The 117,276-nt window shown below is 32.7% G+C and overlaps 2 protein-coding genes across 2 annotated transcripts; both read right to left on the bottom strand.

Moving 5' to 3' along the window:
- Nucleotides 1-14,130: 14,130 nt before the first annotated feature.
- On the bottom strand, nucleotides 14,131-66,066 carry LOC134699861 (putative ankyrin repeat protein RF_0381). Its single transcript, XM_063561267.1, has 18 exons — nucleotides 66,031-66,066; nucleotides 60,995-61,081; nucleotides 59,277-59,375; nucleotides 57,434-57,532; nucleotides 50,880-50,978; nucleotides 50,506-50,604; nucleotides 46,227-46,325; nucleotides 42,853-42,951; nucleotides 41,781-41,879; nucleotides 33,301-33,399; nucleotides 32,924-33,022; nucleotides 23,679-23,777; nucleotides 23,304-23,402; nucleotides 19,015-19,113; nucleotides 18,634-18,732; nucleotides 17,955-18,053; nucleotides 15,153-15,251; nucleotides 14,131-14,154 (listed from the first exon to the last, which is right to left on the bottom strand). Exons 1-18 carry the CDS (start codon nucleotides 66,064-66,066, stop codon nucleotides 14,131-14,133), a joined length of 1,632 nt encoding a protein of 543 aa, XP_063417337.1.
- Nucleotides 66,067-80,200: 14,134 nt separating this feature from the next.
- Nucleotides 80,201-81,220, bottom strand: LOC134699860 (uncharacterized). Its single transcript, XM_063561266.1, has one exon. The coding sequence runs from the start codon at nucleotides 81,218-81,220 to the stop codon at nucleotides 80,201-80,203; it is 1,020 nt and encodes a 339-aa protein (XP_063417336.1).
- Between the last annotated feature and the right edge of the window lie 36,056 nt (nucleotides 81,221-117,276).

Here is a 117,276-nt window from a genome sequence, read left to right as displayed (position 1 = left end):
TGATGCGTGTTTTTTTTTTCCAAACAGTATTGGACACTGTTGCGTAATTTTGTCCGAATAGTAATGGACACTATGCCTGTTTTTTTTTGTGTGTGCACAGTATTGTACACTGCTGCCGATTCTATACGGAGTGTAATAAAATCCGTTTATGATACCGTGTGAAACAAATGTGTCAATGAATTTTTGAACTCTGCATTTTGTAAACTGTATATAATGTAAATAGTGTCCTGGAATGGAATTTTAATAAATAGATTAGTGAATTTACTTGTATATTTCTTTGACACCAAGATTACGGATTATTGAATTATTTGTTGTTGAATTATCTGTCATTTCAATGTACCCGGCCTGACCAGAAAGTTTCATGTTACTCGACCGCCATGGCATTTTTGGTGTCAGAAGTTGGATCCAACAAGAACAACTAGTTGATTTTAATATTCAACATATGGACTACCAGATATAACTTTTGGATGTACGTTAATATATTTCTGAATTGTAAGTGTTTCGTCATATTTTGTTTTTGTTTGAATATTTGAATAAGTAATTATTGGCCGTACACACGGTGGGTATGGTTGTCCTGCGAGAAAACGTTCTGTGCTGGTGATTCGGTCCTGACGGGTGCTGGTGATCAATGAAAAAATGTAAACAAAGACGAAAATGATGATTTTTGACGTTTTCACTGATAAAAAATAGAAGAAAACAGTTGAGATTTGTCAATTTTGTTTCTTATGGGTTCATATGTAAACCATTAAACAGTTGACCCTCTAAACTGTTTCAGTAAGCGTAACACAAAAATGCTCATTTTCAGAAAATCTTGAACTGAAAAAATAAAACAAAAATGCTCATAGAGTCCGCTTTCTATACCGCAATCCACACGACAAAACTATTTTGTGAAAAAAACATTGCAATTTATTAAAATTTAGCATTTTGTCAATTTATTCATGTCCTGATACTGTGCTGGTGGGTCCTGTCATTGTGTTGGTGGTTCCTGATACGGTGCTGGGGATTTTGGATAAGAAGTTGGTCATATTTGAAACAAATGTTACAAAATCAATAAAATTGGGTAGATAATTGTTGTCAATAGGATCTATGACTCCTATGTTAATCTATTTTAGCTCTTGTGCATTCATTTGGCTGTTTAATATGTGTTTTCAAATGATCATAACTTGTATTACATAATTACATAAAAGGGCAACATCTTTCGTCCTATATCAGATAACAATATATAGAATCTAAAATAAGAATAGTTTTATTAAGATATTAAATGCCCCTTACATTGATGCTTCAACAATGATCAAAGCCCATGCCGCATAGACATGTTTGTTAGCGCTCCGCATACCCCTCCCCACTTCCATCCAACCAACCCTCCTCATTTTCTCCTTCATTGTTACAGTGGTGTACCAACACAACAATTTATCACATAAAATAATAACACAAAGACACACATTATTGAACAACGAATGCTCGCAGGTACTGAAAGCTAGTGCAAAGCCGCATTTTCAACTAATAGATAAACCATGTTCTCATATACAAAAATCCCAATCGTGTCGATTAAAAAAGGTTCAAAACTTAAGTTCACATTTTAATGTTTGATTAAGCAGAACTTTAAAAGTGTGCAGTGAATCTTGCGCTCACAACAGTTATTGTCATAAATATGTTTACATAAGACTTATAACGGAATTAAGAAGGTACCAAGAAATATTTTACAATTCAATTTAATGATCACGAATGGAAGGAAATGGTATTGAAGTTTACATAGGACAAAAAGAAATTGATTTTTTTTTGGCGAAAGACTTAAACGCTTCTTTGCATTATATAGTACAACTCTTCTATAAAAGCATGCCAAAAAAAACAAACTTTGATTGACTTGCTTGCTATGTTTGCTCGGATGTTTTCAAACAATAGGTAGGCGGAGTTTCAATACATACTGGGATTTGATTGGACAAATACAAACTGACAGGAATTGAAGTTAATGTTATTGTCTAGACAAATTCTAGTAATAGTAAACAGACTACTTACCTGTCGTTTACAAACATCCAAACAATCCTTGCAAGCAATTTGATCAATGGTTTGCTTTGCATATATTTATAGAAGAGCTGTAAATTCTAAAAAAAAATTCTTGTTGTTGTAGATGGTTAAATCCTCAATAACTTTGTTGGAACGAATAAAGGTTTTAAAATAAATTTTCGTGGACTTTTTAGCTTCCACCCTGACGAGGCATGTTAGCTGTTCGTATGCTGTTGCACCTGACGCACGGAAACTTTCACATTTTCATCTTCTTTTCTGAAATATTTTACCCAGCTCATACTTGGCAGGATTGTTATCCTAGTAAAAGGTGTAACCAATGAATTGAACACAAGTTAAAAATTCCACAATACTATATAATTCATTTTATGTGTCAATATGTTCGAAACAAGTCGAAAAGAAGAGAGTTTTTTTGAATGTCATGATTATCTGTCGATTTCTAGATCTATGCTTAGCATTTATTTCAGATGACATGGACTCTTCACCCTGGTGACCCTGCTGCCTTTCATAACTTTATCCGTATACATATATCAATAGATAAACAAAAGGCTGCAACTGGTATTTTTGTATTTAACATGATTCGTTGTAACGAGAATATTTGTGGTGAATGGAAACTGTGAGGGTCAAAATCTTAAATTGCTTATAAATGTTGCTGGACCCAGTTTCGTTATCTGATCTGAATTTTCTGAAATGTGCAAGGTAGATAGACATTGGCCTTTTGATGTTTTTTACTCGGTAAGTTTTGCCCTAATTGCTTGAACTTTTGCAATATTAAAGCCGATTTCAATGAGTGTGTAGACAAAGGGAATATCTTTGGTTATCTTGCTTGCTGAACAGAAAAGTCATTGTTAGGTTATGTAAACTACCCTACTTTAAGAGTAGACTAGTCCGACAAATGACACATCTTTCTGTCTGTAGGACCAGACTACTTCGAAAGGAGCGAAGTATACCTTACCTAATAATGACTTCACGGTTTAGATAACAAGCAAGCTAACCAAAGATATTACATTTGCCTAAATACTTAATGTAATCGGCTCTAACTAAAAACTCGAATACATTTTAACAGACAGTGGTCATGTTTGTTGATGAATATTGTTTTTCCTATATTCACTCTTTAAATATCATTTGGTAACGTTTGGTCAAGTAATTTCAGAAATGATCTTTTTGCAATTGCAGACGCCAAGACAATACATGAACCTCTTACGACCCCTGGCCACAGGTGAGGTTGTATATGATCTTATAGCGATTCGGGTTGATAACCAGTTGAAATTAAGCCAGTTTTTTGTGTGTGTAGATTTGTATTGTTTTAAACTGTTATGAACTTTTAAAGTTAAATGTAGGTGTTTAATCTAAGAATTTCTTTTTTAAACTTATATACTTGTTTTATACTCAATTGGTAGTATGAAGCCACGAGATATTTTAAATTTTAAAATTGACATATTCTAGTCTGCCTTTTCATAAAATAGTGAATTATTTTTTAGTGTTCTATCGAACTTTCGAAAAAAAAATACCTGATAACCGTTCAGACAAAAAAATTATGTTGAAAAAATCTTACAGATACAGCAAGTGATTCTTAATAGAAATAAGATACATTTTTCTTTTAAAATACAACTTTTAAATCTTACGGCAAACTATTCAAAGCTTAAAACTTTCACTGTAACCTCGCTCTAACTTATCCCTCCCCCAAAAAAAACCCAAACAAACAAACCCGCAATACTATTCTCATTCTTATAGTCAGCTCAAATTGTTCACAAACAAATGTGTTTTAAGCTGCTAAAGACATATGATTCAAACGCTCAGAAAGTTCTTTGTTCTATATTTTTGCTCTCCATTTTTATGCAAAACCTTTTACATTTTTATTGTATGGGTTATTTTTGAAGGTCTTACGATGACGTATGGTTGTTAACACATACTTCCTTTGGTTTCTTATGGAAATTTGTCCATTGACAACAAACATACCACATCATCTACTTTATATAAGTATTGTATAAATTACAACGTATTTTGGTGATCTTGTAAAATGATCGTAAACATATTTTCTTATCTTAAAAGGGGGCAAGAAGGGTTCCATTAACAGGCCAATAAATCAGATTACAGTTAATTTAAAAAAAAATAAAAAAATAGCGGTAATTTTTCTCTCATAATAACAGTAAACAGATTCACAACAATGTCAATTTCAAGAAAGCAGACAACAGTTATTTAGTCAATAATAGTACAGCATCAATGATCTTGAATATATGCCACTTTTAACTAAAATATAAAGGCACAGAATCAGGACATAGGAGCACAGAACCAGGACCGTTTTTCTTATCACCAGCACAGCGTCAGGACAATTCCGTTTAACGAACTTGCACGACTTTTCCAATATAATATTGTTGTAATATACTTTGCATGGTACTTATGACGTATCAGAGAAAAATTAAGCAACAAAACAGTCGTTTTATTGCCGTTCTGATACAATGTAAACAAACCCACCAGCACAGAATCAGGACCCACCAGCACCTGATAGTACCAAATCACCAGCACAGAACGTTCTCTCGCAGGACAACCATACCAACCGTGGTACAAGGAAAACCAGAAATAGAAGTCTTTCACCTGCTCAATCTGTGTCTGTAGTGCAAACACCAATTTCATCTACACCTCATTAACGCAGAGACTTGCCTGAAATGAAATCCCAAGTAACACAATCGAATTTTTTTTTGAGAAGTTGGGGAAGACTTCGAAAGCTGGATAAATATTCGATAGGATCAGCCGAGCCAATCGTTTGAGTGATGGCAGGAAGAGGGAAATGTTGCCTGTGTAACTGAGGGGCAGAGCTGCTGACTATTTCGAGGATTTAGATAATGAAATTCAAAATGATTTTGATACAGCTGTGCAAAAGTTAAAGCAAAGCTTTTACCCAAAAGAACTTGAACGTATGTAATATATTGAGTTATTTTAGAGGAAGAAAATTTCTGGTGAAAGTGTTGAGGACTACGGAAATGCAATCTTGAAACTGGCAAAACGGGCACATGGAGGCGTGTCCATTGACGAGCATGACAGGTTAGCTATGGAACACTTTTTGCAAGGACTTCATCCTAGTTTAAAACGATTGTTTATGATGAGCAACCCACAAAGCTTTGAGCAGGCATTTCGAATTGCCAAACGGGAAGAGTGTAACGAACGGCTTACACGCATAGAAGAGGTGAGTACTGCTGTAAATGCAGTGTCCGCTGATGCAAGTGTTATTCAAAAACTTGAAGATGTAACTCAAAAATTAGATATGCTGGAGAGAAAAATGAAAAGTGTAAGTGTTCAATCATATCTAGGACAGGGTAGTACAACCCAGTTCGCACAAGGAAATCCAAGAGGAAGTGGTTTAAACATGAGGTCAAAAGATGGAAAGCCGATATGTTATTACTGTCATAAGATAGGCCATATTGAGCGGTACTGCTTTGCTAAACCAGGGGTACACCAACAGCAGACAGGAGGTGGACAGACTGGTTTAAACTAAGACCGGTCTCTTTCATAGAAGGGAAGGCGGCCACTTGTGTAAATAAAAATCCCTCTTTTTTTAATAGAAAAAAGAAGCATTAGCAATTGTGTGGACAGTTGTTCATTTTCGTCAGTTTCTTTATGGTCATCAGTTTACAGTAATCACGGATCATAATCCATTGGGATGGTTAATGACCATTAAAAATCCAGGTGGTAGCCTTGCTCGTTGGTCTTTAGCGCTACAGGAGTATGATCTTACCATAAAATATCGCGCTGCAAAATTGCATGGAAATGCCGACAGTCTGTCAAGAAGAGATGAAACACAAAATGTGGTAGCAGGTTTAACTGAAATTTCACCGCAGGCTTACAACTAGATGTGGTTAAAGATCTGCAAATTAAGGATCCAAATTTGAGACCAATTATAGACTATTTGAAAGATGGCAACCTACCTGAACTGATTATTAATGCCAGGAAAGTTATAGCATGTAGCCCGGATTATGAGTTGTTTGATGGGATATAACATCATTTTTGGACACCTGGTCCAAGAAAACGGATGCATGTAAGGATGCAACTGGTTGTCCCTCATTCACTTACAAATGAAGTTATGCATTGGTGCCATGATGATCCTACTGCTGGGCATTTAGCTTTTCATAAAACATATCATGAGAAACAGGAAAGATTTTATTGGGTTGGGATGTATAAAGATATTGACTATTGGTGCAAATCATGGGTAAAGAATGCAACCAGAAAAACTCCAAAAGGCCGGAAACATGCTCCTATGTTGCCTATTCCAGTGGATGGACCTTTTGATAGAGGGGGCGTTGACGTTCTTGCACATTTCCTCCAAGTTTACAAAGTAATCGATACATTGTGGTGTTCACAGATAATCTGACTAAATGGACAGAGGCCTTTGCAGTTAGAAATGCAGATGCTGTTACTACATCAAAGCTTTTTGTAGAGGAGATTGTACGTAGGCACTCAGCATCAAGGACATTACTGTCTGACCGTGGTCAAAACTTTATGTCTAACCTGTTAAAGGAAATTTGCAATTAAGTGAATACAAGGAAAGTTTTCACAACAGCATACCATCCACAGTGTGATGGCCTGGTGGAAAAATTTAATGGTGTACTTACACATATGCTATCAATGTTTGTAAAAGATCACCATAAAAATTGGGATGTTTATATTCCATATGTGTTGTTCGAAGCAGTATACAAGAAAGCACACAAGAGACTCCATTTTATCTTATGTATGGTCGGGATGCACGTTTACCAATTGATGTTGCTTTATCGGAGCCTATAGTCACCTATACTGATGCTGACGATTAGAAAGCTAATGTTTTAACCAGATTACAAGAAGCTTTTACTTTAGCTAAAGACAACATTCAACTTGCACAACAGGAACAGCAGGCATATTATGACAAGAAATTTGTGGAACCTGACTATGAAATATGTCAGAAAGTGTGGGTTTACTCACCAGCGTTAAAGGTAGGCCTATCTCACAAACTTCTCCACCCATGGAGTGGTCCTCATAGAATTATATCAAAGACTTCACCGTTAAACTTTAAGATAAAGAGTTGTGACAATAAGAAACATCAGCAAATTCTTCATGCTAATCGTATTAAGCCTTTCCTGGACCCTGATGACCCTCCTGGTGCACCAAATGTATTCACGATGAGACAGACATTCAAGGAATTGAAAATCCTGACCAAGAGGATGAAACTATTGAAGACAATGATATTGAAACACATGCTGTTGTTGAAGTTCTGGGCAAGTTATGGACTCGTAATGATGAAGGACGTTTAGAACCAAAATATTTTGTGAAGTTCGAAAACAACACTAAGGAAAATTCTTGGGTTAAACCAGATGTTATTCCAGGGCAGTTAATTGAAGAATTTGAAGAAAATTACAAGAGACGTGGTGCTTCATATCGAAAGAGAAAGGAGTAGACACTTGTCAAGTGATCAGAAATGTTTTATTATATAATGAAAACAGTGTGTTTTGTCTTCAATAGCAGTGGACATTGACTTCATTTCTTTATTAATTTCATTTACAAAAGTAATAAACAGTACATTATACTACTTATCTGGTGAAATTATGGTCAAAGTGAAAGAAATTTATGGTTGACGTGAAATTCTGGCATCAAAATATATTTCTAATGCAATTTGTATGTAACAATTTTTTTCATTGGCTAAAAGTTGCCGTCAAATCTGTTGACCAGGCGTAACTAAGGAGGGACAACCATTTTGAAATGATTGAATCAACAAATGTTCGATTACTACTATATAATCGAAAATAAAACAACACCTACCTTGAATTCGCTGTTTTAATGTAATTTTATCCGAATTTAAAGCGTACAGGTAACGTAATAACCTCCAGTTTGTAAGTTTTCATTTGTATGACGTCACGTTTAACCATGACGTCTTTGCGCCAAAATCGGTCATGAAGTTTGCGGATTTTTCACATTTGTCAAATTTAGACATTTTTCCAAGTTTTATCGTATTATTTCTTTTTGAAATGCATTAGAATCGGAATAACAGTACTGTAGTTGAAGAGTTGCCACCGTCAATTTTGATTTGACGGTCATAAATCTCCGTTTTACTCTCTCCGCTACGCGTCGCCAGTAAAACTGCATTTGCGACCGTCAAATCTACAATTGACGGTCGCAACTCTTCAACTACAGTACTGTTATTCCTTAAATATTTTCCTGCAAGTCAAGTCTCAACTTTTGACATGTACAAAACTTTTGTGGAAAGAAACTTTGGTTTGAACTACATAGTGACATTTTTATTAGGTCTGGACAGTTTTGAAAACAAACGGTGCTATATAAGACTTACACATTATACTCATTGGCATTTACATTTTTTCTCTCTTTTGGATTATATCATCAAGAATTTTAAGAAAACCTTCAATTGCTCGGATTGTGATAAGACATTTTACAATGAGTGGAACTTAAATAGATATTATAATGAAACACATGCAGAATATCGTTTTGTCAGGACGTGCCCAGAAAAAGGATGCATATCCTTCAACAGAAAATTCGATTTGGAAAAGCATCTCCAAAGATACCATAGTTATCCAATAAATGTTGCAAAAGCAAAAGCAAACCAGATAAAAGCCATATGTATTCCCGCGGAGGACAAACGAAAAGAAAGATGGAATCCTGTAAATCTATGTGATTATTCTGACATTTCGGATGATGAATTGGACTTTAGTGATACAAATGCACCAAAAGTGTTCTCCAATGTGCCAAGTTTTAATATTGACAGTATAATTCAAAATTCTAAACCAGAGCTTAATGATCGGGAACAATTACAGGAAAAATCTTATAGAACATTTTCCCAAATTCTATATAGTGACGTTTCAGACAATGAAATTTTAATAGATGAAGAAGAACATTTAGATAATTTGGACAAACCATTTTGTGATATCTCAAATGACTTCAAGCTTGCTGAGGACAGTGCCAATAAATCTGAAGACAAAGAAGACAACGTTAATGATGTCATAATCTCTATAGCAGATAATTCAACATCCGGTGATATGGATAGTTCTTGTCATGATATTGTAGATGAAACAACTACAACAATTATCATCGCGTTAACCAGAAGAGACTTTTCCTATACCAATGGAGTGACGGAAACAGTACGTGAAAGAGGTATTCAATAATCCAACGGAATGGATACAGAGGAAATCGACTTTTCCGCCTTGGCAGCAAATATTATCAGTGAAGTAAATGAACATTCAAAAAATTAAAACAAAAGATTTTTAATATTTAAACATTTAATTTCGTTTATTCAGTAAGTAAATTTATTGTTTCATAATTATTACAATATCCAGTATTATTGTATGTCGACCAAAATCATTTCCAGTTTAACAGTGTTACTATGTTATAAATGGATCTTTACTGAGATGTCTTGTGCCATTTGTTTTCATTTCATTGTAGAGATAGAGAATAATTAAATGTTGAAGTTTAATGTGTGTGTAAATAATAATAGTAGAAGTTGCATTTATTTAGTTGCTTTTGTCATGGTAGAAGTAGAGTTCGATTACTGAGGTCAGTCATCATTTCGAGGGGAAGGAATGTACAAGCGTAATTGTATCGTCCCCTGTAATTAATTTTGTCATATTAACGTTTTGATTATCGTCTGTTAAAGTCATTAGTGAAATGGTTACCCTTCTATAAGAGATTAACATAGCATGTTCTCTAAGGTCACATGGTAAATACTTTTATATGTTTTATGTTTGTAAACAAAGAATTGGAGAATATTTGGAGATAATTTAGGTCAATTGGAGAATACTTGCAGATAATTTAGGTCAATTTGAGAATATTTGGAGATAATTTAGGTCAATTGGAGAATATTTGAAAGATTTGGAGATGATGTGTATATAAGGTTCAGATTTTTCTTATTCAGCCCCCACTAAATTTCTAGATACATCTTAGCAGATAACTGATAGAATCGGAATTACTTTTATTTCTTTATATTTTGTCCGAACAGTATTGGACAATGTTGCGTGGTTTTTTTTCCGCTCAGTATTGGACAGTGATGCGTGGTTTTCGTCCGCTCAGTATTTGACACTGATGCGTGGTTTTTATCCGCATAGTATTGAACACTATTGCGTGGTTTTGTCTGCATACTATTGGACACTATGCGTGGTTTTTTGTGTGTGCACAGTATTGGTTACTGTTGCCGATTCTATACGGAGTGTTAATAAAATCCGTTTATGATACCGTGTGAAATAAATGTGTCAATGAATATTTGAACTATGCAGTTTGTAAACTGTATAAAAAATTATAATGTAAATAGTGTCCTGAAATGGAATTTTAATAATAGGTTAGTGAATTTACTTGTATATTTCTTTGACAACAAGATTACGGATTATTGGATTATTTGTTGATGAATTATCTGTGACTTCAATGTACCCGGCATGACCAGAAAGTTTCATGTTACTCGACCGCCATGGCAATATGAATATCAGGCACAATCCCTACCGTTAGGGGTTTAGTATCATACTATCATTAAATATATGAGAAGAACATAATATGCCGTGTAACCCGGATACATTTAATGTTATTAATACCAATTTACCATTAAAATAAAACGATAAAAACTTGAAGGAATTAATTCCCGAGACCTTGTTTTGTAAAGAGTTTAAGGCAGCCATTAAATTTAAAGAGAATTTTAACTCGTGACAAATTTGATGGAGATAAACCCCTGTGTTATGAATATGTGCAATGACTCAAGATAAGCATATGCAAAGATGTCTTTGTTGGTTCCAGTGTAACTTTAAAGAACGGTTGATTATTCACAGTAAGCTCAAAATCTTAAATACTGCATCACATGCATCTAGGACAAATAGGAAATTCTATATGCGAACGTGTACGTATTCACCACCAGCATAATTCCGATCATAGCACCCTACAAATCAGGTTGAGTGAGCATATGGAAAATTGCAGAAAAGGACAATATACTTTTTTCCCATTTTATAAGATACCGTCACCAGATCCTTTTATGAGACTCTACATAAAAAGACATCTTATCAATATATTTCATCTGATACTGAACAGTTGCACATTTACACCATCTTATCCGCAACTTTCTGTTTGGGGTAATACATCAATAATAAGATTCATTTTGTGACATCTGGTGATCCGGTTATTTGGCAATGACCAATGACAGTCAGCAGGGTTTACGAACATCAGTTGTTTGACCTGCTAGTCAAATGCATTTTGTTAAAATATACTTTTTAACTTTTTAGGTGTTTTGGAAAATGTTGTAAGTGCTATATTTAGATCCCTCTACCACGAAATTTGTTTTGCATGAACATATATACATATTACGGTTGTTATCCAACACAATCATAGGTTTGATTGTTGTTTTTCAATTTAAACTTGTTAATATTTTTTTCGTTTGGGCTTGTACTATATTTGCCTTCGGGTTTATATAATCCGTTCATCCTATTTCGACTCTTTCAAAATTCAAGAGTCAATCATAAATTGAGGTGAATTATATTGCCTTCCAAATACCCTTTCAATTCCTACATCACTCAAGAAACATTAACTGATGAAATCCGGATATGGAGGACACATTTATGATGAGTTTATTTATGCACCTCATGTTTGCGGTATACAATCTTTTCTGCAAGTTTATTGTTTTCTATTTGGTAATAAATTAATAATAAGATCCGTTTTGTTACATCTGGTTATCTTGTTATTTGGCAATCATCATTGGCAGTCAGCAGGGTTACATCAGTTGTTCTACCTGCTAGTCAAATGTGTGTTGTTAAAATATACTTTTTCACTTTTTTAGTCTTTTGGAAAATGTTGTTTGTGCTGTAATTAGACCCATCTACCTAGAAATTTGTTTTGCATGCAACGTATAAAAAATGCGGTTTTTATCCAACGCAATCATAGGTTTTAACGTTGTTTTCAATTTAGACTTGTTTATATTTTATACTTATATTAAATATCACATGACGCATAACACTTTCAATACATATCTATTGAATTATGATATTTTGAATTTTTGTACCCACAATATATTAATGTGCAGAGACCCTAATTTTTAAGTGTCACCAAGGTAGTGTTAATTCGGGTATTCCGTACATTGAACGTGCTAGAATTCTCTGGGTGTCTTTTATACTCCTCTTTTATTTGATGGTAAGTGTAACTACTTTTTGAGATAGCTTTTACACAATACACTGCATTCTAATATGCGCAGACTCAGAGATGAACATATCAGTTGCAGTTACAACTTACCTCCCTTGTAAACCCACATGCATCGTAACATATGGGAAAACAGAGTGTCGATTTCGCTGTGGTAAATTTGATATTGAAAGAAATTACAAGACTGTTATACTTAGTTTAATGCACAACAAAAAGAGTTAATGCATAAGTATATCTTTGGAAAATGTAAAAAATAAGAACAAAATAAAATTCCCTGAAATTTGATGGATGCTCTTGACGCATTAACGTTATTACAAAACACGACATTATCTTTATCACAACTAAAGGTTATTCTGTTACGTGTACGGTATTAAATTATTATCTTGTATTAAAATTGAGTGTAGAGGTAGGTGATATTTCATTTTCTATAATGTAACTCCTTAGATACGACATGTCAACTGTGAATTTGACCGTAAATAGCTAGATTCTAACGAAAAACAAAATTTGGGTTGAAATTTTAAGGATAGAATAATCTGTTTTTATATGTGATAACAGAAAGACCGCATGAAAGTCGTTTATGTGTTGGAATTTTTAGCTTCATCCTACAGTTGGTAGAATAAAATAGCCACACACACACGATACACTTATCTTCGGTTCTCTCTTTTTAAACTACCGTATTTGTTCTATACATGCCATACTAATGATTCAAAATAGTTCAAGCAAACAGATGTGTTATGTTTTTTACAAGGCCTGTGCCATTATATGCATGGATTTTATAACTCGCTAACGTTCGGGAATAGAACGGACCAGGCCATATATAAAATTTCCAACAAATGTATGGCCTTCATTTAGTATTTTCTAATCATATTCCATAAGTCCATAGTATAGTCTGGCTGGAGGCTTAGAAGCTGTTCAATCGAATACAAATAGTTGATATTATTGGTCAATGGTCACACATTGATTAAAAACTGAACGTATTAATGGATAAAGCAATGTCCAACATGATGTACGCTCATCAGAAAATGGGCTCATGATTGTGTCCGAATGTGTTTGATCTGACATTTAACAAAATTCTTATCTGGTGAACTAAAAAAACTAAGTAATTGTTTTTATGTATTATATTTTCTTTCATGCACACCTTTTTATTATTCATATTTGTATATATTTTGTAGCTCTTATAAAAACTCTTATATTTGTGCATGTAAAATTATCATTACTATGTGTATGTATCCTATAAGCTGTATTGCTTTTGGAATAAAGTATTATTATTTGTAACCATATTTGAGAAACAAAGACAAAAAAAGTGTTTATGGTGTATAAATAATGTAATCTAACACAAATCTGTCTATATAGAATTTAACATGGAATGAAAGAATAAAATCTACTATATGTCCGGTTGATTATTTTCATTGATGTTTTAGAAATTAAACATACCGTTAATTGCTTTTATAATGGGGACTTTTCTAATGTTTTGTCTCAGGTTTGTTCATTCTCATGACTCAATATTATTATCTAATCATCACTATGTATCAACAATATTGCTTCTTATATACTTTTCCTTTCGTTTATCAATAATCGTTTTGAAATAATCGGCAAGTATTTCCATCATCGTCCAACTTTTATAACTAGACATTAAAGCAATTCGAAGCATGTTGTATACCTATTTGATAGATATGATAAGCTGGTCGAATTTTTAATTAGTTTGTGTGATAAATATACCATGATTTAATAATTTAGTAAAACTTCTATTACTAAAAATTCTTTCCAGCGATAATGCACATATTTGCAATCTTTTGTGTTCAACTATTATATTCGTACGAAGTCAAATTATGCTTTTTGGTTTAAGGTAGTATTAAAAGAGAAGCAATTGATCTGAACAATATTAAAGTGTTTAACAAGAAAACAACACAAGAATGATGACGAAACAAAAATTATTCAATCATCTTTATTTTCAGAAATGGTCCCAATACTCTACTTGGTACTCTCATGGATTTGCTGAATACCAAATTAATAAGCATTAAGATAGAACTTATAAAACTTATTTTATGACCATCTCAGGCAATAATCTAACGTTATCACCTTGTTATCTGTCGATGAAATTGTTTTAAAAAATATGAAGAATATGTCGTTATTACCAATCATGATCATGAAAGACACTACATTGGATTGTTACAACGGTTTTGTTACCTATCTGACATATTTAAAAAAAAATGGAGAAATATCTTAAAACCTTCATTCTTGATTTGTTGTAATTTTCAATTGAAACAGGAAACTTACCCTGTTGGTGGAACCTGTTTCGATCCTTTTTGGGTTCATTTAATTTCTTCATTTTTTGTTTGTTACCTTGTCTATTTTTAGACGATTTACGAGATTTGAACGTGTGCGAAATACACTAATATTGCCAACATTTATAACATTTATACATGTAAATTGTATGTTATTGGAATTCGGGATAAAAACTGCCCTTATTCTATTCAAAATTATATTCCGTCATTGATTAGACTAGTCAGACACATGTGAATTTGGTTCTCCTATAGATAACATTTGTATCTTCGTAGGAGATTGACATGTGATCAATCTTTCATTTCATTCAAGGTTTTAATTTGTTATAATTACATTACATGTATGTTTCATTATCATACGTTATTTTGATCGGCTAATAGCAATCTCGCGTCATTCTAAAATTAACTTTCATTTTAAAATAAAATGTAACATTCATGACGACACAAGCTTCCACAAATAAAGTGCACAGGAAAATAAAAGAAAAGCTTGATGAAATTCGTGTTTTCCTGCTCCTACCAAAAAATGTAATTAAAACTATTGAATGCTTATTTTAGTAATTTTATAAGGGATGTAAAAGCGTTAACCGTACGCACATTTTAAGAATGAAGCGATTTTGCGCTTCATACAAAATGTACTGCAGTCAACGCTTTTACACTCCAATAAATTTACAAAAAGAAGCATTCAATTCTTAAATATATCATATAACTTACCTTTGCCTTTACATTGATATGATTGCCTATATCAATAATCAGATTTACTATTTCTACTTCCCCGATCCATGCACCACTGTGAAGGGCGGTCCAACCATGCTGGATAAAGAATGACGCAATGATTATTAGATAATTGTGTATCACGAATAAAAGATAACTAAATTCATCATTGGAAGTTATTTATACTAATCAGCGAATTTTACACGAAATTCCATACGTCGACATGTGATTCCTGGAATTATCATATTTTCAAGATGTGACAGACCCCTGGAAAAAGTTAGATACTACAATGTTCATTTACCATACTTTTGATTAGATTAATTTGATCGAAATGAAAATGTTATAATCTGCTCCCGGTTATAAGTACATTTTTCGATCAATTCAACGCTCTGGTCGTTTTATCATTGAAGTACAATGGAGTATAATACTTCCATGTTTTATCAAAACGTGTTAAATTGGACATGATTTATTTTAAATAAATGCAAGAATACAAGTATATTCAAAACAAATATTCAACAGTTTGTATTTACGATTAGGTATCTATAAAGCCCGATTTCAATACTTCTCTGACATCTTTAATCATCATTTTTAGTTTACCAAGAAATTATAAAACACTACATTATATCATAGAAAAATATAGAATTGCATATGTTAAAAAACGATTGAAAAAAGAAAATGAACATAGTTTTTAAAATAAATAATGTCCAATTTAACCCGTTTTGATAAAACATGAAAGTTTATATAAAACGACCTGAGAGTGTTGCACTGAGAGCCATGGTTATTTATATTTGTCTAGAAAGTGTGACAATATGTTGCGGTTGACTGCTCAGAAAGTATCTTTATTGAAATGTAAAAATCTTTCATCAAACATCTGTCAAAATTTAAAAAGAAATAAAGTAAATCAGATACACAGGATATTTTTCCCTTGACAAATTGTATATGGCTAAGAACAATTATTTTACATTATTTAAAGATATGGCGAAGTGGTTTGATAACACATTTTGAAATTCGTACACATGCAACCAATTCCCAAAACAGTTATTTTCGATAATAAGAAATATTTAAGATTAATATGTATCAATGTTTAATTTGTTGCAGATTTTTAAGGTTCATATCGAATCACGAAGACAAAATTTTTTTTTGGCATATATATTACTAATCATTTTTTTACAGACGGAATGAACAAAAACATTGTAATGACTATCTGTAATAATAAGAATGCCAGAAAGCACGAATACAAACTTTTTTGGTTGCAACGATCATTCTTTCCTTATATAACCAACTAAATGTAAAAAATTATATCGCAAAACAATAAATTACAAATTGGTAATTTGCATATTACGTTATTTAATGAAACAGACAACATTTCATTTAAAGACGACAAAATAATATCCCCCAAGCTTTGCAGATTTTATTCATAGAGGGGGAGCAACCCCTGATAAACACAGAGAAAGTGTAGCCAGTTTTAACTGAATATTTAAAATATTAACACGACTGAACTGATCTTACAACATGTACAAGATATAACCAGGACCTTTGCCTTTGGTCTGATTAGGGGATGGATTTTGATCTGACCAAGTCTTAATCGAACACTAGAACAATCTGTCTTGTTTATCTTGAAATGACTAAATGGATTGAAAACTGTAAATCGGAAGTGCGTCTGCAAGTCTAAAAAATCAGAACGATTTTATCCTGTGGTAAATTCAGTCGATTAAGAATTGATCAGACCAAAATGAACGTTTCAGACTGAAATCATGTCACTAGTGAACAGGACATTAATATATGTATAAAGATATATTGAGATTTTGACTATTTTCATTTTATATATAATTTGGTATACACAGATACTTTGGACTACATGATATAGTTCATTTTGTTCTGCAGAAACATACGTTTATGATAATACAATGTCTATTTGTAAAAGGAGTCATTACATTTACGATATTACAAATATTTAACTTAATACTTCATAATGAACCATGCATGGTAAGCATACACTGTACCCTGGTCCAAACAAAGTATATGCATCACCATATCTGTCTGACTATCTGCAAGTCTGTCCGTCTGTCTCTCTTTCCGTCTCATCCAATTGATGTCTTGCTCATATCTTTTGTACAGTAAAACTTATTTTGCTGTTACATCATGGGCTTGGGGTATGCCCAACTCAGGTCATTCTGATCTTGAATTTGATCATTGACCCATATGATAGTAAAACATTATCTGATTCATGTTTGGTGCATACATTTTGTACTGTATCACTTTAGTTGACAACACACCGTTTGCAGAAGCATCATACTGGTAATGACCTTGACCTCGACCGTTATTTCTGAATTTACAGTATTTACGAACATCAAATTTTGTTCCAGTTTCCTTATAGTTCTTTAAAATTTACCGATTAGTAACCATATGTCAAACATACAGAGACAATGATTATCAAATAAATTGCTGAAAACCAAACAACTCAAAATGTCATTGCCTTAATACTGAATGTCACATAAGCAACTCAAATGCATGTCCTTGATTAAGATTATCCCTATCAGTGAATTCAAATCAGTTGACTAATATAATACTGACAAGCTCCTATATAGACCTATATACTTGGCTAAAGTCATTAATAACAATTTACAAATTAACAGACGTATGTATTTTTATATTTAGGTGTCGATCATCACTTTAAATATGTTGATTGTCGACATGCAAATCTGGTACAGTAAAAATGTAACGCATTTGTATTAGAAAAAAAGTATATAAGAAAAACGAACTCAAAGGTTGATTGGTTATTTTTTGTCATTTTCCGTTTACCTTGTTCTGTAAATTGACATCACTACCACCAGTAGCTAGTATTTTGACGAGTCCTGTTTTGGAAGTCGATACAGCATTGTGAAATGCTGATTGTCCATCCTGAAGAATAAATTAAACATACCAATAAAATGAAAAAGAAAGTAAACAACAAACAACTAAAAGTTAATGTTTTTGTGTGAACCTGTTCACTTATTGATTTGTCCACAAGCTCTCCAAAGCAGACATATATATCTTACTCAAATTTCAAAAAAAATATAAACATATTTCAGTCTGAACCTTAACCATTTGTAGGGGTAACAATGACCTTATTTGTCTTGCGGCAATAACGTCTATGACGTACATATAACAACATGCATAGTGAGTGGTTTCATTATGGTAAATTACGCATATACATAATTACTGACCAAGGCATTTTAAACTTGGGTATACCTTGATGTGTATGTTTTTTTTAATCGTTTTAAAAATTCAGAGACAATTATTTTTAATTTAAGCAATTATCTACATAACACGTAGCTCTGTTTATTTGTCCGGTCCTTGTTAATTTCACCAGCTATTCAACGTTTGCTTTTCTTTGTTTCTAATTTTGAAACATAAATATAGTGCACTATTTAAGGTATTTGTCGTGTCAAACTTCAACATTTTAATGAAATTTTGTCAATGTGGTTTATAATACGCTTACCTTGTCCTGTAAATTAAGACCACGACCAGGACCAATTAAAAATTGGACAAGTTTTGTATTTTCGTTACTTGTAGCAGCATGTAGTGCAGTACAATCATCCTAATTTGAGAAATAAATTACAGTTACAACTATCATTACATCAAATAAACATTTTTAATAAAAAAAATCAAAAAAATCAGGAGCCATATGGGCCTCATCGTGCTTGCTCATGGTAGATCTTTCTTTTATATAATGCAATGCACTTTCGACATAAACGCTAACAATAACAATTTTAACATCAATTATCGAAATGCACATCTAGTGCAATTATAGTGGTATTTTTCATTGTTAGAATTTCTCATTTGATTGTAAATGTTCAATGTTATTTAACATTCTGTTTACCTTGTCTTGTAATTTGGGATCAATTCCACCTTTAATTAGTAATTTGGCAATTTCGGTTTTCTGATGTGTTGTAGTGTAGTGAAGTGCAGATTTTCCATTCTGGAGAGAAAAAAACATATCAATTTTTAACATAACTTTGAATGATAAAAATTAAAGCAAATGTTATTAAAAAAGAAAAAAAAAACATTTTTCTAGTTTCAGACTGAGTGTGTATTAAACTCAATAAGATATTGCTGTTAGTACTTACTGTACCCTTAAAAATCAACAGAAATATATCGATATTATAAAATGCATCTTACGTTTAAATGTCAAACGACCACACAGAATTCATAACAATTACATGTTACCATGTTGAAATAAAATTCAGTCGAAGACAAAAGCAATAAAACCAGATCAATACACAATCCGAATGAAAAATCCGTTTAAAACTTCATATTATGGAATGCATGTATTAGTTCTGCTAATCGATGACAAAATTGTGGGTTTGATGATAAAAGCACCGAACTTGGCACGGTAGTAGTCCTGGGTGTTGCAAACACGGTAAAAACTACATGCATGTATCATGTGTATAGCATACGCTTTGATGATACCTACGCACTGATCTTACTTTGTTTACACTGCTATTGCTGATGTTGTGCGTATGTTGGCGTGTGAATGTCTTCACTTACTATCATGTTAGCAAGCTCAAATGCAGCCATATATATCTTACTCAATTTAGATGCAACTACATATACCAGTTTTGACCTTAACATTTTGCAAGTACATAATTATTTCAGTCCGGACGTTAACCGTCTGTAATCAACAAAGGGGCAATAATGACCTTTTTTTCTTTCTAAAATAACGTCTTTAACGTACATATAACAAAATAAATAGTAAGTGGTTTCATTATTGTAAATTAAGCATATGCTGTGAAAGTACTTTCATTCGTGGGTATCAATTTTCGTGGTTTGACCAATATTTACATGTTCGTGGGTTTTTTAATTCGTGGATTTTAGTTTTCTAAAAAAAAATAATTGAAAAATTAAAGCCTTTAGAAACGAAGGTTACCAATAGTCTGGATTGAAGGAAATTGCAAAGTAAACATTGACCCGTGTAAATTGTAGTGACAACACTAACTAACCTAAGATAAAGTGATCAACAGATTAAGGACAGGCAAATATGTTAATTAGGTCATTAAAATGTCACCTAAAAATCAGTATCTTATACAAATGCTATAAAAGAGGGACGAAAGATACCAAAGGGACAGTCAAACTCAGAAATCTAAAATAAACTGACAACGCCATGGCTAAAAATTCAAAAGACAAACAGACAAACAATAGTACACTGACACAACATAGAAAACTAAAGAATAAACAACATGAACCCCACCAAAAACTAGGGGTGATCTCAGGTGCTCCAGAAGGGTAAGCAGATCCTGCTCCACATGCGGCACCCGTCGTGTTGCTTATGTGATAACAAATCCGGTAAATAGTCTAATTCGGTAGGTCACATTCATGAAAGGGAAGGGGATTGTAGTTACGATGTAAGGAACATATCCGATATTATTTGTGAAACGGTTATTCCATAACGGTCAACCAACTCGTGATGGCGTCCGTAAAATTTACGAAGGGATGATTTCAACTTCACCATTTGGAACTCTAGTTTAATAGGTTCCTTGTGAGCAGCAACCCTCTATCAAGAAAATCGTGATAGGAAATACTAGCACGGGAATATCGTATCAATTAAGAGATATATACCCCGTATGCAGGTGCTGCTTGAATGTTGCTACTTAGAAATGGAAGGTTCACAATTGGAAAGCTGAAATCATCTCTTTTTTCGTAAAGTTTTGTTTTCAACCGACCCTCATTGTCAATTTCTAGATGTAAGTCAAGATATGAGGCTGACTTAACTGTATCAGTAGTATCCTTTATCTCTAGTTCGATGGGATAGATGCGTTCCACATAGTCACCAAATTTTTAATTATTTAGTGAAAGAACATCATCTATATAGCGGAAAGTAGAGTTAAAAGATATTGCTTACTTCTTGTCTTCCTTCCTAAGAAGTTCCTGCATGAAGTCAGCCTCATAATAATAAAGAAACAAGTCGGCAAGTAGAGGGGCACAGTTTGTTCCCAGTGGAATGCCGACAGTCTGTTGAAAAACACGTCCTTCGAACGTAACAAATATGTTGTCAATCAAGAAATCAAGCATCTTGATAATATCAGTTTCAGAGAATTTTTTGTTTGAATCAGAGTGATCCTTTACAAAGAAGGATTTATCCCTCCCTCAGACAAGATACTTGTGTCTACGTTGGCCATTCTTTTTTATGAAGCAAAGCAATACCAACTCTTTCAATTTGTCTTTTAGTTTGGAATGTGGAATACTTGTGTAAAGAGTAGAAAAATCAAATGTTTTAATACTGTTAAAGATGAAAAAGAGTTAGATTGTATGTACTTTTAAAGATCTTCGGAATTTTTTAGTATCCACATCTGATTCATGCCACCTCTAGAATAGGCAGTTTTACAACAATTTTGAAGCCCGTCTTTGATTGCTGTATAAATAGATGTTAATAATTCAAAAAGAAGTTTCGTGGAGCACTTGGAAGACCCAGCAATATACTGTTTGTAAGGACACTTATGTAGTTTAGGTATCCAATAAAGTGATGGAAGATCCAGTTCTTCATCTTTGGTTGAAATTCCAAAGGAACATAGAACAGACCTACGATTATCCAGGATTTCCTCTTTGGTAAGTGTCGTGAGGGTATATGTTGAGTTTCCAAGTAAATTGTCAATGCCTAATTCGTTTATCAAGCAGTTAACGTAATGAGTTTTACACACAAAAACGATGTTGATTCGGGCTTTATCTGCGGGGACAACAACATATTTGTCATGGAGGTAGGATAGGTGTTTTGCAACATTTGGGTCTTTAAAGAATGACGTAGCATGGGCATTGATAGACCCATTCAGTTTCTTAATTCTGATTTGTATCAACGACCTCACTGCCTTAATCCATTCGGAAAGAGTGTCTACGTCTTCCTTCTTGCTTATCTTGAATTGTCAAATAATTCTTATCAAAATCTAGTCCAGCATGAAATTATTATTTCCCATATGTACCAGACTATGAAGATATAAAATGAACACATTATCATAATAGCATATTAATACCGCAAATCTGACTTTTATCGGTCTTTTTTTATGAGAATTAAAAGATCAACAGTGGTACAGTTTATGTTATTAATGATTAAATGGGCATAATCCTGCATGCAGTTGTAGTTCTGTGACTGCTATTAAAGTATTCTCAGATTCTAGGTTATTCAATGTATTCTCTAGATTATATCAGTAGTCAAACCTTCATTGGGATCATGCCATGTCTTGATTTAGACAATGGTTGTTTTATTTCGTTGGACACTTAGATTCGTGGATAAAGTTATCCATGAAAAGCACGAAAATTGATACCCCACGAATAAAAGTACTTTTACAGTATATGATATCTTACCAAGGCATTTTAAACTTGGGTATACCTTGATGCGTATGTTGTGTGTTCGTGGGCTAGTAACGGTTGGCATGTCTTTTTGTTTTAATCAACGACTTTTTTCCCTCAATTTCAACGAAGATTGTATATTTGACGGATATCGATGATTCAAACACTATAAACTTAGAAATTCATCTGTAAAATCGCGAAAATTTCGACCAAGTAGGTGTCGCAAAGACAAAAATTCGCATTTTGAATTTTCATAGCATTATTTGTATGAAGCATTTATATAATAACAATAATTAAACACGCATTTGTGTCAACTTTTCAACAATCGCAATAATAAGTGCACACCCTTATTCATGAATGTACATTTTTGTACAGTTACCTTTTGATATCAGTAAAAATAAGAAATTACTACATCTAGTATTAAATGATCGAATGTTAGTTTTTCATTCATTGAAATATCATAACATTGATTAATAAAGAAAAAGTAGGCAGTTTCCGTAGATTTTTGTTAATTGTTTAATGTTTGCAGTTTAAATTGAAAAAAAAAGTCTTTTTTATTTGCCGTTTTATAATTTTGGAGACAATTATTTTTAATTTTAGCAATTATCTACATAAAACGTAGCTCTGTTTTTTTGTCCGGTCTTTGTTAATTTCACCAGCTCTTCAACGTTTGTTTTCTTTGTTTCAGATTTTTTAATACTTTGTTGTCTAGCATCAGGAAATTGATATTCATTTTCCAAATATAAATATAGTGCACAATATAAGGTATTTGTCGTGTCAGACTTAAACTTTTGAGTGAAATTTTGTCAATGTGGTTTATAATACGCTTACCTTGTCCTGTAAATTAAGACCACGACCAGACTCAATTAAAAATTGGACAATTTTTGTATTTTCTTTATTTGTAGCAGCATGTAGTGCAGTACACCCATCCTAATTGGAGAAATAAATTTCAGTTACAACTATCATTACATGAAATAAACATTTTTAATAAGAAAAAAAAAATGAAAAAATAAAAACAGGAGCCACATCGGCCTCATCGTGCTTGATCATGGTGTGTCTTTCTTTTATATAATGCAATGCACTTTCGATATAAACGCACAAAATAACTTTCACATCAATTTTCGATACGCAAAAATAGTGGTTTTTGTCATTGTAAGACTTTCTCGTTTCATTGGAATTTTTCAATGTAATTTATCAATTGTTTACCTTGTCTTGTAATTCGGAATCAATTCCACCGTCAATTAGTAATTTGTTGATTTCGGTATTCTTATGTGCTGTAGCGTAATGAAGTGCAGATTGTCCATTCTGTAGAGAAAACAAGCATATCAATTTTAACATAACTTTGAATTATAAAAATTAAAACAAATGTTATCAAAGAAGGAAAAACAATTTTCCTAGTTTCACACTGAGTGTGTATTAAACTCAATAAAATATTGCTGTAAGTACTTACTGTACGCTTAAAAATCAACAGAATATATCAGCAAATGATATTAAAAAATGCATCTTACGTTTACATGTCAAACGACCACACAGAGATCTTAAGAATTACATGTTACCATGTTGGAATAAAATTCAGTCGAACACCAAAGCAATAAAACAGGATCAATACACACATGACACAATCCAATTGGTGATCGGTGACAAGATTGTGGGTTTGATGATAAAAGCACCAAACTTGGCACGGTAGTAGTCCTAGGTGGTGCAAACAATATTAGCTAGGAACCTAACTTTAAAATTTCAAAATGGCGACCCTTCGAAGATGGTCGCCATGAAATATCAAAATCAACATTTATCACTTATATAAGGTAAAATTAAAGGTCGAAATTGGCATAGTAGTAATGCTGGGTGTTTCGAAAAATATTAGCTATGAACCCACCTTGAAAATTCAATATGGCGTTTTTTTTTTTAAAGATAGCCACCACCAAATATCAAAATCACCAAATATCCATTATTTCAGTTCAAATGTGTCATGTTAGTAGTGATGGGTGCTTGCCCAATATTACCTATGAGCCAATCTTGAAATTTCAATATGACGGCTTTTTCCAACATGGCCACTATAAGATATCAAAATTTACTTATAAAAGGTTACAAAGTATTTTGTTTTGACTTGCCCTCAGTAAAACCTACTGCCCTATAATACCAAGTGGATGCCACATTTATATACTAAAGACAAACACGAAAAGATTTGCGAGGAAAGTATAGAAAATCGTTACTAACATTGTATAAAAAAAGTATGTGTATGCGACCCTGGTATGTCAATTTTGCAACTCTATTTTAACATGGTATTCAAACAGTTAACAAAATGATAACACAGATAGCTTGAATCAGATTATAATGAAACAATAAAGATGTCTGGACAGCATACCACACATGTTTGAGATTGGTTAGAAAATTGTGGTTAAAAAAGTGTTCTTAATGAATAGTACATTCTTTTTTAGAGGCTTTCAAGCAAAAACACAATAGTCTCAAATATGAAATGCATGTGAAAGCTTTAGGTTGTACTTTTTAATACAGCTGTTTCTCAAACCAAGCCTCTTTTAGGGAGATATAGAATATTCATAGATAATCAATGTTGTTAGCATACTGGTTCCCAGTTATCATCTCTATGTTTCATCTCGTAATGAAGTGCAGATATGTTTTATCTCATAGAGACATAACTTGGGAATGTTACCTGTAAATATGCATATGCATTTTGCTTATATTGAAATCTGTGGTAATCATACAGTCAATGTAGGGATAGTTAATACATTTAGTGCTAGTTTAAACTCTTAGAAGTTCGGGGCATATACACGTTGAATATACGCCTCACAGTCCTATATTTTGACATTTCAAAACAAAATTGTAGTGCATATGAACTTTCCATTCTAGGATATGATTTTTTTTCAAAACTTCATGGTAAAAGTGGTACAGTTTTAGCCATACAAGGAGTTCCTATGGGAAATTGCATTGTCAATATTTACAGAAATGCAACCTATCTTGGGTGATAAGAGAGAACATGCAGAATGTAACCAAATTTGGTTTATCTCACAGATTTTGAAGAAATAAACTCAATAAGGAACTTTTATAAATATTTCATGACGGTTGAGAAAATCCTAGGCCTTAACTATGATGACTCAGCATAAATCCACAGTTAACCGTATGCATAGTTTACTTAAAGGTCTGAATGCAAAAAAAATCATAATATATGCATCTTTGCAACTTAAAGTGCTTATATTTACTCTTCGCAGTCATTGAAACTCATAGATCCTTCCTGAATACTATTGGTGGGGTTTTTGTCCATTCGATAAAAGTAAACCGTAACGCCTAGATCTGCTTTTTTTGTCACCGCGGCATAAAACATACAAGCTAGAAATACAAAAATATCTCAACAAAGCTGACAATAGTGTGTTCTATCCTGAAAATGTACTAATAGTACGGCGGCTTTTTGAAAAATTGTGCACATCCTGCTATAAGCATGACATTTGGCATAGGACTTCCTTAACTATTACTCTTTTATTTCAGATAGGGAGGCATTTGAAAAAAATGTCGCACTTCCGGTATTAGATGTACTTAGGTACTTAGATGTCTTTAAAAACCTTACTTCCGGTAAAATCTAATATGGCGGACATTGTACTATAAAATAAGCTTATTTTTTAGGGAGGGTAATTAAAATAAGTTTAAACGTATTGCTAGTATCATTATATTGTGCAGGAACCTTTCTTTGGTGCTTCTCATGGATACAATGTATAAGACATATTTCTTTAAAACCCTTACTTCCGGTAATATCCAAAACGGCGGACATATAAATATCAATTTCTTATTTATATATTCACCCTTTTTTTCAAAATGTAAAGAAAATGTTGTTTTTTTTTGTGCTGTTCATTAAATTTTTAGCTTTAAGCCATCATCAAAACCACTTATTCTATTCTGTTGTAAATGTTTAAATACAAAGTTAACACTTCCGGTAAAAACAAACAATCTGGCGTAAATTTCAAAGATGACTCCTCGATCCATATCTTCTATTTAGAGTTTTTGATAGATTGATTAAAACAAAATAAAATCACTTAAGTACTAAAACATTTTTAAAACTTCTACTACTATTCGGCCAAAAATACATGTTTATTCACGATCACCACCACATGCACATAAGGCAGTCTACAGGAGATCCGATTTTCCACATTAACAACGACCGCATCATCCTTTCTTACATCCACATGTACAAGCTTCTGACAAAATGATGATGCCTCAGATAGAGCTTTTTAAAAGGGATCCTATTTGTCCCTTCGCCATCCATTAGCGCCAGGACTGGGAAGCATAAGAGCCAATTCCAATCTCGTTCCCCTAAACACCTGCCTTAGTATATTGCTCGTTTTACATGCTAGAAAAGACTAGATCAAGTTGAGGGAATAGCCTCAATTAGTCTCCCTTTTGCGCAAATAGTTATTTTCTTGCTTCGTTAACCATGTTAACCAAATCTGTTAAGTTTATGCGATCTTACAGTAAAACCCCGGTGATTTAGGTTCATCAATCATCATTTCTTATGTTAAAGTCACATCTTCAAATGCCATCAAAGTCTCACACGCAGTCTTTTTTTCTTTTCAAGCAAAAGAAGAACTGTATCACAACCGGTAAAGGCATGGATCGTAATAAGTGTGTGTGATCACTCATTGCCTATTGCATTTGAAAGGTCATTTATAGATATTAATTCAAAGTTTTTTGCCCTCCCAAACACAATCCACAGTCCGTCTACCCCTATGTCACGGAAAACCGAAACAGTAATGACAGCATCATCAGTAACGACTGTTTGAATCATGACTCGTTTAAGTTCGTGATTCACTGTATCAGACACATGCACCATGATTCTAATGTCAGCCTCTTAATGTGAACATGGTGCTAAACTTAAAATACATCACGTGGTGGATAAGATAGAATATCCTGAGCATTTGTTGCTACAACTACCATACGCATCCGAGAATTCATCCACTACAGTTTCAAGGTATTATATTGAGGTAAGGACATTATACCCAATCAGCGTACTCGGTAGGCCGCAAATAAATGTTTATTCACAATCGGAGAGCTGATTTTCCACATTTAAAAAGACTGGTATTGTTTCCTACATCCATAATGTACAAACTGATAAGATGAAGAGGCCTCACTAAGAGTTGTCCAAAAGGGTTCCCATGGATCATCTTTGTTCCTTCGCCATTCATAAGCGTCTGGACTAGTTAGCATACGAACCAATTCCTAGCTTGTTACTCATTCATACCCACTATGGTATATTGCACTCTTTACATGCTGAAAAAGACTAGACCGAGTCGTGGGAATAGCCTCAATTAGTCTTTCCTCTTCCAAAAACGCATGTTTTCTTGCTTTGTACTCATTCTAAATGCTAAAGTCACATCTTCAAACGCCATCCATGTCACCAACGCAGTTCCTTTTCCAGAAAACGTGTATTCTTTCAATGCCTAGTTAATTTGAAAGGTCATGTATAGATATATATCTCAAGTTTTTCCCACTTCCAAATGCAAATCAAAGTTCGTCTACCCCTGTAACGGAATAGCGAAACAGCAATGACATCAGTATCGACTATTCCAGTCATGACTCAGTTAAGTATGCGTTTCACTGCATCAGACACATCCATCTTGATTCTAGTGTAGGTCTCTTCATGTAAACATGGTGCTAAACTTGTAACATCATCAAGTTGTGGATAGCACTGAACATCCTGAGCATTTGTTGCTGCATCTACCTTTTCCTCGAAATTTTATTGAGCAAGCTGCTGTGAATTAAAAGTAAAAAGTTCTTTCTTATTGTCGTCATTCTCAGAAAACTTTGCCAATTTTGAGGAATTTGTTTGACCCTGGATTCGACGTTCTGTGTGTTCCCTTTTCCCAAAATGTAGCTCTTGCTTTTTGTAGCAGCCTTCAAACTACCAGTATTGTCTATGTACGCATCCGAGACTACATCCACTATTGTTATAGTTTCAAGGTGTTTCCTAACGAGTATGCTGATTGGGTATTATGTCCTTACCTTAATAAAATACCTTGAAACTGTAACCCGATTGGATGAAATCTTTGATGAGTTTGGTAGATGTAGCAACAAATGCTCAGGATGTTCAGTGTTATCCACCACGTGATGTATTTTAAGTTTAGCACCATGTTCACATTAAGAGGCTGACATTAGAATCATGGTGCATGTGTCTGATACAGTGAATCACGAACTTAAACGAGTCATGATTCGAACAGTCGTTACTGATGATACTGTCATTACTTTTTCGCACACTTATTGTGATCAATGCTTTTACCGGTAGTGATACGGTTCTCTCTTTGCTTGAAAAGAAAAAAAAAGACTGCGTTGGAGACATTGATTGCATTTGAAGATGTGACTTTGACATAAAGAATGATGTTTGATCAACCTAAACACCGGGGTTTTACTGTGAGATCGCACAAACTTATCAGATGGGGCTAACATGGTTAACGAAGCAAGAAAATAATATTTGCACAAAATGGAAGGCTATAATTGAGGCTATTTCCTGAACTTGTTATAGTCTTTTCCAGCATGTAAAACGTGCAATATACTAGGGCATGTGTTTAGGGAGACGAGCTTTGGATTGACTCTTTTGCTACCCAGTCCTGGCGCTAATGGATGGCGACGGGACAAAGAGGATCCCTTTAAAAAAAACACTTTCTGAGGCCTCATCATTTTGTCAGAAGCTTGTACATTGTGGATGTAAGAAAGGATGTCGCGGTCGTTGTTAATGTGGAAAATCGGGTTTCCAGTGCATTGCTTTGTGTGCATGTGGTGGTGACTGTGAATAAACATGTATTTTTTGCCGAATAGTAGTAATTTTAAAAATGTTTTAGTATTATAGTAATTTTGTTTTGTTTAAATCAATCTATCCAAAACTCTTCATCGAAGAAATAGATTGAGGACTCATCTTTGAAATTTACGCCATATGTTTTTACCGGAAGTGTCAACTTTGTATTTAAACATTTACAACAGAATAGAATAATGGGTTTTGAGGATAACTTAAAGCCAAAAGTTTAATGACCAGCACAAAAAACAACATTTTCTTTACATTTTCAAACTAGAGGCTCTAAAGAGCCTGTGTCGCTCACCTTGGTCTATGTGAATATTAAACAATGGACACAGATGGATTCATGACAAAATTGTGTTTTGGTGATGGTGATGTGTTTGTAGATCTGACTTTACTAAACATTCTTGCTGCATACAATTATCTCTATCTATAACAGTACTTTCTGTGGAAAATGTTATTGAAAATCTTCAAATTTTAAGAAAATTGTTAAAAATTGACTATGAAGGGCAATAATTCCTTAGGGGGTCAATTGACTATTTTGGTCATACTGACTTATTTTTAGTTCCTACTTTGCTATACATTATTGCTGTTTACAGTTTATCTCTATCTATAATAAAAGATAATAAAAAAACAGCAAAATTTCCTCAAAACTACCAATTCAGGGGCAGTAACCTAACAACCGATTATCCGATTCATCTGAAAATTCCAGGACACATTTTTTTAACTAGATACCCCAATGATGATTATGGCCAAGTTTGGTTAAATTTGGCCCAGTAGTTTCAGAGGAGAAGATTTTTCGAAAAGATTACTAAGATTTACGAAAAATGGTTAAAAATTGACTATAAAGGGCAATAACTCCTAAAGGGGTCAACTGACCATTTTGGTCATGATGACTTATTTGTAGATCTTAATTTGCTGAACATTATTGCTGTTTTCAGTTTATCTCTATCTATAATAATATTCAAGATAATAACCAAAAACAGCAAAATTTCCTTAAAATTACCATTTCAGGGGCAGCAACCCAACAACGAAATGCCCGATTCATCTGAAAATTTCAGGGCAGATAGATCTTGACCTGATGAACAATATTATTCCTGTCAGATTTGCTCTTAATGATTTGGTTTTTGAGTTAAAAGCCAAAAACTGCATTTTACCCCTATGTTCTATTTTTAGCCATGGCGGCCAGCTTGGTTGGTTGGCGGGGTCACGCCACACATTTTTTAAACTACATACCCCAATGATGATTGTGGCCAAGTTGCTTAAATTTGGCCCAGTAGTTTCAGAGGAGAAGATTTTTGTAAAAGTTAACGCAGGACGACGACGACGACGGACGACGACGGACGCCAAGTGATGAGAAAAGCTCACTTGGCCTTTCGGCCAGGTGAGCTATAAAATAAATCAGAAATTGATATTTCTATGTCAGCCATTTTTGATATTACCGGAAGTAGGGGTTTTAAAGACAGATTTTTTGTACATTGTATCCATTAAAAGCACCAACGAAAGGTTCCTGCAAAATGTAATGAAGGAAGCAATACGTTTAAACACATTTCAATTACCCTCCCTTAAAAAATAAGCTTATTTTAGTACAATGTCCGCCATGTTAGATTTTACCGGAAGTAGGGTTTTTGAAGACATCTTATCTATATTATATATCCAAAAGTAGTACATAACAAAGATTTGTACCACATATTATGATAGTAGCATGATTATAACACCTTTTTCAAATACTAGCCTTCGACAATGGGCGGAATTTAGTATGAAGTCCGCCATTTTGAATTTTACCGGAAGTGCGATATTTTTTTCAAATGCCTTCCTATCTGAAATAAAAGAGTAATAGTTCAGGAAGGTCTATGCCAAATTTCATGCTTGTAGCAGGATGTGCACAATTCGTCTGAAATATGCTTGTAGCCGCCGGACTATAGATATTCCATATGGCTAGAAACACCAGAATAATGTAGGAAATTTGAGGCCCCAGGGACAAAAACCAGAGAAAATTACCTACTCTCTTGGTCATAAAACATATAGTTTTACTTGTAAGTACTATGATTTTATGATTTTAAAGGTCTTGATATAGAAAACAATAACTGTGTTTGGAAGTTAAGCAAAAATCAGATGTAAGCAGTCATTTCTATAAAACTTGAAGTGAATTTATACATCAGACTGGTATCTGCATACATACAACTATTGCAAATATGGCTTTGCTTTAACAGTTCTAGCTCATATATTAGCTAACTTATGTCAGATATATGGTTACAGATGATACTGTTGTGACAAGAATTCTAAACTGACCATTTGAGGCAGAAATTGTGGACTTTCATTGACAAATAGGCATACAGTAAAATGTGAACTGGAGACACAGGCAGGATTGGATACTTTATATAATCTTGAATGTTGGAATGATTGACTGGTAAACATTACATTTACAGTATTCCGAAATGCTTTCAATATGTTATCAGAACAGTTTTAAACAGGTTCTAGGCATTAAATGTCAGAAAACATGCAAATAGGGCAAGCTGTCAATAATTAAAGTCGTGTTTTCAAATTCTTTAAAAAAATTGAGGCATTGGACAATGTTGGAGGGGGTAAACAATGTACAATAAAAAAAAATCAATTTTGTTTACATACTGGTTTCCAGTTATGATCTCTATGTTTCATCTTATAGAGACAAAACTTGGGAATGTTACCAGTAAATATGCATATGCATATTGTTTATATTAACATCTGTGGTAATCCTACAGTCAAGGTAGGGATAGTTAAGAAATTTAGTGTTAGTTTAAACTTTTAGAAGTTCGGGGCATACAAACGTTGAAAATATGCCGCACAACCCTATATTTTGACCTTTGAAAAAATTTGTAGTGCATATGAACTTTCCATTGAATTCATAAAAAAATAGGTACAGTTTTAGCAGTAAAAGTAGTTACTATGGGAAATTGCATTTTCAATATTTACATAAATGCAACCTTTAGGCGGGGGATTATTTCGCCCTTTTACATGTACAAAGAGTGAATGCAGATGGCATATACCTTATTGGACATTTAACGCAAAGGCATCAGCATTCTGTAAAGAGGTAATAAAATATGATTGAAATTGCGTGAGAATAATAATGTTATGTACGGTACACTACAGTCCTTGGATGGTATTAACTTCCCAATAACACCATACACCATTACATCATACACCATACACCATTACAGCATACACCTTGTACCATTACACCATACACGTTACACCTTTGCACAATACACCTTACACATCACACCATACACTATTCCTAATTCTATTTACATGATTCGAAATACCCATGAAGCAATTAAATTTCAAATATTAAGATTATTATTATTGTTTATGTTTACAATCCGAAAAAAAACAAAAAAAAAACAAACTTTGTTTTCAACTACTGAAATGTCGTACACCGTTCATTCACACCATTCTCGATCGCACGTTACACAATCACACCATTCCTCATACACCATGACAATATTTCCTTTACACCATACACTATAGCACCATACACCATTGCACCATATGCCATACACCATTACACCATACACGTTTTTTGAGAAGTTGACACCAACCAAGGGCGGTATATAAGGTATTTGTCGTGTCAGACTTAAACTTTTGAGTGAAATTTTGTCATTGTCATTTATAATACGCTTACCTTGTCCTGTGAATTAAGACCACGACCATGACCAATTAAAAATTCGACAAGTTTTGTATTTTCTTTATTTGTAGCAGCATGTAGTGCAGTACACCCATCCTAATTGGAGAAATAAATTACAGTTATACAACTTTCATTACTTTAAATAAACTTTTAAAATAAGAAACAAAAAAAAGAAGAACAAAACAGGAGCCACATTGGCTTCATCGTGCTCGCTCATGGTGGATATTTCTTTTATATAATGCAATGCACTTTCGATATAAACGCAAAAAAATACTTTCACATCAATTTTTCGAAATGCAAAAATAGTGGTATTTGTCATTGTTAGACTTTCTCATTTAATTGGGACTTTTCAATGTAATTTATCAATTGTTTACCTTGTCTTGTAATTCGGAATCAATTCCACCGTCAATTAGCAATTTGGTGATTTCGGTATTCTTATTTGCTGTAGCGTAGTGAAGTGCAGATTGTCCATTCTGTAGAGAATAATGCATCTCAATTTTAACATAACTTTATATTATAAAAATTAAAACAAATGTTATCAAAGAAGGAAAAACAGTTTCCTAGTTTCACACTGACTGTGTATTAAACTCAATAAAATATTGCTGTTAGTACTTACTGTACGCTTAAAAATCAACAGAAATATATCAGCAAACGATACTATAAAATGCATCTTACGTTTGAATGTTAAACGACCACACAGAGTTCATAAGAATTACATGTTACCATGTTGGAATAAAATTGAGTCGAACATCAAAGCAATAAAACCAGCTCAATACACAATCCGAATGAAGAATCCGTTTGAAACTACATATTATGGAATGCATGTATTAGTCCTGCTAATCGATGACAACATTGTGGGTTTGATGATAAAATCACCGAACACGGTAGTAGTCCTTGGTGTTGCAAACAATATAAGCTATGAACCCAAATTGAAATTTCAAAATGGCGGCTTTTTCCAAGATGGCCGCCATAAAATATCAAAATCAACATATAACACCTATATAAGGTAAAATGTTAGGTCAAATTTGGCATGTTAGTAATGCTGGGTGTTTTGAAAAATATTAGCTATGAACCCGTCTTCAAAATGCAATATGGCGGTTTTTCCAACATGGCCACAAAATATAAGAATCAACAAATATTCATTAAAAAATATAAGCTATGTACCAAACATGAAAGGAGTAGGTCCAGTAAGACCCCTTTTTGGCCCCAAAATATAGCAGTTTTACAAAATTGTTAAAATGTAACCTTTTAGCTATTTATTTGACAGTAGAATGCTTCTGCTACATAAATATGGGCTGTTTTTGACAATACAATGCACATATATCGGGTACTAGCACCATTAAGTCGTGCTAAATTACTGAAATCTTCACAATTCTAGCATTTTAGTTAAATTTTAGACAGTTTTCGTGTGAAACGAAAGTGGCCGCATTCGTGTTCATCCTTAATATTGAAATGTAAGTTGTATTTTATGATAATACATAACATATATAAAGGTTGAGGATGAACACGGTTGCGGCCACTTTCATTTTTGACAAAAATCATCTGAAAAGTGACATTTTTCGGCATATTTGGTAGATTTTTCATATTTGAGCTTGAATCGGGTTGTTTTTAATGACTAAATCAGTTAAAATCTTTCACATAAATTAATTGATTCAAATGAAATAGACACTTAAGTGTTTTGAAAAGTGGTCAAAATCTTTCGTAAGATGAACCTGAAATTCGAGACCAAAATCGGTCCTTACCGGACCTACTCCTTTCAATATGGCGACTTTTTCCAACATGACCTTAAGATATTAAAATTTATACTTATAGAAGGTTAGAGAGTGTATTTGTTTTGACGTGCTTTCAGTAAAACCTAGTGACCTATAATATCAAGTGTATGACACATTTATATATTAAAGACAAACATGAAAAGATTTGCGAGGAAAGTATAGAAATCGTTACTAACATTGTATAAAAGAAGTATGTGTATGCCAATCTGGTATGTCAATTGTGCAACTCTATTCCCACATGGTATTAAAACACTTAACAAAGGATGACCCCGATGGCTTGAATCAGATGTTAATGAAACAATAAATATGTCTGGATAGCATACCACACTTGTAGAGCCAAGACAAATGGTCATCCGCCTTTATGTATCAGTAAGCATTGACCAATGTTTCAGGAAGGGATCAAATCTGTCAAACCGATTCGCGATTTCATTAAAACAATCCAGCAATGATTTTTTTCCGAGAGATGTATCAATTATCACTTGTGATCAATTTTTTTTTTGCTGTTGAAAAATCAGAACAGAGGAACTTGGCAAACATTTTTCTAGCAGAACAAAGAATAGTTTTGTTTTAGGTATTCATATAGAAATGACATCGTTTTTGTGATTGGTTAGAATACATTGGTTATAAACTGTTCTTAATGAATAGCACATTCTTTTTAGGAGGCTTTCATGCATCATGAACTCGACAATTCAATGAGGTAACAGTAGGTGTACTTCTTATTCATATGCAAATGACACAATTTTGTATTGAGGAACGAGACCCTGGTGAGAACTATATAACATTTCAAAGAATGGAGTAATAAGAGGGAAATGGACAGTACACTTAACCTCAACTGGTCTGAAACATTATAGATTGAACGGGACATTTTGATGTGAGATCATTAAGAGAATGTTTCTTCTAGGTGTATATAGATTGCATTATGCTGTTAGATCATTGGTTCCCTGGATTTTTTCATCCAAATTATAGCGTTCATTACCCGGGAGCGATATAATGCCATTTACATATACAGTTTAAGAGTTGCAAATGTTATTTAAAAATTGTAGTTGTAGAACAAGTCGATTAGTAGAATAACACTTTTGTAAAGCAGAAGGTGGGGCAATCAGATTGACCATCAACGTTGCACAACTACAGCATTTAATAGAGTTTTGTCTAGAAATGGCCATAACAATTAAGAGCAATTCTATGTAACCACCAACCATTGTATATAGGGGGGGGGGCGGCACGCATAGTCATAGATTTTCATGAAACTTAGCCAAAACATAGACCTAACTTCAAAGGTCTACACAGCTACTTTTGCATGGGTACTATTTCTGTACTGAAAATCTGTAGTACTGGAAACTGCTTTTAATATTCAGTACTATTTTGTTACATTAAAATAATTGTAATATTTAGGTACCTTTTTAGGTATTTTACAGAACTGAATTTGTACTTGAAATTTAGGTACTACAGATTTTTGGTTACTACCGTTATATTTTCACCATTTTGAGAGATTTTTTATTTCAAATCTCTTAAAATTATGATTTTCAAACATGGAATATTGTATTATTTCTGTACCAAAATATTTAGTACAAATCAAGTACTGTAAAATACAAGTACCCAAATATTACAATTTTAAAGTAAAGAAATAGTACTAAATATTAAAAGTAAATTTTCAGTACTACATATTTTTAGCTACTTTTGCATAGGTACTATATCTGTACTAAAAATACAAATTACACATTCAGTACTGTAAAATACAGGTACCTAAATATTACAATAATTTTAATGTAACAAAATAGTACTGAATATTAAAAGTAATTTTCCAGTACTACAGATTTTTAGTACAGAAATAGTACCTATGCAAAAGTAGCTGTGTAGCAATGGTAAGAATTAAGATTTCTTATGAGAGTGGGCCAAAAACGCCCCTCGGTCATAGGTACCTTCTCCTTTGCCGATTTGGGCAAATAACTAGACCAATTTGTACTGTGATTGTTTAATGCGAGATGGCGGTATACCATTAATCTACCTTAAATTCATTTGACAACCCCAAATAAGAGTAAATACCCTTTAAAATCAATTTGGGGTAACAATCGTCATTTAGTATTAACATTAATATATCAATATAGAATAAGCTATGTATAGCTACAAGAGTAACTAAAAAAGAGTATAAAATTGGGATAAGGAAACAAGAAAAAAAAACTGTTATTTGAATTTTTCACCTTTAGTATAAGTATTCATTAAAAGGCAAAACGCTTATATGGAGTAAAATAAAATTTTCGAATATTTTGATTAAATGATTGAGTCTTGTTGGTAATTTTTACTTTTAAATCGTTCATTTATCCATATAAGTTTTAATAAATATAATGCTTTGTTACATCACCTTTTTACATGCATTGAAGATTCAAGAGTAAGAACATAAAAGTAAAACACGAGTCCCCTAGTAAATGATATAATGATTCAACTGGTATTTTTTCGAAAATTGATAAAATACTTTGGAAAAAACAGCATTTGTAATTCAAGTAAGAACAGGAAACAAAATTGCTGGCGATTAACTGAAAGGAGTAGGTCCGGTAAGGGCCGATTTTGGCCTCAAATTTCAGGTCCATCTACCGAAAGATTTTAAACACTTTTTAAACACTTTTAAGTGTCTATTTCAATTGATTCGATTAGTTTCTGTGGAGATTTTAACTGATTTTGTAAATAAAAACGCTCCGATTCAAGCTAAAATATGACAAATCTATCAAATATGCCAAAAAATGTCAATACTCAGAGGGTTTGTGTCAAAAATGAAAGTGGCCGCATCCGTGTTCATCCTCAACCTTTATATATGTTAAGTATTATCATCAAATACAACTTACATTTCAATATTATGAATGAACACGAATGCGGCCACTTTCATTTTAGACAGAAACCGTCTAAAATTTAATTAAAATGCTAAAATTGTGAAGATTTCAGTAATTTAGCATGACTTAATGATGCTGGTATCCGATATATGTGCATTGTATAGTCAAAAACAGCCGATATTTATGTAGCAGGAGCATTCTACTTTCCAATAAATAACTAAAAGATTATATTTTCACATTTTTGTAAATATGCTATATTTTGGGGCCAAAAAGAGTTTTTTTCTGAACCTACTCCTTTACATGAGTAAACTCATGTATGTGAATTTTTTAAGAAACACAATACCTGTTCTTTAAAATTTTCTGATTATATGAGAATTGCTGGTAAAGTTTATGTTGAAAATATTGACCCATCAACTTTTAATTAGGATGTATATCATAGTTCGTATCAATCTGAACCCAACTATGTATGGTTGCTAGGTACTTTTATATCAAGTAAAGGTCGTTGCTAAGAACTTTTAACATGACCTTGACCTCTGGCATTTTGCTTTCTAATCAAATGTAAGCAAAATGTTGTTTAAATACTTTTTCTAAATACTTTTTTGGTTTATTTGATAAAATTTCTAACAAAATTAAATAAAAAAAGATCAAAGGTCAAAGTCAAGGTCATAAATAACCTTTGACCTTGAAGTCAACCTCTAGGTCATTGAATGCACAATATGTCCTTAGTGATTTTTATTGTATATTTTTCCCTGTGTTTAAACTATTTAAATAACAATGTCAAATGTTTTCTTCAAAACACCAAAAAATACACTTTTATGTTACCATAGCAACTACCCTAGCAACCTATTTTTCAAACCTTTTATGATAAATTATTCCTAGGCAACAGTCATAATTTACATTTATCACTTTAGTATAATTGGTTGTGGATGCAAAAGTGTAAAATTATGTCCTGCAAAATGCCTATAATTTGCCTTTTTGAATACATTGAAAATTCCACTATTTAAATCAGTGCTGTCTCCTTCTTTCCCTTTTGTCAGAAATAATTTTTATCTTTCATCTTACTCATAAAGTGTTATATTTTAATGAACAATAGTCAAAATATTCATAAAACTTGAAATGTTTGCATGATCACTGCTTAAAATGGGTAATTTTCTATCCTCAAAATGCATTTTTGAGGCAAAATCCAAGGATCCATGGCAACGGGGGCATACACACATTTTTTGTCATCATTTTTCTTGTTAAGTTTATCGATAGCTACAAACAGACCAAGTTTCAAGAAAATCTGAAACTTTGCGTGTCGCAACTTGGTTGGTGGTTACAGAGAATTGCTATTAACATGTTTCAATCCACCTTTGAAATAGTATAACGATATCAGGTAATCCTCTTGATGTTCTACACCTTTTAAAGCAAAAACACAATATTCGCAAATATGAAATGCATGTAAAAGCTTTAGGCGGGGGAATATTTAGGCCTTCTACTAAAAGTGAATGCGGATGGCATATACCTTATTGGACATGTATTACAAGGGCATCAGCATTTTGAAATGAGGTAATAACATGTGGTTAACAGATATAAAACGGATGTCACGGTAGAGGAAAATACGCGAGGATAATGATCTTATGTACGGTCCTGTTCAAAATGTGGTGAAAGGGGGCAATCACTAAATGGACTGTCCTTCAGAAACATTTTGAAAACTACTTTGAAAATATGTTGTTGTTAAGATGATAAAAAAGATTGAGAATATACTTAGGTCGTCAACAATCATTATTAAATCAAAACCATATAAGAACATGGATAATAAAAACACTAAAAGGGATAAGACAAGTCACAACACAAGTATCTAAAAATTGAGCAATACCAATCCCAATAAAAACCGGGGATGATCTCATGTGCTCAAAAAGGGTCAGCAGTTCCCATTGAACAAGTGACACCTACTTTGGTAATCTTGTTTAAATAGATTGATGAGTCATATCCAGCAATTGGGCATGCATCATATAATAGTGGATTTATAAATGTCTTTTTTCTAAGACTTAGAATCACAAAATTTAAAACATCTTTAAAAAATTGGTACATCATGATTATCTAAAACTTGACCGAACGTGAACATTTGAAATGCAATAAAGTTTTCCTTGCCTGTACGAGTATAATCAAGACTTTCATTGGTTAACAACACAAACATTGAAAAATAAAGTCCTTAGAGCAAATAACACTACATTGAAAGCATAAACAACACGAGTTCCTTTTTTCAAACTAGAGGTCAACGCAGGTATTTGGAAGGGCGTGTAGCTTCTGGCCTATTGGTAGTTCTCGTGATGTTACTCATTGCCAGTAGAAATTCGGCGATTCTTCGTACTTATTTATCATCTGGATGTCACCACCATCGAGGAAAAAAAGGAATGTGGTAAGAAGAAGTGCAACATATTCATTGTGATTCAAATAGTACTTTTGATGGCGTCATGGAAATTGTTAGAGTGTTTCCATTTATGGATCTTTGACTAAATTGTCTTGCATCCAGGATCAATGAGTCATGAAAACGCAATCCCTAGAATATTGTATGAACTGCAAAGTGCAATTCGACAGAAGAAATAAATATAAGCAACGTATTGTCTCAGTTCTGTCTTTTTTTCACTTTTTGGAGGCCATTTTGAAATTGTCTGCCATTTTGGATAAAAATGAAGTCTAATATAACGTCATCACTTACTAGAAACGTTAGATAACATTTTATATGTTTTAAAAGATTTGGTTTGAATATTATTTGCTGTAGTTTATAAATGTTCGTAAAATTTGGAATGATTGGCAGACATTTTAAAAATGACCACCATAGTTTATTTTCCAGAAAGGGTCCATAGCTTTATTTGACTACCAAATATATATCTTCAATTTTGCAAAGTTTCATGCTTTTATCAAACCCACAATTCTTCTAAAAATATGCACGAATCAATTGGACTATATGGCATAGCCTGTGACTATATTAACGCACTGATCTTATTTCATTTACACTGCTATTGTGGGTGTTGTGCTTATGTTGGTGTGTGAATGTCTGACCTAAAGCTTACTATCATGTTAGCAAGCTCAAATGCAGCCACATATATATTACTGAATTTCAAATAAAAGATACAAATGTTTATTACAGTCTGGACCTTAACATAATGCAAGCTACACAAAGGGCAATATTGACCGTCAGTTTGTTCTATAGTATGTACTTTTTTTTTATCTATGACATACATATAACCTCATACATAAGGGTTTAATTATGTCAATTTAAAAACATATGAGAGTGTGCGTGTGTTTTAGATTCGGAGGGATGGGCTTGTTGCTTTTTTCTTAACAACGGTTGTTTTTAAAATTGAACGAACAGTGTATATTATGTACCTATTATGTCGGTTTGTTGTGTTCACACATTGTTGTCGATATAATGTAATTCCATGCGACTGTCATACAAGTGAGAGATTTAGCTAGCAATAAAACCAGGTTTAATCCACCATTTTCTACATCAGGAAATGTCTGTACTAAGTCAGGAATATGACAGTTGTTTTTCATTCGTTTAATGTGTTTGAATTTTTTGATTTTGACAATTAAAAAGAAACTTTCCGATTTGAATTTTCCTTGGAGTTCGGAATTTTATTATTTTACTTTTTTCATCAGGATCATGAGATTGAAAAAAAAATGTTAGAAACAGTAACTTCAGAAGTTTAACTATGCTTTAATAATTGGGAAAATTGCAATCGACCAAGTAGGTGTTGAAAAGACAAATATCATTTTTTGTATGTAGTATTTGCAGTAATTGCAATAATTAAACTCGCACTTCTGTCGACTTTTCCACACTCACAATAGTATATTCACACATAAATTTTTGAATTTACTGTAACTTATTTACACTATTAAAAATGAGGAATAAACAGTATTTTCTTTTTGAATATTTTGTGTTTCGTGCGATAAAATGTCATTGATTGATGAATAAGTAAAAGTAGGAAGTTTGATTATTTTAATGTCTATTATTGCATTGGTTGCCTTTCTTTTTAAAATTTCGGACGAAATTTTATATGCATGCAAGTATCTTACTCAAAGCTCTGTTCAATTAGTCCAGTCCTTGTTAGATTTATCCTTTTATTACTTTGTTTTTGAATTTAAACAGTTGGTGTCGGGTATTATGACAGTGATATTAAATTTCCAAATGTAAATATGGTGAAGTTAAATTGGCTTTTGTCAGACTTTGACTTGTAATCGAAACTTTAGCAATATGATGTATTATTCGTTTACCTTGTCCTTTAAATTGAGATCAGTACTATGGCCAATAAGCAAATGGACAATTTTAGTATTTTCTTCTGTTGTGGCAGCATGTAGCGCTGTCAAACCATTCTAGATGGAGAAATACATTGCAGTTATACAACTATTAATACAATTTAAAACAATTCAATCTTGATAAAAAAAAACACAAATTACCAGGAAATCACTTTGATTTGATGTAGAGAAACTCATCATAGATACCAGGACTAAATTTTGTATATACGCCAGACGCGTGTTACGTCTACAAAAGACTCATCAGTGACGATCGAATCCAAAAAGGTTAAAAAGGCCAAATAAAGTACGAAGTTGAAGAGCATTTAGGACCAAAATTCCTAAAAGTTTTGCCAAATACAGCTAAGGTAATCTATGCCTGAGGTAGAAAAGCCTTAATATTTCAAAAAATCTAAATTTTGTAAACAGTTAATTTATAAATAAAACCATATCAATGATAATTCATGTCAGCACAAAAAGTACTGACTACTGGACTTGTGATACCCTCGGGGAAATACATCTCCACCAGCAGTGGAATCGACCCAGTGGTTGTAAATAAACTCATCATAGATACCAGGACTAAATTTTGTGTATACGCCAGACGCGGGTTTCGACTACAAAAGACTCATCAGAGACGCTCGAATCCAAAAAAGTTAAAAAGGCCAAATAGATTCTTTTATTGAACGCAATGCACCTTATCCATGTTGTCATAAATGCAAATTTTAGTTTCTTGTGTATAATTCGGAGTTTAGTATGACGTCCATTATCACTGTACTAGTATACATATTTTAGGGCCAGCTGAAAGACACCTACGGGTGCTGAATTCTCGCTACATTGAAGACCCATTGGTGGCCTTCGGTTGTTGTCTGCCCTATGGTCGGGTTGTTATCGCTTTGACACATTCCCCATTTCCTTTCTCAGTTTTAAAATGTGTTAAGTACTTTATCATTTTTTTTTTCGAAATTTGAATCTAGTGTAATAAAAGTTATATTTATAGTGTCAGATTTTAGCATGTGCTTGAAAATTTCTCATTGTGTTTTTATTATTCTTTTACCTTGTCCTTCAAATTGAGAGCAATACCACCTTCAATTAGAAATTTGAGAATTTCTGTGTTCCTGAGTAATATAGCGCGATGAAATACAGACTTTTTATCCTGGATTAAACAAGACATGACAATTTTCACAAAACATTGATTGTTAAAGGCTAAAAGATATGTTCCCAAAGAGTGAAAACAATTAGTCTCGCAATGAGTGTGTATTCAACACAATATGACATTATTAGTAGTACTATCTGCTTGTAATCATTTGGTTAATAAACAGACATATATCAGCAATGATCACTGTTATGAAATACATCATACATATACAACGACAAACGACTGCATAATTTACCTATGATTAACATGATTAACGTATTTTCATGTTGGAATAAAGCAAAAACAAAAAAATAAACAAACAAATAATTTATTAGAGTCTCACCTCTTTAAAACATTTGATATACAACACAATATAATATTAACAATTTATAAAAGAGCCACTCTAAAAAGAGTTATGAGAGACTGTAAAAACACAGATTAAAATACATTGACATTACATCAAGCACAAAAAAGTGTTAATACACACTCCGAAAAACTTAAATTAGAAACTACAAACTTTGGAAAATTTGAAATGTCGTCCATACGAAACGTCCTTGCTAGTTTTATCATCTACTCAATGTTCATGATGTTAAATTACCTTGTGTTAGATTTTCAAATAATTTTGCGTCGAGCATCGTTGATTTGATAGTAATTTTTGAATGAAAATATGGTGCAGACAAATTGGTGTTTATAATGTTAGACTTTGACGTGTTATTGATTCTTGTTATTTTGATGTATCATCCGTTTACTTTTTAATGACAATCGAGATCATTACAACTACCTTCAAGCAAATTGACAATCTTCTGTTAAAGAAACAAGTACATGTAGTGCTGTACAACCATCCTTGATAGAAAAACACACGGCAGTTATACAACTATCAATACTCTGCAATAGTGAATATTTATTAAAAAAAAACACAAGTCATATGGACTCACTTTGCTTTCATTTCTTGAGTTCATTATTAGGACAAAAATGCAACAAATAATTCACGCATGTACCTTGAAACGCATGAGTTGCAGGCGTATCATATTTGCACTACGCACGTTCCTGCCACACATGTAAAACACGCATGTGAACTGCACGTGTCTGCAGATACATATGACACATGCTATGTACAAATGTTAAACGCATGTATTTGAAAACTGATTTGACAAAGTGTCATTTGCCTTTGTCCCTTGTACTTTTACATATTATAAGCATGACATTTTTAACGTGAAACGCAAATGCATATGTCTATAAACACACGTCTGCCACACATGTGTGTTAAGTCACCTGTGACACATGCGATACACGTATGTGCAAGAATGTAAATTTTATTTGATACACTCCCTGTATATTGTCCCTTTGTTTTACACTTTCATGAAAACACGGACAATGAATTCACAAATGTATATCAATCAATTCGTATATCATTATTTTACAAACATGTATTTCCAATTTTGTCATGCATATGATGGTGCATACATTGTACCTGTCATCATCTGAACATAAAATTGCTGGTCATGGCCTACATTGATGGTCATGACCTACATTGTGGGAAGAAAAAGTTTGGTCATAACGCGTACGAACTTTTTTCAGTTGAATTTTAGTATCTAGAGGATTTTTGTAATATTCTATATGTATACCAGTTACCTAAAATATTCACAAATGTGAAGACCATAGTTTATGCTGACAAATATTTAAAATGTCAATTTATGTCTTAATTTTAACTTCATAACAGTATTTTTTAAATATTTATTTTTCATCAGATATCAAGATAAAGTAATGCCCCCTATTTGGTTCATTAACACTCTTTTTATTTATGAGTTTTGTAAACCCAAATTATTTGAACTTTAAAAAAAAAATATAGGTAATGTGCTCCTACATGTATACATAGACGGAAGATAACAAGAAAGGAGAATTTACTGTTGTTTACATTCTATGCAGTCCCAGGTAGACTACATGAACTTTTAAAAATAAATGATGGAAAATAGTTTTGGGATTTTTTTTCTCGCCAATATATGTGTTAGAAAATGATAAAACAAATATACCGAACTCGAAGGAAAATTTAACCAGAAAGTCTTTTAACAAATGGCAAAATCAAAAGCTCAAACACACTAAACGAATGGAAAACAACTGTCATATTAAGACATTTGAATTATCTTGAAATAATTTGAATATGATAATTAATATTTGAAAACGGCAGATTTAATAAATCAGGACATAAATTGTATGTTCAGCTTGGCTAGATCAAACTTTCTGGTGTGCCATTAACAGGCACAATGAAATAAATAGCAAATTGGTATTACCTTTCAATCAACATAATGTCAGATTGTGTTTTGATAGCTGAATTTTTTTCAATCAAATGTAAATGACGGAACCTTCTGTAAAGGTAAGACTTCGAATTGGCCCTTTTTCAGAGGAAAAATTAGCATTTTAGACATTGGAGGTCTCAGGGCACTGCATTATTAGTAAAAACGGCAGAAATTGCATATTTGACTAGACTATCATTCATACTTGGTGCGTTACTAACTAATGTCTCACTCTTCACTGTCTGGCGTTTGTAACATTGTGAATAAATCGAACTAACAATCAATCAAATATTTTCTGTCAACACACATTCTTGAAATAACAAGAAAATAAAGATTACACCAAAAACAACCACTGCCAAGATTCCCGACTTTGAAAAGGCACATTGATATGAGGAAGATGGTAATTAAACTTGTTTTCAAGATCTCAAACCTCTCCCATTTATATATTTATCACTAGATCTAAAACCAACATAAATGTTGCATTGTAGTCATATTAGTAGTGGTTTTAAGATCATACGACTGATTTAAAAATACCTTTCAATATCAAAAAATGTGTTGATACAGAGCACTTGAATGCACTCGTGAATTTCCTAAATAAGTTTGATTCACACGAAACTTTCACTTAAACGTATAGTTACAGGCGTGAATCATGTGTATCACATAGGTACTTTATTTTTCCTTTTTAACTTTTTTGGATTCAAGCCTCACTAAAGAGTCTTTTGTAGACGAAACGCGCGTCTGGCGTATATACAAAATCTAGTCCTGGTATCTATGATGAGTTTATATCTATACTCAAACACATGACTGGGACAATCATGTCATGTTTGTACCCATCCAAGGCATTTTTGCCTGTTTACACTTTTGTCAGAAACACATGATAAACGCAAGCAATTTTAATACCAATATTAATAACTGAGTATAATAAAATAGATACTTGCAATTGTCGTGTCAGACTTTGACATGTGATTGAAACTTTTTCAGTGTGATTTATCAACACTTTACCTTGTCCTTCAAATTGAGATCAATACCACCGTCAATTAATGATTTGGCGATATCTGTTTTCTTGTTTAATGTTGCAAAGTGAAGTGCAGATTTCTTTTCCTGGAGAGAAAAAGACATAACAATTCTAAAATAAAATGGAAAGATAAAGAAAATAAACATGTCATAATAGAAAAAAAAAACACATTTCAATATGATTGTATGTACTAACTGCATGTACTAATTTTGTTTTAATAAACAAAAATATATCAGCAAGCGATATCATAAAAATGCAGCATGCATTCTTAAATATATATATATTGTTTAATTATTAATGACATACAGTACCAAACTGGACATACTGGGAAAAATATTGGCCATACAAATTTTGTCGATCATTCGAATTTCCGTTGTTTATCTAATACACATGGTATAATTATTGACCCTTTAACCCTACAAGCGAATTACATTGGGTGATTAAATATAAATTGGTAACAGGTAAAGTTTCACTGATAAATCGTGTTTAATGATGTTTGATGTGTGTTAGATAAACTTGAGTGCATGTGTATCAAGCATTTCAGTTATAATAATGCTTATCGGAATCATTACATGGATTCAAATGTGTATTCATTCTTACTATTCATGTATGTGTATCAAACACACATGTGTCTGCCCTTTTCTTACAATAGTAATTGCATTTCCTTATGGAGCACCTGATATACGCCCATATGTTTGGTGGGGTTCTGCTGTTCAGTCTTTAGTTTTTTATGTTGTGTTTTGTGTACTGTTTTATTGTCATTTGTGGGTTTTCGTATTACCAAGACTTTGACTTTTTTGTACGACTTATGAGTTTGATTACCCCTTTGGTATGTTTTTCTCTCTATTGCAGTCAATCCGAAAAAAGACTAAATATATAGTAATAAAAAAATTGACGGTACTAATTTTCTTGCACCAGATGCGCATTTCGACAATACATGTCTCTTCAGTAATGTTCGTGGCCAAAGTATTTGAAATCCAAAGCTTATATAAAAGATGAAGAGCTATAATCCAAAAGGTCCAAAAAGTATAGCCAAATCCGTGAAAGGAATCAGAGCTTTGCATGAGGGAGATTCATTCCTTAATTTATAATAATTTCTAATATTTTGTAACAGGAAATTTTAATAACACAAAACATCCGTATTTTTATGCTAGTACCGAAGTACTGGCTACTGGGCTGGTGATACCCTCGGGGACTAATAGTCCACCAGCAGAGGCATCGACCCAGTGGTAGTAATAAAATTGACGGTACTAATTTTCTTGCACCAGATGCGCATTTCGACAATACATGTCTCTTCAGTGATGCTCGTGGCCAAAATATTTGAAATCCAAAGCTTATATAAAAGATGAAGAGCTATAATCCAAAAGGTCCAAAAAGTATAGCCAAATCCGTGAAAGGAATCAGAGCTTTGCATGAGGGAGATTCATACCTTAATTTATAATAATTTCTAATATTTTGTAACAGGAAATTTTAATAACACAAAAAATCCGTATTTTCATGCCAGTACCGAAGTACTGGCTACTGGGCTGGTAATTGACTACATGCGAATTGTTTGAACAATACTGAATCAACCGCTGTGGAAAGTCTGACAACTAACATAAACACTGAACAAAACTTAATTATTTATTGCTCAGTCTTTTAAAAGTTGTTCAGATGAAATTATGATCGTTCCAGTAAAACAACTAGTTTTCTAGTGTTTTGTTATAAAATAATCAAATATGTTGCTGTTTTTCGAAATGAATCTTCTGAATAAATATTACTGTGTTGATAAGTATTTAAAAAAAGCTTCTACGAAAATCGTGTTTTACAGTGAAAATTTAAAAGTCTTGTTATCCGGTAATGTATAGGCATAACAGGAGAAAACAATTCTTGTCATTTCTTATACGTTTACAGATAAATGTTAATCAAAAGCAACAGTCACTATTGATTTTCGTCGCCTGTGTAGCTAGAGATCACGAATTATGCAAGAATGTATACGCAACGTCATGAGATACGACCTAGACCTTTTTGAATAGCTAAGTTTAGCAAAAGAAAAAAAAACGAAAATTTATTATAAAGTACTCCATCTTGATGAAGCACGGAAAGGGAAATTGTAATTTTTGATTTTAACATTTTAATGTTATTGATTATTGACTGAAAACCATCGGTAAACAAATAAACTATTTATCGGTATCTTTAAGTATTTTAGTAGTTTGATATATGCAACAATAAGCATTTATCATTGTCATTTTCAGCTAATGCTGATTTATCTATCAGTTGAAATATTCTGACGTGTACCTTAAGATAACATTTCATACTGTACTCCATTCTACGTCTTTTTTATGTTGGTCTGACACAAATATCTGACTATAGCGATAACGTTTCAGTTTTGGCGGTTCAATGACGCAATTTGTGTTCTATGCTAATGACTTAGTTTGAACGTACTCATTTTGTGAACAAATTGTTCGCAACTTGAAAGAATGTTTCTTTTTTAAAACTGTGACTTAATTTTTTTTATCTCTTACTTATAACTATACTTAATGAATATCAAATAATGTTCCATCTAGAATAAACATAGAGCAAAAGGCAACACAACACCTGTGACAGAAACGCAATCAAAACAACAGTTGATGCCAACTGCATCTTTCTTCCACCCAGAACCTTCTGACAACATAACGGCACTAGTAACTACGATACAAAACTCGTCATCACCTACAATCTGCAGAGCAACAACAATTGCAACGCAATTCAACTGTCTGTTTTAAATATTAGATCCAAAATTGCAACACCTTCTAACTCCGCACAGTATATCCGGGTGTAATCTGCTGAAGAAGGGGGTTTAATTCCGCAACATGACCAGGTAATTTTGCCAAACATCTACTAGAAGAACCCTTTTTGAAAAATTGCATATACTGATTATTTCTCCTATAACGGTGACTACAAGAACACAAAGAATATCTACATCAGGATGCGACCCAATGTTGTCCTAAGGTAATACATGAACAGAAATGAAAGCAAAAGGTTAACACTTAGAACAATAAGGCTCAGAGACGTTCAGTGCAGCAGAAAAAGAAGACAATGTAAGAACGTTTAAACGTGGCAATGTTTAACTTGTGATAAATCTATATTAACATCATTGTTTTGTTTGAACTTTTTTATAGACAATGGAATATTTTTGCATTGTAACTGACTGTGGCAATGAAGTATGACACTGTTTGTTTTTTAAATAATAATGCATCATTGGTCTGACTATCATTCATTTGCACCCTCGTCCCTCCATTTCCAGGGTAACAGCAGCCATTTTAAAAATTCCATAGTCACACAGCGCATCTACACAAGCCAAATAACATTTTTGAAAAGTTTTATTAAGTTTGGAGCATTTGGAAATTTTTGACATTTTTGCTGTTTCCATGCTAACGGTGGCCATTTTGAAGTTCCAAAGACAAATTGAACATCTGCATATGCCAATTAACATTTGTGTGCAATTTCGTTTACTTTAGAACACTTTGAAATTTTTAGAATTTTTGCTATTTGCATGGCAACGGTTGCTCTCTTGGAAATCTGCACATGCTTGTTAACATTATTGCATTGTTCCTTTAAAGTTGGTACATTCGATTCCAAGACATAAGCTGGACAAAAACAGTGGAAGAAAAATAATAATGAAACGAAAAAGGAACGAAGAATAACAATATGTCACCCCAACTTCGTTGATGGTGCCATAATAAATTGTATATGTATTTTATTTTCTGAGGACGAATTTATTAAAGTTTTAAAAAAATCAGGAAGATAAAAATATAAAAAGTAAGTTTGCAGATTTAAATTCTGAAAATTCAGAAATTATTGCGAAAAATGCACACAATTTGAAGTAACAAAGGAAAAACGTGTATATGAAATTTGAATAGCATTATTTAGCATTCAACATTTCCTGAAATCGCAATAAATAAACCTACAATTTTGTAGACTTATTAAAAACCGCAATAATTATTGCACGCAATAGTTTCTGAATTTACAGGCAGTCGAAACGAGGGAAAAATAATTTTGTGTGATTGGGTGCAATTTGTTCCATGCAATGTAAAACAATACAATTAGTAAATAAGGGAAAAGCATGCTGTTTGTCTGGTGGTTTTTTTTTTATCTTATTTCTTTTTTTTTCCATGGTTTGTTGTATTTGGTTTGAAAGTAATATTAAGTTTCGAAATGTTAATATGGTGCAGTAAAATTAGTATCTGTCGTGTAAGACTTAAACATGTGGAAATGTTTTGTCAAAGTGATTTATAATACGTTTACCTTGTCCTGCACATTGAGTTTACTACCTTCGTCAATAAGCAATTGGACAATTTGTGTATGCTCTTTTCTTGTAGCAGCATGCAGTGCGGTCAAACCATCCTAGATGGAGAAACATATTGCAGTTATACAACTATTTTTGTTTCTTCTATTTAACAAGCAAAAAGTCTTTCTGACTAAAAAAACACAAGTCATATGTAACTCACTTTGTGCTTGTCTATATTTTCTTGAATGCAATGCACTTTTGTCATAAACGCAAAATATATTAATTATCGTTTCACATTTCGAAATGCAAATCATGTGCAGTAAAATTGGTAGTTTTATGAGTATTTGGCGTGTAATTGAAAGTTTTTCAATATGATTAATAATCCTTTTACCTTGTCCTGCAAATTGAGATCAATTCCACCTTCAATTAGTGATTTGACGATATCTGTTTTCTTGTTTGATGTAGAAACGTGAAGTGCAGATTTTCCAAACTGAAGAGAAAAAACATAACAATTCTAACCTCAAATTAAAAGATAAAGACAAAAAAAGTTATAAAAAACCCATCTTAAGTAGTGCCCAACTGAGTACGTGTTCAACACAATATGACAGTATTGTTAATACAATTCAGATATAATAACAATCAGCAATCAATGTTATAAAATGCGTCATTGTAAATGACAAACGACTTTATAATTCACTTAAGAAAGAAGTATAACACGTAATTAAGATGATAAACAACGTCAGTACCTAGAATCTATACTTCAAGACTATGATGTATTATTTGTGAAGTTGATAGGAAGTATTTCTCAACAAGGTCTTGGTATCTTAAAAAAAACGTTTTTAGAATAAAGACGAGACAAGACGCCTGGTTCACTAAATTGAAGCTCAGACACTGGTGAATATCAAATAAGTTGGAAGATGTATATTTCATAGGCAAAGTTGGTATACTGCTGCTAAGGGGGGATTTATAATTTCAAACTTAAAATCGTCTTGGCTGTTATAGATTCTGGTACTAAGATGAGTGCAAAACAAATTCGAGGTATAAAACTAAACACGACGCGGATGAAGACGTATCTGTTGTTTCTTAATTTCTAGTTCTTGAGGATATATTAATGGAACCCAAGCAGAAAAGTGTGCATTGTTTACGGAAAGAACACCATGAATATATCGAATTCGAAATCTGGCTTCCTTGATCGTCTTGTTTTTGATAAGTGTCTGAAGGAACTTCGACTCATTTAAAAAAAAAGAAGAGGTTGGAAAGGAGAGGCACACAAGTCGTTCCAATTAGAATGATGACAATTGTTGAAAAACTGTACCTCCAAATTCAACAAATATGTTGTCAATAAGAAACTCCAGCATACTGATCACTTGTTTCTCGGTGTATCATGTTTTACCTTTTTGTTCACTATCAACAAAACATGCCGTATGGAATTCCAAATCAATAAATTTGCAGCGTATGCAAATATTTTTTATATTTAAAGCCTTGGGAATTATTTTAGACGATGATTTAATTTAACATGAGGAATAGTGGTATGAAGGGTTGAAAAAAAAAGGTTTTAATTGCAGAGAAAGATCGAGAATTTAAAATGCCCTTATAAAATAGTTTTGTTCATATTGTTTATGAGTCGTGCGTTTGATTAAAACGGAAATACTTTTCCTCTACTGCACGTTTCCAAACTTTTACTCACATCTTGCGTTCTTATGGTTGGATTCCTGGTATATTGTCTATTTATACGAACTCTTTTATACCATTTCTTGCAAGTGATACATACAATACAGTAAGTTAAGTTTTCCGGTTTGCAATTAAAACATCTTTTTTTTCCGTTTAGTAATGATATTTTATGTCCGGTATCCATTTCTTTACATAAACCATATATAAGTTCATTATTTGCATTTTGAAACATTTTATTTAAAACGTGTCATGAATTTCGACTTTATAAATGATATATACTCTTACAATTAAATCTGCATCCACAAAAATAGAAATATACAAAATAAGGTTCGAAATACACTAAATGTCAGTTTAATTACCTCCTTCTTTCTCCAACCGGTTTCAAAACTCTGTGTAATCATTGATGATAATATAAATTAATTCAATGGTAACGTAACGTTGCGATAGTCATTAACAGTACATACAAATGCACCTAACGTTTACATAAGATGTTTATGTCTTATATATTTAAGCTTGATTTGTATTTGCTCATGAAATAAAACCACTAATTCCTAGCCCCATTGCTTTGCATGTTAAATTCTATAATTTCAAATGCAAATGGGTTTCGCTAATTGGCCTTGATAAATGTATATTGGAATGAACTCCTAAATGTCCTGTAGAGAAAATCCTACATTTGGGCTGCATAATTCATAGACTGTTCAGACAATACGTATACAAACTTGTTCAGTCAAAGTTAGAACAGAAACTTATTAAATATTACAAGCTCATAGTTGTGTACGCATGTTGGGTAATATCAACAAATTACTTAGGTTAAAGAGACAACTAATCAAACATATATTGTCATTATTTTACCAAAAATCAAAAATCAGTTTAGTACCTGAGTCACACATGGCTAGTGTTTATGGATTTTGTGGTGATTAGTCCTTAGTTTTCTTAGTAGTGTTATAATATATACTTTTTCAGATGCATTTGTATTATGATATTATAATATTATTCAAAGCCTTAATAAAACAAAAACAAAAAAGACATACAATTTCTTATACACATTTGTATTTCCGGATTGAATATCAGTTTGAGTTAAGCTTTGTCTAAACTTTAATTATTCCAATTCATATATTCTCGAAGGTTCTTTGAAAAATGCTTATATATGTCCCAAGTTTGCCGTGAGATGGTCGGTCAAGTAATGACAGTATTGATTTTGCTCATCTGTCTCTTAAATGATGTAGTTAAATTAAGATATAACTGTATTGTATTTGAAGCTTTAAGGACGTCCATCGGTAGTTTTACTGTCGCAAATTTAGTTTACCTGGCGACAGTTATCTCTATTCTAATGCAAAACAAGTTCATAATTAAATTTCACTCATTATTTTAGTGTAAAATCTTCATTAAAGAAAATTCCGCGAAAATATGTTATCTTCTTTGGTCCCTACACTAGGTGACGTCATATGTATGATTCCGGCGTTAAACATAAACACCGGGCGTTTGTTGTTCCATTTATCTGAATCAACGTATTAAACCCGATGACTTTGTTATGAAATATTTTATCTTTTAAATGTAATGACTATCCTTAACTGATTTGACATGCATTTAATAGTATTTGAATGGTATATTTAAACTTTATTATGCATCAATTTATTACACGTTTGCATTAACAAAATTGTAACAGCATCACTGATGATAAATAGATTTTGTATGAACTCATATTGTGATTTAAAATTATATGTTCTTTCTTTGTTTAATAGTAAAATGCGATAACTTAAGTGTTAGGATTATAATTAGAATATCAGTTATACGTTATTGAAATCTTGCCACAATGATAGATATATTCGGCATTTATTTAATGAAGCAGTATGAATAAATATGTTTTTTCACAAAAAATAATAGTCTTTTCAACAAATGTAGTACTCCATTTGATACAAATATGTATCATCTTTATAGAATAACTAACATCAATACTTATTAACAGTATGTTTACAGAATGAGAGCACAACATAATAATTCTCGATTCATGACTGGTTGTTAGGACAAGAGATCGATATAGTGTGATTGCCAATGAGACACATATCTACGAGAGCCCAAATAAATCCCCATAGATTAGTGAGCTATAAAAGAGAGGTTACAACAGGACAAATGTAAAACAATTCAAACTAGAAAACAAACAGCGGTCCGATTCATATTTGAATAAAGGCAACAGTAGTATACCGCTGTTCAATAGTCAAAATTTGATAAAGCAAAACCAAAAGCGGGGTAACAAACTAAACCCGAGGGAACCACATCAACTATAAGAGGAAAACAACATCGTTAACTGAAAAACTAATATAACAGAAAGCAACGAAAACCAATGAATAACATTGACTTGGGACATTCATATAGATAATGTGGTGGGGTTCAGTTTGTTTCGCAAGCGCTCGCCACTCCCCATACCCGAGAAATTAGTGCAGATGCACAACTTATTAATAAACTTTAAAACGCAGTTGAAAAAAAACTTGACTTCAGACCGACACAATAAAACAACTACTAAAAAGACCAAATACATATAGACACGATCTAAGAATTATCGCGTTTACTGATAGTTTTATACAGCTTATCTATATAATCGTGTCTCCCATACTAAAATTTCACCAGTACACTTCCTATGATTTTAGTTGAATGACGTCATAAACAGAATGAAAAACAAACGACCTTGTATAACGTCAGCATTTAATTTTCGATAAAACTACTCATGCAACCTTGTTGTTAATGAAAATATCACTTTGAATATTTTCATGTAATATATACTTTTACTTCAGCAATAAATGTATTATTGTCCTATATGTAATATTTCTTCCCGCTGGATTATGTTTTTGTCCTCTATATACAGGACTGCAGTTAATCCTAAATTTATGATTTTAAGAAAAACAATAAATGTATTGTTGTCCTATATGAATTACTTCTTCCCGCCGGATTATGCTTGTATCCTCTATATACAGGACTGCAGTTAAGCCTAAATTTATGATTTTAAGAAAAACAATTCGGTAGAATTTAAAAAGAAAAAGAGATGAAAGTTATTATGTTATTAAAAATAATATATTACTGTATCCATAAAAAAAAAAAAAAAATCCAGCTAGAATTTTTCGAAGAAAAAATATCCGAAGTAATTTTCATACTCTTTAGGGAAAACTGTTTATTTTACAACGAAACATTACGTAGGAGAACTAATATCCCAAAGGATTTGATGTATTTTGTTCTATGATATATAGTAGTCCTTTAAAAGAAAAAATATCCCATATAACTTGTATTTTTAAATGAGAGAGATATAATTCCACAAACAATACAAACCACTGATATTCGATAGGAAACCTACAATCCTAGTCAATTAAGATTGGATTTAAACGCACCTGCCAAGTACGGGATTCGAAAACACAATCCGGTATTGACAGACTGGTAAAACAATAGTTTGACTTCTTGGACAGCTCGGCAACCTAGGCCCCCTCCATAGTGCTAGAATTGCAAAATGTGTACACAAAAAAAAACATTTCTAGGATGGTTGTCAGATTGGGGAATGCACTTCTCTCAAAATCTCAATATTTTATAAGCATTGATTGATAAAAGTTAACCTTGATATTCATCAACACGAAGACAGCCCAACGTTACAAAAATGCGTTGAACCCAAACAAGTACATGCATTTAGGGAGTTACCTTCACTTTACATAAAGCTAACTTGATTCAAACAGACTGCGTTGGCTGTTTTTGTGAAAGTCGAAAATAAACTGACAATGCTAGAGTAAAACACACGAAAATTACCAATAGACAAACTACAGTACAGTACACAAGATACTACATAGAAAACACACTGCAGACAGGGTAAGCAGATATTGTTCCATATGCGATACCCGTAAATGAAGAATAACAGTCGAAAAAATGCCTAAGGGTCTACCCTTTAGCAAAAGCATATGTTTCAACAAAAACAGAAATTACAGATGGCTTCTACTACAGACTGTAAGATTGCCTATTTTTTAGAGTGATCAAATTAAATCAAACTTTTCTCGAACTTCTTCAGTATGTTATGATATTGTAATTATAATGTTTATTCTTCTTGGCCTAATTTGTTTTGTGTGGCCTCATTAGATGTTTATAGTTGTTTACAAAATAATGTTATAATTTTTCAGTTTAGAAATCACTGGAACAATCATAGGTACTGAACGAATGATAATAACTTTCTATTTGACTTGCATAATAATTCCGGAATGATCATAATCTACGATGTGTAATTTAAACTTCTACATTATTCTAAAAGAATCCGTACTACCGTTTTCTAGGAGATTCCTTTCTACAGAATTCTAGAAATTTCCGTGACAACTATATATTTATACAGACACCGAAATAAGACTTTCCGACGGACATTATCTACTTGTATTCTCAGAAGATCTCTGGAGTAGCAATTGTTGTTTCAATGAATCTTAGGTGATATTATTCATAAATTGTTATTCGCAACAATAAAGAAACAAGTCCGTAATAAGTGGTGAACAGTTAGTTTGTACGTTTAATTTCCAGCTCAGTATGTTTTTGTGTCACTGGACATTAATCACCAATCAATCCAGGTGGTTGACATTTCATGTTAAGATACATTTTAGTGCATGATCTCATTGGTTACTTAATGGTTTATATAGACATATATCTATTATTTTAATTAAGGTACGAGTTTGTTTCTATAAGCACATACTTTTTGTCTACTGTAATGAAAACACAAGAGCAATATATTTTTCATTTAAAATTCGATGTTTAATTATGTTTTCTTGGTAATTTTTTCAATTCCCTTCAGGTTTTTTTTCCAGAAATTTCAAATCAAACCATTCAAAATAAATGACCCCAAAACAAGAGTAATGGCCGGTACATGCATTTGCAGAAAATATAAATTCGGTGTAAGCAGATGTATTTGTTAATGCAATACTATATTAAAACATTTTAATTAATATTTCATAATAAAAGTAAAAGCTGAAAGTTTTTTTTGTTTTGTTTTGTCTTTTAAAATTTCTTATAATATCTCGTTATATCTTTTTCATATTGGAAATTACTTCCCCAGTTGGCTCTGTTTCCTTGTCCGACCTTGTTTGAATTCCTAACCTCTTAAAGGTTTGCATTATATTCTAAGTATACAATGTGACGTTCAGCATCGTTGAACGGATAATAATTTTCAAAATTCACATTTGATGCTGTAATATTTGTATTTGTCAGGTATTGTCAGAGGTTGACATATGATTGATAATGTTTCATTATGATTTTTTATCCACTTACCCTGTTCTGTATATTGAGATAAATACCACCGGCAATTAGTAACTTTGCGAATTTTGTTTGTTCTTTAAATGCAGCTTGGTGAAGTGCAGTAAAACCAATCTGTATAGATAAACATAACAATGTTAATTAAGCATTTAGTAATAAAAGAAAGGCGAAAGATACCAAAGACATACTCCAACTCATATGTCAGGAAAAAAACGACAATGTCATTGCAGAAAATGAAACATGAACCGCACCAAAAGCGGGGTGATCTCAGGTGCTTTGGAAGGGTAAACTGATCCTGTTCCACTTGGGGCACTCGTCGTGATGTTAATGTTAGTACAACAAACTCATCATAGATACCAGGATTAAAGTGTTGTATGTCAGACGCGCGTTTCGTTTACACAAGACTTATCGGTCACGCTTAAATCAAAAAGTTCAAAAGGCCAAAAGAAAGTACGAAGTTGAAGAGCATTGAGGACACCCAATTCAGAAAATTACACACCGGTGATGATTTCTATTCGAGGAAAAGAGGCCGATATTTTGGTTACAACAATTAAAAACATATCCGTTGTTATTTGTGAAACAGATAATCCCTTATGGTCAACTAACCCGTAATGGCTTCCGTAAAATTTTCGAAGAGATGATAAAGGAATTAATTTATGTCATTAAAGAAGGCAAATACAGGCTATTAATGTTTAATTTATATTAACTCTGATTTGCTTACGTTATGTTTGAGAGTTGAGAATTGACTATCATAAAATAGAGAATGGACTTTTAAAGTAGCGAGAAGTGGGCTTCATCTGGCATGAAACTATAGTGTATACTACTTCAGCGAAATTTACTCCGAAATATACAAATGACCTAAACTTCAAAAAAGCGGCGTGGTTAAACATGTTTTGTGAATCTCAACCCTCCCTTTAGCCAATAAGTAAAAAAAAATACAGAGTAAAACTCTGTTTAACAGAAGTCCCAGTCCATTGTTATAATATGATATAATTATCATGTATTTCTATTATTCTTTCTTCCTTCTCAACAATGAAATCCAAAACCAGATGCATTTTTTTGAAAGTTTTCAAACAGCTAATTAGTTGATTTAAGAGTCATTATAATAATTACATTTGAGAAAGCACTGCTTTAAGATTTTGACTGCTTATCAAATTAAGTACTCGACAGTTATTTTCAGATCCTAAAATCATGAAAAGGATTAAGAAGAGACAAATCAAAGGTAACAAAAAAGAGGATATAAATTAAAGGAGTAACTAAACAAAACATAGTATGATTTCGAAGGAAAATAAATCGTCAGTATCTTACAAAAAGGCTGTGGTGATACATGTCGATTTATTTTACTCAATAGTTTTTCATCAATTTTAACGAATATTTTACAGTGTTAAAATATCGATTCAATTCACCAATCTAACGGAAGTCAGTTGTTAGACAAAATATGGAAATGAGATATTAATAGTATTTTGTGATAGGATGCATGCTTATTGCTATGAAATATCATTACTTTAATGAATAAAAGTTTTCAACATTTGCATTTGATTTCAAGAATCTAATTGGACATCTAGTATCCCCGAGGAGACATTAATTTTCGAAAAGCAAAAGTTGTGCAGTTAGATTGGTATTGCCATGCACTTCATTAACATTTGATTGATTATTGTTGAGTGTGATTTATCATGTACTTATTTTGCTGGTTTTTGTTTGCACCATTTTAGCAGTGATTCCGAGTTCAGTTTTACAATACTGGAAAGAGAAACATATACTTATGTTTACATACCATTTAATAAAACAGTGGTGTAGTGAAATAAGTATTTGTTATGTATGTCATTTACATTTGCATTGTGAATTATTATACTCTTACGTCGTCCTGTAAGTTGAGATCACTGCCAGAGTCAATAAGCAACTTTCCTATTTCTATATGCTCCTTTCTTACAGCGTAGTGAAGTGCATTTAAACCATCCTGGATATAGAAGACCATAACATGGTTAGTATAACACTTAATGACAAGAAAACATCTTATGTCATTAAGAAGAGACAACTCACGGTAAGAAAAACAACTGAAATGAGATATTAGTAGTATTGTGTGATTAAATGTTAGGCTAATGCTATAAAATTTTATAACATTAATGATGTTTGGTTTTTTTGATTTTTTTTGTTATAAAATTTCAGAATTTTTTCTTTATATCTGGAAATGTTTTCTCTTATACATGACTCTGTTTCTTTGTTTGATCCTGTAAGGTTTTATAAGTTCTTCAACGTTAGACTTTAATTTCAAGTATTAAATTTGACTCCAACATCATTGGAGAAAAAAATAATTTTTGGCATGGACATTTGGTGCAATAAAATTTGGTATTGTGATATTGACATTGTCATATGAATGATAATTATTCAGTGAGATGTATCATAAACTTACTAAGTCTTTTAAATCGAGATAAATGCCATGGTCAATAAGCAATTTGCCGATTTCTGTTTGTCCGTACTTTGCAGCAATATGAAGTGCATTGCAACCATCCTTGGTAGAGAAACATAAAACAAGGTTAATATAACATTTAATGACAAAGATTAAATATCAAAGAAAATGATAACTCCCGAGTTGCCCACTCTTTAGCCTTCTACGTTGTGTTTTGAAAACTGTTGTTTGCCTTTGGAAGTTTTTTGTTATTTGTCATGGTATTGCCAGTTTATTTTCAACTTATGAATATGAATATACCTTCGGTATCTTTTGTCTCTCTTTTACAGTTGTGTTACAGTTGTTTTTTCTGTATGAATTGTTTACACTAGTAATTTTGGGTCCTTTATAAATTTGTTGTTCGGTGTGAGCCAAGGCTCCAAGTTGGAGGTCGTACTTTAACTATAATTGTTTACTTTTAAAACATTGTGACGTGGAAGAAGAGTTGTCCCATAGGCACTTATATCACATCTGCTTGTATATATTAACAGTAAATACATAATCATCCTGGTAACCGCTATCAAATTTCAAAAAATGAATTAATTTAAAACATTGTGCACTTGCGTATATTGATATAATGAGAAACATATATATTAAAATTGTGAACTTACTGAAAATATGCGTTTAATTTTCAACAGATATTCATTCTGATTTGTTATCTTTCTTGTTCGAAAATTGAGAATTGATTGTCATGTATTTCTGACATTATTTCTTCTATCCGACTTAATTAACAGTACAAACCCAAATTTGATGTTTGTTTCTAATGTTCAAGCATCTTCAGTATCAGTGATTAGAGTGAAATTTCGATTATTATATTGGAGAAAGCACTGCTGTATGATTTCCCTTACTTACCAAATAAGTTGACAATAGTATACCAATGTTTGAATCTAGTTAATCTATTAAGAAGACTTTATAACCTAAATACCGTAGTCTTACTCTGAAATGTATATTATCCATATCAATATCTGCTTGCAACATACATTAAAAAGTTATGTTTTGGACTATATTTGACTATGTTTCCAGTTTTCCATTACAAGCATAAAAAAATTTAAACTAACTGAAACATTTGTCAAACATGACCAAAAATCAAACAATTGAAATGTGTAATTATCCCCAATTAAATAACTCACCAAGTCTTGAAAGATAGCATTTGCTCCATCTTTTAAACATATTTTGAAATTCTTTGTGTTTCCAAACCGAGCATTCTGCAGTAGTTCCTGTACAACATGAAACAATTCTGTTCATTTATACAGTCAACCAAAAGTTAAGCATCACCTATTTTTGTTGCATCGATTTTTTTTCATTTGAAAAAATGAGTTATTTCTCGAAAAAGAGAAAACATTCATGTAGCAATTTTGCTACCATATACCATAAACAAACCATAAACTTAAGATTGGTCACTTTTGTAGGTTCTATGCATTTAAATTTTGCGTTCATGGAAATAGTACAATTTACACAAATCAGAAACAGAATAAATTTCGTTGCTTTACATGATATCTACTTATTTGTACAGTTTTAACATTTCAAACATGTTGAAAATCAAAGATATTAGATGTAAAAGTGCAAAGTCAAGCTTTTCATTTAACACAAAAAGTCAGTTTTTAGGGGTTGGTCAATTGTGTTTTTAGACACACTTTATCGTTAAGCGTTGGTAAGTGCAATAATTGTCAGCTTCCATGAAGGACTTCAATATAAATGACTCATCGCTGACGCTCGAATCAAAACAGTTAAAAGGTAAAATATGCAACGTTACAGTGCATTATAAACCACAAGTTCTTAAAAACTTTGCAAAATACGGCTGATGCTATATTAATATACATGCATAGTAGTAAATTCTTGGTTTTTTTATCATATCTAAAAAGTAAATTTACAGCATACAAACAAGTGCTGAAAGCGTAAATTGTTTCTTTGTTATTCTTCGAAGACCAATTTATATTAAAATTGTACAAAAGGAACATATCGGTATATTCCAAATTAAATCGGGTTTGATATTGTATTATATATGTATTGAATATGTGGACGATCTCATAGTATGCAATATTGAAATGCAATAAAACAAGAAGTGTTCTAATCAAACTGTATACAGTGATATTAATGATAAGGCATACTGCGTTTTGTTGTTTTTCTGTATAATTTCGCTCGTCTTATATTTCGAATTTTAAACAAAGGTAGCATGTTTCTCTTCTCCGTTTATAGTTTTTTGGGTCATTGTGCAATATAACGATATCCTGAAATGTCTATGACGTTGCTGATTGAAATCAATTATAAGTATAGCGACCAGTTTTCAGTGCAAGTCGGCGTGCTTTCTAATCAGAAGGTTAAGTACTTGTATCGTGCTTTCATTTATTGGGAACAATCGTTAGTACGACGTTTACAGAAGACTTATCAGTGCTGCTCGAAATCTAAAAAAAAAGACACATAGAGTACGAAGTTGAAGAGCATTCAGGACCCTAAATTACGAAATATTCTTCCAACTACTGATATTCTATTCCTTTCGGTACAAAATCTCTAGTATTTCGAAAAAAATCATATGGGAAATAAATTTATATATATAAACATGCAAAGAAAAATGACACAATACCTTTCCTATAAAAAAACATCGATACATTTTGACATTACTAAGAATACGTTTTGCTTTCTTTTCTCTTCATTTCAAACACTCTGAACCAGATTTATAATGTATATATATATATATATGTGTGTGTATACATTGTTTCAAATGTATGTGCTTATTTTAAGTTGTTGAATTTCTTCCATGTTCAAAACATATTTAATGTTCTACTACCATAAAGACATAATCACAGAAATAATATATACTACTAGTATGCCCCTGTGTGCTATACAGTACGAAGATTTTTATGTTTTGTATTTTAGTCCTTGGAATTATCATTTTGACCTTTTTGACACGTTTTTTTTTTTGGAGTCCCTTTGCAGAAACGTCAGTTAGACCTTGTGCTTGTGTGAAGTGTGAGGTATACATCAACGAGACAGCAAGCCAACGACACAGAAAACACACCAAAAGTCATCAGTCAACTAGAAATGTTCATTTAACAAAGGAGAACGAAAAAATGTACAATACCTAGTAAATACTGCAAAGTTGATGGTAATCAAATATATACTGTAATTAGTAGACCATAATTACTATACTCATTTGAAATAGTGTAAATGTAAAGTAATTCATAAGAAGCTGATGGAATACTTTATGAATGAATAAATTCGGAAAATCTTTACGTCGGCCATAAAATTCCAGTCGTATAGCAAAACACAAAAAAACTGTTAATCGTTCGCTTAGAAAATTAACTGATGACGAGTATTTTATATTATCCAGAGGTTTGAAATTCATTCCTTCACCGTCAGTCAATAGGGCTAAGCAGGATTTATTACATTATTTCGATGAATTAGCCAGGGAAATTAGATGTCATTACTTATATTACAGTAACTTGGATGAAATTCATCCCTTTAGAGTGAAATCTAGACACACACCACCTTTAACCTGCAACACCCGTGAAAATTACCTGTTTAATACAAATTGTAAATTATCTCCAATGTAAACTCAAAAATTTCGAAACAATCTGAGTGTTTTACAGAGGTCGGGCAATTCTTCTTTGTTGCATGATGAAACATTAATCCAGTCTTCAATATAAGCCCAAGAATTTGCATCAAAATGATGTTGAATAAAAAGTGAACTTATCTCCTGCACCACTTAGAAAACACAATATTTTCAAATTAAACTGTCACATCAATTATATTATGTTAGTTCACAGATGCCACATGCTTTCTTTCTCAATTTATAGGTGACAATTGCAAGAAGAGATTAAAATAAATACACAATACCAATCAAGAAATGTATCTTTTTCTTTCTTATAAATATGTGATTTTGATATTTTTACAAAATTTAATTTTTTCAAGATTAAAATATTAAAAAAAAACATCATTAAAATTAATTGGGTTTTCAAATTAATCTTAAAAGTCAGGATAAACAACATCAAGAACATTTCCAAAAAAAAAAAAAAATAAACACCAAAAATTAAGAAAAAAGGGGGAGGATCAACCCCACAAGTTCCTGTGCATTTTCCATAAACTTTTAAAGTTTAACAATTTTGTGTTTTAAACATCTGTTTGTTGTAATAATATCAGTCGCCTTATCAGTATGAAATGACAGATTTATAGCACTACTTAACCATTTTATAATTGAGAGAAGATATGAAATTTTCACTTTCTTGTGCATGGTTGTTGGACTGAATCATTAAGAGAGCCGATAAACGTAATAACTTTGATATTTTAAATACCTACTTGAAGGCGCTCGCCAATTTAGTACACAGCATAGCACCAAATTGAAAATATTGACCTTAAAGCACTTAGATTTAATATCAAAACATATGTCAAAGGCATGTACACCAAAGGTGTTATAGATTTCTCCACATTTAATTACCTTAATAAAGGTAATCAAATTAATTATTGGTCTGGTTATATGCATTTCTGCTTAAAATACACCGATTAAATGAATCAGAATTAGTAAAAATCAATAAATAGGGGTTTAATATTGATAACATAATGCCGCCATGTCGTCCAATCATATTTCAGATTGGCACTGTCACGGAATTTATTAGACGCTATATTGATTATTTGCTTGTACCTATAGTACAGAAAAAACATATTTACATAAAAGATACGTCTGAACTAATACACAAGTTGGAAAACATTAAGCCTATTGCAGATTGCTGGCTTTGCAGTTTTGATGAAGCATCAATGTACACTAATCATGGTAATTGCCCGATTAATGAATTATTATTGGCAATTAGAATTTCGTACGATCAGTTTGATAAATCAGATAACAAAATCAAATGGCCACCTACGTACATTGTATGACTTAATCTATCTCCTCAGATCAATTTTGGAAAACAACATCTTTAGTTTAATGGACAGCTTTATAAGCAAAAAAATAACCTCTGCTGTAGGAGCAGTGCCAAGCCCGGAAATCTGTAATATTCCCATGTATATCTATGGAAGGTATCGTGATGATATTATATTGATTTATCACGGTGACATGAAAAAATAAAGGATTTGTTAGAGTTAGCAATTAGTCATCATCCGTTCCTAAAATTCACATTAGAATTTCATATTTTTTTTAAGGAACTAGGTTTTCTAATGAAAACATCTTGCATGTGAAAACATACTATAAACCAACAAATTCTTTCCTTTATCTACATCGTAAAAGCTGTCACAGTCGACACGTGTTTGCAGGTTTTATCAAGGGCGAAGTTATAGGATACATCAGAACAACAAAAAAAAATGATGATTTGCAACATATTTTGTTTCAGTTCAGATTGAACTTAATAAGAAGAGGATATGAGGAGATTGAAATCGAACAGTACGTAAATGAGGCATTATCATGTGATAGATCTGATTTAATCACAAAAATGGCCCAAAAACACACAAAGGATATTCCTTTAGTATTGGCAACGAAATTCAATCCATGCATTCACAAATTAAAACAATGCATTTATAAGCATTGGGATCTACTAAAACAGGATGCGCTTTGCAAAGAAATATTTTTTAAGCAAACCAATAATAGCTTATAATGTTATAAAAGGCTTAAACATATAGCCGATCTATTGACATCGACAAAATTAAAATAAATTAATGGATGAATCCCTGATGATGGCGGGCCTACAATGCTTAAACCCATTTATAAATGTAATACATTTAACATTAGCATATCCTACAAAAACCGTCGAAACACTAAATTAGTGTCGGATTGATGTAAAGCAATTGCAAGACTAGTAATACTAACATCTTTAGATAATTATTTAGTAATATATTTACAATAAAATACTATTAGCATGTATACGGAGTCTTCCGAATAAGATTGTATTGCTATCAGACTTCGTATTGATGTTGGAAAAAAAGTAAAATCACAAAAATATTGAAAGCCGAGGAAAATTCAATCGGAAAGTTCCTAATCACATGGCAAAATCAAATGACAAACCATTTTAGCTTAGATACCTCCATAAGCTTGGAAATTGCATGGCTAATCACATATGTCTACCCCCTTATGCATTTACCTTGTTTGTAGTTAGGTAGGACCCATCCTGGATATATTATTTTACTTGTTCTTGATGCAATTATGTATAAATTTCTAAAACAACACTAGATATTTGTTTACCTTGTTAAGCTCTGCCTTAGTTCTTTTGAAGCTCATTATAACAATTCTATAAATAAAGATATAAAAAATATGGTATAGTAATAGATAAGTGGAAAATTATAAGTCTTTACATTAAAGAGACTAGGTTTAAACAAAGAAATTATCATATATGTCCTTATAAACTACATAAAAAAATGAAATTAATACGTAAATGTTTATAATTGACTTACTATTATGCAAAACGAACTAAAATCGATAGAATCAAATATTTCTAATCATTTCCCATATACCCTTAAGTGTCAGTTAAGGGTGGAGGGGGTTGCCTTGTCTAACTTTATTATTGCCGACTGGCCAAACGAAGAGATTTAACATGTGGACAATGCTACTAGAGGTAGAGGTAGGCATGGCATCTATAATGGTCCATAACACGAATAACCTTGACAATTGCCGGTGTTAAATTAAAAGATTCTCCAAATTCGATATACTACCGCAGAAAGATGTAGGCATGACCTCTAAAATGGCTGAAAGTTCTCAAAACCTAGATCCGTACGAGGTTGACGGACAAATATGGGGATATCCGGTATGTAACATAGTCCAACTTTACTATAATTGCTGGCTAGCGAGACTGGCAGATTCTCCACATTAGCCATGCTACCGGATAAAGAGGTACACATGTAAGTATGGACTCTTAAATGGCCCATAGTGCGTATACCCTAGACCCATACGAGTTTATCATCATAGTCTAACTTTACGTTTGCCAGCTGGCCAAATGAAAAAAATATCCATGTGAACCATAATACCGTAGGAAGAGGTAGGCATTGTCCATAGAACTTATAGCGGTACGCAATTGTCAGCATAGGGTGGGGGAGGTATAACCCGGCATTCCACATAGTCCAACTTTATTATTGCCTGCAGGCCAAATGAAAAGAGTACCTATGAAGGCATGGCCTCTGAAATAGCCCGTACCAAACATACTCAATGCTGACAAATTTGTACGGGTCTAGGATATAATTGGTATGGGACATTTTAGATGCCATACCTATATCTACTTCTGCTATTATGGAAAATATTTGAGTGTTGCCAGTGGGCAAAAGTAAAAATTGACAATGTGACCTACTGGGTATACCATATCCTATGCTGACATACGGTTATAGAGTATATGCCATTTTGAAGATTATGCCTAGTTTTACCTCTAGTAGTATAGTCCATGTGGAAAATCTATTAATTTGGCCAGCCGGAAATAATAAAGGTGGTCTATGTGGCATGTACCTCCCCCTACACCCTATGCTGACAAATTCGTATGGGTCTAGTATTTAAATTGTCGGGCTATTTTAGATGGCATGCCTACATTTACCTCTACCTCTAGTAAAACGGCCCACTTAATTTAGTTTGTCCAGTCAACAATAGTGAATGTGGACTATGTAACTTACGCTGACAAACTCGTACGAGTATACATGTATAACATATATAAGTGATGTGTCCCATTTAAAAGGCCATGCCTACTTCTACCTCGGATAGCATGACATACATGGATATTTTCTTAGTTTGACCAGCCGGCAATAGCAAAGTTGGACTATGTTACATACATACTGGGTACCCCCTAATATGCTGAAAAACTCGACCGGGCTTTGGGTATAGGTGCTTAAGGCCATTATAGACGCCATGACTACTTCTACCTCTGGTATCTCTTAGTGTGACCAGCTGGCAATGGTTAAGTTGGACTATGAAATATACCGGGTACACCCCAACCCCAAACCTTATCCTGAATAACTGGTAGGGGTCTAGGGTATAAGTGCAATTGGCCAGACAGCAATATAGTAAACAAGTGACATAGTGGGTTCCCCTAACTATGCTGACAAATTCGTACTAGTCAAGGATATAAATGATATGGGCCATTTTAGAGGTCATATCTATTTCTACTTCTGCCAACGTGGAGAATCTCTTAATTTGGACTGTCTACAATAGTAACATCTGTCTATGTGATATACAAAGTATAAATTCCCCCACCCCCAAACTCCAACCCCCCCCCCCCCGAAACCTTTGCTGACATATTCGTACAGGGGTAGGGTATAAGTATCAGGTATCAGCCAATTTAAAGAAACATTTATAAGTTTGGCCAACCAGATATAGTAAAGTTTGACTATTTAGCATACCGGGTACTCCATATGCTGACAAACTCGTACGGGTATTCTGTATCAGTGCTATGGGTGATTATAGAGGTTATGCCTATCTCAACTTCGCATGAGTCTATGTGAACACTTTAAGTGGCAATGTCTACCTCTTCATCTGGAAGCATGACACACGTTGGCATGTAACCTTTTTCAGCTGAAATAAAATTGAAAATGGAAATGGGGAATGTGTCAGAGACAACAACCCGACCATAGAGCAGAAAGCAACTAATGGGTCTTCAATGCAGCGAAAAACTCCCGCACCCGGAGGCATTTATATTTCGATTTTTTTTTATTTGAAGTTGTTTCAAAAAAGAAGTGTTCAGGTGTTAATCTTTGATTTACGTACCCAAACCGAACTATAATCCCCGCACCAACATCAGACAGGAACGATACTATCGGGAACCTGTAAAGGTTGAAATGAAATCGGAATGAACGAAAGAAACCGAAATAAACGAAACAAAATAAAAATTAATCAAATATATAATATTAAACATCGATGAGTAATATATATATACTATATCCCGTTGAAGTTTTAGACTGGATTGTTAATTGAAAAAAAAAATGGATGAAAATGATGAGCTAGTGTTTAAGGTCCAGTAACAAATATTACATTCATATCGGAACAGGAGTGAGTTATGGTGGTTTGAATATGAGCATGTTTCATACAAGGCACACATGCTTAGTTGGATTTTATACGTTTCAAGTGCACAAAAAAACAGTCTGCAAAGACGACATTTCATCCTTCCAGGACGCATTTTTCCTACACATATCAGACATGCTCTCACTGCTTAACTGCACTGACACGGATATAATAAGTAACATTTCAAGTTGTTTATTTTTTTTTTCTGGTGACATCACAAATCCATTAACATTAGAGAAAGTGTAACAGCGACCGGAACAACAGAAGAGGTAGGCGAAAATATCAAAAATATATAAGACTAAAAAATAAATGTCATTTCTTGTTCAATAAAAAGCCAAAAATTTTTCATAGCCACAAATCTGGGTGTTCATGGCTGTCCTCAAGTTTTTCCTCTTGCCACTTTGGTAGTCACTTTTTCAACACACCTTATGAAACCAAACCAACATGGAAAAAAGTTACACTTTCGCGTACGCAAATTTTGACGCAAATTTTCAAATGCTATGCATTTTAAGACTCTAAATTATACGAAAAGGGTAGGGTACCGGAACCCCAGCGGCACCCCTATCAATTAAGTATTGAAATGCACCCCTCCGTCTTTGACCCAGAGGTGTCTATAAAACGCTCTACAAATTCGTAAAATAAATAGAAAAGTAAAGATTTATCAACTCAGCATTGATTTTTTTAACTTCATTCTACAGATCATTATGATTTTAACAATACTGTCATTTTAAACATATACCAATCTGGATCTCAGCTTTTTGTTAATACTAATATTCAAAAAAATACAGCTAAATTGTATTGGGTACTGGGAAAGTTAGAACGCTTGTATACATTTTGCACCGTACCTGTCGATAATTTACAAACACGTGCTTTAAGTAAACTATCTAAAAAATACAGGTTGCTTTCATGTTAAAGTTTGGGGAAAAGATTATAGGCCATCTTTTTGTTTTAAACTTGTATGTTATTCATTTTTTTGTTTGTTTATTTTTTAGGGATACCAACTTGTAAATTAACTATGTGTAAATATCTGAGTTTGATTGTATTGTAACTTGTATGTGAGGGCCTCAGGGAAGATTCGTTTATTGTAACTATCTGATATAAAGAAGTCGGAGATGTGGTGTGATTGTCAATGAGACAACTTACCACTAGAGACCAAATAACACAGAAATTATAGGTCACCGTACGGCCTTCAACATTGAGCAAATCCCATACCGCATAGTCAGCTACAAAAACGCAGAAACGGTCAAAACGACAATGTAAAACAATTCAAACGAGAAAACTAACGGCGTAATTAATGTACAAAAAAATGAACGAAAAATTAATATGCAAGCCTCGGTCACACCTTACCGGTATAGCGCGAACGGACGACTAACGGATAACTTTATTTCAATCCGTTCATGTCCGTTAGACGTCCGTTCTTATCCGTTAGACGTCCGTCCATATCCGTTGCATGTTCGTTAAGCGTACGTTTTATCCGTCGACGTCCGTTCTGTCCGGTGAAAAATTTTGAGCATGTTCAAAACTTTGAACGGACGTCCAACGGATAAACTGTCCGTTTTGTATGGTACTCGTCCGTTTCGTTTTCGTTTTGTATCCGTTACGTGTCCGTTATACATCCGTTAGAGGTTTGGAAGATAAATTCACCAACGGACGTTTAACGGATAAAACGGATGTTGAACGGACTTCTACCAGACGTATTACGGATAAAACGGATGATGAACGGATCTGAAACGGATAAATGCCAATTGAAAATTTCGCGTCAGAAATGCCAATTAATGGTATGTCAGATTTCTTAAGGTTCATGAATTCTTATTATTCCTAATCGATCTTAGAGTATAGGCACGTCTTCACAATCAAGCAGTTCTTATCCAGGCCAGACACTGCCCTTTGGCGGAATTTTGATGAACAAACCAAAACCAGTTACACAGAAACATTTTGAATATTTATGCGATTTACATGTATTATTATTGTCGCCTTTGATTTTTCCATAAATCTTGTTCATCTGTTTTATCCGGTACGCTTCCGTTAGGTGTCCGTTTTATGCGGTACTCGTCCGTTGGATGTACGTTCGACGTCCGTTCTGTCCGGTACGTTTCCGTTTCTCGTACGTTGCATATCCGGTGTGTGTCCGTTATGCATCCGTTACACGTCCGTTTTATTCGTTCAGTACATCAACGGACTCCCAACGGATAACAATTTTGTCAACGTACAACTTTTATTTTCATCTGTTAGGCGTCCGTTCGTGCTATCCGGTAAGGTGTGACCGAGGCTTTACACATAAACAAGCGACAATTACTGAAATACGGGCCCCTGACTTGGGACAGAAACATACATAAAGAATATGGCACGGTTAAACATGTTAGCGGGATCTCAACCTTCTTCTAACAGTGGTATAACAGTACAATTCAATACAATATAAGCATGAATTATAAAAATCAGTTGAAAAAGGCTTAACTCATTAGATGGATTGAAGAAATACAAATACTACAAATACAAGTGGACGTGGCCGGGTACTTGTACATTCCAACAACAAAAAGACGATAAGCACAGATCTGAGAGTACTCGTATGTAGTTACTGACAGCTAGGTCAAAGTCACTAACAACTAATAAAAAAATCATGCATCTTAGACTAAATTAGGAAGAAAGATAAGAAGTTAGCAATATCCTTTAACTCTACTTTCCGCTATATATATGACGTTCTTTCACTAAACAATTCAAAATTTGGTGACTATGTGGAACGCATCTATCCCATCGAATTGGAGATAAAGGATACTACAGATACAGTTAAGTCGGCTTCATATCTTGACTAACATCTAGAAATTGACAATGAGGGTCGGTTGAAAACAAAACTTTACGACAAAAGAGATGATTTCAGCTTTCCAATTGTGAACTTTCCATTTCTAAGTAGCAACATTCCAGCAGCACCTGCACACGGGGTATATATCTCCCAATTGATACGATATTCCCGTGCTTGCATTTCCTATCATGACTTTCTTGATAGAGGGTTACTGCTCACAAGGAAGCTATTAAACCAAGAGTTCCAAATGGTGAAGTTGAAATCATCCCTTCGTAAATTTTACGGACGCCATCACGAGTTGGTTGACCGTTATGGAATAACCGTTTCACAAATGATATCGGATATGTTCCTTACGTCGTAACTACAATCCCCTTCCCTTTCATGAATGTGACCTACCGAATTAGACTATTTACCGGATTTGTAATCACATAAGCAACACGACGGGTGCCACATGTGGAGCAGGATCTGTTTACCCTTCCGGAGCACCTGAGATCACCCCTAGTTTTGGTGGGGTTCGTGTTGTTTATTCTTTAGTTTTCTATGTTGTGTCATGTGTACTATTGTTTTTCTGTTTGTCTTTTTCATTTTTAGCCTTGGCGTTGTCAGTTTGTTTTAGATTTATGAGTTTTATCCCTCTTTTATCAATCAGTACACATCCAACATCCAATGGATTTAGCCGGTGTAAAGACGTCATACACAGTCAGAGAAAACATGACCTTGTACAATGCCATGATACAGGTATCGACAGATTGTAGATCCATGAATGTGTATATGAATATTACATTATAGAAATATTTAGTTTGCTTTTAATTTACTGATAACAAAATCATTATTAATACCAATAAAAACAATGTTTATCGATCTAATTACAGTTTTGAATTGGTAACCTTTTAGAATAAGTTTACTAGTATTTAAAGGATCGATAAGTTTACCAGAATCGTTCTAAACTTCAGGGCATGGTAAACAACATCCGTAAAGATGAAGATGTGCTATCCTGTTTGAAATAAGTTTTCTAAAGGCACAACCAAACTTCAAAACTAAATATTTAATTATATCTATGAAAGAAATTAGTAAAAGTTTTAAGAAATTTGTGGTTACGGAATTCTTTGCTTGAGTTATCCTCTTTAAAAAAGAATTTATTATATTATTACTGTATGTGTCGCCTTTCGTGTCTTTTCAGCTCCGCATCGCTAAAGTCGATAATTTCATTCATCTTGAAAGCGATTTCCTAGGGTCCGCAAAATAATTTCCCTCACGGCCTTTTTTTTTTTATTTTTACAATCGATGTTGCTGATGAATTTCGCGGGGAATTTTCGCCGCTTTTAATAGATTTGTCTTATGGTATGATTAAATGGTCTTATGGTATGGTGAAATGGTCTGATAGCGTAATGAAATAGTCTACTGGTATATAGATGACACCTCGTGAAATAAGAATTATTAGCTTGATATTAAAATTTGTCTTTATAAGATAGTTTATGACATAATAGTATGACAAAATTGTTCCATGCTATATCGAGATGATTGTATAGTATACAAATGTATTGTTATAACATACTGAGGTGACAAAGTAGTATGAAAAAATTGCTTTATGCTATATTACAATGTCATTATAGTTTGAAATGTATCTTCATGACGTAGCAATATCACATAATAGTTTATTAGTGTTGTCGGTAAAATAGGATACTAAATTTTGCAAATATTTATAAAAAATAATATTTTTTGACGGTATATAAGTCAGATAATGCATATTTTAAGGTTTTTCTTGTAGAACACACCCCGGGGTGTCAGAATTGTTCAAAGAAAGACCCATTTGATCAATCCTGACACCCCTCTACGACAAGAAAAACCTTAAAATATGCATTATCTATAACATAGTGTTGTTACCACTGCGTATATAAAGTTATGACCACTGCATTTATAAAGTTATGACCACTGTATATAATGCTGGCACGGCTGCATATAATGTTATGACCACTGCATAAACGATGATCATCAACATAAGGTAGTCATTGCGTTCCGTAAATTTACATTAAATTGTAGCAAATAACTTACCACAACTAGAATAATGCTTAGACTTGTCAACTATTTATCCTGAGACCGTCAATGCAGTGTATTCCGTCCATCACAATATTAATTCCTTAGGAGATGTGTAGGTATGACGATGTAACCCGTATTAAATAAAAGAAAATCATTTAAATACTTCGGTTATTGTAATATTTATATACGACAGTTGACATGTAATACGTACATTCACATAAAACATTACACTCTATTGAAAAATAAATGGTTTTGGTTTAAATACACTTACGTTAAGTCAAAACTGTTCGCTTATTAAAAAACACGAGAAGGCTCTATTTCGTACAATGAGATCACATCAACACAGGGAGACATATTATTCACAAAACCTTAAAAAACAACTACATGTTTGTTTTGCTAATGACTTTTCGTGTACTTTAATATTACAAAGGAGCCGATTAAGGGCCGATTTTGGCCTCAAATTTCAAGTTCATTTAACGAAAGATTTTGGGACACTTTTAAAACACTGAAGTGTCTATTTCCATTGATTCAATTAGTTAATGTGAAAAATTTTAACTGACTAAGTCATTAAAAGCGCCCCGATTCAAGCTTAAATAAAAAAAAATCTATCAAATATGCAAAAAATCGTCACATTTCAGATGTTTTTTGTCAAAAATGAAAGTGGCCGCATCCGTGTTTATCCTTAACCTTTATATATGTTATGCATTATCATTAAATACAACTTACATTTCAATATTATGAATGAACACGAATGCGGGCACTTTCATTTAAGACGGAAACAGTCTAAATTTAATTAAAACGCTAAAATTGTGATGATTTTAGTAAGGGACGACATCAAAAGTTCAATGTAGGATAAAAAACTTAATTCACATAGTTTTTTCCCTGACACCCCCACCCCCTCTTAACTTAATTTGGGAAAAATTGATTTACCAATAGGAATATATGTAAAAATCGATTTTAGATATACAAAACTTGTAGAATTTTTACCCCCCCCCCCCACCCCCACCCCCAAACTATTTGATTTAAGTTTTTTATCCTACATCGATCTTTTGATGTCGTCCCTAATTTAGCATGACTTAATGGTGTTAGTACCCGATATATGTGCATTGTATCGTCAAAAACAGCCCATGTTGGTGTAGCTGAAGCATTCTTCTTTCCAATAAATAGCTAAAAGATAACATTTTCACCATTTTGTAAAACAGTAAAAAAAACTACGATATTTGATGATTACTCGTCTTACTAGTTTCAAGTAATGTATGTAATGTAAAGCATTATAATGTAATGTACAGCATCTTTGGATGTTGCAACTACAAATGACTTTTAATCAGATGGTTATTGTAAATGTGTCGATGCACTACGTTTCCACATATCAAATGTATGGCATTTTTTCCACTTCTATATCTTAAGTGTTGTTTATCCCAGTAAAATAGATAATTGGGTTAAGATAAAAATAGGGATAATAAAAGAATATTTGAGTTTTGATTTCTGTTGATATCATGATCTATCAACCCGAGAAATATGAAATTCAGCCTCGGTCTTCGGCCTCGGTGAGACTCCCTTTTCTTTGTTTGTTAAATAATCGTATCGCCTCATCAAAGGAAATAATTGTATATTATCATATGAATTATATCTAAAATAATGGCTAGGGTAATACTACTCTTCCGAATACATATATATAGTATTCGTACAAAAGTACATTCTACATTTTATTTCGTACTTTTGTCACTTCTGTATCGAAGCATAACTGTTATCATTAAATCAGATGAAAAACCTATTACATGTATATACGATTGTTAACAATCTATCGTCGTATAATGCATTCCTTTCTTTTAAGAATTGATTCAGTGATAAATGTGTTTTTTAAACCAGGACACATTCAGTAACTATACTTGTTTTGTTTTTTTTTTAAAACGCAGTGTCATTAAATATGTGACAGATACAAATACTTTAATTATTTGCAAGTATTCTTTGACAAAGACAAATACAAAAAATAAATTTATGTTATATAAGTATCTAAATCGTTCATTGTTAATTAGTTATAACTTATCTTAATCTATACAACTAAGGAAACCAAAAACGATAACCATTTAATCTTGAGCATGTTGAGTGGACTAACGGTTTCACACAGTGTTTAACACCAACATAAGCCGGGCGTAGTCAAAAACCATGTACGCTGCCAATAAGAAGGCAATTTTCTCGCTGCATTGAATATCAAGACCCGCAGGTGGCCTTCGACTGTTATCTGCTCTTTGTTAAGGCTATTGTTTCTTCAAAATATTCTCCATTTCCATTCTCTATGTTATGTTTGTACTAATTCTGGATACACATGGTCTTGCACAGACATATATATATATATATGTAACAATAACATCTTCATGCCTTATTTTCTGTGACTGTATCTTACATTAATTTGTAGGATCCTTTACTATAGATAATTTAGCTGATCTGTAACAATAACATCTTCATGCCTTATATATCATGTACTGTAGTACGCCGCTAGATTAAAACTGACGTGGAAAGGTAACACATGCCCACCGAAAGCTCTTTTTTTGAGAGCCCAGGTGGTCGTGTGGTCTAGCGGGACGGCTGCAGTGCAGGCGATTTGGTGTCACGATATCACAATAGCATGGGTTCGAATCCCGGCGAGGGAAGAACCAAAAATTTGCGAAAGCAAATTTACAGATCTAACATTGTTGGGTTGATGTTTAGACGAGTTGTATATACATTATGAACACAGCCATGTATCACCATCATTGATGGCGATCCGATGGATACATCTGTTGTAGGGTTGTCACTGACTCAGACGTACTTATGAATATAATTATTTTCTGTGACTGTATCTTACATTAATTTGTAGGATCCTTTACTATAGATAATTTAGCTGATCTGTAACAATAACATCTTCATGCCTTATATATCATGTACTGTAGTACGCCGCTAGATTAAAACTGACGTGGAAAGGTAACACATGCCCACCGCTTACATCTAATACCGGCGTTACACATCAGCGTATAGCTCCGACGTACGCCTGGCGTGTTAAAAAGTCATGTACGCTGCCAATACGCTAGTATTTTTTTATGCATTCAACCTGTCAATCATATCTGTAACGTGTGCACAATCATGCAGCTTTAAGCGTGTATTGGACGTACAGGAATCGTACCTAAGCGTGTATCGGGCGTTCAAGAATAGTATGGTGGCGTAAGTCTGGCGTTTGTCTAACGTAGTTGGAATACACGATACGAAGGAAAAACGTTCCTTGGACGTATTTGAGACGCGTTCCGGTCGTATCGTGGACGTTTCTATTAAGGGATTTTTGTTACAAACACACCCGCATACGTTTAAGTTAAAGTCGAACGATCTTGAAACGTATGCAAAGTGTCCTTAACGTGTCTCAAACTTATCTCTAGCGTTTTCAACGCGCTTGTAGCGTATGTATTACGTGAATGTAGCGTACAGGTGTACGCTAGACACACGCTTGAGCTGGATGAATTTGTTTATGCTGCATAAAAATTTCTCAAGTTGTAGCGTTCACCAAGCGTATACCTTTATATTTAGATATTCTTCAAACTTATGCAACGCGCGTTTAACGATTGCTTAGCGTTCTGCTGGCGTGCAACAAACGTATACCGACTTTGTCAATTTTGTCTGTACGTTTGGTGCACGCCGGTCTATACGCCAATGTGTGACGTCGGCATAAGTGGAAGTCCTAATAAAAGTCGAAGATCTAGAGTCGTATACAATCTGTCAAAAACGTGTCTCAAACTTATCTGTAGCGTTTCCCAGCGCGCTTGTAACGTATGTACTGTGTGCGTGTAGCGAGCAGGTTTACGCTGAAAAACGCGATAGCTAGTCGAAAAGTGTTCTGCTATATAACACTTTCTTGGAGTTCAAGAGTATACCTTTGCATTTCGACGTGTTTTAAACTGATGCAACGCGCATCTTATATTTGCTTAGCGTTCCCCTTGCGTGCACCTAACCACGGTAACCTAACACATACGGACTTAGTCGATTTTCTTTGTACATCTGGTGCACGTCGGTCTATACGCCAATATGTGACGCCGGCATAACATTATGTAAATTATTCTAAATGCTAGCATTGAGTTAAGGTAAACGTAATGTTAAAGATTAATTAACATTAATACTCAAATGCCTCTCTCTTACGTATTGTCTGTTCGAACAAATAGTTGTGTATGAAATGCAGCTATATTTTTATAGTTACTGTTTGGCGTGAACTTGAATTCGGTGAAAGTTTGGTGATCGATGAATTATAGGTTATTTGACGTCTCTGAAGTATTTATGCTCCTCCATTGACGATCTATAGAAACAACTATATACACTTAACCTAACTATGCAGCCAGCTCTGTTCGCTTCTCTATTAAATAAAAACCAACACATGTTATTGGCAAAATTTGTGCCACCATTTGTGGCGCTATTTTATTTCTACTCTAATGTCAGATTTATTTACAACAACTATAATGATAAGCGAAGGTGGGGACCAAACATTTGCCCCTTTACATAAACATAAATTAAAGTTAAAAAACAGAAACAGATTTAAAATAAACATTATAACAATATAAAGTTAAAAGTTACATTTTACTTAGATGTAATAGCTAACAAAGTAACATTATATCATAGGAGTCTAAATACAAAACTTTCATAAACTTTCTCCTGAGTTTAATTAGTTTAAAAGGAGGTGGTTGGGGATGTGGCGGAAATCAATAAAATGAAAATTAATTGATTAATCCTTTGATCAAAATTTTCAAGTAGTTCAAGATCAGCAAGAAATGCGTGCGCATCAAACTCATCAATATTCATGAGCAATTAATTTAGACAATAGCCGAAACAACCCCGGGTTGGACATTACACAAATGCTCTGTTCTTCGCATAAATGTGTTATTTATTTTATTCATAACCCTATTTTGTGCTCCTCCATTGACGATCTATAGAAACAACTATATACACTTAACCTAACTATGCAGCCAGCTCTGTTCGCTTCTCTATTAAATAAAAACCAACACATATTATTGGCAAAATTTGTGCCACCATTTGTGGCGCTATTTTATTTCTACTCTAATGTCAGATTTATTTACAACAACTATAATGATAAGCGAAGGTGGGGACCAAACATTTGCCACCGAATTGTGTCACAATTCCCCCCACCCGCAGCTGCATGAAAATATTTTAAAACAAAATCATATTGCAAATATAACAATAAAAAAGAAACATAATTTAAGTATTACAACAACCTATTTAAATTGTACAGTTTCTTTGTGACTGCTCATGCCCGTCACCAAATAAACACAGGTAGGGTGTAAAAAAGTATCATATAAAAATACATTTGCATACTGGTATATGGTTTAACTTATACAACATTGCATAATGTAACCATACATTTGGATACAATATTGCAAAAATAAAACTAATGTTTATAAACATATTCATACATTTCAAAAATAAAAAAGAGACATTGTAGGCAAGTACAAAATGTATATATATATGTTTTTACAATAATTCAATACTAGCCCTCAATAAATAAGACTGTGACTGCTCCAGCTCGTCACCTAACAAAATCATAGTATTATACTTGCAAATGTATAATCACAGTTGGGTTTATGTTTAATTTTGTCTAATTTGAAGATACATCTGGTCTTAAGTACTTTAGAAAGGCATTTGACTTCCATCTACCAAGGCTACGAATTTGGCTATCTGATTTGCCATTTTGCAAAGCCCAACTAGCAGCACCAATTCTGCAGGAATGACCTTTGTAATATTTAGATGATAATCCAATAAAATTCAGTGATTTATTAAGCGTGTCAATGAACTGTGATCGAGATATTGGTGACCCATTTAAATGACAAAATAAATTGGCAATGCCAGGTTGAGAACTTCTGTAGTTCAAATATGCCAGAAGATATTTAACTGGGCAAATAGATTCTTTTTGTTGTCTATTAATAAGAATTTTATGAACCTTGCCTGGGACTGAGTGCTTGAATGAACTGAAAGATATAATGAATTGGTCAGATTGAATTTCAATGTTATCCATCTTTAAACAGTGATTGTTAGTACATGTAATTACAGATCTCGCTGTCATTTCACCAACCCTCAAAAAAGCAAAAAATGCAACAGTGTACATAGCTTTATATAACATTTGGTAAAATGGATTTTTGCATATAATGTTCAATCCTGTGACTAGTCTCTCTAATATGGTGATTGTTATTGGTAATCTGCCATCAAAAGTGCAACGTTTTTTCTTTGCCCCATGGATTAACTTATAAATTAAAAAGGAAGCAGTGGGATCTGATACATTATTAATTTTGTGCCAATAACTTATAGCTGAGTTATAGGTTGACATTGTAGAGGGAGCATAACCCCTTTCATATAATGAAGCCAAATATAGTGACAATGTGTGAATGGATATAGGTATTACTGAGTCTGTTATACTTAAATGAGAAATGCAAAACTGTCTAAAATCTATCCATATTTTATTATACTGTTTTCTTGTTGAATTTGCCAAAGATGATTTTAATAGGTCATCAACTGTATTATCTAAACTGGTAAGATTGGTAGATGAGGTACAAGTGTAGGCTCTGGGTCTGCATCTGGCATTAGTTTCTGGAACTTGGAAATCTGTAAACGGGAAAGTGCGTCACTTAAGATATTCAACTTGCCGGGTAAATGAACGGCAGAAAACAAAACATTAAATTGTAAAGATAACAATACCAGTCTGCGAATCAAAAACATTACATTTTTCTCAGTGCTGGATTGCTTATTCAATACATGTACTAAAGCCTCATTGTCACAATTAAAACAAATAGATCTGTTTGCCATCTGAATTCCCCAAACTTCAATTGCCAAGACAATGGGAAACAACTCCTTGACAGTTATGTTTTGGCTTAACCATTGCTCATTCCATTCCCCATAAAACCAAGACTTTCCAAAAACTGCCCCATATCCATAAGTCCCTGAAGCATCAGTGTACAACTGAAATACATCGTTTGAAACCATCTTTTCATCGATAAAGAAACATTTCCCATTGAAATGTTCTAAAAAGCTTTGCCAAACCAACAAATCATCTTTACACCCCCTGGTCAGTTTAACAGTGTGATGAGGTTTTCTTAAAGTCTTGGTTATTTCATATATTCTCCTCAAAAAAGCCCTGCCAGGAAGGACTACTTGACATGCAAAGTTAAGAAGACCACAAAGTGACTGTATCTCTCGTAATGTCACTTTTTTCCTTCCTAGAAAATCTTGGATTAACTCACTACATTTAGATAATTTATCAGATGGCAAACGTGCTTCTTGTTCAACCGTATCTAATTCAATTCCCAAAAAAGTTAAGCAATGAGCTGGGCCTACAGTCTTGTCAGGAGCCATAGGTACACCTATTTTATCACAAACATCCAAAAATTGTTTGAGATAAATTTCACATAGATCCCTGGACTGGGCAACTATCAAAAAATCATCTAAAATGTGAAACATGATACCCTCATTCATAAAATTTTGTCCTATCCAATGAAGCCCTGTACTAAAACGTTCAAATATTTGACACGCTGATGAAACTCCCATTGGGAGGCATTTATCATGATAATAGAGACCTTTCCACATAAATCCAAACAAATGATATTCCTCAGGTCTTAAGGGTAAATTTCGATAAGCCATAGAAATGTCAGTTTTTGCAAGAAAACATGGACTTTTGAACTCTTTTATGCCTCTAATTGCATCTATTATCCTTGTATATTGAACTGAACGAAATTCCTCTGCAATACTATCATTTACTGAATCACCTTTCGGAAAAGACAGGTGGTGAATAAGTCTGAATTTATTTGGGTCCTTTTTAGGACATAGACCAAGAGGTGAAATTGTAAAATTAGAAAAAGGGGGAGTCAAAAAAGGCCCTGCAAACCTTCCAGCTAATTAATGTGAGAATTACCGGGACAACAGTCCGAGGTCATTCCATCCTTAAATATATACACAGTTTTGACATAAACATATTTATATATATGCAATCGTATAGTGAATGAACTTCGTCATATAAGTATAAAGATACTTCAGCTGTAGTGCTTGTTAAATGAGAATGCAATTATTATTTTATTTAGATTGGAATGCATACATCGTCATTGTTCTAAGAAGTTTTTGAACATATATGCTGAATATTTTGGAAAATATACTTCAATTTTGTTTGCATCGTTTACAATATCTTTATGTCCTCTTTTTATAAAAAATCAATTAAATTTTATTTGCCATCAGTCATTTCAAAATTAACTCTGCATGAACTCATTTCATAAAATGTTTGCAAAAACCAGTCGAGGACAATACGAAGGCAAAGCCAAACACATAAGTAAAACATAAAATGACAACGCCATGGCAAATCCTTCTCAAGCCAAGCAAATTGTATCCACGTAGTCCATTCTATTTTATGAAAAAAACAGAACCAAATCTTTTATTCTTTTTAAGTGCACACATTCGCGCCATCTGTAGAATAGGTTGTTTACAATATTTTTGAAGCCCGGCCAGATGCTGATAGAATTAATATTTATAATCTAGAAAGATGTGTTGTGTAGCATATTTCAATTGTAAGACCCAGCTATACAACGTAGCTTGTATGATTAAGGTGTCTATTGGTATGAGTTTGGGGTATAGCCTGAGTTTCAAAGCGAATTGTCGATACCTTTTGCATTAATCAAGCAGTTAATGTAATGTGATTTACATAATAAAAGATGCTGCATGGGTCGTTATATGCGGCAATATATTTGTAGTATACATGTAGGTATAATATAACTATCAATTTAAGGCAGTCACACGTGACAATTCGGCTTTTTTAGGAGGATTTTTAAGGGTAGAAAGGATACCTCACCGTTGTTTTTAACAGGTGTATCCATAGCATCGTCACTAATCGTCTCCAGGACAGGTAATCGCAAAAGACATGAACTATACTCATATAATCATCAGATCTTGCAACTTAGCCAACAATCCTGTTCAACAACTAACCGTAAATGGTCAATCAAAGCCTAAATATATACATATTGGTACTACATGTACACCTGAGAAACCGGACATAATTTTTTCCAGGGTTTCCGATGTATATCGATATAGACAATCATAAATAGGTTGCATGAAAGCAAGACAGTAATTTCGGGTTAACGTAGTACTGCGAACTAGTTAGTTATGTTACTTGAAAGGGTTTGATGGTGTAACAAAATATGAGGCTACTTGAATAAAGATTTATGTTCTAGAGAGGAGATGACCGTTTCTGTGTCTATGCAACTTTAGAGGTTTGCAAGGAACTGCGTCCTAGAGATAAACACTTTTGGTTTGTTGGGATGTCATACATGTTGATTGGCACATCCCCAGCAACTTTAAATCCACTCGATACATTTATGCGGTTTTGACATAATCCATTCTGCCCGTAATAAACAAATAAACCGCTCCACTGATCTAAGACATAACTCGTTTTGAATCTATTAAAACATTTGCGGGATGATATTAATAAATGCCAGACTTTCCTCATCCAGTGCCGAAACCTATGCAATAACTGCAGCAGTCCTTCGATCAAGAATAGAGGAAAATTCCGAATTACGTATTCGCCGATCTATCGATTATTTCCGAGACAGTTCCATGCTTTGTTACAGGCTAATGGTGAGCACATGCAATGATTACTTTGCGACTTTAATGTGAGTTAATTAAAAAGTGAAAAAAACAAAATACTGATCTCAGAGTAAAACTCAAGACTGAAAGTCCCTAATTAAGAGGAAAAATCAAAAGCTCAAACTCATCAAACGAATGTTCTTGTTATGTAATATTTATCAGCCTTTAATTTTATTCAACGAAAAAAGTTGATACGTCATTTTAGATAGTACAATTGTGAGTTTCTTTTATTATTAAATGCATGCTCAACGGTCTTTGAAATGTTAAAGTTTACTTAAACCAATGAAGATCGAATCATACACGAACAATGTCCATACGTAAACGGTTATCTGACCGAACGATGTACGATTGCTAACAAAACTCTGTCTACACGTTGTATGGACGCTGCATGTACAATGTACAAACATTTGCATAACCATGAATCATACGATAAACAAAGCCCACATACTGTTGTTTAGCGTTCATTATTTCTCTTCTCTTCTTACTTATGCTACGATTTTCTAAAACTTATCAACACCTCAAAGGTATTGCTCTTATGCCTTCGATGTAGGTTAGCTGCATATTCCTGCCTACTAAGTATATATCTTCAACTGATACGATATTCCCGGGCTTGTATTTCCTAACACGATTTCCATGGTAGAGGGTTGTTACTCACAGGAAAGCTATTAAACCAAGAGTTCCAAATGGTAAGGTTGAAATCCTCCCTTCGTAAATTTTAAGGAGGCCATCATGAGTTGGTTGACCGTTTTACATTAACCGTTTTACAGATGATATTGTATACAGTGGAAATCACTTCTAACTTCTCATTAGAACTGTCAGAATATCTGTCATAGAACTGTTCTAACCTGTCCTAGAACTGTTCTAAGTAGAACTGTCAGAATCAGTTCTAGGTAGAACTGACTAAATCAGTTCTAGGTAGATCTGTCAGGGTCAGTTTTAGGGTAGAACTGTCTAAATCAGTTCTAGGTAGAACTGTCCAAATCAGTTCTAACCGTAGAACTGTCAGCAGAACTGACTAAATCAGTCAGGACTGTAGAACAGTTCTAAGTGACGTCAATGCAGTAAGGGCACTTTTGAATTTAGAAGAAATAAATCACTTCCAATTACTTTGCCTTAGCCATGTTAGCAGACTTTCTATATTTTTTACTGATCAAACGTTACATGTACAAATATCGAAGTGAATAGAAGGTTATCCAACTCATCAGAGAAATATTTTTATAAGATTGCATAGGAAACATCATTGTTAACGTTTCTTCGTTCCCCGTTTTTAACAGTCTCTTCATAAATATAACTGCATTTAATTCATGGAATTTTAATCGTAATTTACCTTGTTTGTCTTGGATTTACATTCATTTAAGATTCTGTTTTGACAAATGTTCAAACGAAAATTGTACAGTGGATGAATTATGAGATATTAATGAAAAAAGTGTTGTATTATAACGTAAAAAAAACTATATACATTTGCACCATCTCGTCAATTTAGCCAGACTTATCCATAACGATTATAAATGATATCAGGGAGTTTGGAACTCAGAAAAGTATACTCATCTGAACATGAATGAAACATTTGCCCCTGGACGTTAAGCTACCAACAAAATCATGCATTTTTCTTTGCCTTCTTCAAATTATATTAACAGTATACTATTCCAAGAAGAGAACTTCCCATACATGTACTTTTTATTTTAAAATAAAGTATATGAATCAGTCATGTGAGTGTTGGATGATGCTGTAAAATAGTTTTGTTTAAAAAAACAAACTTATTACAAACCTGAGACTACTATATACTACTATATAGAAGCCTCAGAACTAACTAACGGACTTAAAAAGTCACTTTAGTGACGGTTCATTATTATGGATACAGAGAGGAAATAACGGCGCGCTAAATTTTTAAATATGGTATAAATACACCTTATCGCTATTTGTCTGCCATTACTGGATATCACACAGGTTCCCGTAAAAAAATGACGTCATAAAACAAAATATCTGACGCCACAATGGAAAAGTGATTGTTGTATGCTTCAAAAGTTCAAGAGGCCGGGTCAGCCAGGATTAGCAATATAGGTGTATTGTGTTCTAAAGTTGGTGTCATTTTTATCATACGATCCGTCCTGACATAGAAATATTATTGGTTTACAATGACTGAGGCCATATATATTTACATGATAAGTGTAAATAAGTTCAGTTTTGGTTGATGAGGTCAAATAATTTTGTTAAAACGACTGATACATGTATATCGAAACTACTGAAATTTGTCAATATTTTGAATAAAAAGAGGACTTGCAGAAAATTGCTGGTACTCTAAATTGATGTGGAAATTTTTTTGTAGCCAATGTGTTACAATATTGCTGTCATTTGAATTATACAATCCATCGTGATATGTACCTATAAGTGCTTTACTATGCGGCTATATATATATATATATATATTAAGATTTACATTATAAAGTGTAAATATGGTCCGTTTTGGTTGATGCTGTCACATATAGACGTTGCGCACGATATTGGTGTCACTTTGGAAATATGGGTTAGAAGGCGGGTTATTCAAATCCAAGCTCTTATCCTATACAATAAATATCCATGTTATGCATATCATTCGAAAGGAAATAAACCACAGAAATCAATAACATAGATGATTTTGTGCTTTGTCTATTTTTTAATGAAAAACTTTGCTCATTTCGATGCCTATAACGTCATTTCAAGGGTGTCCCGCTGTTACAATTTTGTTTTATGTGAGTCTTTAAAATCCCAGTGCGGATTCATTAGTAAGTAGAATGGTTAAAAATTTTGCAATTGTTTTGTATACATTTAACCTAAAATGAAGTAACGGACGTTTTTGATTTTAAGAGAAGGAAGGTCGTCAAAAGAGTTTAAATAAAAAAGAGAAAAAATGTCCCAATTAGCTGCTCAATCCGTAATTTTTTTTTCTGTCTTCACTTTCATAAGATATTATGGACGAAAATGGATTTTAATAATATCAGAAAAAAATATACATGTCCCGAAGAAGCTATCTGAAGTCATCATTAAGTAACTACGGTCTTATTTTAAAAACATCGTCATTTTTCCCGTGTCCAATAAAATGTCCCGATGGAGAAAATAACACAAAGAATAATTCAGAGGCTTTTTATCAAACGAAATTCTACTATATCTCAATTTTTTAACACCTGTTTACTGATATGAATGGAAAATACATTTAATTTCCTTTAAAATGATATGATATTTACTTTTGTTTGAGTTGCTGTTAGAAAATCCGAAACGATCTAAGATGTCCAATGAAATGTCCCCGTAACCGTAATTTGACGTTCGCGTTATAATAACGTTAAACTGTATACGAATTTTCTTGCATATTTGGCATAACATAATTTCATGATATTGTACATGTATGATCTATATGAAATAAAGTTCTCGTTTAATATGCATTAAAATATAGATCTGCATTGTTTCAAGGATATAAGATGTCGAAATATTTAACTCGGATACGTCATAAAGACAAGGCCCCGGAGGTATAACAAAGAGATAACTTACTAATGACCACACTCCCACATTATAAAAGCAAGATACATTGAAAAACAAAATGCGATCAAAAGTGAAATCCTCCTAAGCCAGATAGTATCTGTAATTCGAAGCTATACACATGAATGAAAATTCTCACAAAAATTGTATGAGAAAAAGTACACCTTAGTCGTGAACATTTCAGTAAAACGTGCAATAATTTTTTTTTTGTCGCATCGACTCATTTAACAAAACGTTTTATTAGAGAAATACTTATGTGATAAACATTTCAGTATAGCTAACGATAATTTTTTATCTACTGTGAGTAGAACAATTCCTATAGTCATCTACCTAGCAATATGTGTTTGAAAAATAAGGTTATTACGCTTAGGAGTAGTGTGGCAGAATGAAGATTATTTTCTCGAATCTCCAACAAAATTGCCTGGTACATAGACATGTGATGAAACTAGTATATTGAAATTTGAAACTTTTTTTTTACCATGATTTGAGAAAGAACGAAAGAGAGAGAGAGTGAGAGAGTAGTTGTCCGACAAATATGATGGATGGCACACAAACATGTAGCAGCTAGCTCCAAGGTATTAATTTACAGACACTCCCAACTCATTCTAGAAAAACAAAATCAACCAATCAATCTGCGGTGTAAAGTAGATCTTTTTTTTTTTTTATCTTCGCAGAACGCCACAACACATAGCTTGAATTTTAATTTTTACATCGCGATGACCGTGAGGGCATTCCGATGTATTGTTTCCATATAGATTTGACTTTCGTTTTTGACTGGTATCCGATCGTTTAAACACGCGGATATCATCGAGTGCAAAATAACATTTCTTATCGCTTGTTATAAATTCACTTCTTCAATGAATACTCATAAGAACAGAAATTTATAATACGAAAATATTATGTCGCTACAAATATTTATATGCATTAAAAAATGCACACGTACAGAAAAATTGTGTTAACGCATGCGGAAGAATATCAGAAGAAAGTTTTTTTGGGAAAATATGAATGTCTACTCAAATCCAATCTTTTCCCCAATTACACGTTTGCATATGTTTGTTGTAATTTGGTAATTTCGCTCCCTCAATAAATATTCAAATGCTTCTTGATTTGTCTTTGATTATGTGAAAGATGTAGGTAGTATATCGGAAGCTATTTTTCTTTTCATAATCTTATTTTATCAACACTTTAATCCTGAGACTATTATACTAACGTTAATATAAAATTCCAAGAATTGGGGAAAAGAGACAGAAACAAGAAACGAAATATTTACAATTTCACTAGCAGAGATAGGAGACGTCTTCTGGCAGAGAGAGCATTGTTTAATTTTAAGAAATAGAAGACACTGATTGTTGAAGGCCGTATGTAGTGACCTATAGTTGTTAATTTCTGTGTCATTTTGATCTCTTGGGGAGAGTTGTCTCATTGGCAATCCTATCACATCTTCTTTTTATATATTCAAATCATTTTACAAGACATCAAATTGTCATTTTGTGCTATTGTTGCAGACAATTCTTCGCAAAAATAAAAAAATGTTCATGTATCTAAAATTTTGTTTTAATTCAATGGAATTTTGCATTTGCACCGGCTTGAAAAAATAAAACCATATAAAGAAGCAACTTCGGACATCTCTTTACTTTAAGCGGCATTTTCAAATGAGTAGAATATAAGGTCAACGTTTGAAACTTTCCGTGTAACAACGTCAAAATCGTCGTTTTATTAGGAACGTCGTGTAACGTTGAGTGGCACCAATACCGTGCGTAACGTCATAGTCAGCTTTGGTTGATGCTGTCAAATATAAAAAAGAAGATGTGGTATGATTGCCAATGAGACAACTATCCACAAAAGACCAAAACGACACAGACATTAACACTTATATGTCACCGTACGGCCTTCAACAATGAGCAAAGCCTATACCGCATAGTAAGCTATAAATATGGTCAGTCTTCATGGTTTTGGGTGTTGCGGACAAATAATTTTGTTATATCCATGAGTCAGTCTGAGATATCAAAACTACTGACATTGGTTTACGATTCAAAATTTTGATTAAAAAGAGGACATGCTGGCACTATAAACTGATGCGAGCATAATTTTGTTTTCCAATATTGCTTTCATTTATATTAAACAATCCATCCTGCTATAAAAATATAAGCTCGTGCAATATGAAATTCTACTCGGAACAATATTCCCCAATATTCATGCAATAACCCTATAATATAGATCATTTGTATTATCATGATTATACACTCCATCCTTACATAAAAATATTACAGATTTACTATGCGACTATAAGAGTTACATAAAAAAGAGCAAATATGGTCAGTTTTGGTTGATGCTGTCAAATATGGTCAGTTTTGATTGATGCAGACAAATAATTTTGTTACATGAGTCAGTCTGAGGTATGAAAACTACTGATATTTGTTTCTGATGCGATATTTTGAATAAAAATAGGAAATGCTGGCACCCTCAATTGATGCGAAAAAAAATTTGTGGTCACTGATTTCCAATATTGCAGTTATTTATATACTACAGTCCCTCTCGACCAAAATTATAACTGAATTGCTGTGCAGCTATATAGATTAACATAATACAAAGCAAATAAGGTAAGTTTTGGTTGATGCAGTCAAAAGATTTTATTACACGACTCAGTCTGAAGTATAAAAACATCAATGCATTTGAATGGGAGCATATAGTTGGACCCCCCAGCCTTTAAAAAATGGCTGGATCTGCCCCTGCATGCTGGCACTATAAATTGAAGCGAACAAATTTGTTTTCCAAAATTGCTGTAACTTGTATATTACAGTCCCTCTAGACCTAAAATTAAAACTGAAGTACTGTGCAGCTATATAGATTTGCCGAAAGAAAAAGTAAATAATGGCAGTTTAGATTGATGCGGTCAAAAGCTTTTTGTTAAACAGGTCGTCCGAGGTATTAAAACCTATTCGTAAACTGATATTATATTTGTTAATGAGGTCCGATAATTTTGTTATGTGATAACGAGCCATCCTGACTCCCGGAATAACTAATGTAAAACAATTCAAATTATAATGCCCCCGCCCCCTAATACTAAAGGCCTGATTTATGTACAAAAAATGAAAGAAAAACAAATAATTTATGTGACACATCAACAAAAGAAAATCACTGAATTACATGCTCCTGACTTGGAACAGGCACATACATGCAGAATATGGCGTGGTTAACAGGTTAAACATGTTCTCTTGCCGATTATAAATCTGAAATAAAACCGGCAAAATAGCAAAACTCTATATAATTTAAATCGCTTTTTTACCCAAGCCTTTATATTAAGGCAAAGAGTTCTTAAAACTTATAAATCAACTCTAGCCGTAGAATTTATAAATCAATTTTAGCCGTAGAATTTATAAATCAATTTTAGCCGTAGAACTTATAAATCAATTCTAACCGTAGAACTGTTCTAGAAGTAGAACTGACCAAATAGCTAGAACTGTCTAAAACTGTTATAGGGTAGAACTGTCAGGATCAGTTCTAGGTAGAACTGACCAAATCAGTTCTAGCTAGAACAGTTCTAACCTAGAACTGACTAAAAGGTGTCAGGCTGACAGTTCTACGTACTGTTCTAGAACAGTTCTCCGGACAGATTTAATGAGAGGTTAGAAGTGTCCTTATGTCGTTACTACACTCCCATTTCATTTTCACGAGTGGGATCTACCGAATTAGACTATTCACCGGGTTTGTAATAACATGAGCAACACGACGGGTGCCACATGTTGAGCAGGATCTGCTTTCCCTTACGGAGCACCTGAGATCATCCCAAGTTTTTGGTGGGATTCATGTTGCTTAGTATCTAGTTTTCTATGTTATGTCTTGTGTACTGGTTTTTTTCTGTTTGTCTTTATTCTTTATTAGCCATGGAGTTGTCAGTTTATTTTCGATCTATGAGTTTGACTGTCTCTCTGGTATCTTTCGCCCTCTTGTGTCTTGTTATGCTATCTTTTTCACTTGAAACCATGCAAGTTATGTCGATTCTGTCATGTGCAAATAGATAAAATATATACAGGAACATATAAATTCGTGAAAATAAATACATCAGAACCTGAAATATCAAGAAACTGCTAATCACTTACATTGTGAAATTCTTATTGTAGTTATAAATTACAAAACTATTTCTACGAAACACTAAGCACTATGATAGATGGTGTAAAACGATATAAGGCTCCATGAATAAAAAGACAAACGGGCTTTGATTTTCTCTCTGATTTCACTAGAGCTGCAAAAATAGCGTGTCCATCAAAAGTTACGTGTGAGTTAACAATATATTTGATGAAACTGGTTATAGGTACAAATAAAACATAACAAAAGTGTACACATGATAGTATGCTCTAACCCCATTGTATGTTGAATAAAAGCTATTGGAGTATGCTTTCTAGAGACATTTACCGCACACATTATAAGTGCATTAGACAGCAACCATTTGATTTTCTGGGGGGGGGGGGAGGGGGGGGGGGCTATGGTTTTTTTTTTCTGTACAAACTTTTTTTTTCGCCTGCGGCAAAAACAATCTATTTTTTTCGCGACAAGTCGAAAACAATTTTTTTCTTTCAATTGTAGCATAACATATAGTGGCAGTTGAGGGGTGAAACAAACAATTTTATTTTCTTAGAATCAAAAACAAATTATTTTTTTCTCCAAAAACTGGAAACAAACTTTTTTTTCCCAAAAAAACCATAGCCCCCCAGAAAATCAAATGGTTGCTGCCTTATCAAGGACATAATGACATTATTACTTACATGTATATCGTAAATTTCCAAGGGAAAGGAGAATGGGTGTGTTCGCTTTTGTTGTATTAATTATTTTCTTTGAGTCCATACGCAAAAACAATTTAAACAAAAACAACAACTAAGTCGGACTGAAAATATATATAAATAACCATTCTGATTGCACACCAGGAGGGATAACTTATACGAGTATAAGACATGTTCTTTCGCTTGGTCTCCAATTCAACAGTATTGTGCAAATCGAACTTACTTAATTTGTAAATGAATACCAAACGGGTAATACATTACATATTAAATTGAAAGGTATTCAACAGGTACACCTTAATATAAAGTATTTTTGGATTTGAAATGAATAAGAAAAAAAAATGTAAATTGGCAAAATAAAACTAATACACTGATTTTGTCAATAAGTTGATATCCTGTGAGTCTTAGGTGGCCTGTGTATTTTCGTTTTTCTTACACAATCATCAGGTAACTGGAATAGTAATTCAATAACAAATAATTATTGTCCTCTATATTTAAGTGATTAGCTAAAGATAGTAACATGAATATGAATTAGTTTTATTTATGTAATGCCACATGACCATTGGTCAATTGAAACGAAGATTTATAGCATTACTGTTCAAAATGGTCAACAAATGAGAAATTGCGAGCTACTGCTCACAGATGATATCCACGCCGAAATATTTCGTTGGGTGATGAATCCAAAAACGCAACACATTGTATAGCTTATTTATAAAAACCATGACACCAAATTTCAGAATTCCTGAGAAAAGTGTTCAACTTGGCTATCATGTGTAAGATGATACAAGTGTTTAGAAAACAGGAAGTTCTTGAGTGACGAATATGAAAACGCATCACACGGCTTAACTGACTTATATAAACCCTGGAATCAAATTTCAAAAATCCTTGTAATGTAGTTCATGAGAAAGATGCGACGGAAATATTAATGGGACAGAAGGGCGGACTGACGGATGGATGAATATACGGACGGACGGACGGACAGAGGTCAAACGGTAAACCCGCACTTTTTTTAAAGCAGGGATATTATTATGTCCACCTAGTTAATTTCTCAAGGAGATGCTATCTATTTCATTCATTCAAACGAACAATTACCACAATGTCTATGTCCGCGTAAAAATGGTTTTGCTACATGTAACTACTTAATGTATAAATTCATATTTTCACCTGTTATTGGTAAGACAACATTGCTAATGTTTTTTAATATGGGCTTCATCAGCTCATTAGTTAATTTATTTTTCATACATCCCGTTTGAATGATTTTGTACTAGTAATTTTTGGGGTCGTTTATAGCTTGCTGTTCGGTGAGGCAATGCTCCGTGTTGAAGACCGTACTTTGACCTATAATGGTTTACTTTAAAAAAAAAAAAATATCTGAATAGTGACGAAAAGAGAGTTCTATTATTGGCACTCATACCACATCGTCTTATATCTATAAACATCATGAACACTCTATGTCAAACTTTCGTAAAGAATTGTTTGAAAAAAAAGTCATTTTGATATTGAAAAGAACGTCAAAAGATATTAGAGTCGTAAACTAGCTGACAATGTCATGATAAGATACGAAAATTCGCCAAAGACAAACAATATTTCGCATAACAAAACTTAAACAAATAAACAATGCGCAACCAACTAAACACCGGGCAATCCCATGTGCTGCGGAAGGGTGAATTGATCCTGCACCATATGTGCCATTCGTCATGTCGAATTACACAAGTGCCCACCAATTACGAGTAGAAAAAGAGCGACATAAGAACGAACCTATAGAAAGGTCACAGAGGACTTGTAATTTTTGTTCTCATAATGATATTGAAGATGAGTTTCATTTTTTAATAAACTGTCCATTGTATAATAAATGTCGGGAATCATTGTTTGCACAAGCTCATGAGCACTGTCAAAATTGTAATAACTTAGACTGCAAATCAAAATTTTTATGGTTAATGACCACTGAAGATCAACATATACTTAAAAAGTTAAGTATTTTTCTTATCCAGAGTTTTGAATTGAGATCCACACATTCTGTTAATGGCTAAATCTCTTTTAGTTTATCCATATATATATATTTTAAATTCAAAAATTAAATTTAAATATACATTTCTCTATCTATGTGTATGCATATTTCATCTATTAATATGTAAATGCTTATATATGCATTAATAAACTGCAGTCAAATCTCTAAGGTGCTTATCATATTCTTGCAATTGTGAAAGAAATATAATTATATACATACATATCTAGTAATTGGTTGCTGTGTGTACATGGGAGAAAAATACCCTTATATCTAATCAGTTGGGGCTGCATTTCATTTTTATGCAGCTCAAAACACCATATCTGTTTAAAGGGGAATAATCCTTACAGAAATTGATTGTCTCCCATATTACTTTCTCTTTCATGTGCATTCAATAACTGTTCAGTGTTCTATTGTCATGTATTTCATTTCATTATTTCATGGTTATAACACAAATCATTGTAATCATTGTATTAAATTTAAAACCCGCAAGGGTCCATAATTGGATTAATAAAGTATTCTTATGCTTATTCGTATTCTTAAAGCGGAGAGTAGAGTTAAAGGATATTGCTACCCTCTTATCGTTAGTGTAAACAATACTTTATTCAGTAACAGATACATAAATACGTACATAAACAAAAAACATGTATTGGAAAACAAGTCACTTATACAAATTCCTCTCCTTTTGAACTCCAAAATCAATTATAATGTACAGAAAACGTACAATCATATAACATAATATAATAGAAAAAAAATCAAATGTAATGGAAATTAACATATAAATAATGTAGATAATATTTTTTACTGTACAACCTGAATTATGACAACGACTTGTTATGTAGGAATTTTGGACTTTAACCTCGTTAACGTGTTCTCCATCTAACTATGAGTTATGCGTTTGCCTTTAGATTTGAAAAAGAAGATGTGGTATGATTGTCAATGAGACAACTCTTCAAAAGAGACCAAAATGACACAGAAAATAACAATTTTAGGTTACCGTACGGCCTTTAACAATGAGCAAATCCTATGTTGCATAGTCAGCTATAAGAGGCCCCGAAGTAACAATGTAAAAGAATTCAATCGAGAAAACTAACGGCCTAATTTATGTACAAAAAATTGAACGAAAAACAAAAATGTAACACATAAACGAACGATAATCCCCGAAAAACAGGCACATACATACCGAATGTGGCGGGGTTAAACATGTTAGCGGATTCCCAAACCTCCCCTAACCTTAAACAGTGGTATAACTATACATGTTAAGCCAAAAAAAGTCAACCAATCTACCGAGCAATCAGAATATGAAACTTTCTTGTATTATGATTAAAGATAGAAATTCTTAGACTGATTTTAAATGCCTTAGTTTTGTGAAGTCAAGATGTTGTCCTATCGTACGCCGTTATATATGGCTCCACTCAAATGAATGATTTAAAATATTTTGTCAACACCACTCGTGAGATATTTTCAACGATGAGTGAAGATATTTTTCCGTTCCAACAACATCATTAGGTCAAACAACAGAAACTGACACTTCATTAAATTTTACAACCATAATCATGATTTTTTTTCCGATACGAGATGTTTCTGTCTTAACTCACTAGCGAAATTTATATGCAGTCTTAGATCTTTGGACACTAGTACTAAAATAGTTCTTATATGTATATTACCATTTATAACCTATTTCTAATTGCTACATTTTTGGACTGAGTGTTGACTTGCATGACGTGTTATTCATGCATAGCAGGACTGGATTACCCTGTCAACACAACCGCTCTTGCTACGTTCAGAGTTATGCTGCTCTTTCATTTTCGTACTACTGTGTACCATATATTTATCTTATTTATATAGACAATAACTTTTTAGTGTCTTTAAATAGCAGCTGTATTTGTACGAGGCTAGAAAACAATGTGTATGCGAGCTTTTAGCGAGCTAATAGACCTGTTTTGAGCCGAGTACAAATACAGCTGACTTTATCCTGCAATTAATTCTGAATATTATTTGTGTTTTGAAAGACACAAAAACACATGTTTTGCAGTTATTTTTGATTTGAAATCCCTCGAGGCCCGTGAAGTAAAATGATACGATCTATTTTAACAAAACACTAATTTCAACAGTAAAATCAAATAAAAAAAAACACATTGTCCAATTTAAAATAGGAGTGTACGAGTTGTCCTACGCTTCAGACTCAACATTCACTAAACATACATGCTGAAATTGACATGGTTGTGTTTGTTACACAATCATACACTTTCAAGTTTTTAAATCGATAGTTGTCATCGTAGAAAAGACTGCTGTTATCAGAAAATTTGTGTGATACTTATTACTCTAAAGAAATGTCTGGAAACAAACAAAACGTATAAAAGTAGTCGTTAATTTGCAATTAATACGTCATTGGAATGCGACTGCAATACACATTCGGAGGTCACGCAGGTTCATATAATACTCAGTCCGGCAGTGGGCGGAGCTTTAAAGCGATATCTGTATAGTATACAGATACAGCATAGCGATATCTGTAGGACTGTATCTGTTTAGTAGAGCATCCAATTGCAGGATAAAATTATTTAATTTACTCTTCTAACATGTAAGATCTTTGTTTACTGAATGTTCCTCGTCGTCGTACTTGTACATTTTATAAACTGGTTGCTATGAGTGTCACTTGTGAGTCTATGTATTGTAGACGAATAACGCGTCTGGTTTACACAAATTTAATTCTGGTATTTATGATGAGTTATTCATTGTAATTGAAATTCACAAATTAGATTGAAAAAGGATATTGACAAAAATTTAATAACTAGAAAAGTATTGTTTTTGGTGCAAAAATGAGATTTTTATCATAACTCTTCGAAAACGGGAAACCGAAAAGTTTGTCCAACATCCGATATATTATTGCAAGATATTTTTTTTGATTTTTAAGTCAATATTTTATCACCACTTCTGTGTTCTTTGTTGACATGCGTTATCATTTAAATGGTCATAACCATAAATTGACTGTTAATTGAACTTTGAAATTTTCGAAATACTAGTGATTTTTTACCTGAGGAATAGTTTCGAATATCACTAATGCGACTTTTTGTAGATGAAACGTACTTCTTGCGTATACAAATTGTAATCCCGGTCTCTATGATGAGTTTATTTACAATCACTAGGTCAATGCAATAGTTAGTGGAGTAAGTAGCACTTCTGTGTTGACATGTATTATCGAAAAATCATTGATTTATTCATAATCATTAATCAACTAATAGCAAAACATAGATTGTTTTTTCGAAATAATATGGATTTTCGACTTCAGAAATAGATAACTTTAGCTGTATTCGGCAAATACTTTCGTAAATTTTTATCCTAAATTTTCTTCAAATTCATACTGTATTCGGCCTTTTTTACTTTGTTTGATTCGCACGTTACTGATGAGAATTTTAGCAGACGAAACATGCGTCTTGTGTACAAAAATGTAAGCCTTGTAAAAAAGTTACAATAAATTCCATGCGCCTTACGTATATGCAATACATTTGTTTTTTCAATTTCAGATATTATATTTTACAAATAGTTGTAAAAAAACCCCTTAAAGTGACAAAAATGTCACTAAGGTTCTTGCCTGTATTGTTAATTTCTAATATAACCAGAAGAATTTATTGGCAAAACTTCTTATAAATCTATATATGATTACATGTTAGTTTCAATTCACAGATTGATTCTGCAAGCATGTATACAACATTTGTACAATAAAAAAAAAAAAAACACGTAACTTTGACCGTTTTTTGTTCAGCTTTTCGTTTCGAATTTTAGTTTAAACATATTAATCTATAGTGGATTGGAAAACAAGTTTTGCTACTTATATTAATTCCTTTCCACTTTGCGGGTGCGAGTACTGCATTGTATAGTGTAGCGGCATTAGCCTGCTATTTTTTCGAAATCTACAAGGGTGTATTTTACGGGTAACAGATACATGTACGGCTCTCTCTCTCTCTCTTAACACGGGTCAGCCATTTATCGTCCCCTTCCGACGGACTATCATCGTTTACTCAAGACCATACTTGCAAATGGTGTCAAGGGAAAGTTCCTTAAATTTGCATCCCGGAACGGATATCGAGTCAGGAACCTTTGTGTTAGTAGTCCTATGCACTAGCCACTACACCACGGCTTTCTAGTTCGGACTTTAAAAAAGATAGTATAGCATGGTTTCTTGTTATATTTCAGTAGATTAGATAGAGATAACCTATTGAATATAATGAAGAATTCTCTATTTGTATCACAGCTTGGTAAAATAAATAGATGGGCGGATAAATGGTTAGTAAATTTTAAACCATGTGAGACAGAATCCATTGTATTCTCACGTTAAAGCGAACCAGATCATAATCCACCTTTAGATATGAGTGGCGTCATAATAAAAAGAGTTCAAACTCATAAGCACTTAGGATTAACTTTCTTGAGTGATGGAACATGGAATCATCACATCGAAAAAATTACATCAAAGACATTACCTCGACTAAACTTACTGCGCCGCCTAAAATTTAGGCTTGACAGAAGATGTCTTGATATATGTATTTTAGCTGTGTTGCACTACTTGAATATGTTAATGTTGTCTGGGTTAAGTGTCCCGAATTTTTAAAAGCCAAGCTTGAACATATAAATTATGATGCTGCACGCATCGTTACTGGTGCAACAACACTCACCAGTCTACGATTACTTTTGGCAGAATTCGGATGGGAGACCCAACAGCGAAGATATAAACATAAACTTTTACTTTTTCATAATATGGTGAATGGAAAGACCCCGTGTTAACTAAATGATATCATACCCGATCATTTTAGAAACATAAATCACTATAGAACTCGTTCCGCAAATAATTTTCCATCAGTACCCTGTCGAACTACTTATTATATGAATAGTTTCCTTCCATCAACAGTTCGACTTTGGAATAGCCTTCTCCCAGATATGAAAAATGCTGGTTCTATGCTCCAATTAAAGCATTGCTTACGATAAATCATCATACTCATACCAAAATATTATTATGCAGGCAGTAGACTAGGTCAGATATATCATGCCCGAATCCATACCGAGAGCAGAAGTCTAAAGGTACATTGTAAACAGATAGAAACCTCAGAACACTTCCTTCTAAACTGTCCCATTTATCATCGAACTCGTGAAGCCAATTTTGTAAACCTAGTTGGTACACTTAACATAGATATGTAACTTTATGATGATCCGAACATTACAGATATAGACAATAAAAAACAACTCTCTTATTGTCTAAGACTATATTTTGAAAACTAAGAGATTCACATAATAATTCTTGTTGGCCCAACAACTAGTCACCCAATATTAAAAAAAATACTACCTGCATTTTTTATGTTGGCCCACAGAAAACAATTTGAGCTTGAATGAAACTTTTTTTTAGAAATGGTTTATTACCGAAACGACATAAATCGTGTTTGCACGAAAACTTACTTCAACACCAATGAATAGAAATGTGTAACAGTTTTACTCCATGAACATGCATTATTGATTGAATATGTTGTTTGCTAAACATCTAGTGAGGATATGTGTGAAATTCCTGTATCTTAAGCTATTTATTTGGTACAACTGGCCATAACTCTTCAAACAAGTGTATTGGTAAAAACATAACGCAATGCAACTTAAATATACACTTTTATTAGTAAAACTATGTTTAGTGTTAGACAAAGGGGAAATTGAACACTTATCCATCTTCCGATGCACTTAATAACATGAACAACTCTTAAACACCATTTGCATTACAGGGCCATTGTGTACGTCACTCTAATTGTAACTACAACATATTATAGATGGATTCTGGAATACAAATGCATGTATATGAAGATACCAGTACATATAAAAACGGGCACACATACGAACCCATCAAGACTGTCAAAAAGGACGATACTGGTTTAACATCGTGGAAACAACGGTCTATTATTTTTATCTTGATCGTTGTAGTGTCCTTGGTGTGTTTTTCTATAGGACTAACTGTGACTTATTTTATATTACGTAAGTAAAACAATATTCTTTCTGTTTTCTGTGGATTCAGAGTTTAGATGGATTTATTTCAAGGTTATAACACATTAAACTTTAATGCCAACGTGACAAAGTGACCGTTGTGTCCCTTTATATTGTATTTATAATTCTCCGTTTCACACTCTAAAGTACTATTGATAATTTTATTGCGAGTAACTTAAAATTGAAATAACGTCGATTCAAGTTTTAAATTTCCAATATTTATGATATCGTTAGCAAATCAATACATTTTAGCATACGCTTTTGAAAATATTACCCAGAATGCGTTATATTTTGAAACGGTACATCATCTTTTGAGATGATTCAGCCATGTTATATCAACGTGCATTACATTAATTTCGTTTCACTGACGCTGTGACACAAACAACCACAATAAAGATCATTTATGGAATTTTGAGGTTCTGCAAATATTTATGCCTAGACGTAAAACATTCATCAATTTTTATTTAATTGCAGATTCATTGATTGATAAGAAAATGGCAAACATAGATAGAATAGATGAGCTATCACAATTAATACGTCGATAGCTGAAATCAAAAAGATGATTCTTGAAAATTCAGAGAGAGGTACGCTAAAAAACAGTATAGATGAGCTATCACAATTTAATACGTCGATAGCTAAAATCAAAAAGATGATTCTTGAAAATTCAGAGAGAGGTACGCTAAAAAACAGTATAACAGTTACCAAAAAATTTCATAATGTAATATTCGTGTGTTTATCTTCCTTTGAATCAATCCGGATATCAATTTTTATCGTAAAAGTCGTCTTTTAGTGCCTACCACTTAATTTTTAATAAAAAAAAATCGGAAAAAAAATGTATGATTGATATAAGAAAACTACACTCAAAATAAATAGTATTTTATCCGTAGGTCACGTTTCTCATACTAATTGTACAGTGTGGTTTGTTTAACAGGAATGCTACAGGATGCTATATGAATCTAAATGTTGTACATTGTTGTACAATAGAAAAGATAAAATCCAGGCAAACCAATTATTACGCCTGAAGAATATTGACTCATATTCATGTCCATTATTAATGGTAAATCTTTGATGACTACAAATGTAAGTAACAAATAAAATCATATAATAAAATATCGATGCAGAATGCAGTCATTACGGCATGTCAATGTTATATGTACATGTATATTAAAAACAAATGAAACAAGAACATGTGTACATATCACTGTGTCCACTCAAGGTTTCACCTTTCAATGTTCAATGTTTATCATTGTCAAACATATGACTATAAATCTAATATGGGATGGACGAACAGAGAATACAATATCCCTTTCTTTAATTTGAGGTTTAGGAGGAAACATAAAAGGATTATTCTAAACAACATTTTCTGATATACACAATAAAAAAATAATGAGATGTTATATAATTGCCATGACCTGTCAGAGTTCAAAAAATGAAGATACATGCACTTATAGGTCATCATACAGAAACAAATATAATCGTGTAGTCAGCTATTAAAGTCAACGACTTAAAAAATATATAAAATGATTCAAACGAGACATTTCACAGCCTAATGTATACAATACATTTTGCCAAAAAAAAAAATGACAGAAAAGAACTAACGTCTTCCACTGAATAACAGGCTCCTGACATTGGACAGTTACATAAATAATTTTGGCGCGGTGAACATGTTCGTGAGCGCTCAAACCTCTTTACCTTGGAAGGAGATGTTACAGTACAACAAAAGAACAAACTCTTATAATCAGATGCAAATAACCTAACTAAATTAATCGGTAAGTAGCATAAACATACTTATAAAACTACTAACACAAAAAATATAGACAGAAAGCTCGAAGATTATATGTAGTGTCTACATGGTACTTCTAAACCAATCATATTTAATTATAAATTATCTTTTCCCCAAACATATTCAAATTTGCAAACGTATTGTGTTATCTAAGCATGGAATATTTCCTTAAAACAATGTAAAATAATTACGTTTATAAAGTACACATGAAAACTTTACCTAGAACTCATGCAGCATTATAATTACATTCCCTTAAATTCGAGCGAATACAGTCTATTGATATACCATTTCAATACGTGAGATTCATTTAAAAAAAAAGAATTACATTCAAAGACATAATTGATTTGCAACAGACTTTCTTTTCTTTTAAAATTTAGATCAGAATTTTGAAAAAAATAGAAAACCTGGAAGGACGGATAAGTAAACTGGAAGAGTGCTCTATTTGTCATCGGAACAAAACAACGTTACTAGGTTATTCCGGAAAGGTAAAGTCAGGGTTTGTATTGTGTGAATTATTATGAAATGTTTGTCGTTTGTCTGTGAGAGGATAACCCAATAGAAAAAGCATATGGTTACGGTTTTAAACAAAAAAGCAGACGATGAATACCGAAGCAATCCTTAAAAGAAAAACTGAAACAAATCATGCCCATACAGTTAACAAAACACAACATGTATATAAAGAAAACACCTAAGTAACCAAAGACGGACTTCAACAATTGGAAAAAACTCTTACCGTATAGGCAGCTATGTATGCTCAAACAGAATGTGATATGATTGGAACGATAAAACAAACAGCCTCGATTAATACTAAGCAAAATACGCAAAACAAATATGAAAGACAGTAGTCATTGAATTACATGAACCTTACAGATATGTATGTAAGTAAGTAAGTAAATTATTTATTATAGTGACATGTGTAAATTATGTACAGATTATAAACATATAATATATGATAAATATCAATACACCCGGCCCAATGGACCTACAAGTCACCTCAAATACAATACAATAATTATTAAACAATTATATTACGTTCTAATCTTTGTTGACGTAAGTAATATGTGTAAGCCTTCTACCCTCCTCATACTTGGAACAGTTGTGTACAACATAAAAAAGGACATGCCGCAAATTAGTATACAATAAGCAGTATAGCATTCAGCTTGAGAGTTTTCTTTTGAATGTCGTTGTGTTTGACATGACATTAATGCGCAAAAATCATTAAGGGAATTTTGAAATTTGGATTTTCATGTTGATATCTTTAAAAAAGTATATTGCATTAATTTTTATGTTGAAATTATAATATGAATAGCTGTACTGTGTTTTTTTCTTTAATTTATATTTTTCACAGTGTAACTCGATAGCGTTTGTACATAAGTTACGATGCATTCGGTTTTATGTGGGAGGTCATTTGTAACATCCGTTAATATGGACATCTATGAATGTGCACGTGATACATGTATAGATTTATCGATAATTTAATCAGGCTGTTGTTTACAACGCACCTCATATTAAAATTACAAATGTAATATTCGACTAGGATAAGAAATCATTCCCTTTTTTGTAAAATTATAACAATACATATTTCGTTTTGTTATTATTTGAGCAGCGTCGGATATAAATCGACCTTATGCAAATAAATATCAATACATTTGTTAACCTTTTATGCTTAAATAAATTTCTATGCAAAGTATGTAACTGCTTGTAAATTGAGTTGATATAAAATCCCTACAAAACAGACCTAAATTTATTTTTATATCATATTTTAATGTGTCAATATAACATGTATAATGAAGTCTTATACATGAACTTACAAATGTACATAATGTCGATTTCTATCCGATATAGCTCAATTGTCCAAATAAAACCAAAATTAGAACTGATAATTACAAAAATGAAGCGTAACCTTACACAAAAGTATTAAATAAATGCTGAAGGTAAATTTTAAAAGTAAATATCCGTCAAAAATGACAAAATATAATGCTAAAATCAACGGAAAAAGTCAAAACTTACTGCCATAATCCTGACTTGGAACAGGCATTTTCCGAAGAAAAGTGCTGGGTTAAACCTGGTTTTATAGCTAGCTAACTTTGTATGACAGTTGTTTATATATCTGTTATATATTGTCGGGTTCTTGTCTCTTTGACACATTCCCCATCTCCATTCTCAATTTCATAAAAGGTTAGTTTGACAAGAATTTTGATCAGGCGGTCAAAACTGTGTCAACATATATCACAGACATACAACCCAACTGACTAAAATATAAACTAAACAAACAAATTAATATAACAAAGACACCTACACAAAGTTGTAGTAAATAGATATAACTCATCATGAATGCTTAGACTACACTTCGGCGTTGACATGAATATCAATAATGTGGTCATTTTTTTCATAAATTTCCTGTTTACAAAACTTAGAATTTTTCGAAAAACTAAGGATTTTTTTTTATCCCAGGCATAGATTACCTTACCCGAATTTGGCACAACTTTTTTTGAATTTTGAATCCTCAATGCTCTTCAACTTTGTACTTGTTTGGCTTTAAAAGTATTTTGATATGAGCGTCACTGATGACTCTTTTGTAGACGAAACAAACGTCTGGTGTGCTTAATGATAATCCTGGTACCTTTGATAACTATTTGGTACGCCAGACGCTATTGTCGTCTACAAAAGACTTATCAAATACGTCAACCAGAAATAAGATGGTTATGAACCAGATTTTTCAATGAAAACCTGTTTAACTGTACAGGGAGTATCTGCTCTCACATCTTAACTGTCGTTAGGGACGTATAAAATGAATAGGGTATACTATCAAAACTCCCTTCCAGTAACGCTTTTTATTTAAAATCGTTTTAACTGGATGGTATATATTGATGGGTGTTTATGTTTTTCAGTTCGTTCGTTCGTCTATCTGACCTACTTTTTTTTATTAGAAACTGCACCTGGACCACTTTCTCAGAATTTGTCATCATATTATTTACCTTTGCTCCTTATTAAGTATTTTCATCCAAAGAATTATGTGGTTAATGCATGATTGATTGATTGATTGATATCTAATACCACTTTCAGCACTTTTGTGCTATTTGTTGGCATATGAAACGTTCCCAGAATTACAACCTCACAATGCTATTGTGCACCTTCTATTTTGTTTATTGGTCCTTAATATTTTTTTGGATTTCCCATACTTAAACGGTAAATGTTCAATTGCTTTATTTGGTGTTCTTGTTTTGTAGAGTACATTCTAAGGTTAAGGGGGATGCAATGTTAGGCCCAGTTGAACTTATAGGAAAAGTTGTTATCCTACTAAATTATTTACTATTGTGATTTGTTGAGATCTACAGTATCTTAAAATTTCGTTTATATTTAAAGTTTCGAAGGATGTATATGTCAAAATTCAACGTTTTATGAAATTCTTGTCCACAGAAGAAACTGCAACTCCGCAGAATGACTTATCAGAATTATTATCGAGTGTATTTATTGAAGTAATCCGTGATGATGTATAAAAATGATAGCATATACATATGCTATTCTAAGCCTAATTGCAGATGAAATTCAACCCTACTGCTATAATCATACATGAAATATAAATGTTTATGCAGTGGCTTAAAAAGGGTATACATGTTTCTAAGTTTCCATACATGTATATTTCCGTATACTGTTTTTAACTTATCAAATATTAAAAATTAAGTGTTATTTTTCTCTTTTTCAGTCGGTTTTACATCATGTGGTGGAGAAATTGCAGAATAAAGTTCTGAGCTGAGATCATCTCATGGTATTAATGTGTCATCTTCGTATGACGGTTTTCTCCTAATAAAGCAGGATTCTATTTAGTGATATCTAATATTCTTTCAAATAGCCAGGAGGGGTATTTCATTCGGCAGAATAGTATAGAAATAGCAAGGACTTGGACTCACTATAGTGACTCACACGCCACTCCAAGATACACTGCCTCTCTAGCAGCCTTCGTGCACTTGTCTTTAAATTATGTTATTACAATTGAAGGCACCAGTGTGGATTTTTCAAGCTGCATTACAATAGTAAAAATTTAATGTAACAGACATAAACATTTATTATAGACTATCAGTATTTGAAAGTTGAAGTATAACGAACAAATAATTTGAACAATCATAAGCAGTAAAAATTTCAATTTTTGTTTTTTTTTAAATTAGAATCTAGTTTTTCAAGAATGACCTCCTTTGGAAATGTTTTACCCCGTCTCCACCACCACCACACAAAAACACACAAGATTATATATGGAATCATATATATGAAAATTTCATTTTGTGTGCTTTACTTGGATCGAAAATTGATTTCTGTAGAGTTAATTTGGACAAAATAGGTGACGAAAATTCAAGATTTTAAGGACATGACATGCCATATGACAAAAGGGTTGTCACTTATTTTGGATAACCGCTTTTACCGCCAGATAATATTAAAGACTGCAAATGAAAAAAAACTGGATTTTAAGGTAATCATTAATTAAACGTTTCTTTTCAATTTACAAAATGTTGAATATTCCAAATTGTGTGATACATAATTTGTATAACATGGACATAACATTTGTCAAAGTTAACATCTATTTTATTTGAAAAATTGTCAGCCTTTCCTGTTTGTATAGATTTTAATTATAGAAAAAGTAAATTTTTACTTAAAATACTCATGTGTTATGTTATCATAAAAATCGCCGCAATATAGCCTTTTTGTGCTAATGCGGCGTAAAGCAGCCAACAATGTTATCATAAATCTGATATTTGACAAAGGTTCCGTTTTCCTGTTTTCAGATATTCTTGTCATTATTTTTTCTACAGTTTCCTTATACAATCATTTTTATGAAGTTACGAAGAAACTCATCATAGATACCAAGGTTTAAATTGTGTATGAAAGACGCGCAAATCATAAAAGTTTAAAAGGTCAAATTAAGTTCGAAGTTGAAAAGCATTTAGGATCCAAAATTTCGAAAGATTCTGCAAAATACAGCTAAGAAGAACTAAATAAAGCAACAGCAGTGCATCGATCTTCAAGTCTCATATATCTTAGAAATTAGACAAATCTTGGAAACAAACAAAAAACAACTAAATGAGTCGCACCAACTTTAAAAGTAGCAAAACGGATGCATCGACACGGATAATCATATTTTGTTGTTCATAGGGCATGAATAACCTTCCATGCGAATCGACACTCTGGCAAAATGTGTGTCACAATCCAAAATAGGACACGAAAGGGAAACAAATCTTTCAAACATTAGTCTTAATTTTGTTAGACACGTTTGTGTGTAGAAAGCTACCAATACATCATTTTAGTGTATACAAGCGAAAATATCAATTGAAATATGTAATCGCCATACAAATGGGCAGTTATTTTCTGCGTGGAAATGTGAAGTTAACAATTGGAAAGTTCAAGTAACACGATGAACACAGATTTAGCAAGATTATCATTGGATATGTAGTAACCTTCACGAAAAATTAACACATTTTTGATCAGTTAAAAAATATTCATCTTTGATCATTCCATGAGAAAATTGCATACTTTTGTATTTTAATTGATCGATTGAATGCTCGATCGATGTTTACTTAACATGTAATTGCAAATGCGTAATTCATATGCACATCCAGAACATGTTAACGGGTCCTACATCTTAAATTCAATAGGACATCATTTCTGTCATTGGATTTAACTCTATGACATCGTACATGTCGTATTTCTTGCTTTAGAATAAAGATTATTATTATTATTATATTCATGTCAAATCTGAGATATCTATTTTTTTACAAATCTGAACAATTCATAATACACAAGTAAGTAATAAAAGTTCATATGAAAGCATTGGTCTTAATTGAGCTGAAAGTTTGTTCTATGATTAAAATGTATTAACTAGATACGTGACAAATGTAAATAAACACTTCCACAAGACTTAAGGTAATCTTAGATGGAGTAAAATTGTGTAACTTTAAACTACCACCAAAAAACAGGGGGAAATCAGGTTCTCCGACTGTGTAAAACAGTATTGCTCCAAGTATGACATCCAGCGTACTACTCATGTAAGTACAGTTGGGTGATACGCATTTACTTCGGTGTCCGATTCAGGAAAAGAGTATTGCATTGTGGTAACTACAATTCAAACATATCCGTGGTAATCTGTGATACAGATATAACATAACAATCAACTAATTCGTAATAACTATAAAAAAGGAGATGCGGTATGATTGCCGATGAGACAACTCTCCAAAAGTGACTAAAATTACACAGAAATAAGCAATTATAGGTCACCAAACGGACATCAACAATGACTAAAGCCGGATACCGCATAGTCAGCTATAATAGGCCCTGAAATGACAATGGAGAACAATCCAAAAGAAAAAAATGACGGCCTAATTTATGTAACGTCATTGTGTACGCAGAAATAACTACTACAATATTTATACAGATATAAAAGTAAAGTAGAAGGTGTATTATGACATATGTCATGAAGAATCTAAAAGGTGTATCGAAATATATTAACCTCTATTCTCTTTCATTCTGTTATTTTGTTGAAATTTCATTCAAATCCTCTTTTTTTATGATTTTTTTTTATAATAAAAGGACGATTTAATTGTAATGATATGAATTTATATATTTTGTGTCATGGCCCTATTGTTTCGTTTCTACTTTGGAAGCCCATTATAATAGATATCGTGTCACATTATATCTTAACATGCTGAACAGTCTATTGTTTAGTTTTCTATATATAGAAAAAGAAGATGTCGTATGATTGCCAATGAGCCACAAAAGAGACCAAAATGACACAGAAATTTATAATTTACATTTATGCTAATTCGTGTTAAGAATATCTAGCTTCTTATTAAGACATTCTTTCTTACTTAAGGATTGTCGACAAATATGACAAGTTTTAAAAATACAAAGAAACTACCAAAAGATAAACAACAATAAACATAACACTAAATAGAAAATTAAAAACTGAGGAACCACACCGCACCAAAAACAAGTGGTGATCTTAAATGATCCTGAAGGGTACTAGTGAGAATCTGCTTTACTTGTGCCACCTGTAATTGTGTTACTCAAGTGAATACAAACCTTGTAATATTGATTTGGTAGGTCATATTCGAGAAAAAATGTTTTAGGGTTTCGACAAATGGAACATATACAGTGGTATCTGTAGTACATATATTGTACACAATATGTCTCAGCTCAGTTGATGCACTACACACTTGTATGTTCATACAAGTCATACACCATTTGATATGTTGTGCTTCCACCAAAAAAGACTGTTCAAGCCGAGTTTTGAGCAAGGACGACTTCAATCGACATACCATTGATTTCTTGGACATCATCACAAATTGGTAGAATGATATAATATTTATATGTCTAAACTCAAATGCGACACGTTTCTTCAACATTAGAACTTCATATACCAGAACAATTGTAACTGTGGGTTTAACAAGTTGTCCCTTTTGTGACTGTTTATTTGTCAGCTTGGGAGAGTGATACATCCAAAGTGGAAGGGCATATAACCCTGTCGACACACCCGATATATCTTTTAAAAGCTGTTTATTTGATTCCCAGAGTTTTGGATGAAACCTTGCTTTGTATTTATAATTGATTTATTTAAGAAATGGCTATAATATTTTTTTCTGTCTATGAAGAAATAACATAAACAATTTGATGCACACTGAATAACGCGCATAGCGGGTTGTTTAACAGTGTGCACCTCATTTTAAATGTTATTTCGAATAGACAGAAAGAATATTAAAGCCAATTCTTATAATTTAATTCTAAATTCAATTTTAAACGGTAGAAAACCACGAAAAAACGTTGATGACGTCACGGTCACATGACTAAATTATGTCTATGGGCTGATAAAAAAATAACGTCAGCTAATGAGAAGGCGCGTTACATTCGAAATTGAATTATTTGAATATAAATCGGTTATTCCTCCCGAATAATATAGCAATTATTATAATCAACTACTAAAAGGACGAGTTTCCGGGTGTTTTTGTTGTTTTAGTTATTTTAATATTTTGGCATAATTTCACATCAAATATTTTCATGGTTATTTGTGGTATAATATATTTACGTAAACTTAAGAATGAGCTAGTTGAAAGTAAATAAATCCATCAATTAAAATTGATACTTTAAGTCGGATGATTTATTTATAATGAATGGCTATTATCTATTTTGAATGTATTGAACCATAAAACTAATTTTTGACTCTTCACATTAAATAATCTGCGAAGCGGATTGTGTAAAATGTGAAGAGTCAAAAATTAGATTTACGGTGCAATGAAATCAAAATATATTATTGCCATTCATTATAAATAAATTTCTATCAAAAATAAGGCTCAAAGAACTTTTTATATTGTTTGTATTAACAATAACAACGTACACACATGTTGGCGTATGAATACTCAACGTCAGAGTGGGCGTGTCGCCATCAAAATTGACAACATTGAAAAAAAACTAATAATTTTAACCAATTAGAAGACAGTAAAAACACCAAATTTATTTAGTAAGGGTCAAATCATGCTAAAAATATTGATATTTTGTTTTAAATGACAAAAAAAAGTCAGACTCTGAATTATACCTTATATTTGCATATATATGGCTGTGAAACTTAATGAAATTTTATTAACAGCCTCTAAAAAATGTTTGAGGCGTCCTTCTCCACCGAAAAAATCTTCAAGAAAAATATACACAAATAAAAAGTTTTTTGATATAGACCTTATAAAAATGAGAAAGAATGTTGTATCTTATTCTGAATTATATTCTAAATATCCAAATGACCCTTACATTCATGGTAGATTCTATAAATTGTTGAGACAATATAATAAAAGTAGAAAGTATAAAAAAAGAAAATTTCGAGAAGACATTTTAAATCAGTTAGATAATCTAGAGTGTAATAATCCTCAGGTCTACTGGGATTTAGTTAGAAAACTCAAGGAATCAGATAGTTGTGATCCCTCAGAAAAAATTGCTGCTGATATTTGGTTAGATCATTTTAAGTCACTTAATTCTTTAGATAATAGATTCAAAAAGCGTAATGAATATATAGAAAAATTAGTCGAAAGCATTGAGAAACACTCGACTTCTTCTAATAGTTATCAAAAGTACCAGGATTATAATTTTATACGCCAGACGCGCGTTTCGTCTATATAAGACTCATCAGTGACGCTCAGATCAAAATAGTTAAAAAGCCAAATAAATACAAAGTTGAAGAGCATTGAGTATCCAAAATTCCAAAAAGTTGTGCCAAATACGGCTAAGGTAATCTACTCCTGGGGTAAGAAAATCCTTAGTTTTTCGAAAAATTCAGTTTTGTAAACAGAAACTTGATTTTGCAATAACTGATACTGAAATACTTAAAGCTATATCACAGCTGAAAAACAATAAAGCTTGTGGCTTAGATTTTATAACTAATGAAATGCTAAAGGCAAGTGCCAATAGTTTAGTTCCATGTTATAGAAAATTATTTAATTTATGTCTTAATACAGGAAAATATCCTGAATGCTGGGCTGAAGGATACACTTTACCCCTTTTTAAGTCAGGGGACCTAACTGATCCCTAAAACTACAGAGGCATCTCAATTACATGACGATTGTGCAATTGGTAAACTTTTTAATACAATCTTAAATGATAGACTTGACAAATATTTATTACAAAACAGTCTAATTACTGAGTTTCAAATTGGCTTTGTTAAAAAGTCCAGAACATCTGATCATATGTTTTTGCTTAAAAATCTAATTGACTCGGTACTTTCCACAGGTAAAAAATTGTATGCCTGTTTTATAGATTTTAAAAAGGCGTTTGATTCAGTCATACATAGTGGTATTAAATATAAACTATTACAGATGGGATTAGGAGGAAATTTTTACAACATTATAAAGAACATGTACAATGTTAGCTCAACTTGTGTCAAAGCTGGGAAAAATTTAACTGACTCTTTTAGAGTTAAATTAAGGGTTCGACAAGGTGATAACCTAAGCCCTAATCTTTTCAAATTTTTTATAAATGACTTTCCATCATATATTGATAATTTTGATGATGATCTGATTTTGGGTGATACTAATATTAATTGTTTAATGTATGCTGATGATATTGTTTTGCTCTCTACCACATCATATGGTCTTCAATCTAAGTTGAAAAATGTTGATAAGTTTTGCTCTGACTGGTGCTTAAACATAAACACCAATAAAACAAAAATTTTAGTATTTAATAAGCAAGGTAGACTTATCAATGAAAAATTTACTCTTCAGCAAGTTGAACTGGAATGTGTACAGCACTACAAGTATTTAGGCCTTATATTTTCGGCTTCAGGAGTCTTCTCTCATGCAAGACAGGAATTGTACAAAAAGAGTCTAAAAGGCTATTATAAATTATGCAAAGATGTTATTCGTTCACATCCAAAAATTACTACCAGTCTACATCTATTTGATCACATGATCAAACTTATTTCTTTATATTCCTCTGAAATTTGGGGTACATTTAACCCAAAGAGTAGTAAATTTAGAAATGATATAGTCTTAGATAAAATTTATTCAGATCTTGAACCAGATAAATTACACATGAAAATAACAAAATTTATTTTGGGTGTAAACAGAAAGAGCAGCAATTTTGCTGTACTCTCTGAACTAGGTAGATTTCCTATTTATATTAGTATTATGAAAAATTTACTGAATTATTATTTTAGAATTGAAAATATGCCTGAGGACTCTTTATTATATAAAGCCTTACAAACCTGCAAAGATTTAGATGATAAAAATCACAATAGTTGGTATAGCAGTGTCAGACACTTATGTAAAATTATTGACCTGCCTAGTAACTTCATTAATTTTAGTAAATACAAATTCAGAAAATGTTTACTTAATTGTTTAAAAGTATCCTATGTTAAATCTTGGGAAAATGCTTATAGCCAAAATAGCCAAGGAAAACTAAGAACATATTGTCAGTTTAAAACATCATTTTGTAAAGAAAATTATTTAAATATCTTGAAAAATTTTGATTTGAGAAAAGCTATCACAAAATTCAGTATTTCATCTCATAGACTTAAAATTGAAACTGGGAGATATTCCAAATTAGAAGTTCATCAAAGAATTTGTGATAAATGCGATTTAAATAAAGTGGAAGATGAACTTCATTTTCTTATAGAATGCCCTGTATACTCTAAGGATAGAGATATGTTATTTGATCTGATATTTAAAGAATGTAAAAATTTTTACTCCTTGGATATGGTCAATAAATTTATTTGGCTTTTTAAACTGTGAGTCTATTAATATTTCAAAACAACTTGGCTATTTCTTATCAAAACACCTGCCTTGAGTAAACATTTATATCATATATTTAAAATGTCTAACTTTTTAAAGCATACTGTTTTGTTGTTTTGCTTTATTGTATTTGTAATTGTTTGTAACTATATATTGTCATGAATGTATATGCACTATGCCCCTTGTGGGTACCTCTTATGGAAATAAAAGATATTCTATTCTATATGATTTGAGTCTCAAATCTAAAGAAAAAGCAGTCTTTAATATGATTCGATGTGGGTAAATGTTGTATTATGAGTAATTGAAGTCAAAATAAAAATAAACCTGTGTAATGAGGGGAAAATTACACTGCATCGTAAGAAAAACATAGGAGTCTGAATGTTTGACAATAATTCCGAAACCACACTCAAGTACACTATAAGTTATATTTTGGTTTTATTCGCATGCTGTCTAGTTGACGTTTAACAAAATTCAGATGTAAATGTTAAAATTGGATAACGAGAAGGCGCTGTTGGTTGCATTCCTGGAAAGAGTCTTTTCAACATTGATAGAGTACATTGTATTGGCTAGACAAACATCATCAGTAAAGGAAATACTGGGAATAAAATGTTTTCACAATAAAATGACGGTGACACAAATAACAAGTAACAATCAAGGAAATGCATACAGACTTTTGTTGATTTGGCTTACATTGTGAAGAACCAAAATGTTCAGAACAAGCAGACCTCGATAAAACTGATTGAAATTTTATGTCTTTATCATGTGTATACCAAGAACAATCCCTTCCGGAAGGGGTTTAGTATCATGCCATTATAAAACATAAAATGAAACGAATATAACCCGTATGATGCAAGCAACTATTTCAGAATAAATGTTTTAACTCCTGATGCACAAAGACTATTAGTGAATCAATGTAAGGAGACTGTCAAAATGTTTTGAGGTTAGCTGGCTAGGCCTCTTTCACAAGAAAAGGGAAATTTATCGAAAGGTTTACCAGATGAAAGTAATAGGTCATTCTAATGCAATTTGGATGTAACAACTTTTTTCATTGGCTAAAAGTTGCCGTCAAATCCACAGTTGACCATGCATCACTAAGGAGGGACCCGCCATTTTGAATTGATGAATAAAAAAATGTTCGATTACTACTATACAATCGAATATAAAACAACATCTACCTCGAATTCGCCGTTTTAATGTAATTTTATCCGAATTCGAAGCGTACAAGTAACGTCATAACCTCCAGTTTGAAAGTTTTCATTTGTATGACGTCACGTTTTGCCATGACGTCTTTGTGCCAAAATCATTCATGAAGTTTCGCGGATTTTTTTTTATTGTCAAATTTAGACATTTTTTCAAGTTTTATCGATTTGTTTTCTTTTTGTAATGCATTAGAATCGGAATAACAGTACTGTAGTTGAAGAGTTGCCACCGTCAATTTTGATTTGACGGTCGCAAATCTCCGTTTTACTGTCTCCGCTACGCGTCGCCAGTAAAACTGCATTTGCGACCGTCAAATCCACAATTGACGGTCGCAACTCTTCAACTAAAGTACTGTTAATCCTTATTTATGGATAGCTTTAAAAATATATTACCGACTTATACTCCGAAGACGTATTTATGATTATCTCTAAAATTACAAGATATCAATACAAAAAGTAAAATCACAAAAATACTGAACTCAGAGTAAAATTCGAAACGGAGTGTCTCTAATCAAATGACACAACAAATAAACAGAATGGGCATAAACTGTCATATTCCTGACAGGCATTTTCGAATGAATACAATGGTGGATTGAGCCTGGTTCCTTCATGTTCATAGCGCTCAACCTCTCACTTGCACGACAGTCGCATCAAATTACATTATATTGACAACGATGTACATGTGTGAGCAAAATTTCACAATTAAGGAAGGGTACAACAACAAAACGAAACCCATCAAAAAATAATAATTTACTATTGTTATACGTAGCACGACAGTGCAAAAGCGATAGGTTTCTTATATTGATTACATTTTATTTTATATCATTAGTTTCCCACTTAGTGGAGCGGCGAAAATTGAAAAAGTCGCTAAGATAACGATTTTAAATTACCTAAATACCTCATGGAATTTTAAGGTCCTAAATTGTCTATCGATTATTTAACTTTCGAAAAACGTTTGTCGTAAATATCAAATGTGGTACAAATGACTTTAAAATAAGCCTTAACTGACGTTACCATAATTGCATCGAATACCCCACTATTGACCCGGTAGTCAAATTTCGTAACAAAGCCATTCTAAATATTAATTTGAGAACGAAATTGGCAAAAACAGTTCTTCTTGAACTTCATACAATATAAGGGCATCTAAATAGTTCTACAGTTAAAGCACACTGAACCTGCAAACAGTTGAAAATAACATTGATTTTCCATAAGCATTATTTGAACGTACAGTATATGTTTATTTTAAAGGAACAACAATAAAACCGCCTGATAATACTTCAATCGACCCGATTCACTTTTTGAAATTAAATCCTAATATTATAGATATTTGGCTTAATATCTGCTTTTTATCCATATTTCAAGTCCGAATATTTGTCACAGATGTTCAGACATTGCTTTGGTTTCTAGGTATGGTCCCATATTCAGCGATTTAACGAAGGTCATTCGTAGTCATTTACAGGCATATTTCTTGATTATTTTATGATTTCCGAAGCCTTGTGATTAATTTATGTTTGGTGTTGTTGTTTATTTGTTTTTGTTGAATTAAACTGGGAAAATGAATATCACTGTAGGGTTTGTTTGGCTTCCATGTGTGTTTTATTCAATCAAATTGACAATTCGGTAAACATGGTCCCGCCAGATGCCAAAAAAAAGAAGAAGAGTGGTTGTTTTTATACAAATGTTTTATCTGCGATTCTGTTGAAGAGAAATTTTAAAAACACAAACAGAATCGGGAAGAAAAGTGTGATAAATGCTGCAGCAAAGAGACGTGATTATTTGTCCAGTTATTTGAATGAGTTATTCAAAGAAATAGCAAGTGAATTACCCGTCTTGAGTTATCACAGACCAAGTTATAAAAGCTACACAAGTAAGCAGAATTTAAAATCAGTAGCTATGTTCTTCAGCTGAAAACACCAGATATAATTTCCGATGTTTCTTATTCTTTGCAATGCCATTAATAGAATAAATCACTGAAATGATATATTTCAACAAACACTACAGACGTGTTATAATTTTTCAGTTATAACTATCATTTTGTGGACAATGCAGCAATTTAATAAACAAACGCGTAAGTTCTTTTTACAATTTTAGCCGAATTATCTTTTAACTAGTTGTGAAACCTATGAGAATATGTTTTCAAAATACACAATTGTAGTGAGTAACAATATTTGTGTAAATAATGAAGCTATACATGTTATATGTACAATAAAGCAATGTATTTTAGTTTGCTTTCTAATTAATTTGCCTTATTATTTCTTTGGTTGAGGAGAAACTTAAAATCTACGTTGGTTTTTTACATAATATCCTAAGATAACATATGTTATAGGTTTGTGCGCATGCCTAATTGTTTTTAAACACATTTCATGCCGTTTCCTGATCCAGAGCTGACCGATGACAGCAGCATGTAATTGTTTTTTTAAATATGTGTCTCATAAGCAAATACAATATCTAGGTATTCCCGTTTGAATAGTTTAACATGTCTGAGTAATTTTGGGCCTTTATAGCTTGCTGTTCGGTGTAATCCAAAGATCCGTGTTAAAGGCCATACCTTGACCTTCAATGTTTTACTGTTATAAATTGTTATTTGGATGGAGAGTTGTCTCAATTGTATTCATACCAAATCTTCCTATGTCTATTAACGAATAGTTTAATAATACAATTGACATTTAAACTGCAGAAATACACCTCGATTCAAACAATATCCAGTCAGCACAACAAATAAAACAGAATAACAAAATACATTCATGTTTGGCGTATAAAGATCGAGACACGTCTAATATAAATGCAATTTCAAACCAAGCTAAATAGTCATCTGTGGAAGAGGTTACTTTCAGTTTGGTACTTTAAAAAAAAGGCGACAAAGATGGTAAACCATAATCAAAGACTTGGACACAGACATATCGTATAGATAACCTATTCGTGATGGTGTCTATACTTTATTTATGTGTCCTACTCATAACTCTGTTTGACTAGTTTCCGCATAAGGAACATACTCCTACATACTATATAGTAATAACATGCACGAGAATAACATATCAAGTGAGAGATGTAAACACCATACGATTGTGCAGAAGATATGATACTGTTTAGAAATGGGAAATTGATAGTTGGGAAGTTGATAATAGGGGCAAAAGATACCAATGTGACATTCAAACTCATAAATAAAAAATCTCACGTGCACCTGAAGGGTACATCTGACATCGTCCTGTTTTTATTGTGGAGTCTTCCATCTGTGTCAAAAGTTGATGTGATTTAAACATATTCTTGTGTTTTGAAAATTTGAAAATCACTGCTTTGACTCATGAACAGAACAATAACGATTATGTGTTGTAATCATCTTTTAAATCTGAATCTAGTCTAGAAAATCTTCATAATAACAAAACAAAATTCAAAATATAAAGATCATAGCGATCACTCACAATCAGGTGATAGCGTCTTCGTG

This window comes from Mytilus trossulus, unplaced genomic scaffold (genome assembly GCF_036588685.1).
Source record: "Mytilus trossulus isolate FHL-02 unplaced genomic scaffold, PNRI_Mtr1.1.1.hap1 h1tg000085l___fragment_1__unscaffolded, whole genome shotgun sequence".
Lineage (NCBI taxonomy): Eukaryota > Metazoa > Mollusca > Bivalvia > Mytilida > Mytilidae > Mytilus > Mytilus trossulus.
The sequence above is the reverse complement of the archived record's forward strand: the minus strand, read 5'-3'. Positions and strand labels throughout refer to the sequence as shown.

Excerpts from the sequence above, each read along its gene's own strand:
- LOC134699861 (XM_063561267.1), bottom strand. The coding sequence starts at position 66,066 with ATGAGCTTCAAAAGAACTAAGGCAGAGCTTAACAAG. Across the intron at positions 42,952-46,226 it reads ATCTCAATTTGAAGGACAAG|GATAAAAAGTCTGTATTTCA; the intron begins GTAAAGTGTTGA and ends TGTTTAATCCAG. Across the intron at positions 18,054-18,633 it reads GTCTTAATTTACAGGACAAG|GATGGACAATCAGCATTTCA; the intron begins GTAAGCGTATTA and ends TTTATTCTTCAG.
- LOC134699860 (XM_063561266.1), bottom strand. The coding sequence starts at position 81,220 with ATGGGAGTTTCATCAGCGTGTCAAATATTTGAACGTTTTAGTACAGGG.